The following is a 126177-nucleotide window of genomic DNA, read 5'->3' on the forward strand; positions in this document are numbered from 1 at the left end:
GCCTTCTCTTCTCCAGGCTGAACAAGCCCAACTCCCTCAGCCTGTCCTCATAGGGGAGGTGCTCCAGCCCCCTGATCATCTTAGTTGCCCTCCTCTGGACCCTTTCCAAAATCTCTATGTCTTTCTTGTACTGAGGGCTCCACACCTGGACACAGTACTCCAGATGGGGCCTCACAAGAGCCGAGTAGAGAGGGACAATCACCTCCCTGCCCCTGCTGACCACCCCCCTCCTGATGGAGCCCAGGATCCCATTTGCCTTTCGAGCTGCCAGATCGCACTGCTGGCTCATGTTCACTCCTGGCAGCAGACAATCCTAGCTGGGACAGCTGCCTTCGTTCCCCCAAGGCCCATTCCTCCCTGGAAGAAGCAGCCTCTGCAAACCTTTCAGTGCCATCAAAACCATCAGTTCAGAGATGATCAAAGATTTGTGCTGCTCAGATCTGATCTCACTCCAATGCCTGATCTGAGTTTTAGAACCAAAGAAAGAGAAAGAACAGCTTTCAGCCTTTTCACACATTAACATACAGCTTGTTAGGTAGCTCTGCATCTTTGCATTTTGTTGTTTGCACACTGCCTATTGTTAGGCAATGTTAGCTTCTATATTTTGCAGCTTCTTAAAATTCTGCCTCTTTCAACAAAATTTAGTTATCCAAATAATTTTGCAGTAAATCGAACGATATTGCATTAGGAGAATAATCATTTCTACATAATTCATCCCTATTTTCCTCAAATTATTCTCTAGATCATAAAAAAAATTTTCTCACTTCTTTTTAAATTAAAAAAAAAACAAAAACAAAAACAAAAACAAACAAACAAAAAAAAAGATTCTTGGCCCATTTTATCACTTCCAGAATAGGTGCAGGTCAAGGAAACTGAAAGGGAAAGTAAATAACGTCCTCATTTAAAGCCACTCGTTTCAAAGTTCAAAATACTGCTACAAAATAAAGATGGAGTTCAGATTAAGCAGTGTAATCAATCTAAAGCTTTAATGCAAGCATAATTAGTTAATTAAACAGAATTTTTATTAAGCTAATATCTCATTCCTGATAATAAATTAATTTTCAGGGAGGAAATGTATTGAATTGCATTTAATTGTCACAGAGAAATTAATAAAATATCATGTATATAATCAGTCAAAGCAAGAAACACCTCTGAGCAGTTAATGGTGTACTCATTTCATGCTTTCTCTTCTCGGGATCATAGAAAATCAAGCAAGAATATTGTCTGTTTATTTGTTTAATTTATCTCTTTTGCCAGGGCAAGATTGCTTCACACAACATATTGTCAGATACTTTACACTGATACAGTAATGAGATTCTCTTTCTCCCCAAATCCATTATTTCTGTTGCTGTTCTTTTACAGCCTATAGCCCTGGGCTTTTAGCTTGCTTTCAGTCATCCTGATTCCCCATCCGACAAGTCTGTGGATTTGCAATTGAAAACCTTCAAGTTCTCAAGGAGGAGAATCCACAATCATACCTGACTAGCTGCTATTTAAAGACCAGCCTTGGCATACATACTGCTATCAGCTTCTATACTCCTCTTATTTGTCCCATCTATCTGATACTATGGAATTACATAACTTGCCTGAACTATTAATTTATCATTAGCAACGCAAAAACAAAACTGCAAGATGACATTAGTGTGGTCCCTGTTAGTTATACACTAAATCTTACATACTATAATAGGCTCTAAATTAGCCATTACTACTCAGAGAAGAAATTCTATCTCTGTCAATAATTCCACATTAAACACCAGTTTGGTGTGCTGCAACAGTCAGAAGGTGAAATCAGCTATTAAGAACTGTAAAAAATGAGATTAAAATATGATAGGGAGCATTGTATGGCACTGAATTATTGTACTTTGGTACTACTTGCTGTTTTGAATGGCTCCTCTCAAAAATGACACAAAACTCAGTAATGTTCAGAAGACACAGCAGAGTGGCAATTGCTCCTGGAAGAGTTTATTCAGCCAGGAAAAGAGATGATAACCTGTTCTTTAAGGTAGTAAGCAGAGGTAAAAAACAAGCATGCACTGAACACAGAACTGGCAGTCAGTTTCATGGAGATGGTCATGGTGTCATCACTGATGAAGTCATTTCTGAAATCAGCAGCTCAGAGTGAAGCTCCAGTCAGGAAAGGCAGCACTATTCTGGGTATCATCAGGCTGGACTTCAGAAACAACTGCCATTTTGCCTCTAGAGCATTGGTGTAACCACAGGATATCATAAACACAGATCTGAATCAGATGGAAGTCATGCTAGATTTGAATCATGAGAAGGTTCATTACTGCATTTCTGTCAAAATGATCAAAGCACACCATATAAGCTTCTGCCAGAATTATACACAATCAGGCTGATAGTGTAAAATCTGTGCATTCCGTGAGCACATTTGACCAGGAAAGTGATTTTATCCCAATTAGTGCTGCCTCCTGTGACCACTGTGCTCTTGGTTAAGTTTTTGAATCTGCTGTTCCATTGCACCACCTAATTGCAGATGAAATGGTGTTTCAAAAAGAACTATAAAATAGGGAATGATGCGGAGAACATGAATAAAGAAGGAGTTTCTCAGCTTCTTAGTCCCCAGATCACAGTGCAGGAGCACTCAATCAGTTGATAAGCTTAAAAAACGTGAGCCCAAGTGTTCCACAGTAAGAAGTATAAATCATACAGCAGGTTGCAAGGAACACTGTTGGGGCCAAAATATGAAAGATGTTTTGCATTTGTGGAAACCTAGTCACAGTGCGGTTTAATGTCTATCCAGCTCCAACTCCCTGACTCTGTGCTGCTGACGACAGGATCATTTTCTTACACCTGTCTGGCAGACTCATTTCCCAAGCATTCTCTCTCTGTCTCTCTTGGAAAAGCAAAACTAATGTGAAGGAGACTTAAAATTTGACCCAGTTGCTCTCACGTTCTTGGTGTGTTAATTAAAATGCATTTCCTTAGACATTGTTACACCCAGAATACCTAAAAAATGGCCTGGAGGGGCATATTCATTCCCCTCTCCACAGGCAGCTTGAGTCATCATCTGCCTGGCTGAACAAATGTACCCCGACCTCATGCATGTAGAAGTGATGAGGCACAAGACAGTATGGAATATAAAAAGAGAGGCAATAATAATCACTTTTGACATGAGCAGATAAACCTGAAAAAGAGGATTTGTGTATTTTCTTTTTCTTCTGAAAGAATACTTCAAAAGCAACCAGCCGAATTAAAATCAACCCCTGGAAAAGTCCCCCCAGAGTATCAGACATACCTGTGAGCCTGAGGTGCCACTGCTGTGGCCTCCATCCTGCTTTTTTACTTCCAACTGTTGCCTCTTATATTGTGAACGTGTTCCCCAAGCTTATATTTGTAACTAAGACTCATCTACTTTGTGCCTGGTCACTCCAGTTGGTAAACACTGAACCGGAACAAAGCCTTTTCCCTATGCAAACATTAACTCTTGCTCTGGGGAGATCTGCAGGAGAAGCCAGCAAGCCACACACTGCTCTCCTCCAGCAGCTCTGAGCTAGAAGAACATCAGCCTCTTCACCTCACCGAGAGACCTTGGAAGGGGCTGGCTTCCAGACTGAGTTATCACCCTCTGGAACACTAGTCTTGTTTGAACTTTCTGCGAATTTATACTCTGCTGTAATTAAATAAGAACTTCATTTTCTCCATTTTTTTACTCTTTTCACCTGTGATTTTCTCATCTTTTTACTGCAGCCCAACATACAGGGCTGTGGATTGTGTCTCCCTGTTCTCCTCCCACCTCCCCAGTTAATAATGCATGCCAATTTTAGTTACTAACCTTAACAAGTTACTCATATTTCCTTCCTCCAATCTTGTATATGTAACTTGTAACTATGTTTCTTTAACACTTCCTCTTGACCCTGCTCCAGTCCTTACAGAGAACAGGTTAAAGATGCACAAGACCTGTTTTGTTCTGCAGTTCTGTAAGACCATTTTCACACTTTTCTTAGCTTTTTCTGATGCAAATGAGACAGAACTGACCAATAGAGATGAAGGGCTATTGGCATGAAGCTGTACCTCTCTTCAAGGGCACATATGAAACTGCATTTGACTCATCTGAAGATACATACCTAAGTTCACTGCTGTGATGAAGTATCCATAGCATTTGAAGCAACTACAGTTTTATGGGAGTGCAAAATGCAGCAGACAAATTAAAGAGCTTTGTGCAGTTTGATGCAAATGATTGGCTGGGTTCATATTGTATAGAATCATAGAATGGCCTGGGTTGAAAAGGATCTCAAAGATCATCTAGTTTGAACCCCCTGCTACATGCAGGGTGGCCAACCAGCAGACCAGGCTGCCCAGAGCCACATCCAGCCTGGCCTTGAATGCCTCCAGGGATGGGGCATCCACAACCTCCTTGGGAACCTGTTCCAGTGTGTCACTGCCCTCTGTGTGAAAAACTTCCTCCTAATATCTACCCTAAACTTCCCCTGTCTTAGTTTAAAACAATTCCTCCTTGTCCTATCACTATCAACCCATGTAAACAGTTCTTCCCCCTCCAGTTTATAAGCTCCCTTCAATTACTGGAAGGGAGCTACATCCTCTCGCTTCTCTTAGATGATTTAGGGAAATGGCTGCCTCTGCAGGCCTGTTATTTCATCTTTTTTGGTTCAGTGAGGTTCAAGCTTTTAGTCAGAAATCTGCCTTGTCCTCCAGTGGCAGCAGTCAGACTCACTTGACTTGAGCAGATGGGCAAAGCACGGCTAGGAGGAAAAATGCTTCCTAAATCAGCTATCCATACAATCCTGCATCTCTAAAAAGCACATGCTAAATCTCTTTTTTCTCCAGTGGAGCAGAAAATTATTTTTTTAGTTATTTTTTTTATTCTCCCTTCTGAAGTTTGCATTTAGCTTCAAGTTTTTATTCCAACTTCCTAATGCCTCATCTAAATCTCCCTTCTTTTATTTTAAAACTGTTACCCCTTGTCCTATCACAACACTCCCCGAAAAAATCTCCCATTGCTATTCTTCCAGCTGCATCTCCTGTTCATATTTCCCAAAGTTTACATTTTGAGGCTATTGTGCAACACACAGGGCAGAAGCAGACTCCATACGTATATCTAGACATGCAGTGAAATAAATCTATGTTTGCAGTGCACCTGGTACAACAGTAAGTTCTCTCCTAGGAACTATATTTTTATTACTGATCACTAAAAATGACGGCTGCTATCCAGAAGGTAAATGTTGAATTATTGGAATCACTCTGTGATGTTTCCTTCCTGCATGACTGCTGTGCTGATAATTCTTCACTCCTCACACTTCGTCTGCCTTCACTAGTAAAACTACAGCATCTTCAGAGCTGTATCTGTGCAGATGTCCCATTCCAAACACAGTAAGGTCCTAGCCCTACCTGGTGTCATATTAAAAGCAGTGAAAAATGTCGTGAAATACTTCAGCTGTTGCTGTAGAACGGAGTAAATATTCCCTGAGAAGCACTGTGTCATAGAATCATAGAATGATTTGGGTTGGAAGGGACCTTAAAGATAATCTAGTTCCAAACCCCTGCCATCTACTCAGGCTGCCCAGGTGCCCAGGACCCCATCCAACTGGCCTTGAGTGCCTCCATGAATGAGGCAACCACAGCTTTTCTGGGCAGCCTATGCCAGTGCCTCACCTCTCTCTCAATGAAAAATTTATCCAACATCTAATTTTAATCTTCCTTCTTTTAGTTTAAGACCATTCCCCCTTGTCCTATCAGTGTCTACCCATGTGAAAAATGAGCTGGCACTCTTCAGCCTGTATAAAAGAAGGCTCCAAGCAGCCTCCAGTACCTGAAGGGGGCCTACTGGAAAGCTGGGAAGGGACTTTTTATATGGGCATGTAGAAAAAGAACAAGGGGAAGTGGTTTCAAACTGGAAGAAGGTAGATTTAGAACTAGATATCAGGAAGAAATTCTTTACTGTGATAGTGCTGAAACACTGGAACAGGTTGCCCAGTGAGACTGTGGATGCCTCCTCCCTGGAAGCATTCAAGGGCAGGCTGGATGGGGCTTTGAGCAACCTGCTCTAGAGGGAGGTGTTCCTGCCTATAGCAGGGAGCTGGAGCAAGATGATCTTCATGGTCCCTTCTAATTCAAGCTATTCTATGATTCTATGAAAAGTTCTTTTCCCTCTTCTTTATAATTCCCCTTTAAGTACTGGGAGGCCACTAACAGTTTTTTTCCGGAGCCTTCTCTTCTCCAGACTAAAGAAGCCTATCTTCCTCAAACTTTCTTCATAGCAGAGGTGGTCCATCTTCCTGGTCTCATCTGGACCTAATCCAACAGCTCCACATCTGTTTTGTGGAAAGTGATGGGATAACAGCCTTCAGAGAGATGATAGCCAGAAATGAAGTTTTCTTCAGGAGGTGGTTGACATCATCATATTGAAATTGGTGCTAAACAAAGAAGATTGGTCTTGGACATGATGTTAGTGCAGGAAGTACAGCAAACAGGCCCAAGGGCACCCTGTCCTCACCACTGATCACAAAACACTTGTACTACCAGGCCCTGATCTGCTCTGTGTCATGGGAAGAGCTGATCGCCACTACAGTGAGCTACAGAAAATGCTGTGAGTTTGAGTCTTTTTTTTTTTTTTTTTGTTATTTACTGAATGTGAGACTGAACAAAAAACTCCCTTTATTTACAAAGGAGGTGTTACTCTGAGCTGCTTGATAAACCAAGGTGGGGGCTTGGATTGTAAAGGAACAAAAAGCTTACATAAGGGCAGCTTTGTAATAGTCAATATATTAAAACGAGTGACTCAGCCCCTCTTCTCATAAATAAGCAGCACAGTCTTGAGCTAAGTCAGGCTTCCAGATAAAGGAAAAGAGTAAGAAGAAAATCAAGATGGATGTGCAGTCTGCTCCCACCTTACTCCTGCCACATCCATGAAGTTATGTAGCATTGGGTAGTCTGTTCAATCAATGGATGTAAATAATTTGTCACATGGAAAGAGCATCAAGAGTCTACAGCAATGTCTGAGTAGTGTTGAGATCTGAACTGCAGTATTTATAGCGACAGGTTGGTGCATCAAAAGAAAGGTTCCTTGAACTACTGGAGGCGCTCAGCAATCAGAAAGTTTTATTCTAGGTTTCTCTAATGAGTACAGAACATTGCCCTCAGTTGTCTTTGAATCTCAGAGGGACCCAGCGCCTTTTGCTCTGTCTGACCTGGACAGAGCCAAGAGATCCTAAATTTGTACAAAGATGCCAAATGCAGGCAGCTATCAAGAGGAGTTGACTCCTTTTGTGGCATGGCAGACAGCCTGAATCATAAATCATCTGATGCTAGGGAGTCCCCAATGCGCTGGGAAAAAAAATGTTATTTGGAAGAAAGCAATACTTTGTTAGAAAAATCAAGAAGTTCAAATAAGACACTTGCTCAGCAGATACAAATTGGGACAGTTATCTCAGCGACTAAGAGGACTCAAAAATGAGATCGTTGTAATTTTTGAGGAAGGAACTCTAGACAGACATCCAGCTAACGATCCACTTGATAGCAGGTAAAGAGGTTTGATGGAGCCTAGTAAGAAAAGCAGCATTTGACTTTTTAAAGTGGTGCTTCAGAGTTGATCACTGGTGGAAGGAAGTGTGGATATGGAAGCATCCATGCAGGACCAGAACAGGAGCACTGACCCCATGCTTACGCAGGTTTGGAGGATGCAGTGCAATCTTTTTGCGCTTACTTTCTTAGCAATTTTAGTTTTAGGTAGAATATAGTGAAGTGCACAGGGGTGCTCAGGAGAACCTGAGATGTGATCTCAGCCGTACCACACAGTGGGCAGCAGTTGCCAGCATGCAATTCTACATTCCAGTCCCCTGCTTTCCCTCCCACCTACCCATCTGCAGCACTGTGGTCAAACTGCACAACGCAGCTCAGAGCCCTGCTCTCAGCATTCAGGCCTCTGTTTTGCAGCTCAGCTGCACATCCTACTCCTCCCCTAGGGATCTGTTATTTTACAATACTCCAAACACACTTAATCTTCAACTTTCCAAAGGCTGTTAGCAAGATTTGTCAGCAAATTACTGTGGAGCTGGAAGAAAGAGGAATAATAAGTCCCATCTGGATGGTTTTAGCACACAGTAAGATGTAAGGTTTGAATGTGGCTGTAGGATCACATTAGAAAGCAGTTTCTTGACAAGTGGGGACTAAACCACAAGTGATTTAACTCCTCTCCCTCCCTTACCCATACAGACATTCTGGGTTGTTGAAGGCTTCCTGGAACATGGACACAAAACATCTGTAGGGCTGCTCTGTTTTTGCACCAAACCCTTCTGGTCTCAAAGGTAGAGCTGTAATCTCTTCCATAATGGGGAACTGTTGCTCTGCTGTCTGCTCAGTACAGTGCCATGCACACAGCTGTTAGGACACATTGCCCAGAACTGTAACCCACAAACTGCTGGCTGCTTTATCACTCTTCTGTGAAGATGCAAAATATTCTGGGAGTGCCAGTTAAGCAGTGACATTTGCAAAGATGCTTCTATTTTGAAGCACTGGCACAGGTTGCCCAGAGAAGTGGTGGATGCCAAGTCCTTAGAGGCATTCAAGGTCAGGCTAGACGGGGCTCTGAGCCCCTGTCTGAGCTGTATGTGTCCCTGTTCAGTGCAAGAGGGTTGGACCAGATGGCCTTTGATGATTCCTTCCAACTCAAATGATTCTATGATTCTATGATTTTATGGGCATGTTGTAGTACTGGAACATAACCATTAGCTTTCTAACAAGGGAGCATCAATCCCATATGTATTCTTTTAGGCACAGAGACAAAATGAGAATATTTGCTGCAGGAAGTGCTTAGCATTTAGCTGATTACATAGATGGAGAGATTCTCTACCAAGTAGCCATGAAGTTTAAACACAAGGTGGAGTAGGCGAGTTTCCAAAAAAAAAAAAAAAAAAAAAAGTCCTTGAGCACAAGCAGCTCATAAGCCACTTAAAAAGTTGCAGAAAAGTTGTCCACCTCATCCAGTCCAATTTCCAGTACTGAGGTTCAGCACCAAGAGAGCTGTCATGCATATCCAAGGACGCTCATGAGCAGATGCGGAGGATTTTTTTAATTCTGTGTTTTCATCTGTCTTGTGGTGCCTACTTTAGCCCTAGAATGAGTAAGTAGCAAAACAGGAAAATCCACTCCCAGATAAAGATGTCAGTAGATGGTATTGCTTGCATTTTTTGAAGCAGGATAAATATGCCGTATCTCTTAAAGTGCTAAAAATTCATCTCTTTCTTGCTTGGTGGAACTGTACAGTGCTAGATCCAGGTATTCCAGAATAATCTCTAGTTCTGCACTACTTTAGATCAATCTTCAGTATGATTTTAGGGGGTTATCCTTACAACAGATTTATATTTATTGAAGGTCAGAGAGTAGCTGCTGCCTTCAGCCATGCTAGAGATACCAAGTTTAAATGGAGCATTTTAAGAAATGACCATACAGTAATTCTGTCCAGGTTCAGACAGCAGTCACTATGGGTGAGGTGAGATCCACCCTGGATAGTTTGTGCTCTGCTAGTCTGAAAAAAAACTCCTTCCTCTTCTGATTCGGAACTAATCAGAAGAGAGAAAAATCTGATATCATCCTGAGCAGTTATTTTTAAAGCACTGTAAAAGCCAAAGCCACGGGATCTTCCAAAGGCTCCCTGTAGGCCCTGTAGGTCAGTTGCAGGGACCCACTGAAGGTGCTACCGAAGGCGGTAGTGATGATCAGCCCATGTAGTTGTGCTTCATGATAATGATACCAAGCCTTTTTAAACCAGAATGAAAGTCAGTTTCCATTGGTATTGCAGCAACTTAGCTTCCATTTGCTTGTAAATAGGAAGTATGCAGCCAGTCTGCCTTCCAAAAAACTGCCTTTCCATCTCCTGTATCTTGCAGAAAAGAGGGCTTAAAGGTTTTCCAGGCAAACATCTCCTCTCTTTACTTCTGCTATAGCCAACAACATAACATCATTCATGGCTGGACTAGACGATCTTAGTGTTTTTTTCCAACTTTAATGATTCTATGATTCTATGATTCATCAATATCTCTCCTTTATTTCACTGGAGTTAGAGAAAAACTGTTCAAACAAAGGCTATATAAGATGACTAAAGTGCCAGTGCCTCATATAAACATCTTTATGTCTCAGTATTTTTTTCCCATCACCATCCCTGAAGGCACCCTGCCTTCACAAGGTGCAACTCAAAGGAGATTGCACTTCTGGGCTATGAGTCACCCTCATCAATGAGCACATTTGTTAGAATCAAGTACGTTTGGTTCCTTTGGCATTTCTCTAGGTGTTTAAAGCAATCAAACTCCAGCAGTTGCCACTAGCATTGTTTATATCAAAGGTGGAAATGGCTGCTCAAAAATAGCTACCTACATAGTCTGGTGACGTGCCTGTTTCAAAAGAAAAAACAAAACAAAACAAACAAAAAAACCAACAACCCTGGAATTAAGCTCTTTGAAAAGGATCAGGTGTGCAGCTCTTACGCTTCAAAATCCATTCATTCTAGAGATTATTTAATAAAGAAGAAAAGCAAACAAACATGGAATAAAATATATATCATTACATGAAGAAAGTTTGTTGGAGAAATGACTAAATGCCCTCTTCTTCATAAGCATAATTAATATTTAAATCTCCTATTCACATTACTGAAGGAGGAAAGCAAACATAAGCAAACATCACTGAAATCTTTTTTTCATATTTGCTTTCACAAGACCCAAATTCATTGTTTCTTACAGTGCGAGGGTAGAGACTCTGAGCTGTAACAAATAGATCTGTGGCCCCAGACTTGAACCAAGTCACTCACCAGGTTCATAATTGCTGGGACAGGAATGTCCCACTGCCCACCAGCAGGCAGAACTTCCCTTGTGCTGCTCTGCCAGTGAGGAGATGAGAATGCACAAGGTGGAAGGGGACAGAACCAGGGCAGCTGACCAGAGGGATATCTCTCGCCACATGGCATCATGCTCAGCAATAAATGCCGGGGTAAAGAAGGAGGAAGGGGAGATGTTCATAGCAAGGGTGTTTGTCTTCCCAATAAACTGCTACACATCATTAGGCCTGCACTCCTGGAAGGGGCTTAAAATCTGCCTGCCAGTGGGAAACAGTGAATGAATTCCTTGTTTTGCTCTGCTTGCACACATGACATCCATCTTTTCCAATTCTCTCCCCAATCCCACCTGGAAAGAGTGAGCGAATGTCCACGTGGTGCTGAACTGCTTGCTGGATTGGGCCACTACACAGCATGATGAGAACTGCTCTCAGGAGGAATCCCCCCGAGCAGTAACAATGCAAGAAGCTTGGATCCTATGTAATACCTGAAATTAAACAGGGTGAGTAGTCTCACTCAGCTTCCTAGTGCCTTTCTGCTGTGATAAGCTATTTTCAGGATACATTTCCTCTTGTTTGTTCAAAATGTACTCCACTGTAATAGGGCAGAAATATCTATCTGATAATAACTAGCAGTATGTTCTTCTAAGGATTTCAGAGGGCTTTGCAAGGGCAAGCATGAATTCTTTTATAAAGACAGCAAGATCAAGGAACTGAAAAATTAATGCTCCTACACAGGCCACACTGTAAGTTATAGCTATAGTTCCTATCTGCTGGCCCAGAAGGCGGGTTTATCTGGGGCATAGTTAAAGCTTGTTAAAAAAAACAGTGAGATGTGAAAGCTAATTTTGTCTTTAGAAAGGATTACTGCTTTTTGTCACAATCAATGCATTATAGCAAGTCTCTTCTTTGTCTCCTTTAATATTCTGCCACTGACAAATCCCCAGTGCAAACAACCATCAGCTGGTGTAATGGAAGAGGCAAAGAGGAAACACAGTAATCTGCTTTTGGTGCTGAGGCCATCCTCCAACATCTCTGCCCTGCACAGAGAATTTTTGACCCCTTTGCCTTCAGCAGGGACAGACCAGAGTTCTGTGGCTTCTCAACAAAATCACAGAATCATCAAGGCTGGAACAACACTGACATCTAGTTCAACCATCAACCCATGCCTGTGACAAGTCTAGACTATGTCTATCCACCCTTTTCTTCAACACCTCCAGAGATGGTGACTACCACCCCCCTGGGCACCCTGTTCCAATGCCTCATCACTCTTTCTGAGAAAAAATTTTTCCAAATATCCAGCCTGAACCTCCCCTGGGGCGACTTGAAACCATTACCTCTCATTCACCCACTGTTACGTAGGAGAAAAGACAGATCCCCACCTCGCTACAACCTCCTTTCAGGGAGTTGTAGAGAAGAATGTAGAGAAGGATCTTTTTCAGAAAGATGCACCTTTTTCCACCCATTTATAGAAGGACAACATTTCTGATGGTGCTGGCTGAAATAGTTCACCTGCAAGCCAGTGGTATCATATAAGTGCTTGGAAAAGCCTTGAGTTACAGTGCAAGAGACACAGTTGATGAGGACAGGTTTCAAATGCAAATGAATTTGTGTGAGAACAGACCATTAACTGCAAGAAAAACCAAGTAATTTAACTTAACCTAAATGTCTGCCATTGCAGGCTAAATTAAATCAATTTACCTCCTATTTTCTAAGAGTATACAAGTACAGCCAGAGGCACAGTGTGTGTATTCAGCCTCAGGCTGCATGTGCCGATTGGATAAAAGGCTATTTTGATTGCTTTTCTCAAGCTTCTTCATTGCTCCCATCTGCACAACCAGAAACATCAGTTTTTAAGATATCCACTGTAACCAGAGAGATTGTGTAGTTTAGAAACTGTAGTAAAATGCCCAAAAAAATCCACCTCATCTCACAGAATCACAAAATCACAGAATCACCCGGGTTGGAAGGGACCTCAAGGATCATATAGTTCCAACCCCCCTGCCTAGCAGGGCCACCAAACACACACATTCAGATCAGGTTGCCCAGGACCCCGTCCAGCTTGGCCTTGAACACGTCCAAGGACGGGGCATCCACAACCTCCCTGGGCAGCCCGTTCCAGGGCCTAACCACTCTCCTTGTATAGAACTTCCCCCTAACATCCAACCTAAATCTTCCCTCCTTCAACTTCGATCCATTTCCCCTAGTCCTGCTGTTGTCAGCCCTTTTGAAGAGTTTACTCCCCTCGTGGGTGTAGGTTCCCTTCAGGTATTGATAGGCTGCAATGAGGTCACCCCGCAGCCTTCTCTTCTCCAGGCTGAACAAGCCCAACTCCCTCAGCCTGTCCTCATAGGGGAGGTGCTCCAGCCCCCTGATCATCTTAGTCGCCCTCCTCTGGACCCTTTCCAAAATCTCTATGTCTTTCTTGTACTGAGGGCTCCACACCTGGACACAGTACTCCAGATGGGGCCTCACAAGAGCCGAGTAGAGAGGGACAATCACCTCCCTGCCCCTGCTGACCACCCCTCTCCTGATGGAGCCCAGGATCCCATGATCCCAGGATCCCATTTGCCTTTCGAGCTGCCAGATCGCACTGCTGGCTCATGTTCAGTCTCTCGTCCATCAGGACCCCCAGGTCCTTCTCTGCCGAGCTGCTCTCAAGGACCACTCCTCCCAGCCTGTGCGGGTGCCTGGGGTTCTTCTCCTCTGAAAGCAGCAAGAGCCTGACATTTGTAAAAGTGAAGCTTAAAAAAAAAGATGAACAACACCTCAGGCCCCAGGAAACAAGACTTCCAGGGTGACTTTCATATGAAAAGAGGCTGAAGCCTAGTTCTTACTGCCCCAGCCTTAACAGGGCACTGGTTGGAGGTGCCAGCTTCAGTGGCTGCACAGCACCCTGATCCATGAAGATTTCAGGAAAAATGATGCAAAGCATGTGGAAGGAAGAGAAGGAAGGCTATATTTTCTGCATACTTTAAGTAAAAAGAATGTTCTATAGAAATTTGATTTAATTTTATGTTTCTTGGCAGAAAACATTCTCTGGACCTCATAAGCCACCACACTTTAGGTAGGTAAAAAAAAACCTAGCAAGTGGTTTTCTGCTCTTTTTGTAGGCTTAACACCAGAGATGTGTCATACAACTCTCAAGCTGGCTTCACCCTTCCTAGTAAGCAAAACTTTTGTCCATATCTTATGGCTCACCCTGAATTAAGAGTATTTTGACCAACAGCCTGACGCTCAGAGCTCTGTATCTGAATCCTCAGGGTGTTCATGTGTCACAGACTTTTACACATAGGGGCTGAGATCATGCTGACCTGAGCCTACCTGCAAGCACTGAGACTATCCAGAGCCCATCGTTGGACACAGCTCACCAAGTCAGGAGAGGTCAACCTACAACACTGAGAATCAAAGCCCTGAGTGCTAAAAACATAGTCACAATCCTGGTAAATAAATAGCACTTCTCAGCCCCAACAGGTTTTCATTTCATGCCACACACAAGGATTAGATTGTGCTGTTGATGTATGGGTCGACAAGAACAAAATCTTCCCCGGGTATTCTCTCATTCCTCATCCTTAGCATCTGTGCAGCTGATAATCCATACTGTATAGACCATAGGGTGGCAAAGAGATAAATTCAAGTTTAAGTTAATGTGCTTTTCTTTCCACTGTCAAAGGATTCGGGGTCCCATTAATAACAGTCGTGCATTAAAAAGAAAAAAAAAAAAGCAGTCATTTGCACCTTCATAATTTGCAATGTTTATTCTCAGTGGGCCAATTTCTGCTGTGCGGTATGCGGTGTAATCTCTGAACCAATTACTTATTTCTCTAGAGCTGTCCCAGAACTGCATTTGAGATAAAATCAGGATCAATATATAGAATGTCAGCTCTAACATTACCCACATTTTCCTATCATCCATCAAAACTGGGATCACTTCCATAGTTATAATAACAGTGCATGAACTGAATGAAATGGCAAATACATCAGTATCCTCAAACTAAAGATCTTGTGATGTCAGATAGAGCAATTTAAGAAATGAACATCTTGTCTTGCAGCAAATAAGAAATTGATATTAATTTTTTTTATTGTATTCACTTCATTGTGCTGTTTCACGTTTTCCTGTGGACTGTTCAAATTCCCAAGGATGTTAGTACTGCTTGTTTACAGCCCTTATCATTGTTGCAACTGTGGTATCTTAAAAAAAAAAAAAAATACAACCTCATCCACAGCAATGAAATATATTGAATCCTTGAAAAACAATCCATTATCCATTATAAATTGTTTGCAGCCAGCTTGAAAAAATCTGATCCTGGAAATTTTCTGGTGTACAGCCTAATGCAACACCCCAGGCACCCGGTGAAGAACAAATGTGTTTCAGCAGAAGGAATAAAAAAGTTGATACAAATGTTATCAGAGCTAATGATAGAATTGTTTTATGTATGTTTTCTTGGTCTGTTTCAATGAAGGAAGCCAGCAAGTGAAATAAACATGTTTTTCTCTTCAAACTCACAATCTTGCGTGGTTGTCCTAAAGCTTATGGTAAGCACAAATTCAAATCTGTCAATAAGCAAAATTTATTTAACATTAATCATTCATTTACAATTTAATTTGTATTAAGTTCTCGGGCAACATCTCTAAGCACTTTGGCCAATCTTTGACCTCAGCTCCACATCTCTGAGTTCATTGTGACCACAAAATCCGTAGAAATGTTCTCCATTCAGCCTGCTACAGCAAGGGCACAAACTTGTTTGCTAGTGTTACATTCAGCTCTACTGCAAAAGAATGTAGAAACAAGAAAATAGACACTCAGAGGTGCAAGCACCCATGTATTTTCCTCTTCTCTTTCAGAAAAAAAGCCAGTATTCTTTCCTTGGGACAAATAAGCACTTCACAGCTTAGGGAATTTGATTGAATTCAGGAAGCCAAGGTTATTTCCAAAAGCTGACCTAAGTACTGAAAGATTTAGGTGACAAATTTTGCACTGAGATGCATCCTATCGAAAACAAAAAAGTTTTCAGTGGGTAAAATCAAGTATGCACACACCTAGGGAGCATGGCACACTGCTTTTACATACTATTAACTTGTTCAAGGCAGAATTACAAAACTGCAGGGAGAGATATTAGTATCAGACCTATTGATGTGGCTATAGAGAGCTCTCATTCAAGCCCCAAAGCCCCAAACCAGAGCAGTACAAATAATTTGTGTTCTCTAACTGGTACTGTAGGGCTGATGCTCACCAACTGTGAGCCAGGGTGATCCCAAAGATGCCACACTTCCAAAACACAGTGAACAGGAGAAAGAAAATAAAACAGAAAACTGAAGACACAGCAAAATAGGCTTACAAGAGGAATTTATCTCCTCCCTCTTTCAGCTCAGTGGAATTAATGCTCTTTCAGCTCAGTGGAATTAATGCTCTTTCTTTATAGACATTTAAAGGATAAGCCTGTAAGAGTTCAAGACTTGTTGGCATAAATGAAGCACTCACACAAGCTGCCAACATTAGAATTACGAGTATTTAAGTATTTCTGAGCATCATTTTGTCTCCCTGTATGATGTCTTGCATTTTCACTATCAAAGATAAAGAAAAAATAGGAGAGACATCACCTTGGCTTTTTTCCCTCCATCTCTTTTGCTTTTCTTCAGTCCAGTGTCAAGTTGGCCTTCAGCAGCTCATCCAGTGTATGCAAGACAACAATCTTCTCTTGGCTGCCATAGGGATTCTGCCTGTGTTTATGATTAACTCACCCAGATATCTGCAATACGAGGGTGAGGCTGTTTAAACAATTATATGCGCGACTCTCTTCTTATTCTAGATAAGGTTTTCCAAAGCACTGGAATGTGCACGTATAGTTAACTGCTCAGTGAATCATTTCAAAACTTGGTGGTTTTGTTTCGTGGAGCTTCTTTACAGGGACATTTTTCCTTCTTCTGCCAGGAGAAGGTTCTCCCTGCTACCCTGGGCCAGGCAGGACCAGCTCACATTACGGATGACATTTTGGCTCATAAAACAGCTCCAGAAATACAACAGTCTGATGGTCTGGAGGGTTACCATGCCAAAATAGAGTATACATTTCCATTTGCAGATTTTTAAGTAGTTCAAGCGTTTGCTGAACTGATAAACTTCCTGCTCCTCCACGAGCATATATTGTCTCCATCCTTGCTGGTACAGATTTCTCTCCCCAATGTATCTATACCTCAGTGAAAGCAATGGAAGTTTGGCTAGGCTGTTAGAGGCTGGTGAACTGGGTAGGCACAAGAGAAAGCTCAGAGGTCAGTTCCCTAGGGGTTCAGAGGCATCACTCCCTATAAGTCCTGAGTGCATTAAAAATAATTTCCATGATGAAGACAGTTGAAGACAAGTGTTAGCACATGCTGCTCAGTGAGATTGCACAGTCTCTGTCCTTGCAGGTTTTCAAAGCCTAGTCAAAGTCCTGGGCAACCTGGTCTGAGCTCATGGCCACCGCTACTCAAAGCAGGGGGGTTGCACTTGAGATCACCTGAGGTCCCTTCCTAACTCAGTTCTCCTGTGATCCTATACTATGATCCTATCCTATATTCTCATACTGGTAATGGTGTATGCAAGTGTAGATTCATAGCTTGGGTTCAGAATGAAATCTGCTCCCTGTAGTGATGTTGATGTTATTGTGAATATACCAGTCATATATTCTCTATGAACTACAAGTTATTCACCTGCAATGTGGAGATGTATCCAGTTCCTTATTTCCCCAGGGCATTTGCAAGCATAATATGAAATTTTCAGATGATTCATACAGAAAATGATGCTGAATAATGTCACAGAAACGCAACAAATACAGCATTTCCATTAGTCCTTGGCGAAATCTGAATATAAACTTTGGGAAAAAGCACAGTCATATTTTAGGCAATGCCTTGGTCAGTCTAATTAAGCCAACTGAACATCAACCTGCTGAGCAAATACAGAGGGGGTGACTAGCTGATCTTTTTATCTCTCACATCAGAAATACACACATGCTTCACTACACTGCAAAGCTCTGTGAAAGTAAACCTATTTCACATATCAAAAAATGCCATTCATACAACAGTATAAACAAATGAGAACAGTTAATATAATTAGGACGAAAAAGAATATGTTGCCTGTGAAGTCATTTTATTGCTCAGTTCAGTAACTTTGCAACTTATATTCAAGTGTTGCCAAAGAGTCCTGTTGAGGAGCACATGGGAAAGAGAAGAAAAGCCTGATCACCTGGTAAGAGGAATGACTTACATCTTCATGAATGTTAATTTGGGTCTTTCCAAACAGAAAGTGCTCCCTACACTGGCTAAAAAGGTTATCAGAAAGACACAGTGAAGAATATCAACATTCATTTTTAATGTTTTGGGACTTTTTAAGCTGTGTGGCTCTTACAGCATGTGGCCTGCCAGCGCTGACATTCTGTGTGCTTAAGAAAACATAGAAGGACATGTTCATAATATCTTGTTCAGATAGTTTTCATTCATGAGGTTTCACACAGCCATCAACAGCCCACTGACTGGGTGGAGGCATCACTACCATTTGCCAGCCCCCTTTTCTGCTCTCAGACATGTCTCTGCTGCTTATGTTATGGCAACTGTAGCAATACTCTCTGAGCTACCTTACCTCACCCAACCGTCAGGAAAAAAAAAAATGGACAATTTGGAACTGGTTTGCTGGAGTAACAAACGAGTCTGGAACTGGAGCAGGAGGAAAGGAGGAAGAGCCATTACCCAGTGAAGAGCAGGAGGGAGCATGAGAGGGAAGACAGATTTGGCTCAGATGCTTATGGAAACTCAGTCAAAAACATGTTTTAGCTCCACTTGCTCCCACTACTGCCTATGAAGTCACTGTGGAGAACTGCTTCCTCCTTCCTCAGTCCAAACATAAGGTTGGGCCAAGACAAGATCCTGACATAGTAGTTTTGGTAGATAAAAAGGTTCTAGGTATGTCCAACTAGGTGCTCTCCAATTAAACAACTGGTGACAGGAGAGGATCCAGATTCAGAAATAAGAATTCAAACAGAGCAATTCAACTACAATCACAGAACTATAGAATAGTCTGTTCTTTGGACTCTACTAGTTTTATATCCTTCTTATATTGTGGCTCCAAAACCTGCGCCCAGTGCTCCATTGAGGCTATAGCAGAGCAGAATAGGACAGTCCCTTCCCTTGACTGGAAACTGCCTCAACAGGGGCAGCCAGTGCCATCTGTGATTCTTCAGGACATCCCACTTGGTCTCCCTTCTCTTCTCCAGAGATGTGTGCATTTCCTATGGATCCTGTGCTCTACCTGCCAGCCCTTGTGTGTGGCTTAGATCCTAGCAGCTGTGATGGCACTGGGTGCCAGTGTTTATGCCACCCAACTTGCACATTGTTTAGAAGAGTACAGGACTTGAATGTGACCACTAATTTTCAGTAGGCAGAGCTTCAGCGGTGGGTTCTGAAAACTCTGATTTTTTAACCACCACTGGTGCAGTTTGTTTCATATTTAGTTCATTGATCCAGCTTCAGGAGGAAGAATCACCCCACATGGTGCCTGACATCCACTGGGTCCAGCTGCCCTGGGTTCACCTCTGCGGGGCACTTGATGTACCCATCCAGAGAAGGTCAGCAGAGCAGTGCCTTCTGCTCCCAAAAATTTATGAGATTAAGCCACCTAAAGCAAGAGATCTTGCTTTAGGTATTTTTATTTCCCTAATTCTCTGAAAGCAAGTCTCCTGGCTCTGTGGGAGGCTACTGATGGTCTTACTGTAAGGGGGGCCCAGAGGAGCTGATGTGAATTAATTTTGACTGTGGGCAATTTCAGCTGTATTAATCTCAGTGAAGAGACATGTGCTGTGTGACAGCAGTTTGGTTTGGCTTGCTTATGTTTGGAAGTGAAATAAATGAAAATGATAAGATGCAGATCTGGGAGAGCTCCTAGCTGAGGGTTACATAAGCTGAGCACTTTCCTGGTTCCTGGACAGGTGACTTATAGAAGCAGCTGTGACTCACCCATGTTTACACACATCTGTTTGCTCATCCCCTGACTGCAAGGTGAGCCATTGGAAGAGTGTAGTTGAGAGTAGCCAAAAGGTGCGGTTAGTTTTCATTATATTGGTATGAGAATTAGTTTGAACAGTGTCATCATCCCACAAGGGAGAGCTTGGATAATGTGTCATTTGTTGAAACGATGAGAAGCACAGTTTGGGTAAAGCCTGTTGGTGGACAGAAATGAGAAAACAGATAGCGAGGGATCCGCTCAAATGTAAAGCTGGCAGAAGTTGTCATACCTCCAGAAAGGAAGGATGAAGTGCAACAAAAGGAGTGGCTTATTGAAAAATTCATGTGGGGATTTTATCATGTGGATATTTTATTCATGCCTGAAAGTCCCTTTTGTGGACCAAGCATCCATCATATGTTTGTTCTGTGACAAGAAGGAAGTAATGTGCCTCTCTAAAGGCACATTTTTAGTATTCTGTGTGGTTTCATTTTCTGTACAGTCCTCCCAAAAGAGAATGGCAGAAACTGCCAGAGTGCAGACGAGAGTGACCATGGTGACCAAGTTTCCAGACAAGTGATACCTACGAAAGTTAGGACAGTGATGCTTGGAAAAGACAAATGACTGGGACACATTATGAGCTTGTACAATTATTAGTGGGGCAGCAAGGATGAAAAAGAAACACCTGTTCACCTTTTCTCTCTTTAGAAGTATTTTGCAAAAAATTCATAGCTACCATGTTGAGCAGATGAACTGCTTCAGCTGTCAATGCTAGCACAGGACTGCATAATCTTGATACACCAGAACACATTCAGGTTAGAACTACTCCATTCAGAGCACGGAGGACAAGATTCTTAAATGAGAAGTTTTCTAAAGCAAGACTTTTTAATTTATGACTGATCAGTTTTCTCCAGCAATTCAGACTTCTCAGAGCAAGGTCACCACACTTCCAATGCATAAATTCAGTCCTGAAAAGGGAGTTGTTGATATAAAAAGATTGGAAAACACTGCATACACAACTACTGTATAAACTTTTTCCATGCACTTACGTGGAAGAAGAGATCTCAGAACTACAATCTGCCATAAATATTGATGGCTCTTTTCCCTCTGCTTTCTAAACCAAGGGCCCTGAGGCAGACAGGTACCATCTTGCACTGCCTAACTGAAGCTGGTATTGAGTCTGGAGAACCACAGAGAGGCTGCAGCCTTTGTCTTTGCCTTGCCACATTCTGGGCCACCCACTCCAGGAAATGTCTGTGCCAGATGTCATTCAGGAACAAGGTCTCCCAGAGATCCAAGCCTTCTGGAGAAAGCTACCTGGTCCCTGAAGGAAGAAGCAGAGAGAGCAGCAGTCGTGCTGCTGTTTCTCAAGCCAATTTTGAACTTCCTGACATGACTGCCTGAACTACTCTGTTTTGTTTCTCCCCCCTCACTTGCTGTGATTAAGCACCATGAAACTAATTAACCAAAAATCTATTATCTCTGTAACCCCTACAGTAACTCCTACAATGCTGGCATTTTCTCTCATACAGACCCACCCATTCCATGATTGTCTTTACAACAGGAACGTTAGCAATTCTGCTGAAAGCATGCACAATATTGGTTTCCAAAATAATGCAATTTTTGTTGAAACAAAGGCACTCTTTCCTTTTCCCTCACATATCTCATCAGATTACTTCCACATTAACATAATCCATTTCCCTGCTAAACCCACAAATCTAACATTAAAAAAAAAGTGCAAAATGAAGACAGCTGCATAACACCCAGTGCTCAAATAAGAGGAAGGACTTGAACTTGCAGTCAGATTCCCCTTCTTCTGCTCTTTTCTCTCCTCTTTCTGCTGAGAGGGCATCTGCTTTGTAACTCACACAAGGTGCTAGGTCATCATCCATCCAGTGTGGCTGAGAGTGACGGCTTTCATCTCTTCTAACTCCAGATGTCTGCAGACCAGATGTCCACGTATGAATCAGTTACTTGGAGCCTCTTGGTCAATGGAGATTGAAACATTTTGAGAACTTGGCTGGCCCAATACACTTGTGGAGAACTGGTGTGGGGGTGAACACGGAGGAACATTCTGAGCAACCTGGGCAGGGTCAAGTTTAACACTAGTGCCATGGCCCAGAAGAGAGAGTGGAATAAACGTGATTCCATACTACACTGGCTGGCACAGAAAGAAGATGTATCTAATAACTAACACCATGAAAGGCATCTGTTTGCTCTCCTCTCAAGCTTCAAATCTTAGAACATGGTATTTTTGCTAAAAGTGCAAGCTCCCCATGACAACCATCTGATACTACCAAGACCTCTACAGTGTTTGATGTGGCAAGTGGAAAAGACATCATGTAAGCATACGTCAGGCTGATCTGCCCTTCCATGTGACAATCTTATCCACAGGCAAAATTTCAAACATATCTTCAATCTGCTTTTACTTAACAAAATCAATGATAGCTTATAAAGGATTTTGTCAGTGGTTTGAAGGTATCATACCAACAGACGTCCCTGCTTCACACGCATCCTTTTTTCACTTACAGTTTGATGAAACTGAATTTTTCATGGCCATATTCTTCTGTTAAATAAATTTCTTCAACTCATTTGCATCCTTACAATTTTCTATGCAGCTCTGGCATAAATGCTTGTTTCCTCTCTGTGATAAAATTCTGTATAAGTCAAGCACTCCTGTCTACACAATTGCAGATAGAAGCATGACAAAGCCGGTATGCTTCTTCCTCAGCTGTGTCGCGTTAGAAAGAAAATATCTGGCAACTGCACATCTTAGTATTCTGTATAGACATGCTCTGTTGGTTTATTTAATCCACGACAAGTTTATTCATTTAAATCGAATCTAAAATCCTGTGGGTGATGTTTTTATGCCCGTATGTCAGCAGATGGCTATTTTGCTTTTTTTACTACAGCTGAGACGAATTTGTACAGAATTTTCTCAGCAGTGTCCATAATAGCATCCCACCTCCAGGCAAGCTTCCAAGCCTCAGGCCGCCTGGTCATATGAATGAGGGAATGTTCGGAGCTTTAAAACCTCACTCAGCATTGCTCTCACTTATCCTTCATTCTCCTTTCTGAAATTCATCTTATCACCCTCCTCTTATGCTCTCAAACCCCCTTTTCTTACAAACAGGTTATATTAAATTTAACATTGCCCATAGAACTGGGTGGTAATTGCATCAATAATATCACATACATCTCATGTTTGGTCTCTGTCCCACAGCACATGCTTTATAAAGGAAAGACAATTATACTTTTGGGATGAATCAGATGGAGCCCTTGGCAAAACATAATGTTTTTAATTCTTTCTCCTAAATTCTGCATTTCACAGATTAATTCCTTCTATAAGCACACGTGAAACAACTGCTACTTGTTATCTTGGATTGCCATTAATTTCCCAGCCTCATCTTTGTTTCTATGTCATTATGGAGAATACTTAGCATCAGAGCCTCACACAGCTCCCCTGTTGCTGTTCCAGTCTCAGCTTCACTAGCACTGCTAGGAGTGCTTTATCAATTTGTGGACAGCTGCCCATGAATTTCTGTAACAGACACGGGGCTTCAAAGCATATCCAGCGCTAATGGATTTGAAATTGCTCCATGTATTTTATTTGCAGCACTTCTCCTGTGGGATAATTTGTAAGGCAGTTTTTGTATCATCTCTGTATTTAATTTTCTTTCGTGATGTCTCAAACCAGAATGAGACCAGAATAATGATGTCTTCATACGGCTTTGCTTTAAAGCTGCATGTAGGTCTTAAACAAGGGGTTGCAGGAGTAGTGGGTCACAGTCTCTCTTCCTGCTGCCCTAAATCACTACAGACCAGCTCCAGAAACTGAAATATCAGTAGACAGCCAGAACCAGACAGTCTGTCTTCAGCTTCTAGTATAGGTATTACAGTCCCTAAAATGTACAGTCCCACAAACACTGTAAATAAGAGCCACTAAGATAATTCCATAAATGTGATAAAGCCTTCCCAGGTCCCACTTCCCAACAGGAGATGTCACCCTGCCCCTTCCTTGGCTTTCTCAAGCCAAGTCAGCTCTCTGTTCCATGTGCTGCTGACCAGGGCCAGAAAACACCAGCACTGCCTCAGAACTGGCAGATCTTTTGATTCAGCTGACACAGGATTGCGTTTTTAAACAAACAAGTCTTCCAAAGTAATGTGTTGCAACTCGGGCATGGAGGTCATCTTCACAAGTTGACACTACAGCGCTTAGCAACTTGTGATAATGTGGCCTCCATCTCGGCATCCCAGACATTCCTCAGCTCTCATCAGTTCTCCACGAGCAGAAGTTCAAATCGCTTAAAGAGAATGACAGGTGAATTGTCACATAGCAGCAGCAAATTGGAAGGGACTTGTCATAGAAGAGATAAAGCACAAGGCCAGTACTTTGATGGGACGGATGCTTGAGTTTTTTCACAAGGATTCCCGTGACCAGGTTCATCTTGATTTTACCATTAGAATTTTTGCAAGATAACATTTTCACCATTTTATTTTATTTTTTAATAACCTGGCCTATAGGAACACCACCACCTGAGAACCTCAGCTGTTCTTTAAATACTCCTCCCCATCTCCAGCACACTTTGGTTGCAGAGAAGCTCATCTACATCTGTAACAAAAGCACCTACAGGCTTAGAAGTCGAGGAATAACTCCAGGGTCTTATCAGCTAAAGCACTCTACTCTTGAGTGGTTTGCAGATGTCAATGTTGCCACAACTGTGCAAATTGTTCCTAAGAGATCAGAAAATTTGGTGCAATTATTGCAAGTAATTCAAGCATAGTACATAATGCAAGCTCCCACCCTTGTTCTGCCAGTAGGACCCAGATTTTCATCTTTTTATGGCTATTTTCCAGTTCTTAGCTTTCTTCTTACTGGCAGCCCACAAAGCTCTATAAGTGATGTAGCTCTTAACAGCAAGTATCACATGGCAGGCAGGGTACAAATATGGAACTGGACTATGATATGAAGTTTCTGTTGACACAGGCTGCTGTGTAAATAGCCCTGATCATCATGCATTCAGACCAGCTTAACAAACATGCAGCTAAATTTGAAGAATCCTCTCATTATTTCAATGCCACAGGATGAGAATGCTCAACATGCCTTCAACAAAGGTTTGTTTGCATGGTTGTATTTTCATGTGCAGCTCCAGAACATGCAAGGCCAGGGCTGTGGTTCCTTGCTTCCCACATCAGGGCAGGGAGGAGAGGGCAAAGCTGGTGCACACGCCTGGATGGGTTGTTCCACTATGATGGTCAGAAAGCTGGAGCACCTCTCCTATGAAGAAAGGTTGAGGGAACTGGGCTTGTTTAGTTTAGGGAAAAGAAGGTTTCAGGGAGACCTCACTGTGACCTTCCAGTAATTGAAGGGAGCGTATAAACAGGAAGGGGAACAGCTGTTTACAAGGTGGATAGTGAGAGGACAATGGAGAATGTTTTTAAACTAAGACAGGGGAGGTTTAGGTTTGATATTAGGAGGAAGTTTTTCACTCAGAGGGTGGTGAGGCACTGGAACAGGTTGCCCAAGGAGGCTGTGGATGCCCCATCCCTGGAGGCATCCAAGGCCAGGCTGGATGTGGCTCTGGGCAGCCTGGTCTGCTGGTTGGCGACCCTGCACACAGCAGGGGGGTTGAAACTAGATGATCATTGTGGTCTTTTTCAACCCAGGCCATTCTATGATGCTTCTTGTGAGTGCCATTAGACCTGGCCTCTTGGCATCATGTCTGCACTTCGCATCTTTCTCTGGTCACTCCAGACGTCCTAAGAAAGGTGATGGTGCTGTTGCCCAAAGATTAATGTTTTACATCTCTCTGAATGGCCTCATCAACTGCTGAGTGCTTGTGAGTATCTGTTTTAACCAAGAATGATCTGTCCTTAGGGACATCACCCAAAATTTGGGTCCCACAATCTCAGCCCTGTGCAGAGGAGAGAATTCCTACCTCAGAAAGCTTAAAAACCTGAGCAAAGTTAGGGTACATTTCAGTATGTGACCTATGGCAAAATGAAGTTAGCAGTAATATTTGCTACTCTGAACTTAAAGAATAAGAGATTGAATCCCAAGTAGTACTGCAAAAATCATTGATGTTGGAAATGCAGCCATTAGTCAGCTGTGATATAACTCACATCACCTCAGTATCTTAGTACTTATAGCTTTTACATTTTCCAAAATCTCTGTCAAATGCAGACCTTCATTGTTCTCAGAGTGGGTTTTTCATGTCCAGGGATAGCTTATCAGACATCTGATATTGAGGAACTAGGATGGTCTAAGAATTTTGCAACTGTCCCCTCCCCTCCCCTTCCCTTCCCTTCCCTCCCCTTCCCTCCCCTCCCCTCCCCTCCCCTCTCCTTCTAAAATAATAAGCTGGTCTTCCATGGAAAAAATAGTTGATTTGCAAACTGTCCCATTTACTCCATTTTTTTCTCCCACTTGAGAATGAGAGAAAAAATGAAACCAAATGGAATAAAAGAAAATTCAGGATTAGTGATTACTGTCAAAACAGCCACTTACAGGAAACTGTGTGTGCAAAAATGAATAACTGCATGCAGAAACCACAGATTTGAATACCTCAGTACCTCAATACCTCAGTTGTCTGAATATCTCAGGCCTATCAAGGTCACTGTTGGTCCAGGTTAGCACACCTGAAACTGCCTTTGTATTTACACATCTGTCCCACCAAACTGTAATGACTGCAGCATCAAGGTTAGCAACAGTCCTATCGTTTTCCCACATTTTCCCATGAACCAATAACTGCATGGGTAAGCAAAATTCCCAGTTCAGCTGTGGGATATAAAACCCTCCCACAGCCAGCATTCAGGGACAGGTACATGCTTTTCCCCAGTCTTTGGAAACATCTGGCTGTTTTGACCATTTACTTGCTATGCCAGATCTTTAGTGTCAGCACCATTAGGGCGCATTCGCAGCAGCTGTTTAACCAAAGGTCTGCCAGAGAGTGTGTGTGCTTAGAAATAGAGCCATTTTCAATTATACAATGCAAACACAGCTGTAACTGTAAACCCAGTACTTTTGAAAGCACTAACCAATGAGTTTGCAGGTTATGTTAGGAATTGGTCTGGTGCATTGGAAGACAATACCTTCATCCTATTGTTACATGTCACATTATTTGGGTTGCTCTGGAGAGTGTAAGCAAAATGCTTGATAACAGAGTACACTTAGATGAAATGAGCAAATAGTTCAGGAAGAAAAATAAATAAAAAGAGCTATTTCATTTACATTTTTTCAACATACAAACTATTTGTCTAAAAAATGTCATTCAAATGGAGTGCCACAGCTTCAGTCTTCAGATTTAAATGGCTTGTTTGCATTGGGAAGGAAATGGGATGGCACTTCAGACTGAATTTTTTAAAAATATGAAGATGATTCTTTCAGGGATGACCAGAGACAACATAACCTCATACATAAGCATTTTGCTATTAGTGTGAACGTCTTATCCTCTTCTGCAGATGAAATTGCCTAAACGATTCGCTGTTTCATTTTATTAGATGTGAAACAGATTAACACCTTTTCTCCAGAAATGTGAGTACTGTGCTCTTCAAACTGAGTGGGAAAGAGCTAAGAGGAGCTTGATGCAGGCATGAATCTTAATGCCATGGCACTCACTGCACAGGACTGCTGGTTGGTTTGCAAATTTAAACATGTAAGAAATGAAATCTTTGGATACATTCAAGCAGCAGAACATAGATTACAAACACAGCAAGAGGAGCACAGAAAGGAGCTGAATGTTTTCCTTTGTGACTGGCATTCTGGATACATAAAACATTTCAGTTTTCAGAATTCGGAATGACAGGCAATGGATGTGAAATTCAACCAATTCTGGAATAAACAAAAGAAGATCAGAAGTCCTTCAAGTTATTTTTATGCAACATCAAAGCACACGTTCCTGGGGCACAGGCATACACATTTCCGATATAAGAAAGGCTGCTGATATCCTGAAACATCTGGTGTCACAAATTGTCCAGACTGTATTTCTCTTACACAACCTTTTCATCCATAATTCCCAGAGCAAAACAACATGGAGGAAGGAAACAAAACACAGACTACAGAACACACTCAGTGCCCCATCACCCACAGCTTGTTTCCTATATAAGGACACAAGAACCTCCAAAGGGCATTTAACATAACACTTGGAAAAGGCCACATGCATGTCTTGGTCAATAAGCTACCAGAAAAACCTAAAAAAACCCACTAGAGAACATAGTTTCTCCTTGGTTTTACCCCAGCAAAGGGAGTAGCCCAAGTTCATGTTTTTTGCTAAATGTAGGCTGGAATCAAGTCCAAAGCAAAAGTCAAGAACCACTGTGTGGCATTCCCTTGGGAGGAACAGCAAGAATAGAGTGTACTCCAACAGCAGTGCAGCCTCAGTCCCGGCCTGCCTTCCCACCGGCTACCTTCACTCATCTGCAACAACTGAGGCTTAAAGCCAGGTTTTTGAAGCTCCTCACCTTCTGACATTATAGGAAAAAGGAAACACAACATCACACATCTCACTCCACATCCACTGTGTACTGATGAAGACAGAGGGGACAATAATCTCTCAGTACTTGCACCCACAATGCAGCCATTACATTTAAAAAAGACTGCCCCTGTTGCTGGCACCATGATATTTAGATCTTTTTTATGCTCTTGCTCTCCTGGCTGTGACGAATCAGTGACCTCAGGTTCTTAGCACTCTTAGGAGCCCATGCTGAAGATCACTGTGTGTCTACTTTCTCCTTGACGTGGTCCTGCACACCAAAATTATATTGATTGATGATCCGCTTTAGCCATGTTAGATCTGGAGTTCTGAAAACAAACAAGGCTGAGGACTTTCCTCTTAGCTGTGACAGCAGTAGGAGTGAGATCTGTGATGTCAGGTAGGTGGCCCTGCATGGGGATATTTCAGTTACCACTTCCCAAAGCTGATGTCCCAGGCACGGATGCTTACTGTTGCTGTAGCTCAGCTCAAGCTCTCAACGGGATGTGACAGAGCTTTTATTCCTAGCTCTTCCTACCAATGCCATTTTTTAAGACTTCAGGTATCTTCTCCCAGGAGAGGTGCTCCAGCCCTCAGATCATCTCAGTGCCCTCCTCTGGACCCGCTCTAGGGGCTCCACGTCCTTCCTGCACTGGGGGCCCCAGGTCTGGTCGCAGTACTGCAGATGGGGCCTCACAAGAGCTGAGCAGAGGGGGACGATCACTTCCCTCTCCCTGCTGGCCAGGGATATAGTTGGCCTATATCAGAAATATCAGAAATATCATTCGTATTTTTTTTGTTTTGTTTTCATGTATTATTCTTAAAATGTTTTCTCTTAAAATTTTCATCTGATGTAGTTCTCTCTTCAGAAAAAGTTAATGTCATGCTCAAGTGATCTGCAACGCTAGCAACAACCTCTCCAGAGTCTAATTTGGTGACTTTTCAACCTCTTTAAAGCAGATAACTAAAATCCATTTACAGAAATGTCAGCACCCTATAAAGCTTCAGAATAGTTTGCAGTGAACAACTACAGTGCCAAAGCAAAAGCTTTGTAGCAGCAGGTGTAAGACAGGGATTAAAAACCACAGGGAAGACAGTCACCTAAATATCACTAGTTTTGCAGGCATATGCTAAACCCTCCAACCATTTCTGCATTACTCTTCCAACTTTGAAAGCACAACACCATCTAGAAGCTACTAACACAGATATTATCAGTCTCATAAAATCAACATTCAAACCATGCTAAATCTCTGTACTTACAACATTTTAATAGGTTTTGAAGCTATAAATTGTTACAGTATGACTATACATCATGTATTTGTTTGGAGATTTTGTGCCCCTTAGTTTGCCATCAGAATGGTCTGATGAAAATGTCAACTTGCGTCTATGGTGGCTGGTATGCAAAATTGCACTGGGAAGTTAAATATTGACAGTAAAAAAGTAAATATTAAAAAACACATCAAAATGCCATAGTCTTCAAGCAAAGTCTGTGGAGGCTGTGATAAAATGTGAAATCACCGTGGCAAAATATCATTCACAAATCTTTCTGGCATCCTTAATCCCATGTTCTAATGAATGTTTCAGACCCACAGAGTTGCATTGTGCTGATGGGTTGATGGTTGGATTAGATGATCTTAGTGGTCTTTTCCAACCTTAATGATTCTATGATTCTATGCTTTGAGCATCCCCAACTGCTGCTCAGCCTGGAGATCATCAGCTCCATTTTGACAACCTCCAGCCTGCCTTCTTGAGAACTTTCAAGGCAAATCTATTTAAAAGCTTTAACTTTGTCTCCCTCACAGTTTAAGAATGTAATCCAGTCTTCTCTGCACCTTTTCCCTCATTTCCTCCTCTCTGCTCTTGAAATTCAGCCACCTTATCTCTGTCTATAATAAATATTACTTGTCATCCTTTCTTTACCACAGATGAGGATAAAATTTGCAAACTGTTCCAGAGACAACATCAAAGCACACATTCCAGGGCACAGGCATCCACATTTCCAAGCCCAGTAGCACTCTTCCACTCCATCAGCCTTGAGCTCTTTGCCTTTTGGTAAAAGAGGAAGATGCCAAATAAAGCATAAATCAGAGAAGCAGCATTCTCCTCACAAGGTTTACACAGTAAACAGTCTGTAGGCAGACAGTTGGATATTAGAAAAAATTTCTTCCCAGAAAGAAGTGGTGAGGCATTGAAACAGGCTGCTCAGGGAAGTGTTGGAGTTACCATCCCTGGAGGTGTTTGTATTTGTGATACAAATACCAATTTTTTATTGATGAAGGGAACACACATTTGTATAGTTTTCTTACTGCGTATCTGGTGCCACATATAACAACAGCCTTGGGTTTCTTCCTGGAGCTGTGTGACTGCGTTTGTTTATCACATTCATTTTGTTAAAAACTACTTTGGCCTATAATCTGAGCATAAACTGCTGCTTCTACAATCAAAGGCAAAAATCCCTCAAAGTATTGTTATATTTTATAAGTCTTCTTTTAGGTTGAGAAGACTCATGCTGGCTGAACACTCAAACGTTACATGTATTGCACATGAAACAACCATCACTTTGGCCAATTTTTGTCGCTTAATGAGAATTTGTTGACAATTGTATTGATTATGTTTCTATGAATTAATATATGTAAGATTTGTCTCTTAAAAACTCCTAAAAGAATCTTCATGGAGGATCTCTGACAGTTCCAGGCTGGCAGGGTTAGAGGGTTGGAGGCTTTCTTACATTTCACATGTACAGAACTCAACAGTCTGAGAGCATCTCTTCCAGGGACACCTATTGCAGAGCAGGGAAAGAAGGCACGGAAGAAAGGAACACATAGACAACATTAAATATGAATGTATGTAGACCAATATAGATATTTCCTACCAGCTTCGTTCAAAAAAAGCTGTTAGATCCCTGGGTTTCATTAGCAATCCTGTGCAGCACTCTCCACAACAAGGATATAAAATAACTTTTCAGTAACTGTCTCGGCAACTAAAATTCTAAGTCCAGTCAAGCTTGCAAATACAGTGACAAATTCATCCCTTCTGGGCTCTATGATTTCTCAACAGAGCACAGTAGAGGCAGCACAAAGCTAGAGCATCTCCTGAGACATTTCGCTTTTGTTCACCCACATTTGACCTTCTGCTGTCTTGAGCCCTAACAGGAGTTTCAACATATGAGCCTACAGAATACAAAGTTGATGCTCTAAAAGAGACAGAGACCTCTCATCCACTGCTTCCCCCTTCCCTGGACTGCTGCCAGGGCTGTTGTAATGCATTCATTTGGAGGCTCAAATGAATGCCTTAAGAGGAGGCTCAGGGGAGACCTCATTGCACTGTACAGCTTCCTGAAGGGAGGTTGTGGTGCAAAAGGGTCTGGCCTCTTCTCCCAGGCAAATAGTAGGACCCGAGGAAACGGCCAGAAGTTGTACCAGAGGAGGTTTAGGTTGGACATTAGGAGAAACTTCTTCTCTCAAAGGATGGTCAGGCACTGGAATGGCTGCCCAGGGAGGTGGTGGAGGTGCCGTACCTGGCAGTGTTCAAGAGGTGTCTGGATGAGGAGCTACAAGATATGGTTTAGTAGCTTGTGGTACTGATAGGAATGGGAGGGTGGTTGGACTAGATGACCTTGCAGGTCGTTTCCAACCTTGTGATTCTGTGATTCTGTGATTCTTCAGGGGCAAAACATCTTGTTTTTAAAGAGGGTACTTGTGCTTCTTGTAGATAGACCAGAAGTAAGGTTTCTGTTTTCACTTCAACAAATAAAATGCACAAAGCAGTCAGTTGTTTTCTTCCATCCCAGTTAGAGCAAAGATAATCCTGCAGCAAAATAACTTAGCATACAGCACGATTCAGTAATTTTCAGAGATAGGGACTTTATTTTTAAGTATTAATAGGATGTGCCAAAACTCAGAAGAACTTTGTTCACTTTCATCTTTATTCAGTTCAGGCATTCTTTCTTCCCCAAAAAAGTGATCTCCTTCCCCCATCACCTATCCATAAACTGTCTCATGCAGCACAAGGAGAAGCTGAGCACTGAAATCTCAAGTCTATAAGGGACACACACAGTAACAAAATATGAATTAACTGAGAATGCTCATTATGTTATAATGATGAACTCTAGAACTGCTGCTGTGATTAAATACAGATCTACAGCAGATGTAAATTCTGACCTGTGCCTCAGCAATTTGGATGAGTTCCTGTCAGACAAGGCAAATCTTTCTACACAGCTGCAATTAGTATGAAAGTTTCATCATTATGTGGAAATTATGGCATTATATGGGAATTATGTGGGCATTATGGCTTGTTCTCAGTTCACCGAGATGAAGCACAACCAGGGAATCTGGCAACCAGGGAACATCTCCACACCAGGATGAACTGTCCCAAGCTGCTTACAGCTCATCCCACCTCGTCAGATTTTCCTCAGAAAGGTCAAGATAAACAAATTCACTCTACTTTTTGGTGCTGACATTTTCAAACCAATCTGGCATGAGGTAGGACATTGCAAGGTAGGACATTTTCAGAGGCATTGGCCTGTCTTCCGCCTGCAGCTAGAGCCAGGAACAGAACTCAATGACTATATGGATCCCTTCCAACTTGAGATGATCTGTGATTCTATGTCTGCCCTGGTGTAAAATGAACTGGGGCTGTAACTGCTCCATAGGGCCCAGTAAGGCAAGAAAGCACCAGCCACTGGGGCTGGAGATGAGCAGGGGCCTGACTACAGGATCAGTACCCACAGTTTCATCATCCCCAAAGGTACCACCAGTAAGCCTCCGATGGCCTCTGCTTCAAGCACAGATGTGACTGAACCATGGAGATGTATTTGGCAAATATAAGATCAGGAGCCATTTTCTTAATAGTCCATTAAATTGGTTTGAAATCAGCTCTATCAGCCTCTGCATAGAAATGGGTCTCCACAGAGCAGGTCTATGCAGTAAGAAAATTCTGCAAAGCTTCCCAGGACAGAAGTCTGCTGTGGAGCAGGGGTGTGAGGCAGGGATGGACAACCTGCCAATGCATTCATCCCCAAAATTGGAATTTGTTTGTAGACAAGAACCCAGTTCTACAAAATACATATATATATACATATATATATATATATTTTTCCAAATTAATCCTGACCCTAGAGGATGGCTGCAGTCTTTACGAGATACACATGGTGATAAAAGCACATTTAAACACACACAAAACAAAATAAACCAAACACTTGATCACAACTGACAACTTTGTTGAAGCATTTGAAGATTTTCTGCCATTTTAGCTTCCAGTGTAAGACTTGACAGGCAGTTTGAAGCGTTCTATTAAATTAGCTGCTATTTTTAGACCTTGGGAGCCATAACTGAGTACAGAGCCCACTTCAGGCAGATGAAAGCTGAGACCACATGAGGACAGAGGGACAGGCAGCTCTGATATACCAGGATAGGACCCCAAGTGGGCACCTAATCCCAAATGGAAAGCAACCCCGTTTCAGAAACATGACTCAGCTTTGAGAAGGAATTATCCTCTTTCAGAGATGCCATTCAACTCCTGGATAGAAAAATAGCTGCACAGTCCCACCTATTCTTTCCATTCTACTTCAGCCAGACTTCTTCCCTCAAAACTCACCTCTCCTGCACAGAAGTCAGTACAGAATAACCTGTCTTCAAAAGGCCGAGTTTCTTCATCATGGTAACTTTCTTCAGCAGCAAAGTATGTAGTGTTTAACCAAACCAAGTGATCCTTCATGTATTTTAAGAAATCTATCTGTCTGAGCTCTTCTCAAGCAAATGGAAATCTACTGAGAGCATTTACTCCCAACTTCTTTTTCTTTGGGTCTAGTAATACCTACACAGCATGAATCATTTCCCCATCTCTCCCCTCTCCCCCTCCCACAAAATATCACCTACATCTCACCAATGAAATAGCCCAGAAAAATAGAAACAAAAAGGCCAAAGTATAACCCATTGCCCAGGGGGATACCAGTCCACAAATGACATGGGATAACTCATCACCCTGTGCTGCCAGCTGCGTGGTGTGACTAACACCACAATGAGAGCAGCAGGAAGCCCTGTCTCATTTTGCTCACCTGGGATGGTCCAAAGGGGTTGGACATGGGATGAGACTCCACTTTTGGAGAACTTTCAATGCAAAGGGACCAGGCACCATGCCAAGCAAAAGGAGAAGTCACTTCTGCTCTGTAGTCCTTGCAAAGACCAAGCAACAAGGCAGACCAGGAACTGAACAACTTCCCAACAAGCTCCTTCATCCCCTGCATCAGGTGATTCTGCCATGAGAAGGAGAGGAGAGGGATGAATTTAAAAAACAAGAGTATGTTTTTTTTTTCTCTAGAAACAAGAGTTTCTGCGTTGCTGCTCTCACTCTTAGCCAGGGAAGAGCAGACAGAAAGAGCTTCTCTACAATAGATTAGCATTTCATTTTTTGATGTAAGAGTGCACTCTGTTGGTTTGGATATGCCTTGCCTGCTGTTTACATCCTATTAAAACCTTGCCAGGCAGCACTCAGTACTTTTCCAGTAGCAACAAGAGAGTGGTGCCACTGGCAAGGAGTTAAAAATTGGTTTATGATAAAAATAATAGTTTGTTTTGCACCATGAGAAGGGCAGTATCCTGATAAGCAAACAGCTGTTCTGTCCAGCTCAAGCAAGGACTAGAAATAACTTTCAACATGTGATGCTAATTTTTCTTCTCCAGTTGCAAGGCTTCCATCCTCACGGAGCTTCTTTCTTTAGCACACATTAATTTACATAAACTATATTAGTTCCAGCAAAGAGGAGCACACATTTATGAAGTAATAGTTCAGACGAGTGCATGTCCTGCAGACACATCTCTATGCTCCAGGAAAAAAACGTGGTCCATTACACATATACACAGGGGCCATGAAATTCCCAGCGCAGTAAAACAGCACTTTCTATTCAAGATCACTGGTATCCAGATCCACTGTTTTCCATAACCAGAAGCTGACTCGTGCACCCTCAGGAGTGGCTTTGTAGCCAAAGCCAAGCTCTTTGAGGCTGTGGCTTTGTACGGGGATTTACAACACCTGGCTTAAAACAAACTGCCTCAGGAGCAGCAGGTTCCATCAGCTGATTCCAGAGGCTTTGACACAGTGCTTTCATCATAGAATTACAAAATCGTATTATCATTAAGTTTGGAAAAGACTTCTAAGATCATCTAGCCCAACTATCCACCTGGTCACCAATATGGCCCACTAAACCCCATTCCTCAGTACCTCATCACCATGTTTCTTGAACATTTCCAGGGGCAGTGACTCCACCACCTCCCCGGGCAGCCTATTCCAGTGCTCAATCACTCATTTGGAGAAATTTTTCCTAATATCCAACCTATGGCACAACCTGAGGCCATTCCCTCTCAATCTATGACTAGTAAGCTGAGTCAGAAGAGAGTGTCCAAATCATCCTGTCCAGAAGAAGTAGCTCCATTTCATTTCATCTTGCTTCACTCATACCACACAGCATCCTCAGCCCCATACAGCCAGCCTGAAGATGAATATACAGAGCACTCCAATTTTAGATGACGCCATCTGCTTGATAATGGATTTGATATGTATCCACTTTGAAGAATAGCCACGAAAACACTGCGTCTCCTCCCCTCTTCTGAAACATTACCATGTGTGTGTCACTGTGGATAAACCTTCATGTTCATCACCTACATCTATTCAGTCTCCTCAGGCCATATTCTGCACAGCTGTAAAATCAGCTCTCAAGGAAGAAAGTGAGAAGTATTGGACAAACAAAGAACATTTGCCCACATTACCAGATTGTTAGCCAGAGAAAATGATGTTTTAAGAACTTTCATATGGAAATTAAGTTAATACTGTTAATACTGCTCACTAACCAATAAGGCAAACTTATAAACTTTAAAAAAAAGAAAGAAAGGAAAGCAAACAGCAGTTAGTGGTGGTTTGGGAGTTGCAATTCCCCAAGATCCAAGCTGGCAAGTAGTGGCATGAAGCTGAGCAAAGTTTAGACATTCACAGGGTAGTTCAGCCTCATCAGAGCACAAGCTCTAGCACACTGGCAACCAGCACTGCTGTGGTTGTATCCATCTTACATGAGCTGGCAGACCCAGAGAAGTCTGATTGTGCTTATAGTATTTTCTAGCAGTAGACACAGAAGTGACAAAATAAGTCAAAATAATTAATCAACCTCATTTTTGTCTCAGTCAACCTCGAGCTAATGCTTAAACTAAGACACACTCTCATATGTGACAATGCTTGTGGAGATACTTTGTGTACCAACAAGCTGCATGACAACTGACGAGTGTCATTCATCAAATCAATATTTGACAAAGGCTTGGTCCTATTATTCAGCTGGTTTTATAAGCAGTGAGACGATATTCCGCAAGTAACATTTTAACCAAGTCTATTTTCTTGTATCTCTTAATCTGGTAAGAAGAGCTCTGACAACTATGTAAAATTGCCTTAGTTTAGAAATGTTCTAAAAAAAAAAAAAGAAAGAAAGAAAAATAAATCCATTGTTTTTCACTGGCTCTGCCTGTCTCTGAAGTCAGGACAATAGCAGAAATAGTGGCACCTAAATGGGGTATGGAAACCTCAACTAGCTGAGTCCTGTTCTATCACTGCCATAAGGGTATGAAGATGGAGGGCAAGGTGAGTGATGAGCAGCTGAGGTCCATGGGTTGCTCAGTGCAGAGCAGAGGAGCTGAGGGGAGCCCTGATGGCGGCTGCAGCATCTCACAGGGAGCAGGGACAGCGACAGGGCCCAAGGGGTGGGTGGGGGTCAGGGACAGGGTCTGCACCAGGGGGCGGTGGGCATGGAACGGGCTGCCCAGGGCAGTGGGCACGGCTGAGTTCAAGGAGGATTTGGACAATGCTCTCAGATATTGGTTTGAACTTTGAGTGGTGCTGCGCAGAGCTGGGAGTTGGACACAGTGACTTGTGGGTCCCTTCCAACTCGGGCTATCCTGTGATTCTATGATCACTCACACTAGAATATAAAGGTAATTGTGCATATGCATTTCAGAGTATTTACAGCTACTTGATCTAACTTTAAAAATTACTGCAGTGAAACTCCATCATTCATTTTTTCTATGTTTTTATACATTGGTTATAAAAGCAATACAGCCACTGGCTTAGATGAGTTCAATGAGCTGGAAGATAAGCCACAGGGTACTGTCACAGTTCTGCTCTTGCCTATTCCCCAGTGGGGTCGCACCCTCAGCACCTCTCATTTGGAAAAGACTTCATCAGGACAATCTGCTCGAGCTGTAGGTGTCCCTGTTCATTGCAGAAGAGTTGGACTTGATGACCTCTAAAGGTCCTCTCCAACTCCAATGATCCTGTGCAGTTTAAAAAAAAAAAAAATTGTTCTGCTATATTGTTCACCTGCTGCAAAACTGGCTGCATGTTCTGCTATATCAGCTCTCTCTTGAATTCTCTTGAATTTTTTCAGGTACTCAACTTGGCCCTTCTTAAAAGCCAGTGTATGCGACGGCTTCCTGTATTTTGTAATTGAGAACACAGAATAAAGGAGATTGAAAAAGGCCTCAGGAGGGCTGCAGTCCACCCTCCTGCTCAGAACAGGGTCAGCCACGAGCTCAGGTAAAGTATGTCAGGGCTTCAACCTGCCTGTTCTTGGAAACCTCCACAAGTGGAAGCTGTATTACGCCTCTGGGATATTTGTTATATATATCTCCCAAGAAATATACACAAATCAAAAAGAGCTTCCAGTGCAACATCACTTGCCTCTGATATCACCCGGGTATAAGTCAGGTTGCACAGTAAAGGAAATTGCTTTAAGCTGAAAACTGTCTTCAGTCAAGGAAAAGAGGTAAGACAATACCTATGACTGTGTTTCAAAATATCTAAACACTGCAGGCTATGGCTGAAGGTGGAGCCAGCATACATAACTTCTTATAGAATGGCTTGAGTTGGAAGGGACCTCAAGGATCATCAAGCTCCAACCCTCATATCTGATACTAGACCAGGCTGCCCAGGGCCCCATCCAACCTGGCCTTGAACACCTCCATGGATGGGGCATCCACAGCCTCTCTGGGCAGCCTGTTCCAGCACCTCACCACTCTCACAGTAAAGAACTTCCCCCTGACATCCAACCTAAATCTTCCCTCCCTCAACTTAAAACATTTTTCTCTTGTCCTGCCCTTATCTACCCACATTAAGAGTTATGCTTTCTCTTCTTGAGGCTAAGTACAGGGTACAGGAGAGACTACACGAAAAAGGGTTTTCCCTTGATAAAACTGCATTTCTGCAAGAATGCATGTATATGAGAAAGATATTTTAATAACATTGGGTGGTCTTGAGCACTACAATGACAGAGTGACATTTTACTGCTGTGAACAAACTACTGCACATGAAGGATTCTGCACATGGTTTTACCTACGGCAGTTTATTTGTAAACAATTGTTACATGTGCCAATAATTTAATTGAACACAGACTGTACATTTCAATGTATAATGTTAAGAATGTCACACCAGAAGAATTCAACTGTATTCAGTTACAGCCATACTTTAAAAACCTTCGAAATACAAACCATCAAGAATACTGTACAAGCAAAAGGAAGATCTGAGAACAATGGTGGAAAAGGAAAAAAGAAAAACAAGAAATAATATATCATGATCAGAAATCTGAGAACAAGTAACACACACTTTCTAGTTGGCTCTTGAAGCCCTCCAAGTACACTCATCTAGAATAACCACTACTTGGGTTGTGCCAGAGCACAAAGCCAACTTCTCAAGTTAAAAATTGATGTTGTGAAGACAAACTTCAAACAACTTGCAATGTTATAATGCGTGAGATTTTTCATCGACTTTCAATAAAACTGCCTGAAAAAAAGAAACTGATTTCATTAGACTTTATTTGCGATACAATATAAAATAGATTCTTTTGGTATGAAGATCTTGGAGACCTTATTTTTTACACCACATTTAAAACGAAAATCACATACTTTGAGTCTCTGGACCATCCCAAGCACTGGAGCCGTAGTAGAGTTTCAGGTATTTTGTGGACTTCTTTGGTTGCAATCTATTCAGTAAACTTCAAATATGAAGACTTGAACATTCAAGCTCTAAACTAGTGTTGAAGCTCCTAAATTATAGTAGTTTGATTTCTAAAAATTGCCAACGTATCTGGAATTTTCACCATTAACAGCAAGATTTGTGGGTATTAAACAACTCTGAAGAGCAGACTATTTTTATTTAGAACCTAGTAACATCCTTCACTCAGTAACACTGAAGAGTAGGCAGTGAGGAGAACAGAAAATTTAATCCATTCTTAGACTTTCACACAGCAGATTAACTTGTACTGTCATCAATTCTGTGCTTGTATAGACATTGTGCATGGCAAAATTTAATACAGTATGCCAAACTAGCTCATCTATTACAGTTCACTGTAGCACTGAAAGTATTGTCTATGGTACTGAAAGTGTAAATCATCATCTACTGCTTAGTTCCCCTACAGCTCGATTTTGAATTAATCTTCACATAACAACTCACAGTAAACCTATATTCTCTGCAATTTCTAGCAGACTGACATTCAGTTCCTCTTCAATTCCTTTGAGGGAAAAACAACTTAAAAAAAGACTATGAAAAAATAAGCACTTCCAGTACAAAAGTAACTGTAGTGTAAATAATTTTCTGTAACCTAGCTCTGTAATTCACGCAGAATACTAAATTCAGTTGATGTTGGTAAAATACATAACACAACAGATGTAAAAATACACATAAAAAGAAAAGAGCAGCAATGAGCAAACTGTAGTACTACAGACTTCCAGTTCTTAAAGCACACGTCCCACACTTACACATCAGGAATGTATATAATGCCAAGGAGAAAATAAAGGGACTTTCACAGTGTCAGCTGCAGTCGCTGCATTATTCTCTTGTGGTACATTTTCCCTTTTCAAACTTGTTATATGTTTTCTTACAGCTACAAAGAACAGGATACAAACCCAAACGTTGTCATTTTTCTCCTTGTTATTTTCCAGCATCATCAACGCCGCAGATTCTTGGTCCGTTACGTAACGCAGGCTAGTAAAGACAGGATGGTCGTCCTATTTTGACATTATTTATAGCAAGGCAGTTCCAGCAAAGAAGAGAGCTGGCAGAGTTCTTAGTCACCTGGATGCTTTAGTATTCCACATCTCATTTCCTTGTGTGCTAAAAGGAACAGACTTTTATTTAAGCTGGAAAGAAGTTGTTAATGCCCAATATAAACAAAATGAAATCAATATCATCCCCTACAAATAGAGCCAGAATATTATTTTAGATGAAACAGTGCGCTGATAACGTTTGTCAGAACGAACAGCTAATGGTTGAAAAGAAAACAGATTCAGAGAAGTCTCTGCCTACACAACTTCTGCTATCTTCCTTTGCTAAGGACAGTCATGAAAAAAATTAAGAGATCTTCTCTTTCAAATATTAACCAACAGAACATATCTAGTTATCTACCTTGAAATCAACTTACAACGTCAAGAGATTTCTCACAGCAATCATCAGCAATGTCAAATAACAAGGTGGAACCAACTCCCAGCGTGTCCCAAATCTCCATCTCCCCTTTTCATACAGAGTAAATCCATTATAATAAAGAACTCTACAGAGAGGGCCAACCACTTCAGCCTTCCCACAATTCCACATCTTCACTGAATTTTACCAGAGATGAAAGCACACCATCCATCTTCAAAATGGCCTTAGTCATCAACAGGGCTTAAAGCCGGCTCTAACATAGACCCTGAAAGCATCAAATTTCCTACTGTGCTGATTTGTCAAGGCCACAGTATTAGGGTGAACTTCATAATTCAACAATTCTTAATGCTCCGTATCACCATGATACATTTTTTAAACAGTTGGTATCACTGAGCTTTTAGAGGAAGAGCCAAATCTCCTACCTTTATACAGAAAGGCTTTCAGTATTACAGTACAAAACTAAACAGAATTTATGTCTGAGTAACGAACATAGAAAACTACTATTGCAATTCTGTGGTGACGGCATAGAAATTTAACAATCATCAGAAAGCCTACAAACAGCATGGTTAGTTATAAAAGAAAGATTGTCTCAAGATAAAAATAGTGCTGACAGCTAAAAAGCTCTCTGTTGCAGCAAGATACGCAGTAATGAGTAACAAGTTCTAGACAGTTTAAGCAATTCCCCAATACTGCAACACAGCACGTTTTTGTAACACTACTTTTACATGGGTTATGCTGCAGCAACAGTACACTTCTTAGTGGTTGGCACTATAAAACAACCATAATAGAAGAAAGGCATAGAGTGATCAATGTGTGAGAATCTCTATTTGACCTGTTCCTTAGAAGTGGTTGAAATAAAAACCGAGGAAGGGGACCGTCCATTCCATTCAGATAATACACCTTCTTTGAACATGAGATTCTTGGCAGGAAGTGGAACACCCATATCTGCAGAAGTTGGCTGCAAAATTGAACTTGAACAACCAGCATCATGGAGCTGATCCAGCGTTGAAGTACTTTCCTAAAAACAAAAATTAGAAAACTGTCTTAAAAGCAAGAGAAATAATGAAGGATTTAATAGGTAGAATATAACAAGCTATTCCAATCAGCAAATTTAGTATTCCTGAAGTGTGCTTAATCCAAATCATTATGCAAGTAAAAGTAGAACAAAGGAAGGCATGAAATAGGCAAACAGTTGCCTCGGTACATCTGTGTGCACATATTTATGTTCCAAGAAGCCTTCATGGGGGGCTGAGACTTAAAAATTAAGGGAAGATCTAGTGAAGTGAGTATGCAGCTATGAAATCTTCAAGACAGCTCTCACATCAGTCTGAGTGTGCTAAGCACTGTCACAATCTCATACGGTGCTAGGAGGTGTATATAGATATATTCAGAAGCACTGACTTGATCATAGTATGAGTAGACATATTTCCCATAAGTTTGGTTGCTCAGCTTAAAAAAGTAACTTCAGTATTTTTCCCCTCCCTGTACAGATAATCATTGGTATAAAAAGTACATCCCAGAGACAGAATCTAAAAGGTTAGGAAGAAGGCACTTGAGACTTGGATGGTTTCAATGGCTTCAAACTTCTGGAAACCTCCAACATTCTCAAGAAGAAATGGTTTCAGGATCACACCATCTGTAACACTACCTAGGAAAAGTAACCTGCAAGTTTCTTGCTGTACTGAAAGGATAGAATTTTAGACAAATGTATCAAAGCATAAGCAACTAAGTAGATTCCATGACATATGTGGACACATCTTGCTAGCATGTATTTCCATGCAGAACCATAGGAGGCTGTGGAGCAAGCATTTCTCCTCTCTTGCTACACAAGGTCCCCCTTTCTGCCCTTGCCCTTCCCCCAGCATCTGTACTTTTACATATTTATACTCATTCATCATCAGGGAAGGGAAGAATTTGAATTTTACAGCACTTAATACAGTGGCCACTTACAGGAGGGTAAGAAAAGAACAAAACAAAAAAAAACCAAACAAACAAAAAACAAACACCACACACACGTTCCTATTCAGCAAGGAATAACAAAGGAGAGCAAAGAACATCACATAGCAGAATTATTTACTTGTTGGTTACTCCTTCTTACCTGGAATGAATGAACAAAATTAAGGACCTGCAAGGACAGCTTTCTACTGGAATGTAACAGTTTTTGAAGGCTGTAAAAAGTGAAAGAGAAGAATTTATGTACAAATACAGAAAATCAAAATACATGCCAGAAATTTCCAACCTTCCAAGGTGCCCCAATTTAATCTAGTAAAGAATTATCATGGTAAACTGCTCAAAAATTTCTTTTGTAGTACCAGGCATTACATGACAAAATAAAAAGCTTTCAGACAGGAAGCCTGACAATAACATTAGCACCGATGAGGTACTCAAATCATCTCATGTGCTTGTGAATCCAACCAGCTAAATGCTGTTTTCCTGATTTATTGTGTTAAAATGGAAATACTACAGTTGAAAAAAAATATTATTTCACATAAAATACATTAATAAATTAGACTGTAACATGTTTTCTTCTTATAAAGAACATTATTGTGGATTTCAGAAGCAGGTAAGTGATACACTGTTAAAAGCTGCTACAATAAAATCCGTAAGCTATGTTTTCAAGCAGCCTTTTATTTAGCTTCCAGAACCACATCCTGGAGAAAAACAAACAAACAAAGAAAACCAAAATACATTGCTGGGTGAATAATCTTTCATAAAGAAAAGCTACTGTCAAAAGCAAAAGTAATCTTGATCATAAGGCAGCACTAAGCTTAGGAAATAAAATGCCAAAATCAAAGAAAATTTCTATCAAAACCAAATGCATTTTATATCTAATCACTATTAAGAGAGTTTTTTTGGTGTTTTTTTTTTTTTGGGGGGGGGGGTCAGGTGGTGAAGAAAAGAAGTCTGTGGTAGGCCAGGAAGGCATTCTAAACTTTCCTGATGTTCACATAGCTTCCAAAAAGAATTTATTTTCTACCTTGCAAGAACAAAGTTTTTTTTTTTTTTTTTTTTTTTTTTTTTTAAATTGGCAAAAAAATAAAAAAGAAAAAAAAAAAAATTTTTTTGTCGTTATTAAAAAAAAAAAAAAAAAAAAAAAAAAAAAGAGACAGCCAATATTGATCCCAGACCCAATTCTGTCAGGTCAAATCCATTCTCTCAGATCTAAAGGACAATTCATGCTTTTCTGAGGCAGCTCATTTACTCAACCGCTCAAAGATCTAAGAGAATCTGAATTCTTATTAGATAGGGAATGTTTAGTACAAAATATTTGTCATAGTTTTACCTTCAAGGCTTTGCTTGATTGCAGAATCCATTGATGTTTCTTCTATTACCATCTCAAATGACTCTGTACTCCCGTTTACATCAGATCCTGATGCTAGATCAACATCCCCTGGAGGTAAAATAATCCTTACATAAACATTTAGATGAGTATATGTTTAATTACCAACTGATGTAAGGAACTTCACACAAGTTTTGCCCAAAAGCTATACAGGAAAGCTGCTCTGAAAATAATGCCTCCTATTTTATTATGTTGGCCCACATCATCAGAGGCAGATGTTGGTGATACAGCAGAGTTGAATCTTCACACCCACATTCTGTTAATTTTGTAGCATTACAGCAGATGGCAGCAGAGGAACAGTCTGACAAAGCAACGTCTGACATGAAAGTACATATGAAGCAATGGTGTGGGATTGAACCCCTATATGAGTTAAAAATGGCACCCATTGATGTTTATAGATTCCTTCTGAATGTTTACGGAGGCCAAACAGTGGATGTGAGCACAGTGAGGTGGTGAGTGGTGCATTACAGCAGTGACAACAATGCATTACATCCTCTGCTGCAGATTTTTACATGGGCAGCATGCAGGCTCTTGCTGATCACTGTCAAAAATACATAGCTAATGGTGGTGACTATGTTGAAAAAAACAAAAAACAAAACAAAACAAACAAACAAAAAAGCCACCAGTGTTTTATAGCTAAAAATGTTCTCTATCACATAGTGCTATCATGGTCTTTGTTTCCATGGAAATAAATAGGAGGTACTACTTTTGGAGCAACCTACATAACTATTAAACTGGAAGAAATATTACAGAGAAATATAGTCTTACTGGTCTTAGGACTTTAGAGCTACTTAGGGATCTTCAGCACACTTACAAAAGATTAAGTTCTGGCATATGAAAACAGCACAACTTACATTTTAATGTTTTGAAATGATTTCTTCCCCCTTCTGCCAGTTATTTTAGTCCAATGATTTTCAGCTTGTATTTGCTAATTTAGGCTCAACGGGCAATTAGGAAGTAAGCCTATTGACAGCAGATTTAAATGGGGTTTCTCTCTATATTGGATGATATCCAACACAGACTGGGAGAGCTGGGGCTCTTCAGCCTGGAGAAGAGAAGGCTCCAAGGGGACCCTGTAGCAGCCTTCCAGTATCTGGAAGGGATCTTACAAGAAAGCTGAGGAGGAACTTTTTAGAAGGGCAGTTAGCAGCAAAACGAGGGGAAATGTTTTTAAGCTGGCAGAGGGTAGATTTAGACTAGATATTAGGAAGAAAGTCTTCACTGTGGGGATGCTGAGACACTGCCACAGGTTGCCCAGTGAGGCTGTGGATGCCCCCTCCCTGGAAGCATTCAAGGCCAGGCTGGATGGGGCTGTGAGCAACCTGGTCTAGAGGGAAGTGTCCCTGCCTATAGCAGGGGGTTGGAACTAGGTGATCATACTGGTCCCTTTCAACCCAAACCATTCTGTGATACCATATCATGCAGAAATCCAAATCCTTTGAGTTTAATCCTTCGCTCAACTTTGCTGAAGTAACTGTAAATTAACAGAACACACACACACACAAAAATACTGATAACTAACCTCTTCCATCAGAAGCATCACTCAGCTTCCTGTTAGCTTGTCGACTTGTAGGATTCAGCATAGTGACATAGCCACAAAAATGCTGCAAGTCTACCTTGTTCCTCAATATCTTTAAAGCTGAATGAATGCCCATGTTCACACGAGAGAAGTCTAGAAGAAAGGAAATACACAACCCAGTTTACTTTAGAGAAAACCTCCTCCAAAGCCATATAGTTCATGTCTAGCCAAACTGGCTTTTAACTAGATTTTTTTTTGTCTCCTTTAATGCTACAGATTAGCGATAATATGGGAGGACGTGGGGTAACACTGAAGAAGACAGCTGTCAATGGCTAGGTTCAGCTAAGAAAAAACAACATCCAACTCTCTCAGTGTCACAGTCTTGTAAGAAAAATCCAATACAAGAACTTCCACAGATCTGATATTCTGAAGAATTATAGTACAGTACTAGAGGGCAACAAGGAGTTTCAACACTGACTTCTTAATCCTAGATTTTTTTGAGTTTACAAGCAGACATACCAGAGGGGACATACATAAAAGGCAATCCATTTTGAGCATAATAAAAATTAGACTATGAAATTAGCTTTATTTCTAGTAGCCTAAATAATACTGGGTTTCATATCTGCAAATCTGCAGTTTTCCTCAAACTCTAAGCTAGAAAGCTTATGGCCAATCCAAAGCCTCCTGTCACCAAGGAGTACATCAGAAAGTTAATTTCTGCTTTTTAAACTCAGTTGTACTAGGAAGAAGTATTTCTGCAACCTTGCTGCACAAGGTAGCAGTCAATATGGTGGCACAAAGTTTACATTAAATAAAGTTACCTCCCTGCTGCTCAGCTTCATCAAATGGAAAAGGTATATGCACAGTTTCTCCCATTCCATGCATACCATGCCCCTGAACATCAAGAAAATCACATTAGGCACCAAAAAAAATGTACTCATCAGCTTAGCTTAGTCCTAATCATGCTCTCTTTTAAAGGCCACCAGTCACATTGGTGAAACAAACATAGAAACATTTCTATATTAACACTCTCAAAATAAACAGATTGAATAAGATACCCATCCTCTCCCCCTAAAATACACGTGAATGAAGATAATTAGTTAAGCTTCATTGAAGAGGAGCAGTTTCTTGAATAATTCATACTGTCAGTTACCTTATACATCACTAACATCCAAAAGACTTGTGGATTATTCATTTTCATTTCAGTTTACTATACCCTCAAAGCTTCTATAAATCCTCATCTCATTTTCATTGAGCAAAATTCTTAATATTTGCTCATAATGCAATAATGCATATTACATATGCATCGACAGTCTTTATCCCCTCTAAACCACACCAGCAATGGCTAAAGTTAAACATTTTTCAGCTCCCAACAAAAGCATAGGTCTCCTACATTCTTAATCTACTCTTTGATGCAACAGTTTTACCCAAAATTATATGTTTTCATCACTTACAGAAGGTATTCCATACCTGAATTAGAACAGCTGAATGCGTTAAAGCATCATTCAACATTGTGAGCACATTTGAAGTAGGAACTACTCCTGGGTCGTGACCCCAAGATGTTATAAGTAAGCGATCATAACCCTAGAAGACAGAAGGTTATGTACAGCAGTAATGGACTATCCAAGCACAAAGTGAAATGCTGCAGTTAGGCTAATAGCATGCTGCTACAATTCTGAAGTTACTGCAGATTACAACTCTATAGCATTATACTTTCTACCAAGGATCACTCATGCTCACATTTCTGGTAAGGACAGAAGTTTGCCAATCTCAAAGTTAAGATGGTAGTTTGAGTAGAATGTATCTATCAACCGTCCCTACAGGACTAGGTGGGCCTCGCAGCAGTCTCCTAACAAATATGAGATGAAAATAATTCCAAATAACTCTAAATGCTAAGCTAACACTGTCAAAAGAAAGCAACGATATATATCAATCCCAGAGTAGCCATCCAAAGGGAAGGGACAGGAAGGCAAAAACACTGACAAACTTCCCAGATTTCAAGACTGAAAATGTTGAGACATTTCTGAAACTCCTACAGACAGTTTCTCAAGATGACATGGCAAAATAAAAGCAGGAGAGAAGCATTTGCATCAGTACAGAGAAGGGCTCCAACAAGTTTGTGATAATGCAGGACATGAAACAGTAGAGGAAAAACAGACCCATCAGCTCTCTGAAAACACAGGTCACTTTGGAAATGTTCCAAGGCAACTACACTGAATGTTTTTTATTAATGAAAATACATCACTTATTTACCATCAGTTTAAGTTACTGACAAAGTTTCAGTCAAGCTCTTAGAAGCCTTATGGAATGCTTTCTGCTGTGTATGTCTTGGTTCATTCAATCCTGTTATTTTAAAACAAGTCTTAGAAATAGAAGTAAAGGACATGAAGAGGAAGAGAAGATATATGAAAGAGGCTGGAGGAATGGAATCTACATCTACAAATCCAAGAGCCAGAGATAACTGCTTAGGTGGGTACTAAGAATACGCATTGCTCTCTGAACACCTCCATACTACTGCAGTATGCTCAGCTCAAGTGTCTATGTGAATTAAGAGTTGCAAATTGTAGAGATCACCCTCCGATTATAAATATGAACAAGACTACTTTGTGAACCTTGCTGTAATCAGTGAGACATAAACACTGCTATGTGTCTGCTGTGTGTCGATTAAAGTTAATAGAAACCACAATTTTTTGGTTCTGCCAAGTTTAAAAGTTGCCATGTCACTCCCAGCTAGGTTTGCCAAGGCTACCAAATACCTAACAATACTCCTTCATGGGACACAAGTCCCTCTGAGGGCCAGAATAGGAAAAAGCAGCATCTGAAGTCTTTCAAGCTTGAATTGGACATACCAAGAGTTTTTTTTTTTTTTTTTTACATTAAGAGTATAGGAATAGGCTGTTCAGAGAGGTGGTAGATGCTCCTGGAAACATTTGAGGTCAGGCAGGACAGGGCTTTGAGCAACCTGCTCTAGCTGTAGGTGTCCCTGTTCATAGCAGGGGAGTTGGATTAGATGACCTCCAAGAGTTCCTTCCAACTCAAACGACTATGATTTTATACTACATAAAACTTGCTCCTAAGAAGGCTACAATAGCTACTTGATTACACCTCAGATTACAACTGTGCGTGAATTCTTTAGTATACAGCACATCTTTGAAACATTAAGAGAAGGGAGAGAAAAAACATTCTGTACTTATACTACCTGAAAAATATCTGGAAGTTTTCGAAGACGTGTTCCTTTAGAGAGCAATAGAGAGGGTGGTCCTTGTCCAGTTATGTGGTAAATATACAGTTTGAACCAAACTGAACTGACTTCTGGTATTGCAGGTCCAATATGCTGAAGAGATTATTCAGAAAAAAAAAAAAAAATAGAGCCTATTATTGCAATTCTTACATGTACAGATATAATTTAATAATTGATAGTTTTAAAGAAACATAAAGCTAGTTCTGCAGCATAGGAAGGAGTACAAAAATGTGTTAATTCACTAAGGAGAGATGATATTTGTAGTGGGGCTGGAACTACATGATCTTAAAGGCACCTTCTAACCCCAACTATTTTATTATCCCATGATTTTCTAGGTACTTTCTCTCTTGATAGTAATTTATATCAGCACAAGTTCAAGAAGAAAAAAATCTGTGGTTAACCCTACTTGAAAGGTACATTGCTCATAAATTAAAGTGTAGTAAGTATTCACATTTTACTCAATAAATATTTTTAAGAGTAATTGTAACACTATATAATGTATTTATAGTATTTATGTATTTATATTAGAATGTAATAACTACGGCTCTTCAGAAGAGACACACAGCAGACACGCACAAAAACAAAGCTACAAAACTATTTCTATTACTACATACTGTTTTTTCCCCTAGTATTTTTTCACCTGGGGTGTACAGCTACTAATAGGTCGAATTTCATTGGTGAGTGGTGCCATGGAAACCAGTAGGGTATAATTTTTGTTGAGAACTCTACTGCAGGTAGCTGGATCCAAGCCAAGCAAACTCTCACATCGTAAGAGATCCAAGGGAAATCCTGTGATGAGAATGTAAGATTCTTAATTATTTGGAATGGAACATAAAACCTAAAGCATGATTTCAGATTTTCCATTCTGCCCTCTAAGCCATTAATACAGTATTTTCCAAAACAAAGTTTTAAGTTACGTACAGACTTATTCAAGTTAATCCCAATAATTTCAGCAGTTCAAGTAATACAGGATTCCCTGGCAGAGCTACAACTTTGTCCTCACTGACTAACCGATCCCAGAAAAGCAAAGCACATTATTATTATTACACACAATTACTAAAAGAAAAGTTAAGCAAGATTTTACAAATATTTACCTTCATTAGAAAGAATACACTCATTTTCCTAGTACAGAAAATGTTTTGTTTTGTTTTTAAACAGAAAATTCCACTTGAATAAAAGGATTACTTCCTTTATTACAGCCTTCAGAAGCACACAATATAAAACCAAACCCTTCCTCAATTTCAGCTTGTCTTGCCACCATTACCATTAAGCATAATCTTTGGACATTAAGCCCAAGCCTGTGCACCAAATCTGTCATTCAACAAAACTCAGTACCACAAACTCAAAGGATGAAGCAATGTTTTTTTGGGTTCAGAATACTTTCAATCAAACAAGGCACTGATTGCCTTCTGATACAGCTGAGTACATGGCAGATAAGTAAAAACACAAAATACTTCCTCAGAAGAGTTCACAGTACCGTTAGTTGGTTGGTCAGGCTGTACAGCTTGTGCCCCTAAGTCTTTATTATGCCGTAAAAACAGTATTGTGTTTCTCAGTGTAAGTGCGTGATCAAAATACCGCTGTGCCTCCCCTTCACCTGTGCTTTGAACCTAAACAAGAAGCAAAATAAAGGCACATAAATGGCATATTGTTTGCACAAGTATTAATAACGCAATAGGAAAAAAATCAACAAGTTATCATTTGAAAGGTTTTTACTTCATAACAACTCCAAAGGTTATACACAGCAACTGTTAAAAGAAAAGCGAGCCTTTGTCACGTTAGTCAAATTGTCAAAAAATACGTAAGGACATCTCTAAATCTGAATCATGCCTCAGTTTTCAAGCAAAAAGATTTAAATTTCCAGCACTCCTGACTGGTGTACAAGAATACTGCAATTAACAGCACAGCCCTCTGATGTAATTCTGAAGTTGTCCTAGAATTATCTTTAAAAGGTGGATTAGTTAAACATACTAGAATATAACAGCCAAGTTTTTCTAAAAAAACGATATGCAGATTTTCAAAAATATTGCAAATCACTTTTTAGTAAGATGTTATTTAACAAACAAGCCATAACACAGATGCATGTACACACAGACCTGGGTAAACGTAGTTCTTTAATTCAATCTGCTTACCAGACATTCTACACATTCACATACATGCATAGTATGTTCCACAAAGTCCCTTGCAGCATGGATACTGTTAATAATCAACAATTAACTGAAGGACTTAGGTTTGGTATGATGAGGAGCATTCATATCACTCTATTGTTAAACGAGGCTCTTAGAGCAGACTTACAAAATGAAAATACTGAAGGCTTTTTGTCCCTTTACACTAGTGCTGAGAAAACGTTCGGCCATGCATGCAACAGATTACCTTCTCCAGCTCCACCAAGAAACTGTCAAGGGACTCATCTGACAGTTTCCCTACTTCAAACATAGTGACCGCATGACTTTTCAAGTTCTGGAATAATAAAACAAAACTGTTTTAGTTCTTTGAAAAGAGAACAGGCAAGCAAAAATGTTATTAAGCAAGTGTTTCTTAGCCACAACAATGTAAGTTTTAAAAATAATTATAGCTGTGTTATATGGAAGTAAAACATCTTCAAACTCTACATGTTGAGTCTTAGTGTAATACATTGAACAATTTGGACATACTGGTGAAAGATTTCCCATCATTAGAAAGGCAGTGAGGGTAGAATCAAACAGGAAGGCAATACGCTTTGTGTGTCCGCTGGACAGATTCAGGCTGCTCACACTGGCTGTTTCAGCTAATAAAGAACAAGGAAAAAAAAACAAACATGATTACATTTCATTTAAAAATGAAAACATCAAGTCATACAACTATTTAAAATAATCAAAAAGCCTTAGTTAATGTCACGCTGAGTGCAACAGAATTCCCTGATCAGTGCTGAATAATCAATGTTGATCATTCATGTATTGGTATCTTGGCATCAGCTAATATTGATAACATAAATGAGCAAAATACCTTACGTTCTAACAATGAGGCTGAATAAACCAAGACTTAGACATCACCTCCCCCCCAGTATAATTTATTAAAAAAAAAAAAACAAAAAAAAAACTCACAGATTTTACATTTCATTTGTTTATAAACCCCTTTACAGCCTACAGTGCTATAAAGTAATTGTTCCTAATGTATTAGATTCATTGGTCATGCTAACCTGGATCATCTTGACTGTTGGTGTCTGTATCTGTGGCTGAAGACCCAGCTTCCTGTACAGGACTTCTGTTTTCCCCACTGTCCCACGAAAGCAGCATCTTCTGAGGATCCAAAGTACTCCTATTAACGTGAATTAAAATCCACAACTATCAGTCACTGCAGCACCAGAGAACTATTTTTGCCTTCCAGTGCTAGTATTCCATGCACAGGCATGTCCAACACATTCCTTTCAATGTTTCTGAGCCCTAAATCAGTCCAGCTTGATGGCTCTCAGAGTCCTGCTTTTGCTTCAGCAGAAAAGTTCACTCGGTAGGTTGAAAAATACCAGGTTTTGAATAACAGAACTGAAAAAAAAGTGATCAAATCACCACTGCTCAAGAAAAATCCAATGAACAGTATTCTTCATTTTGTTCTCACATTCTGAATTAGCATTAATGATAACTGGTTTTTTAGGTTTTTGTTGTTTGTTTTTTTTCTTCTCCTTTAAGTGGCTTAAGAGAAACTGAATTCAATGAAGTACCTGACAATGCTTAGATCATGTAAACTGGCACTCCAACTTGGAGAACCCTTTGCTTTCTATTATCAGGATTTTACACAGATAAATGTAGATTAAGAGTGTCTACGACTGTACTACTAGACAACCTCACAGCAAGTAAGCAAGCTTTACTACATAATCACATGAAGCAGTACCAACAGGCATCATCTCTGTTCCAGCACAGTAAGAGCTGTTGTTTCCTCTCCAGTGCTTCAGAACCAACTCACACTTGTCTGCTTCAAAAGTAAGTAATGAAGCACTTAAAAGTCAAAAAGCCACCACTGAGTAATGGCAACAGAAGTAGTATTTAAAGGGCACATTACCACCCCTAATCCTCAGATTAGAGAGATAATCAAGTATTCATGTCACTACACACACACACACACACACACACACTAGAAAGCCAAGTGAAATCAGAAGTCAAAAAAAGGAACCAAATCTAAAAAGGAATCAAAATAAAAAAGGAATCAAATCTAGCTTTCTCTTCAAAGAGAAATACACTTCGTAAAGGAACACTTACTTCAGTCTGTTCACTGAAGGAACATTCTTCCACGATAGATGAAGGTTATCCAAGTTTATGACTTGGCCTTTTTTATGAGCAAAGCCTAATCGACAATACATGGACACAGCATTCTGAAGAAACACACAAAAATTACACAAACATAATAAGGAATTGCAACATAAAACCCCTCCACCAAGCCAACCTGCAAGACTGAGATTTTCACATCAAATAACTAAGTGCAACACACATACCTTTACTAAAGATAAGTCAATCTCCAGGACATTTGCAAGCTGAAAAGAAAAAAAAGAAAAGTCAACAGTGCAAAATTAATAATGCAGAGTAATCCACAATTTTTGGGCTTTGGCATTTTTTGCTGGTTTTGTCTCTTTATTTCTTAATACAGACTGTAATGGTAGAAGCAATTTTGTCTTGACCAAAAGCAACAGGGAAAAAAATGGGACGAAGTCTCATGATCGCTGCACTTTAACGCATGCAAAAGAAATATGAGGTTATCTTCCACTGTATAATTTTTAGGTTAATCAGGTATATTGTAAGACAGAAGAAAATAAAATCTATGTGTGTTCATAAGGTATTTTTTCAGGTACTTTTTCCCCGCACGTTTGAGAATGAGACCTTATGAAAAAAGAATTAGAACCATAAATATTTATGCAAAAGTTAGGTTCCTACTTTAAGCCAACACCCTGCATGTTTCACAATCAGAAATTTTTACTTTTATTTTTTCTTAATTCACACTAGCAAAACAGAACCAATATAATTGGGACAGAAGGAAAACAGACTCCCATTCTAACCAGTACAGAATAAACTGCATAAATTATTCCCATGTAATTCACTCCAGCTGATGGAGTTGCTTCACTGAACGTGCATCTTACTGCAGAACTAATGAAGTTGTATTCAATACTAGGGAAACCTATTTATCTCAAACTCTGCAAGTCAGACAATACTTATAAAACTCCCTGATACCTATCCATACTTCTGCCTTAAGTATTTCACCTGTGTGCTTTGGGCCCTTTCATGGTTTTCCCATCACCAAGACACAAGGTGAGTTTTACTTACCTCTGCCACATTAGTGTGTTCATCTATTGAAACAAAAATCTTGTACAGGAGTGTTTCAAAATAATCACCTTGCACTCTGTTCATCACAAAACCTTCAAGTGGTGGCACTGAAAAGAATTACTTGCATGATTACAACTTGGTAATTTTCTTTTTTAAACTGAAACTGCATAAAACAGAAACTAAAGTAACACAGTGGTGCCTGTATTACCATTTTACAATGGTAACTGTATTACTCAAGTTTCAAAGAATAAAAACCTAAAGAGAGTTTATATGGTACTAAAATTTCTCCTAGCCCTTAAGAAAATAACGGTTGCCAAATTTTTTTTAGTATTAAAAAAACCCACTCTGCTTTGCATCACTGTCTTTCAGACTCCTGCTCATCCACTACAGATAATTTCTAGCCACTCAGCCCATAAAACAGTTTTCTAACGCCAATAGAGAGTAAATTGTGAAAGAAAAAAGCGAGTGGGGGTTGAGGCATGACAACAACAAAAAAAAAAGTCACCCTTCTTCCACCCTGGGCTCCACCTCTCCACCCTTTGGGAGCAGCCAAAGCTAGTATTTCTTGAACTTAGAGGGCATTTGCTTAATTGATCTCTACTACAGTAACAACACGGAGTTCTGCATGGGCAGGTTTCAACAGTGTGTGTCTTTACACAACTCAGAAACCCTTGAGACTTAGCACAGCACGAGCTGTTCAAAGGCAGCCATGTGCTGCACTAGTTTAAGCTCCTACCTAGTGCCCAGACACAGTGCGCTGCTGTAATTGAGGTGACAAAACAAAGGATGATGGAACTGATATCTATTAAATACAATTTTTAAAAAGCTGAGTCAAATAAAAAGAAAAAGCTGTATAGGAATGAAAAACTCAAGCCTTTTTAGCACAGCAGCTACATTTCTTTACATTGTGATTCCTTTCCATTACAGACGTACAGGAAGGTCCCTATGTCGTACTGTGGATCTTTAAAACCATCAACTTACCTAGATATTTATATCAAAAGATATGAATTCAAATTGAAGAAAGTCCTACGTACTATTTAAAACCACTATCTTTATAACAACTGAAATAAATCCAAGAAAATGCAGGTTTATACTACAAAAATATTTACTTGCCTGCTATACAGCTGTCATCAGATATTGGTACATCAAGGTAAATAAATCCCTTGTTATACAAGCCTGTATAAATTAAAGCAAATCATTGGAGAAAAAGCACTTTGCAGAGTCCTAATGATACAAGTAGACTTTCCCATCAGTTCAGTTCAGAATGTAAAGCAGTATTTCCTATTAGCTTATACAACATTATTTTGCAGTACACAATCAACAAACCACATCCAACATTCAGCAGGTGTTCTCCTATAACAGAGCTCTTTACTTGAAGTTTGATGCAATGTACCTGGAGCTTTACAACTACTTCCCTCAACACTTTCTGAGTCATCGTGTGCTTTTCCAGAGGTCTCATCACCCTACCAATTGCTTTCAGTAGAAAGAGCTGTGGCTCTTCAGCCTGGAGAAGAGAAAGCTCAGAGGAGACCTGATGGCAGCCTTCCACTACCTGGAAAGGGACCTACAGGAAAGCTGGAGAGGGACTTTTTATAATGGCAGGGAACAACAGGATGAGGAGAAATGGTTTTAAACTGGAAGCAGGTAGATTTAGACTAGATATCAGGAAGAAAGTCTCTACTGAGGGTGGTGAGACACTGGAACAGGTTGTGTTCACAGCAAGGCTGTGGATGCCCCCTCCCTGGAAGCATCCAAGGCCAGGCTGGATGGGGCTGTGAGCAACTTGGTCTAGAGGTACATGTCCCTGCCTAAAGAAGGGGGTTGGAACTAGATGATCTTAAAAGTCCCTTTCAAACCAAATCATTCTTCAACGCTATGATTTATAGAGTTCTCAGAGATGATTTGTCAATGAATTCGTGCTCCCTTGATTAATACAATTTGTCTGTAACACTGGAGTAGGGAGAAGCACACAGTTTTCATTAACATTTGCAGACATTTGAGGTAGACAACCTCTTAGACTCAAGTTTAATTTTTTGATAGTGTTCAAATAGTAGGAAATTTCAAAACCTTTTCTTTGAAAAACAAATAGTTAAGTTCTAGCTCCCAGCAATTTTTATTTATTGTCATCTTTATTTTTAGTTTCTCTCATTCTCATATACCCTCTGTTCCCTCTTGAGCTCCTACTATCAGTTTCTAAAAAAGGAATGTGTTAAATTACATGAAATAATATCAGAGCAACACCTCCTAACATCTCACTGTTAAATTATTCACAAAACTTAAGACTGCAGCCTGTACAAGCTCTTGAGTATTTCCCTCCACATCCTCCCAAACTTTAGCTATCTTCAATTCTTTTATACCTAAGTTTTCAGACAATGCCCTCTGAATTTACTGAGCAATATCTACACACAGGAAAGGAATGCCAATTAAACACTTACTGTGAACTACATTGAAGTCCAGTGAACCAGCAAGCTGAGGACCTGAATCAATTATCTTATCAATAGCAGACTTTTCCGATGTAGTACAAATCTAAGTAAATAAATCTGCGTTAGTCTGTTGCAGAAATGAGTCTATGCAACTCGAATAATACTGCTAAAAATAATAACAAAAAAAAGAACCATGAACATTTCACATTCAGATAAGTCACAGGTAATACAAAAACACAGAAAGTAACCATGTTCTTCATTAAAATGCTTGCACTGAAGAATTCACCGCACTTCTTACTGAAGTTTTTACTCTTGTCCCTAAATAAAGTTACATGTGCTCTAGGAACAGTATTTAATTGCATAGGTATTTTACAGTAGTGTATATTAGCTTTGCTTTTTAAAACTTCTAAATTAAGTGTTCAAACGCAACTAGAACCATTCTAGAAAGAGGGCAATTTCACTATCAAGCAAATTCCTTCAGGTTAACTACTTTAGAATGTCAGAATGTACACAACCACTGTCCAAGATACTCCCAATAACAGTCAAAGGAAGTTTCCATCACTGCATTGACTATGCTCCAATCTAAGGTAAAAGGTAAACCAACAGAGAAGGAATTAAATACAGATTTGGTGTACTGATGGGCAGTTGGCTGAATATGAGCCAGCAGTGTGCCCAGGTGGCCAAGAAGGCCAATGGCATCCTGGCTTGTAGCAGGAATGGTGTGGTGAGCAGGACTAGGGAAGCCATCCTGCCCCTGTACTCGGCACTGGTGAGGCCTCACCTTGAGTACTGTGTTCAGTTTTGGGCACCTCAGTACAGAAAGGAGATTGAGGTGCCAGAGCAGGTCCAAAGAATGGCAACAAGGCTTGTGAAGGGCTTGGAGAATATGGCCTGCAAGGAGAGACTGAAGGAACTGGGGCTGTTCAGTCTGGAAAAAAGAAGGCTGAGGGGAGACCTTATTGCTCTCTTCCAATATCTGAAAGGTGCTTACAGCAAGAGCAGGGTTGGTCTCTTCTCACTGGGGACAGGATGAGGGGAAATGGCCTCAAGTTGTGCCAGGGTAAGTTTAGGTTGGATATCAGGAAAAACTTCTTTACATAAAGGGTTGTTAAGCACTGGAATAGGCTCCCCAGGGAGGTGGTTGAGTCACCATCCCTGGATGTGTTTGAAAACCATTTGGATGTGGTGCTCATGGACATGATTTAGTGGAGGGTTGTTAGTTAGGGTAGTTTGATTAGGTTGTGGTTGGACTCAATGAACTTTAAGGTCTTTTCCAATCTGAGTGATTCTATGATTCTGTAAGATCAGGAGACTATAGCTGACTGTAGAAAAACTGTGAGAATGAAATAGGATACTGTGAAAATGAAAACAGAATGATGACAAAACATTAAGCCAGCTCACAAGTTTTTCAAGTTTCAAATGAAACAAATAGGGATACAAGGAGCAGAAATGAAGTAACAAATAAGGTCCACTAGCACTGAAGGTGAAGATTTAGTCAAAACCAATATGTGAGCTAAAACATGAAATTTGAGAAGGCACATTTTGCTGCCTGTTCCCTATAAAGCACAGCAGCACATGCTTCAGTTCCCAGTTCTGCTGACACAAAGCAACCTCAGCACTGAATGTGACACAAAGCACAAAGGAGGAAGAGGGCAGAATATACCAACAAAGAATGATACCACTTCTACCAGTTCCAATCTCTATTTCCATGTCAGTTGTTATAAAAGCTCCAATCTTCAGTCAGTCTTTGTGTAGAATACACAAAGGGAAGTCTGTTTTCAGGAACCATGAGTGTATTCAACCAAAATTAGAGCTGCCAGCTGCACTTAAGTACCTTGATGTCATCCTCAGTGATGTAGCCAGACTGCACAACCCACCAAGCTTCTATGGTAATTTCCACAGGTTTCACAGGTAACAGATCACGCGCAGTTTTCCTTCTGAAAAATTTCTGCAGTGGTACAGTCCATTTGAGATAGAAATAAATAGCACTTCACACGTGCAGGCAACCATCTACCTTTATATAATCTGATTTTTAAGTACATCATATTTAGACTGGGCACACAAATACTATTAACCTTGCCTTTTAGTAAAGGCCCACACTTGATCAGAAACAGAATGTGCTTCCTCCTCTCTCAAATTACATGAGATTGGGTTGTAAAAAAATTATTTACACCTACTACTGTCAGATGAAATCTCCACATATATCCATATTCTGTATGTCACTAAGTTTATCTAAAGATATTAAGATCAAGTCCAAGAACAGCAAACAAGTATACAATTGGTCTACTTAAAATAAATGCAGCAGTCTTAAAATCAGTTTTAATAACACAGTTTATTTACTTTAAAAGAGCAAGATTCCATATTCTCAGTAAGAAAGATGCTATGAAAGCACAGTGAATTTCGGTACAAGAAAGAAAAACTAAAATGTACTGTTCATTTACCAGTTAAATAGCTGATTCTCCATTCTCTTCCACTGTATAGTTGCTACGTTTAGATCCACTCTATCTACTTCATATTTTGGTGGACACCCTTGTATTTGTTGATTGTTATTATGTTTTGGCTTTTTTTAAAGTAATGCTGAATATCCGTTCTTTAGTCTATTTTGGTTTCAGTACTTTTTTTTGTTGTTAAGAAACAGAAAATAATTAGCAGTATGTTACGCAGTGCTCAATCAAGTGCACATAATAGCAAACTAACAAGGCCCACAAATTTTTACCACTCCTTCCTTTAAATCATGCTCTATAGGTGAGGGAAGAAAGAAGAAACAGAAGACAAACTTACCTTAGAAGATCTACATTGGTTCATTAGATCTATATATTGGTTTCTTCCTATACCAAGAAGTCTTAGACCTGGAAAATAATCAAAGTTTTATTTCTCTTGGAAAGGTTTAAGCTGAAGATACATAAAATCTTCTTGAAAGAATCAAACCTACTTGTAACTAATACTTTTATTTACTCCTTCTTCCCAAAATAAAAGGATTCCTGGAGGAATTAAACTCAGTCTCAAATGAATTTATGAATTTGGCCAAAACCACGTCCATCTAAAAAGCACAATCTATTCCTATTAATTTACTTTACATTCTATATATATATATATATATTAAGTATCCAGTTTCTCTCAAGTCACAGAGTAGCAGGGAATAATCCAACTCTTTTCTCTTCTGCCTTCACTCCAACAGGTCATTACAATGCTTCAAAACAAGAGAACTAAAGTTGTACCTGTTTCGATCAACAGGGTGTTTTTCTACCCTACTGCCACACCATGCACTTGATTAGAACTCTGTAAACTAAGAATTAGAGCACAAAAGACCATGTAAGCCTTTAAGGAAGATGACTAAGATCTAGCTCTGCTCAAGTAAATCAGAATTTAATTCTATAACTGCCAGCCTTCAACCATTAACAAATTATGAAAAGGTACTGGAAAACTACCCAGGAGCTTTAACCCACATCCTGTCTCAGCTGTCAAAGGGTGATCATTCTGCCCTCCTCCAAGTTTAATATGAGCTTATGCATAACCTGTCCTTCTTGTGCCCACAACAGTCTAACAGAAAGCAAGACAGTCTATCTGGCACATTTAGGGGTATCACAAAGTGACAATCTCTTTTCTTGTAAATCTTTGTCCACTGGTGCTAATTCATAGCAGAGCCAACAGCCTTGCAGAGTTTTTCCAAAGCTTTCTGCCCAACACACACCAAAACACACAGTGGGAAAGTATCAGCTGCTCAGCTGGATGACACAACAGCCAGTAAGACTTTCCACCCAGAAGCTCAAACAAACAGGAAGGCACTACAAGCAAGGACAGAAGCTGTTTTTTACCATGCCTAGTATTACTTAAATCAGCCCAATTCCTGTGCTTATCATACAGACAGTACATTGCATGGACAGCACACCTTCTTGAATACCACTATATAAATGCTTCTATACCTTCATTAACACATTTGTGCTCAAGCAAATAGATGCCCCATTAATTCATTTTCAGAAGGTCCTTAACTCCAACTCACTGAAAGCAGTACTGCAGATAGATAATACTTACAGTCAGCAGCAGTAAAGTTGGGTAATGAATCATAGCTTTTTTCACTGTTCATTATATCCTGAAAAAGACAAGAAAATTCAATTGCAGTAAGAATGTCATTGCTTCAGAGAAGCAAATGTAAAATTCATCCTTTTAAAAAAAAAACAAACATGAAATTAAATCAGAAATCTATTAAAGTCAGTACAGTAATTCTGGCTAGGATAACGTTAATTTTATTCATGGTAGAAGATGTTTTGGATTTGTGATCAAAACAGTGCTGATAATACATGAGTGTCTTAGCTACCGTGGAATACTGTGCTTACACAGACTCAAGGACATCTCAGCTTCTTAGCCTGCCCCAGAGGAGGGGCGGGGGTGCACAAGAGGCTGAGAGGAGACAGAATCAGGACAGCTGACCCAAACTGTCCAAAGAGATTTTCCATATTGTATGACGATATCATATGAAGATATCATACATGGTATTCAACAACACAAGCTGCAGGAAAGGAGGAAGAGAGGAGAGAGAATGCACCAAGCTACAGCATTTGTCTTCCCAAGTAACCATTACACGTGATGAGCCCCAGGAAATGGCTGAACATCTGCCTGCTGATGGGAAGCTGCCAACGAGTTCCTTATTTAGCTTTGCTTGCGTGTGCAGCTTCTGCTTAACCTATTGAACTGTCTTCATCTCAACCCACAAGTTTTCTCACCTTTACCCTTGACATTTCTCTCCCTCATCTCTCTGACATCCAAAGAAAACAAAAAGGTTGCCAGAGAGCTGACAGAAAACAGAACCATTTTAGTACTCACAGAAATAGCTTTTGATATGGTGAAATGCTATTTCTGAAGAAGAAAACAACCATACAAACGTGTTGCTCTTTTCTTGTTTAGTTGGGTGTGTTGTTTTTTTGTTTTTTCTTTTTTAAGCAAAATTCCCTTTGTATTCAATCAAAATTTTTATTTACCAAACAGAATGGGGTATATCTTTCATAAGCAGTTTGAAATGAAGAATCACAAATCTCAAGGATCAAAAGAAAGATGGGCTTAAAAACAAGTCCCACCCAATTCCACATGACAAAGTCCAGTTCTTGAAAGGTTTATGGGGGTACAAGGGTGAAAAAACAGCAGATACAAGTAGTTATCTAAAAGCTGCAATTTGTTAGCAGTTCCTACCCAAAAACAAACAAACCACGTGACATTGTCTTGCATACACTGACATCTCTAGGACATAATACACCATTTCTCACCATAGTTTTGCACTCACCTCCATTATGCCCGTGTAATACGAAAACGGTGTTACCCTCAGTCCTTTCACCATTATGTCAGACAAATGGTAGGGGTACAACATCAGGTGGTCACGGCTGTATTTTAACAGATCCTCGTAATATTTACGTTCATCTTTCTTGACATGCTTAACTACAAGAAAAGAAGAGAAAAAGTTGCAATGTTAGATCAAATTCAGTCAAAAAATGTCTCAACAGAAGACTAAGAAAGACTATAACAGAGATTGACAGAAAGCTAAAAACAAGATAAAGGAAGGCTATATGGCATGTAGCATCCAGAGATTTCTATATACAATATAATTACTTTCAGAGCCATTACACATCAGAACAGAGCAGATTTACTTTGCAGGTTACCAGGAAGTGGCCCATTGAGACAACTTACGCAGGCTCTCTGGAAAATGATCTGTTAATTAGTCAAATTATTATCTACTGTAAAAGAGGACTGAATGCAGTCAGCGCAAAATAAAATGGGAGCCTGCAAACAAGCCTGGACTCAGATGTGAAGACTTCTCATGATGTTTTATCATTCAGAAGTATTTCAGGGACAGAGGGACCTTTAAACAGGACAAATTCTTACAGTTTTAGAGTAAAAACAATCTTCCACAGCGAAGATTCGGGCAGCAATTAAAAGTTAGCTGCTTTACTCACCTAAGTTATTCCGGTACCGTAACTGATTGCGGATGCTGTAGAGTACAACCTGCCTTTCATATTCCCTCTGAGAGTTTCCAAGAGCCTTAAAAATAGAAAAGCCTTTTAGCTGACGTGCACAAAACCTGTTTTAGTTAAACCAGCACAAGGTGTCTCATAAGGGAGCACATGCAGGCATATGTTATTTAATGAGTCCCTCACATCATTATAGTGATAGTATCTTCAGTTCCTCTATGAGGTCAAAAGTATCTTGAGTTAAATGGGTCCCTCCACAGAAGATGGTGAATTAAATAGTGATTTCTAGATATTATTTCTTTTTCTAGAGCCATTGTGACCAAAAAGGGAGCCTTTCATCTTCAAATCAAAGGTTATAAACATTCTTCTAGTTTACATGAAGCACTGAGCATTACACCAAGCATTCAGCATCTTGCAGCCTTGAAAAAGCACCTAGAATTAGTGCAGCATGAATCAGTAACTGTGAATGACACAAAGTTTCACCTATGGCACCTGAGAAGCTTATAATAAAATGAAAAAGTTCAGCTGTAATTTCCCACAAGCACGCAATCAAGTGATCTTTGGTCACAAGATTAAGGCATACAGTGCTTCACTATCCCAAAACAAGATGAAAAGAGAACTTTCAGTTAATGTTTTAAATGCCTTATTTCAAAACCAGTCCTGCAAAATCCTTCACATTATTCTTCTGCTCAACTAGAAAGTGAGCAGGTTTTCTTCGCCTGGTTCCCTCACTTGATGCCCATATTACAAAATACACTTAGATTGAAAAGTACTTTACTGAATATAGGGGATCCCTTCTACTCTGCCCTGATGAGGCTACATCTGGAATATTGTGTCCAGTTCTGTGCTCCCCTGTTCAAGATAGGAAACTGCTGAAGAGAGTCCAGCGGAGGGCCACAAAGATTATTAGAGGCTGGGAGCATCTCCCATTTAAAGAGAGGCTGAGATCTGAATCTGTTCAGCTCAAAGAAGAGAAGACTGAGAAGGAATCCTATCACTGCTAACAAATATCTCAAGTGTGGGAATCAAGTAGATGGAACCAGGCTCTTTTCAGCGGTGCGCAGTGACAGAATAAAGGGCAACAGTCAAAAACTGCAACACAGGAAGTTCCATATAAATATGAGGAAGAACTTCTTTATTGTAAGGGTACAGAGCACTGGAACAAGCTGCTGAGAGAGGCTGTGGAGTCTCCTTTGGAGAAATTCAAGACCCATCTGGATGCTTTCCTGTGTAACCTACTGTACAGAACGTGCTGTAGCAGGGGGGTTGGACAAGAAGACCTCCAGAGCTACCTTCCAAACTCTGCAATTCTGTGAATATACACGACAAACAAGCACAGTACCCATGCACTGCAGAACTCAGCATCAGAGAAGAGAAATACACTCACAGACAGGATCCATAACTGACTTAACTTTGAAGTATTTTCTCCTGGTACAAAAATATTAAGGGCTACTCTAAAACTAAATACAACAGAATCCCAGAAGCTACTTTAAATAAAATAACACATTATACAATGATGTATTTTCCACCTTAATCACATAGCATGGCACTCTGTTGGGCAAGTAAATGTAATGCAACATTCACATTCCTCTGTAAGAGGAACTACCTGACACTCAATGGAGTTAACTATTCAGGGCCTGCAGTCACTACTCTTCCTCTCCATCCTTTGTGCAAGAGCAGGAGTTGCTTTCCATCCCACCCACTTCAAACAGAACTTGGCTTTGGAGCAGAGATGGATGCTTCCCTCTTGGCCTGACACACTACCTGCGCGCTGCTGTGAGGGACCTGCGAAACCCAGCACATCAAACTTTCATGAGCTGTTTTTTTTCCCCGGGCCACACAGTGCACAGCTCCCTGAGCACAGAGCAGCACCGCTCTCTGATGGCACCGGGCTGGATCAGCTTGCCCCCAAGAAAGGATATACAGATGCTCACATCTTTCAGTCTCTACAGAGATCCCAATCTGCCCAACAGCCCCCCCCCCCCCCCGATAGGCACCACACCATTCCTATGTGCCCCCCTCCACACATATACCCCCAAACCACCCCTGCACGCTGTTCTCCCCTCATAAACACCCCAACCCTCCAGCAGAACCCTACATCCCCTTCTCCACAGGAGAGCCCAGGTCGCCCGCCCACCCCCGGTTGGCAGAGCAGGGCCGTGTCGAGCCGCCACCTCTCCCCGCGCCCAGGAGCCGAGGCTGCCCGCCCGGCGCTACCTGCTTCACGCTAGCCGGCAGCCGGGCCCAGAGGTAGTTGTGGCGGATGTGGAATTCCACGTCGATGTTCATGGCGAGGGGAGCCGAGCGCACCGCACAGCCCCACCACCAGGGGGCGCTCCAGCCCCGGGGCCCCTCTGCTCTTAACCCTCGCCGCCACCGCCACTGCCTCTTCTTGCTCGCCCGCTGCCGCTTCCGCGTCACGGCCCCGGAAGTGACCGCGCGTCACTTCCGGTGGACACGAAGGAGCTGCGCATGTGCGGTGTTTGAGAAGGGGTGCGGCGTTGTGCGGGCTCCTGCACGGGTTCCTTTCTTTTCTTCTTTCCGTCCTTCCTTCCCTCCCTCCCCTGGCAACCGCCTGCCGTCCCTCTGTGCCAATGCTGGTGACTGCTTAACGTCAGGGCAGAATCTGGAGCAGAAAGAAGCGTTTCATGACGTGGAACAAGCAGGAATGCTTCTTTTTGCCCTGGGTTATTTCAGCTGATTGTGTAGGGTCTGCAAAGCCTGGGCATGAAATCGTGCGGACCTGAGTGCCTGCTGCACCATCCTGCTGGGCATTGAGCCAGTGGGTTGGTGTGGTCAGGGAGTGCCTTCTCTTAGCAGTTAAGTTTTTATTAGTCATGCTGAATGTTATCAGTCAAAATCAGTGCCCACTTCCTGTGCAAAAGCATTTTCTTACTATCAGCAAATTACAAATGAGGAAGAACTATTTCTAATGCTATGCAATGTTTTAGTAGATTATTTGATAAGTAAGTAAAAACAATGGAAAGCTTGGTAGGAACCTTCAGGCCATGGTGACAGGTGAAAGGGGACCAAAACGGAGAGCAACTCAGTGCTCTGTTACCTTTGAGTCAGTGTCAATGAACTGCAGACCCATTTCTGCATCTTTGATGTCACTAGTGTCTCGGGGATCTGACTTGTGTGTGAGTGCAGAGACACATTGCCGCAGGCAACATATGTGCTGTGTGCTGCCCACAGAGATCTCAGCAGCTGGGGAGGTGGTGAGATGAGCTCTTCAGTAATTCGGTCCAAGAGAGCAATCGTAGCCTGTGGAACTGACCTCATCCTTCAAACCGTAGTTCTCAGGTTTCACTTCTCTGTCACACCCAATGCTGGTTTATAAATGAACTATGAAGAGATACTAATACAAAGGCACTTTTTCTTGGTCACTGCTACGTAAACCAGGTGGTGCAGGACTTTGGCTGGTACTGTCTGTTTGTTTTTGGTATCGGTAATTGGACACACCCCACAGAAGGGCAGGATGATTTTTTCATGGATGGTTCTGAAGTAAATTCTCTTGTTAGTGGCACCAGGACATAGTAACTATTTTATTAAATCAGGTACAAAAATTCACAAGCTAAAAATTCTGGTAGTCAGTATAACAGTAATGTATGCAATAAAAAAATTAAAAAGAACATATTTGATAGTGTGGTAGTTTCCATTATATTCCTATCAGCTAACTCAGACTTTTCAATGATAGCACTGGCAAAAGGGAAGCAAAACCAAGAAAATTAGGAAGAAACATTTGGGAGGTACAGTCTTCCTTTGTGATAACAAGCAGAAATCTAACACTTAAGCCTGGAGTGCATCATCCTTTTGTTTCTTCTTCCATGTTGTGTAATCTACACTTACCTTTATTTGACTCCTATTTCTTAGGTTTGTTTAGACCATCTTTTTGCCTTTGATGTCTCTAACTGTTCATAATTCATTCTATCAGTTTGCTTTCCAAATTGATTCCTGTCTTCTTGTTCTCTGCATCTGCATGAAGCCTCCGTTATGGCTTAGTGTTTTTTGAAGTTTAATTTGGTTAAAAGTACCTGTCACAGCATTACTGGTACACATATGTTTTCCTACTGTACTTCTTTTAATTTAGTCTCTTTTAGTTTTACACAGTAGTTATACACAGTAAATCTTGAGATCTACTTTCTCAGTTCACTATTTTTTTCAAAAATTATCTGCTTATTTTCCTTATCACACATCTTTTGTGCTTTTTCTGTCTATGCTTTTTCTTGTCTGGGTGCCTACCTCTGCAACCTATTGTAGGGAACCTGCTTTAGCAGGGGAGTTGGACTCAGTGATCTCTTGAAGTCCCTTCCAACCCTTGTGAATTCTGTGATTCCTTGCAATAAGTTAGTTCCACATTTCATTACTGTTGCCCTAATTTATGTATTCAGATAGACCATGCGCATGCACAGCATGGCATAGTATGTATTACTCAATCTACTGTTAGGTTTAAATCCTTAATGAGCTGCCCTCTATTTTACCTGCTGGGATGCTATATTTCTCTCACAGTCAGTAAGAGCATTAGGATTATCAGCTTGTATTGGAATCTATGGGTGCCCACCAACCTAGCAGATTCCAGAGAAACCCTACAGTTGTTTATTCTCCAACTTCAGTATTTCCTTTAATGTCTGTTGGATCAGCTTTATTCCCTAAATAATCATGGAAGAAGTGGATGGTTCCTAGTTCAGTAATAGTATTAAAGATGTCTAAGATAGGATGACCACCACAAGGCAGTGAATTCTGGAGAAAACTCATTCTCACATTTGATTTTTACATCTTGTGTTAGAACACCACCATCAAACCTGATCATTCATTTTTAAGTGTTTGAAACTTACCAAGGTCTCTGCAGGAAAGTACTGCCTGTCAAACACACACTGCTGTCTTCAGAATAAATAGACATGTTAAATAAATGTTGAATATTCTCAGAGCTAGAATTATTACTGCATTTTTGTAACCCAGTGATTTCCTTCTGCTTACTGTCTAGCTAATCAATCAGACTCTTTTCCCAAATTCACGTGTGCTTGTTTTCTTCTCTTGGTTTTCTCTCTGGCTGTCCTTCCTGGTCTCTAAGGCAGTGTGATGAGTGAACTTTCCCATGGGCTGCAGCTCCTCATGCTCTGCTGCAGCGTGGGTCCGTACCACAGGTCTATCCCTCAGGACTGCGCTGCTCCAGCACAGGCCCCACAGGCAGCCTCCTTCGGGTCACATCCACTGCCTCACTGCGGGCTTCTCCATGGCTGCATGTGGAGATGTGCCCATGGGCTGCAGGGGGACAGCCTGCCCCATCATGGGGCTCTTCTGGGCACCAGGGACTTCTCCAAACCTGGAACACCTCCTGCCCTCTGTCTGCACTGACCTTTTGGCTGCAGGGCTGTTTCTCTCACAGTTTTCTCTCACACAGCTGCTGCTGTGTTTTTTTATACTTCCTTAAATACATGCCACAGAGATGCCGTCAGCTTCATGGACTGGCTCAGCTTTGGCCAGGGCAAATTGGAACTGGCACTGCCTACAAGGACAATCCTTAGACTCTTCTCCAGAGGCCATTCCCACAGCCCCTTTTCCCCACTGCCAAAACCTTGCTACATAAACCTAGTGCTGTGAGATTCTGTTTGATGTATTCTGTGGGAGCTGTGAATCTTCAATGACGTAATAAATACCACGCAGTCCCATACAATCAAATATTAACTTTTTGAAACAGCATCCTTCCTTCTAAGATGATTGGAAACTTTATGTTAGGCACTACTGTAGTTAAGTGTTTTAAATTACTGTAATAACAATTAATAAAAGGTTGTATGTATAACCTTAGGGTTCATATTATGAAATCCTTATTTTCTCTGGCAAAACCAGCCAACTCCATGATCCAACAGGATGTGCTATTAGATTGCAGGGATAATAAAGCTACCATGTAATGATGAATACACCCCACCTTGAAGTGACTAGAATTTAAATAAGTCCAAAGTTATTGATTAACCCAGGGCTGGGTAGAACATAGCAGCTCTATGAAGAGTTGGCTATTTCATTTGAATGCTTGTGTTATTGAAGAGAAGAAGAACTGTGTCTTCCACACTCAGGCTAAGCAAAAATGGGTGGTTCACATGTAAGTACTTCTTTAATTTGGATAGTTTAATTTGGACAAGAATTTCCTGTGTTTTTTGTTTGTTTGTTTTTTTGTGTAGGTTTTTTTTTTTGTTTTTTTTTTTTTTTTTTTTTTTTTTTTTGTCCCCTTTCACTTTAAATTACATTAATATAGCTGCAAATGAAGATTTAAATTCGAAGTTTATTTAAAGCGTGGGCAGAAAAATTGTATGTATGTAGCTGGTAACATCCACTTCTTTGCAATATGTGAATTATAAAATGATTGCAGTAACACACAGGTTCTGCTTGTTTTAGCACTGTTAATGGCATAGTTAAAAAGGGAAGCAAGCACCTTGAGAAAAAGAAGCGATGCACTGAATGTCATGAGACATCTAAATTGAGTTAGATTAGCAAATTTGTGTTGGAACCTTCTAAACACTAAACAATTCCCTAAAGGTCTATGAAAAGCTTTCCATTCCAGAGGCCAAATTCAGCCAGTTTTATCACTGAATAGTAGAGACAGGAGTAATCTCAAAGCGTGATGCTTGCAGACAGGTCTGATGAAAATCCAGGTTACTACGCTGAATCATATCATGTGAGGCTGAGACAATTTTGGCCAATGTTTTGGTGCTTAATAGTAAATATCTAATAATGACATTTAACCTCAAAATAGCCTGAGTGATAGCTGTGTGTTTGGGGGCAAGCAGTGAATGATGAGAACTTCTGAAAATGAAGTAGGTTGTACTGATGAAGTTGGGGGGGTTTCAGCTTCACTTAAAATTTCATGGATGAACTACAATTCATTCAGCTGTGTGTCAATCTCTTTGATTGCCCTAAATCTGCAATTTTACAGTATGTGTCAATAGAAGACATTCTGTTTCTCCCCTCATCATTTGTCCCCATGAAATTTCAGGTTGTCTTGGAGAAGTACCTGCAGCTATATCAAAGAACCACTTCTGGCACAGCCTGAAAACATTCAGTTCTTAATAGAGGTTTTCAGCTCGTATTTTGCAATCATAGGTTCATGAGTGTCTTATATGTTGTGTTTTTTAAACCTCCAGAGCAAGTCTTACAACCTCCCAGAGGATAAACGGGAACCAACCATAGGGACAGCAAGTTTGTCAACAGATGAGCCAGTAAGCACTCTTTTCACGAAGGATGAAAGGGGCACTGTGGTGTTACAGCACACATTGCAGGGGTTTATGGTGGCTTTGGGAGGTACTGCAGTGCACAAAGGCAGCTCCTCTTCTGTGATCAAGATCAGCACTAGTAAAGCTGGATTGTTTCATTCTGTTGAATACTGCATCATTCCAAAATTTTGTCCCCTTGAAATTCAAGAAGTGAAATTTCTTTGGCTAACCCAAATTTTGGAAGGAGAAGTAGTAATTGAATCATCATTGTCAGCTGAGGTATTTTGTACCAATGGGATGGACTTATAGCTTAGAACTTAAAAAAAGGAAAATATTACTGTCAAATGAAATTTTCACTGAAAACTAAGCATTGTTCAACGGAGCAACGTCTGTAGGAAAGCAAAGATGTCATTGCTTGGAAGTTAAAATTGGACTTTTCAGCTATATCAGAATGTATGATATTTAAAATGAAGCTTTCATCAAAATTAGTATCTTCCTAAGCATGCTAATGTGAACAAAAGTAACAAACATTACTGGAAAATATACTTTCAACCAAAAAAATCCAACCAATACTAAGAAGTAGCTTTCTTTTAGAATATGAGCTTCTGATTGAGCTGCACCTGACACAACGTTAGAGCTCCAAATCTGCACGCTTCCACATGCTTTTCACTAAGCTCCATCCAGACTCTTCCTACAATCAACCAAAGTTCTTGACTGCTCATCCCAGAGATTTAAAGTCATTTACTTTTATTTTCTCCATTTGCATTCTTGAATCTTTAAGCTTATCTGTACTTCTGCTCTTCTTCAAAAACCCTGCAAGTGGAATCAATCCATGTGAAAATTTGAGTGGCTGTTCTGCTGTCAGCAAAGTGCTTTGGGGAGTATTTGGGGAATAGCAGCAATTGTTTTCATGTTATGATGGCTTGAAAACTTTGATCGATTTCAACATTTGTTAATTGTTTAACTGTTTTTTTAAACTTCTCTCACTAAATAATCCAAGGCCCTGTATGCATTATTCTGTTGTTCTCAAACTAATCTGGGGGATGGACTAATGCTTTGTTACTAATTTAAGCCATTTTTTGCAATTCTCTGAAAGTCCCTTGAGTTTCATCTTCCCATTGTAAAGCAGCTCAAACCTCCTGCCAGGCAGGACGCTATTAACATAAGGAGGTGGGCCAGATGGTTTGAGAACTTGAAGGTAAAAATGTAAGTATAACCTTGAGAGCACCTCCACCTGATGGATCCTTTGGGAACAAGCTCACAAACATCACAAGGGCCCTTGTGTCACTTATAAGGATGGAAGTACCTCATTAGTACAAGCATTACTAACTGCAGTGTAGTTTTATCATCTCATTGCAAAGCTCAACAAAAGCTATTTGTTGCTTCCCCTGGCAGACTGGCATTCAATGTCAGTAGAGTCTTGTTCATTCTCTGGCTATAAGCCCACAGTCAGCAGAAGACAGAAATACCTTCATACAACGGTGTTGGAGAACCATGGCCAACTTGAGAGCACCCTGAGACTTCCTCCACCCTGCGAAGTGGAAGGCAGATAGACAAAGAAGCCTCCAAGTTTGGTAGATGCAGTTGGTTTGTCAGACACTCAACGTGCAATGTCTGCATATTAATTTTCTTTGTATGTATCTATGAATATGTAGATTGTGTTCAGATAATGCATCTTGCAGAGGGCCAAAGCCAGATGCATGCAGTCTTGGGGTTTCCCTTTTGGGATGCTACCTCCCTCCAGTTCTTTTCTTCAAAAATTTCAGATTTTGACTGTGCATATGGGTCAGTGTGACATTCCCAAATATTACATCCATGTATTGCAGCCCTGTGTTGGTATGCTTAAGTATACCAGTACTTAAATATGCACTTAAGTGATGCAAGCTTTTTAGCAGTCATGCCAAATAGTTAACTTCAGGTCTCTCAATGATGAGAACTCATCACAAGTTTCAACTGAGGTAATGAGAAGAGTGAAAAATTTTTCATGAGACATAAGAACACTTCAGCTGTATCTAGGAGTATGCAAGTCAGAGGTTTGGGATCTCAGCTGAAAAACAGGCAGAATTTGGCAGTTCCAGTCATTTTAGTTATCATTAGCTGTATAATGGCCCAGCATACAAAGTGTTTTCTAGCGAGGCATTATGGTCAGTGATATAAAAGCAGACAACTCTATCCTTAGCACACTGGAAAATTATCCTACACTTGGAATACCAGATTTCCTCTAGGCAATTAAAGCCATTTGTTAGCCACTTTTGTGGTTTCTGTTTTGAAGGTAAGTCTTCAAAGAAAGTAATGTGGAGACCAATTCATGCTCTGACACATCTTACGTACAAATTTATGCACTGAAGCAGATAAATTGAAGTCTCTAAGAAGAAAAGCTGCAGTTTTGTGACTTTCACATTCTCTCTATGTGGCAGTTGGGAAACTATCCCTGATATTAAAGGTAATCTGCTTTAAGGAGTTCCACCAGATAGACCCAAGTGGGTTTGGGCACATTAAAACCAGAGGTGCAAAATTTAGCTATACGAGAAAATCACCAAACCAGTTTTCTTTTAATTATGGATTCATTTGTCATGGTCACGAGGATGATTATATTAAGTTGATTAAAAAAATAGCCATAAGCATTTTTGTGGTGATGCATTAAAAACTACTTAGAAACAGGAGAAACATTGTAGGAGGTGAATTGTTTTACTTTGCCATTTAATTAGCTGTCCAGTTAGCATCCCCATTGCCAATTGTTTATAGCAGGAAAAAGCAGATGCAACTAATTCTGTTAGGATCTTGTTATTACTGCATCTTTAGTCTCAGATGTAGAAAATAAAGTTATTTGCACCTCTTGATTTGAAAGGGAGTAACTGAATCATCACAAAGGCTGTTGAATAAGGAAGCCCTGTCTACATGATTTACATGTATTGTGTTGTCCAGCTTACACTTCATATTGGAACTGTTTGGTTGCTGATAGCAGCAAACTTCAGCAGAAAGTTAGGTTGGTTGGGTGCATGTCACTGTCATACAGCTGTTAAACCTAAAACAATCATGAAGATTTTGGAGAGGGACAGCCTGCCTGGCAGGTGGCAAATGGCAAAGGTGTTTTTCTCTAAGCAGTAAGGAAGGCAGATGGCAATCTTCCAGTTATATATTGTGGTTGGCAGAGAAAATTGCTCAAATAAACAAAAATGACAGGCGTGCACTGTGGAACAGCACAGGAAGAAAGGTGGTGGGCAGAAGGACACATGTAGTTCTGAAGTTGCCATGTACCCAGTTTGTCTAAGCCTGTCCTTCCCTGTGCTTGATCTCTTTACATTCTGTAAGAGCAGATAGATCCCTCTGGCCAATACTGCCACACAGAAATAGCCAAAATGGGGTCCCAGAACAGCAGTCCTGCGTCAGCAGGAGCCTTTCCTATTATTACAGATGTTATCAGCCCTACCTATTTATTACCACAGCACAAACCCCGGTGCTTGTTGATACTGCCCTGTAGCCAGCATGCCACAGCTGTTGACTTGTGTTTGTTTTTAAATACTAGCTCCCATCCAATCTGACTTTCGTGTTAAAACTGTTGCTGCTTGCACAGGTTCCTACCTGAGTAATGGAGCCCAATTATTTGAATTTTACTGAAGACCTTGCAGAAGACCGTCTTACACTGATAGGATAGTAAGAGATGGGGAAACAACCATGCAGTAATGACTAAATATCTTCACCCATGAACAGCGTTTCCCAGTTAGATAAGGCACAATCTTGACTCCTAGTAACTCATCTTTGTTCGTTTGTGTTTGGTCTTTTTTCCCCACCATACTGAGCGGTCCTAGTATTTGCAGGTTTTTCTAACAGAAGTACCTATGCACTGAGGTGACATGGGATTTCTGCCCTTTCTGAACAACAGTCTGGAGCTCTCTGAGCAGAAGCTGTGACCATTCCTATTACACTCTTTGCTTCTGCTGTGATTCAGAAATTCATCCAGTTCCATGCAGCGTGAGGTAGCACTATGCTATGTTGAAAAAATATTTCTGATCAGAAACATGGCACCATGTTTTCAGTCTCTCTTTTTAAGTAGATCAGAACCAAACACCACAGCCTACTCCCATATTTATTCTTGTGTTTTAACACAAGGAAAGGGTTGGAAATGAATGATGAGAATTGGGCCATTTGTCTCTAAAACTGCCCTTTCAGATTCACAGGAGGCGTTGCTGGTAATGGGGGTATAGTGGAGGACCACAACCATAAGATCTAAGACAAAACATCATTTTTTCCCTCAGTGTGTTAATCTAGTTAATCTCAGATTCCAATTGCGTTACAGCTTATTAAAAGCTTGTGCCAAGATGAATAATTAATCTTAAGTATATGTGTGCTGATAAAACATTTATCATGTAAGTGGTGATTTGCTAAAAGCAACATCCATGGTCATAAGATATTAGATATAATTTAACTAATAAACACCCCAGTCCTGTTGCTTACCATGCTAACAAGGTGACTAAATGGTTTGGGACGCATCTTGGTAGACACAGAAAAGATGAAAACAAATTAATGGAGCATGAGATTGGAAGAGACCTTGAGGTGCCAGCTAACTTACCTAGTGCAGCAAGCTATTCCTCTCTGAGATATCTCAGTGCAGAGCTGGAGGAGAGCTGCTATTTGATTGGAGATGGGAGTCTGCAAAGCTAGTGGAGCTGATAGATTAGGGATTGTGTGTTGTGAGAACTGAGAAATCATCAAGTACAACAGTTTCCAATTTGTGTTGGGTTTAGCATTGTTAGGGCTTAGCTGTTTATAATTAATTAATCCTGTAATTCCCATTAGGGGCCTGGCTTCCTAAAGGAGCAGGGGTGCAGGATACTGCAGTTTCTGAATCTGTGTGCATTCCTCAGTGCTGGGATTGGCCCCGGCTCAGCCCCACCTGCTCACCCTCCACAAGAAGGGAGGAGAGAATGAGAAAGACAAAAGTTAGAATTTTCATGGGTTTAGGTTTAAAAATAAAAAGAGGGGGTTGGGAACAAACAAAACAAGAAACAAGTGATACAAAAGGCAATTCACCACCAGCTGACCTATGCCCAGCCACTCCTCAGATGGCAACCCCTGACAGATTCTCCCCACATTTATTGCTGGTCATAATGTCAGATAGTGTGAAATATGGTTGGAGTCAGCTGTGCTGGCTGTGTTCCATCCCAGCCTCCTCACCGGGAGGGCTGCATGAGAAGAAGAAGAGTCCTTGAGTGTATGCTAGTACTGCTCAGCTAATGTATCAGCGTTACCAGCACTATGCTGGTTACAAATTCATACCATGGCTCTATCCAGACTGCTGGGAATAAAATCAACTCTATTCCAGCCAGAACCAGGACACCTAGCTAAAAACATTTGTACCTTTTGGAATTTTTTTAGCTAAATTTGCCAACAAGGTTTTAATCTCAAAGCTGTTTCGTGCCTTTTTTGTTTCATGAAAATCAAAAGAGGAGAGAAACTGTATTAGAAATTCCTTTAGTGAAAGACTGATGTGTGACCTCAACCCGTGGCAGACATCAGAGAATCCTCATGATGTTCCTGTGCTGATCCAGAAATTGCAAGCAACAGTTTTCAAACCAGTCTGAAACCAGATGGTAATTTGTGGGAAGCAAGACTTGGATGGCAAGGGAAGCTTGTATAGTTCCATGTGGAACTGATTTGTGTAATTCTTGTTTAAATCTTGGTTCTTTCCAATGCATTTTTATAATCGTAATTAAATACATGGGAAGAATAACAAAGCCAGTAAATTAACTGGGGCTTGATTCTGTACCAATTTCCAGTAACTACTGCAGATGCCCTCAGACCCATCTGTCACAAGTTGCAGGTGCAGGTCACACAGCAGCCTACACATTTCCAGCTGGCATTGAGCTTACCCCGAAGTATCTCTAATGGCACCAGACACCAACAACTGAATACTGCCCTAGATTTTATTCCAAACCACATTCATGTGCAGTAGTCAATGCTGCAAAGATCCTGGCTAGGTCAGTCTGACCTTTTTGCAGCCTCTCATTTTAGTTTTAATTTTTATTTTTGTTAAGCCAAAGAGCAATGGAGTACAGCAACCAAAGACAATCTTGAAATAAGACATCTGCTGAATAATTCACTTCAATGGAGCTGGAAAATATCTCAACATCTCTGAGTTGATCCAGCCCATGTTAGATCTCTACCTGCAGCAATTCCGTCTGTATCTCAATTACACTGAGCAGCAGCTGCATTCCTGCTGGCTCTTCCTAGTCATTTGCCTTTGGGGTCTGTGTCTGCATTTATCCGTACCCAACTTTGCATTGATTGATGTTGGAGCTGCGGGAGAAGAGCGTGGTCAGCAGCACCCCTTGCAGCAATCCCTTTGTATTGTTTTGACATTACTCTTCCATAAACCTCTGCTCCCAAGCATGGTTGTGTATCTGCTTAAGTGGTTGGGGGTGGTTGCTCAGATATATTATCAGCTGTTTTCAGTTAGAGTACTTTGTCTCTCTTTTGCAGTACAGGAAGCTACCTGTGTGCATGCTCATGACAGCATTCCTTCTGTTCTTGTCTTCTGACAACTTAGCAGTTTATATATATGTATTGTCTTTACCTCCAGAAAGCTATTAGCTGTTGTCTTCAGAAATCCACACAGTATACTACAACATCTCTCCAATTGTACTATTTATGTGTACCATAAGGATTCCTCCACATGCTGACATCAAAAAAAGTCTCCATATGCTTCTCTAAGCATTGTGGACCATCTTCAGCTATAAACTTGTCCCCTCTACTCAGCTCTTGTGAGGCCCCATCTGCAGTACTGCGACCAGGCCTGGGGCCCGCAGTGCAGGAAGGATGTGGAGTCCTTAGAGCGAGACTGGAGGCGGGCCACTAAGATGATCAGAGGGCTGGAGCACCTCTCCTATGAGGAAAGGTTGAGGGAACTGGGCTTGTTTAGCTTAGGGAAGAGAAAACTCCGGGGAGACCTCATTGTGGCCTTCCAGTACTTGAAGGGAGCGTATGAACAGGAGGGGGAACGGCTGTTTACGAGGGTGAATAGTGATAGGACAAGGGGAAATGGTTTTAAACTGAGACAGGAGAGGTTTACATTAGATATTGGGAGGAAGTTCTTCACACAGAGGGTGGTGATGCACTGGAACAGGTTGCCCAAGGAGGCTGTGGATGCCCCATCCCTGGAGGCATTTAAGGCCAGGCTGGATGTGGCTCTGGGCAGCCTGGTCTGGTGGTTGGTGACCCTGCACACAGCAGGGGGGTTGAAACTAGATGGTCATTGTGGTCCTTTTCAACCCTGGCCATTCTGTGTTTCTATGATCTCCTTGAAGTAAAATGTTATTTACAGCAGGAAAAACAACTTGGTATGCTTTACATGTTAGAATTAGTTGTTTTAGAATAGTTGCAGCACCAACTCTTGCAAGACATTGCCATCAAATCTAATCTGAGAGCTTAAATTCTAAAACAAGACCTATATTAAAGTGACTCTGCATGTATTTTTCAAAGAAAAATGCATACAGTGTCACAAATTGCATGAAGCATCAGTTTATTTTGCCATTTAACTCTTCAGGAGAATGCACCCATAGTTCTGCAGGGCAGGAGGAAGCCCGGGTCTGGAGCTACTCTCATTCTGCCTGGGTGGGCCATGCCACTGGGTGAGACCCAGCAGACAGCAAGATTTATCCAAGGTGTTCTGAGTTACTCAGGAATTGCCCTTGACAGTTTCCTACCCAAAGTATCAGCTTTCCAATCTACAAAGCCTTAATGCTAGTGTTACTCACAGTACTACACAGGTGATATCCTCAGAGTCATCAGTTAACATTTGACAGTGGTTTATTTGAAGACGTGGCTTCAACACAGCTCATTCTTGTAGTGCTTTAAAACAAACATATCCTGAACGTAGTTGAGAAACTGGCCTTCCTTCTCTTCACCATACGTCACCCTTGCAAATAAATACTTTTCTTTATGCCTTTATGAATTCTTGTAAACCCACAATGTTATTTCAGTTGATGGTGCTCCTACTATCTGTGCTATACACACCCAACAGCTACATCAACAAATGACGTATAGGGGCTAGGGACTAGCTATAGTCTCACTACAGCAGAAAAGCCATCGAGGCATACAGTAACAAACCAGCTTGCAGTGCCCATTGGGATTGCTCCAGAGTGCATGATATGAATGGAAGAAATTATCAGTGCATTACCAAGCATAGGAGGAACTCTGACAACTCTAACAAGCCTATGTCAAAATATGGACTGAAGTGCTGAAATGCTTTGCGTTATCAGCTTGGTGTTAGGGAGGGAGGACACCTCTCTGCAAGGCACACTCAACTGATGGACTGTATGTCCAGAATGGATTGCTGTTTTTTGTGGGATATCTTTATTCTGCTCCTCACTGGAAAGGTTTGGGAAAATGTGTATGTTCTTTGGCAACCACTGAGAGCACAGTGCAGGGTGCACATTCACAAGCGACAACAACAGGCTGGTGAAGGTGTTACCTTGCAAGACTGCAGTGCCAAAAGTCTGAGAACCTTTTGTGTTGATCCTGTACCTTAATAATTGCTGTTGAAATAATAACTTTCAGTTAAGATAATTTGAGTGAGAAATCCTAGCCATTGACTGCATTAGAAAAGCCGAGGTGCTTAAATGGTGTTTAGTCTATTACAAAGGGAAAGTAACACAGGGACTGTATTTAGAGGTTATCCTTGAGATAAGGCCCTTTGTCTCTTAATAGAGGGTGACTTAATGCAGAGCTGTATCTCTTTCATCAGAACTGGTAGTGCAGAGCGTGTTCAAAGTTCATATAGTAAATTGTCCTCACCCCAACAGAGTGACCTTGTCTGTGACATTTTTCAGGTGTAATCTGTGCCCTGTGCTCTCCTCTAGGGCAAGGAGACAACATAGCCATGTAGCTTTTCTGCTGAGTGGCATTTTTGGAAGGGCTTAGGGGCAGAATGCCATGTCCTGGGATGTCCTCACCCTTAACTGTCCCTAATGGAGAGCAGAGTGCTTTGCCTTTGGGTGCCATCACCCTTCAGTAACAGCAGTGCCTGGCAGCCCTGCAAAAAAAACGGCCAAATCAACCTGCTGCTATTTGAATGGAAATACCAAAGCACTTATAGTGCACACTTAGACCTTCAGAGCAGATGGTGTGCATATAGTTCAAATTGATTTAGGAGCCTAGGAGCTATTTTCCAGTATTATTTAAGCTCTTAGGCATTTAAATTATCTGATTCGTGATGCTACAGGGGCTGAATATGTTGCTGGCCTGCTCCCAGATACTTCTGCCCTTGTCTGAGAAATAGCAGAACAGGGGACTACCAGAACTGCAGCCCCTTTGGTTCATACCCTGTCAAATTAATACAAATTAGTGATTTTCTGTTTACATTTATATGTCAGGCTATAAACCACTGCTGTAGTGGTGGACTTTGATCCTGATAGATCTGGCTCAAAGTAACCATATGTTCAGTACACACACACACACACATACACATACAACCACCATCTTTATGACATTATGTATCTTTATTTACTTCATGTAAGGACATCCATTCAAGAAAGATATGCAGGATCCATTTTTATTCAATCTATAGAGACTGTCAGCTTCTAGCAGTTAAATACACACAGGGTTCTGCACGCATCTGGTAAGTCATTTATATTGGCCTGTTCTTAACGTGGTACAAACAAACAGCGTTTGATCTGACATGAAGTTGTCCAATATAAAGTTATTACATTCAGACAATTTGAACAAGCCTGAACTGTCAGAGCAAAGTTACATAGGATCAGCATCACATGCCATGTGGAAACAGCTATTTTTGCTCCAATTCCAGGAGACCTTGTGATAGACAGTGTTTCAGCAAAGCCCAATCTGAACTTCACAGTTTAGAAGATGTGACTAAAGATCAGGCAAGAACCCAGCCCAGACTTCTGTGATTCAAAAGGAACAATGCAAAGTCATTTCCCTTGTGTCCATTGTGTCTCTGTTTTCTCAGTCAACAGACAAACGCCATCATGGGTTTGATGCAGAACGAGATGCCAAGAAATTACACAGAGCTTGCAAAGGAGCAGGTAAGAAAGCTCTTTGTTTTTGTGCAAAGGGCAATTTGCAAGATTATAAAGAGCATATCCATATTCAAGAACAATGTTTAAGCCATTTTCAGTTAATCTTTATGCTTTCTGTCACTGACTCAAAGAGCATGCACACACATGGAGTTAAGGTAATTGGGAAAGGCAGCCAGTTTGTTCCTCAAAGACTGGTTTTGTTAACTGCTTGACTCCAGAGGATCAGGCTAAACTTGCTATTTGCTGATGAGACAGGACCACAAAGCTGTCGTGCTGATATGAATTCATGGAGTCCAGCCAGTAAGGCCAGGTCAAGGGCATGGCAATATATCCTTTCCCAGGGACCAGCCAAAAACATGGCCACCTCCATATAGTAGAGCCTACTCCAGCTGAAAGGAATATGGTCAGCAGTCAGCCTGCTTCAGTGATTTTTAACCAAATGTATTGGCTCCCACCATCTCCTCTGGCAGTTTAAGATGGTTGACTGTGCACCAGTGTGAATGAGGAATGCACTGTATCCATGGGATCCTCAGATCCATGGAGGTGCCAATGTCCAGCAGAGGAAGGACAGCTGAGCAGCAGATGAAGATGTTAAGTTATTGTACACACCAGGCTTTTGCACACTAAACATTTAAACCTTTCTTCCTGGTATAGCACTGACATTCAGGATTGAATGGTAAAGTACTTGAATTTTAGGAAATCTTGTCCTGTCAAGTTACCCCTATCAAGACAGTCTCAGAGGACTCTCCACTAAGTGTTTAACTCCACATCGTCAAATAGAGATGCTGTTCCTCCAAAATTGGACCTTGACTATCATCTTGGTTCCAAGCATGAAGAGCTGGACAAGATGCCCTGAACTTGGCCTGGATGTACCCACTGGTGATCTTCAAGGATGAAAATACATCAGCTCTTGCTGAATGCCAATAACATTTTTGTTTTTATCATCCATACTGGTAGTTTCTCTGAAACACTTGCTGGTCTCTGCTCCTGAGAGCCTGCAATGAGGCACAAAACAAAGCCCAGTAGATGAAAGCAACAAATAGAAAAGAAGACCATGAGAAAGCATCCAGCAGCATGACACACGTGCATCAGCAGCACTGGCCTGAGGCTTGATACATATCATCTGCTATTTAAACCCTTTATATGCTATGGACATTGTGGCAATGCCCATCTCAGTCAGGGCCAGAGATGTCTCTAGCCAGACATTCATTTCAATACCTGTCTTGAGTAAATGCCTGAGGCAAGTCATTGGCCCCACAGATGGAAGTGCACCAGAACACAAGCTAATGCAGTAGCTGCTCTATTGTGTCACTCAGGCACCCAAATAGCACTGCTGTAGTCCTGTCCCATTAGCAACAAACATCGACTGATGCCTTCCAGCTGCCTTGTTTAGAGCAAACATCTGTTTATATTGGCTTAGGGCAAAAAAAGTGCAAGAACAAGGTCATTGCCTTCAGTAAGCATCTATCTGTTACATGAGTTACAGGTCAAATCTTCCTCAGGACTTTCCCATGGCAGGACGTTGTGTGGTCAGTTCCCCTGTGGGCTTTCCAGAGAAACAGCCCCTGCAGTGCCCATCACTGGGACTTCCCAGTGGCTGCATTCTCCCTCTTATTTTTGCCAAACAAAACAGCATCAGCAGAGAAATTCAGACCATGAAGACTAATTCCCTCTCCTCTTTCTGACTCCATCATCTAGCGCAGAGGACAACCTGTTTTACACAGGCCACCACTAAGGCAGTGAGTGAACGAGACTGATTTGAACACATCCTCACCTCCCCAGCCACTTGCCCCATGCTGTTGCCACAGCTGAAAAGCATTGCAGGGGTGGAAAATAGGGGCAGGGACTGCTCCAACAAGTGCCACTCTAAACATGGACATCAGTCCATGGGCATTGGCGTGTCAGAACCTTGATCAGAAACAGAAGACTCAGATCCTCTGATAATATATAAGCAGCATAAGACAGTGATCTTTTATTTTATGTTCTGAACATCGTAGCTGACTACAGATAAATATATTCTTAAAAGAATCTCAGTTGCTACAAATCCCAAAGTGTACCTGAGAAGATGTATGTATATTAATTTGTTTCTCTTTAGAGAGGAAAGCACTCAGTACTCTTTTCTTTCCTCTGCATTGGATTCTTGATTAAACCCTGTCTATGTTCAACCTTCTTTTTCAGGAACTGATGAAAAAAAAATTATTGAAGTCTTGTCAAGTCGAACATCAGAGGAGAGACAACAAATTAAACAGAAGTACAAAGCTCTCTATGGCAAGGTATTTCAGAATAAATGGCCTCTCTCTTTTGAACAGTATGCATGCTGGTAAAGGAGTTCATATACCTCTGCTTCTGAAATACTAAAGCATCAGTGGATTGAGGGTTTCTGATTCAGCAATTTTTTTAGCTCCCAAAATACTGTTATATTAATAACGTTAGGATATATTCAGAATATATTTTTTTAATTCAGCCATAACCAGATCAGAGCATTTTACTCAATGTTGGGACAGCTAGAAAATAATTCATAACCAAAATCAATTATTTTCTCAAAAAGAGTGGTGAAATGGTGAAATGGCAGAGGCTGCCCAGAGAGGTGGTGCTGTCACCATCCCTGGAGGTGGTCAAGGAACGTGAAGATGTGGCTTAGTGGGCAGGGTGGTGATGGATTGATGGTTGGACCAGATGATTAGGACAAAGACAAGGAGAAATGGTTTTAAGTTAATGGAGGGAGAATTTATGTTGGATATCAGGGGGAAGTTCCTTACCAAGAGAATGGTGAGGTGCTGGAACAGGCTTCCCAGAGAGGTTATGGATGCCCCTGTCCCTGGAGGTGTTCCAAGCCAGGTTGGATGGGGCCTGGGGCAGTCTGGTCTAGTATTAAATGTGGAGGTTGGCGGCCCCGCCTGCTGCAATGGGGTTGGAGCTTCATGATCCTCAAGGTCCATTCCAACCCAATTGTATAATTCTGTGATCTTTCAGTGGTCTTTCCAACCTTGATAATTCAATGACTCTGTATCTCAGCTTGTGCTCATGTTCAGAGCATTTAGAAAAGAAAAAAAAAATCTGAAACCAAGGCAATTGCAATTAGTTGCAAGACAAATGCAATTAAAGTAAAAAGGGAAACTTCAGATTTAAATCCCTCTCAGACCAGTTACAAATTCAGAGGAACTTTTTGGTCTTCATATTTTCATTGTCATTATATTTTTGTGAGTCAAATAGATTTAATATTGATTTATGCTCACGATGAGTCAGACCACACATTGAAAAAATGAGAAATCTCCAAAGGTTCTCAAAGCAGCCCTTGGAGACCAGACAGCAAGCATGACTTTGAGTGCATACATACCATTGAGTTCATTCTTTAATGAGGATTAATAAAAGCAGATACTGGAAATGGGCAAAGTCCAGGGGTCATCCTGGTGACGTGGGCACATCATAACCCTTCCTACCCTGGATCTTTGGAAGAGCAGAGCTGCACACTGCTAGAGGAAGTGCGATATGCCAGCGCCCTGGGACTGGTGGCAGCTGTTTGCTCAAGGGATGGAGCTCATCTGTGGTTGGGCAAGAGCACAGGTCAGAACAGTAGATGTAGAACTGGCCTTCTTCACTGTTGTTCTGAAGCTGTCAAATACTTCCTGGACTTCAGGAAATGTTAGCTGAAGAAAGAGCTTGAAATAAATCATTGGTAGATGTTATTCTCAACATGAGTGCTCAGCTGACACATAAACACTAACCAGCTCTTCTCCAGGGTCTTATTAATTTTTGAATTAAAAAGATCAGAAAGGATCTTCATGGGTTTTTTTCTTTTTCTTTCTTTTTTCTTTTTTTTCTTTTTTCCTTTGGTGGAAAAAAATGCAAAGCACTTTATAGAAACATGTTGCTTTTTCTAGTAAGTCAATTATAACCAGAAGTGGAAGAGAATTTGGGAGAAGTTTGATCTGTTCTGTTGCACCTCTTTCAAAGCAGGTTTCTGCACTGTGTTTTGGAGCAAATTCTTCTGGTAAGGTTTTTTAAATGGTAGTGTACATGTATTTAAACAAGGAAGAGTCCAAACTGGACTGTGAGTAGCTGATTGTTGAAGACAGGAGAAAAAGATCATTCAATATTTTGGGGAGAATTTAATATGCAAAAAGATCCCCTCATCCCTTATTTTTTTTTTCATATTTTTTCACTTTTTGGTACAGAAAAAGCTTTGAAATCACAAAATTCTTTAATTCCACTTGGACTTTTGCACTAACCCTTCCAACTGCCTTCACAGGACTTGGAAAAGGTCTTGAAGGGAGACCTGAGTGGCAATTTTGAAAAGGCTGTGCTGGCTCTGCTGGACCTTCCCTGCGAGTATAAGGCCCGGGAGCTTCATAAGGCCATGAAAGGCGCCGGGACTGATGAGTCGCTGCTGATTGAGATCCTCTGCACACAAAACAATAAGGTTGGGACATTCTGGTAGATGTTGCATGTGATGTATCTTAGGTAGCAGTGCAGCAGCTGACTTGCTTTGTCTGCTTGTTTGCTGGTTGATTTATGTTCTTATTTCCCTAGGAAATCACAGACATAAAGGAGGCATACAAGCGGCGTAAGTAGTGTTGCATTTCGTATACCTTCATTTGAGGCCTTCATCACTGAGTGAACCCTGACAGATTTGCTTTTTTTCCTGCACAGTCTTTGATAAAGATCTGGAGTCTGATGTGAAAGGTGACACAAGTGGTTCTCTAAGGAAGATATTGGTCACTGTGTTGGAGGTGAGGCTGTGAACTTTGCTACTATGCATCAACCTGGAAGAGAGATTTTCTTTTCTTTATCGTAATAAGTATTAGCTGCTATTTAGAATAAGATTACTGTAATAAGTAATTTAATAACAAAGTAATTATCACAAGCAAAAGACATTCTTAAAGGTATTCTTCAGGACAAGAACTTTCTAAGTTTCTAGCTTTTTAAAGTAACAATAGGGATTATGCAAATTTAGAAGCAATTTTAAAAATTCTGATAATTTCACAGAATCACAGAATCACCAAAGTTAGAAAAGACCCACAGGATCACCCAGTCCAACCATCCACCTATCACCAATAGCTCTCACTAAACCATGTCCCTCAACACAAAATCCAAACGTTCCTTGAACACCTCCAGGGTTGGTGACTCCACCACCTCCCTGGGCAGCCCATTGCAGTGCCTGACCACTCTTTCAGAGAAGTAGTATTTCCTAACGTCCAGCCTAAATCTCCCTTGGTGCAGCTTGAAGCCATTCCTATCACTGGTACACGAGAGAAGAGGCCGACCCCCAGCTCACTACAACCTCCCTTCAGGTAGTTATGGAGAGCAATAAGGTCTGCCCTGAGCCTCCTCTTCTCCAGACTGAACAATCCCAGCTCCTTCAGCCGCTCCTCATAAGCCCTGTGCTCCAGACCCCTCACCAGCTTTGTGCCCTTCTTTGAACCAGCTCCAGGGCCTCAATGTCTTTCTTGCAGTGAGGGGCCCAAAACTGGACACAGAACTTGAGGTGCGGCCTCACCAGAGCTGAGGACAGGGGAACAATCACTGCCTGTTCCTGTTGGCAACACCGTTCCTGATGCACTAAACCATGCCCCTCAATGACATATCTAAACATTTTTTTAAAACCCCCAGGATAGAATGGTACCCATGAAAGATCATGACTACATTACACTAAATTCTAAAACCTGTGGCATCTGATTTCAGTCTCAACTGAAGAATTTACAATACATGTAGATACAGAAGAAGTAAGGAAGAGATTGCTGTTATGTTAGCTTCACAAAAAGAAAGTGTATTTTGCATTACAACATGCTTTATTTTAAACCAGCTACGTGAAATAAAAAATGAATAACATTTCTGTAAGGGCATAGTATAGCTAAATAGAGTAGGATCACAAGTAGGAATGTAACAGTCTGACCAGACAGCCCATGAAAATGAAAAGATTTGACACATTTCAAAGCCCTAACAGTCCCACTGCCAAGTACACCAGTCTGGAAAGCACTGCTTCAACCTCTTGGTCTGTATTTTCAGGAGATGCAAATGTGTATTATCCATATATTTTTTAATAGATAATTTGTTTGTAATTTCAATCAGGAAAAAAAAAACAGTGCTAGCGAATGCTCAGAGCATGCATTATATCCATTTACTGAGGAACATTTCACAGCTCTCAGGGAGTACGCAGCAGATTGACATGCAAGCTTCACCTCAAGTCTGTGCTGAGCTTGGACAGTTCTATCCAGTGCTGCACAGTGGTCCATTACTAAGCAGATGTCAGCAGGTGGCAGCAAAACTAAACCAAAATGTTTGCGAAGGCCACTAAATGACCACTTTTCCCTTCACTGCAAACTAACCAGCACTTGAGTCTCTTTTTCCACTGTAATGTCCTTTTCCATAGGCAACCCGAGATGAGAACCAACAAGTCAACATAGAGCTTGCTGAGCAGGATGCCTCAGATCTATATAAAGTAAGTGAAACTACAGAAAGAAAAAAAAAACAATTATGTTGTGCTGCTCAGCAGTGAGATGATGACAAAGTGCACTGAGCATGTGGCAATAAATAAATGCATCAAAAATTAACATGCAATATCTAAGGCAGGAGAAGGCCGCTGGGGAACAGAGGAGCTGGCTTTCAATGTTGTCTTAGCAAAGAGAAGCTACAGTCAGCTGAGAGCAACTTTTCAGGCCTACGAAAAGGTGAGTTATTCCCTTCTGTGATGTGAGTTGTGCAGAATGTAATGTGTAGCTTGCAGACCCTGCAGCAAAATGTAGAGAAGGTGATCCTTTATTTGCCATTTTAAAAGGAATTTGGAAATTATTTCTGTATGACCAGATGCTGATCTTACAGAGGGAAAAAGCTGTACCGTCAGCCAGTTAAGCAGAGCGTGTTCCCTTTCATAACCCACCAGCATCCAACCAAACAAAAGTTGTGATGTCCCACAACTGCATGATGATGTGTGTGCCCTTCTTGCAGAAGGAGGGCTGACTGTTCTGGGGTAGTGAGGTGGCGCACAGCTGGGTGAATGCATGCTGGGCCTGTCCCTGGCTTACTCATGAGACCTTGGAGTGTCTGGGGGTGCCTATTCCCATCCTCTCCAAGCACTCATCCATAGCTCTTGTGTTAAGGCAGAGGCACATCTCCTCTTCTGAGCAGACAGCAGGTGCAGGGACTTTGCTGTGCTCTCCTCTACCCCCAAGCAAAAGACAAAGTAAGCAGCAAAATCTTGGCTGTTTATTTGACTTGTGAAAGTTCAAGCAACGGAAGATGCAAAGTTCTTCTCCCAGCAGCTGGGTGGAAGCTCAACAGTGATATTTTTTCTTTGGAGAAAGCTCCTCTCCAGCGTCTGGCTCAGAAATCTGAACTTCCCTAGGATGACTCTGAGTTCATCAGAAAACTGTGACCCTAAGCATTGAAGATGGAAAACCTTCAGTCACAGTCTTCTTTCAACGTCAGCATAATAAGGAGCCCTTAGTTGGAAAAATGTTTGAAGCTTAATCCAGCTTTTGGTTTGGTGCTGGCAGGAGGACAAAAACAGTCACTAATTGATACTCCCTTGGAGTTGCCCATACCCTGGGGGTTCCAAGCTACCTTCACTTTTTGATTCCAAAAACCAAGAAGGTTGCCCAAACCAATCTACCACATCCTGTCCGGCTGTATTTGAGAAAGGGGGTCCAGATTAGAGCTGTGCAAACATAAGTCCTTCTTCACTTTTGGAAAGATAAATAGAGACAGATCAATATGAAATTGGATTTGTAGAACCTCACAAGGTACCCATTGCTGCCTTGTATCTGTGTTCTGCTGGAACGGCGCTAAAGTCCATTGGAGACACACAGAGCCAGCCAGATAGTAAAACAGCAAAGTGAAAGGCTTTGAGGTTCACAAAATTTACAAAGATCAAAATGAACAATGTTTTGAAGTGGCAGTCTCTTTTTCCCTTTTTCTACAGAATAATAAAAAAACTTGGGAACAACTGAAATGCCTGTAAACTTTCCCTGGGAAGCCAAAGACAATAAGTAACAAAACTTCATAGAGCTGGTAGAGCTCCAAAATTTATCTTCTTTGTGTGGAAACTATCCAGGGCCTTGATAAAAGCATTAGAGGGAACTCAGAGACTTTTTCCTAGACTCGAGGTCACTCAAGAAGAAGCTGAAGCTTCTTTGTTCTAGAAGCCTTCTGATATGAGTACAACTGCTTGATTGATGTTATCCATCTCCTAGCTGCTGTGTCCTAACAGGCCTTGTACGCCCTGTTTTCTTGGTGCCAGTGGATCTGTGAGCACTTAAACCAGAAAAAGACTTTACTTGTCCTTGATTTACTCCCTTGTAAAGAGCTAAAAGGATCTGAATTGGTCTTTTGCCATTGGATCCTAAACATAAGGCGGGTTTTATGGGAGTGCGATGATGTGTGCAAAGAGCAACTCTTACAGCTACATTTGTTGTCCTTATAGGTGTATGGAAAAGACATAGAAGAATCCATTAAAAGTGAAACATCAGGAGATCTGGAGAAAGCTTATCTTACTCTCGGTAACAAAACAAAACAAAACAAAACAGCAAAAAAAAAAAAGCACTGAGACCTTTCTTTTCTAGTTCTTGCCCTCCTCTGATACTGGTTCTTGGGGGTTCTGTGTACAGTCTGGTGACAGTTATTGAGGTAACCCTAAACTGAAACTGACATATCTGCTAGGAAAAGGAGAAACAGGTTTCAGTAGTGATGTGGAGCCCCTGATACTAAAAATAAATTTTTCCAGGTACAGCTCCTCCCCAAGGCTGGGTTATTTCCTCTCTAAACTGCCCCTGAGGCCATGGCTGTGAATAACTTCCAGCTTGGGCATCATCAGCAGTGTGCTACAACACTACTGCAAAAACGTACAGGGTCCATATTGGCCATTTAGCGCTGCGGATGACTGTGACCAGTATTTACACCTGTACCCTGGATCTAGTTAGCTTAGTGGTAGTGATTTTATCTGTGTGGATCTTGGCGCTCCCAAACCTTGCCCCTCTAAGCTGCAGGTGAGCAAGTACCGTAAGAATATATCATAGAGTCATAAAATCAAAGAATGGCTTGTGTTTTAAAGGATTTTAAAGAACATCCCCTCCCAACTCCCTGTGGTGGGAAGGGCTTCCCCCCACCAGGTCAGGCTGCCCAGGGCCCCATCCAGCCTGGCCTTGAACACCTCCAGGTACCCACAGCTTCTGTGGGCAGCCTGTGCCAGGCCATCACCACCCTCTGAGTACAAAATTTCTTACTAAGATCTAACTTAAATCTCAACTCTTTTAGTTTAAAGCCATCTCCTGTTGGCCTGTCACTATCAGACCGTGTAAATGTTGTTCTGCCTCCTGTTCATGAGCTCCCTCCACATACTAGAAGTCTGCAGTGAGGTCTCCCGAGAGCCTTCTCTTCTCCAAGCTAAACAAGTCCATCTCTCTCTACCATTCTTCATAAGAAAGGTGCTCCAGCTCTTTCATCTTCTTCATAGCCTCCTCTGGACCCACACCAATAGCTCCATATTTTTCTTGAGTTGGGTGTCCCAGGCCTGGACATAGTAAATGTATCATCAAGGAGAACTCCAGATGGGCAAATGCTCATCCCCACTCATTTCACTTTCACTGTGGAATAGCAGTGGAGTCAGCGTTTACCATTTCACTGTGTAATAAACTTTCCCTCTGGAGAAATGTATGACTCCATTCAGATTCCAAACTTGCTCCTTGTATGTGGATAGGGAACTAGTTATAAAATAAAAATTCTCCCGGCTCATATGTCTACATGATCATAACTCTAGAGAGTTTTCTGTATTTCTTCCTTACTTATTTCCTTCTGATTGAAAATGTAATACAAAGTGTAAATATGCAAGTGTAATGAAGTCTCTTACTGTTCTTCAGTCAGCTGTGCCAAAGACTGTCCAGGTTACTTTGCAACACTTCTGCACAAGTCAATGAAAGGAGCTGGGACTGATGAAGATACCTTGATTCGCATCCTTGTGACCAGGGCTGAGGTAGGTTATCCTGCAATCTGCAATACTATAGTACCATCAGTTCTGCAAGAAATACAAATTTAGAGTTCAGAGTGAGATCTGGTGGATCGTGTGCTGAGCCAACCCCATACAGCCCACTGACATCAGTGGTCACACTCTGCTTTTGTACCGAGGCAATGCTAATTTTGGTATGGCATCTATTTCTGGTTTTGAAAGGATGAGCAAGCATACAGAAAGCCTATAGTAGAGTCAATTGTACCTGGATAAAAAAGGCCTGTGGGGAGTTCCTGGCCCAATAAGATGTGTAAAAGTAAATTCCTAGTTAAGTAATTATAAACCAGCAGTTCTCACATTAATAATTGCTTATAAATATATGTTGCCAATTCTTTCTGATTCCAGCTAGGAAAAGCAGATGGGAAGGAGGAAAGAAAAATAAAGAGCCAAAGGAGATAACTGTAATTTTAAAAAGAACAAAAGTGAAAAAGACATTTGAGATTCTGAACATAGTATTTAATTCTTCCTACTTTATAAACTGTTGAGATTATAACCTCGGGGCTGTTTCAGTCTTGATGCAGAAGAGGAATTGTTCACATGGGCATGGAGAGCATATTTCTCAATAATCAACTGTGAGAAATCAGTCTCCAATGTAGTCTCTTCATTGAGATACAGTTCAATCAAGAAAACACTTAAAGACCCCAGTAAAGATCAGAACTGTGCAGTGGGTTCCTTTTCACCAGAAAGCTTGAGACAAGGCATTTCATTCTCCCCCTTATAGTAACCAGAAAATTACCTCTGTGAGTGGAACAAAACCAAACTGTCTCTTATGCTCCATCTTTTATACATACCCCTGGAAATGCTCCTTTTCCTTCTTGCCACCACATAGTGTGTCCACACAGCACCACTGAGCACCAGGTAGAGATGCCCCTTGCCACCCCAGCATGCCCATTCCCCTTTTCACAACTAGTGTCCCCTCACCACACCATCTCACATGGGCTTACCTCAAGTCCTAATAAGAACTCCAAGGTCCTCCAAGATGTTTGAGCCTCCTGCTTTCTCCTCTTCTTCCACTGGCTGCAGTGGACCTTGAATCAGACCTCAGGGGTCCTGGTAGGAGCAGGGTGCATGGTACAAAGCATGACCCACTCTTCTAAAGAGGCTCTTGGTGTCTTCTCAGAGTGACCTTCCAGCAATAAAGGGGAAGTTCCAGGAAATGTACAAGAAGTCATTAACTGAAGCTGTCCGATCTGATACCTCTGGGGACTTCAGAAAGTTGCTTCTGGCTATTTTGCACTAAAAGGCCATCAAGAATGAAGAGGCGTGCTGAGCAGCCACCTCTTGATCAGCTTCCAAAACAGCATCCAAAAAATGTGGCATTTGCACAAAGAAAAAAATCCAATTTATTTTCTTTCCAGCTGGGCAAGATGTTGCCAAGTAAAGCTGGACGTGAGGTTTATGTTATGGCTATCTCATCAAATGTCCTTAAGCAATAAAGACGTGTTAAAAAACTAAGTCTAAATTGTCCTCTTTATGTCTGCGTATGTGGAAGAATTTTTATTTTCTGTCATTTCTTCTGTGTAGACTTCCTGCCTTTCTTAAGACTTACTGCTGTTCTTAAGATTTTCCTTGTTCTTTCCCTGTGTTTTTCGCCAGTGTGAGGGGTGCAATGTCATGCCGTGCAGTCCTGCCCAGAGAAAATAGGTGGTAATTGCTTCTCAGCCCATTATTACAGCACTTTAAACAACACGTAGGCTGTGAATTAATGATTTAAGTGAGGCCCTGAGTAAAATCCTCCTGTCAGCAGGGGAGGTTGGAATGATTTCCCTGTCTGTGAGTTTCCCTCTCAAGTCTATTCATCTCCTAAGTTATCCCATAAGTGAGATAAGAAATACTACCAGCCTACATTGACACTATCACCTGAGATACGGCACAGAAAAATGTCCGTGGAAGAGATGGGATTTCATAAGGTGGATCTATCCATCATGGACATACTTGTCCTACAGCGGTAGACATGGATCTCAGGGCAGTTCACAATCTCCATCCTTGGAGGTTTCAGAGACCCACCTGGATAAAACTCTGAGCAATGTGGTTTGATCTCATGGCTAACCTTGCTTTTGGTTGGACAAGAAACCACCTAAGGTCCCTTCCATCCTGAATTATCCTGAAATTCTATAATTGGGACAGAAGATAGAGATATAAAATAACATGAGAGAGTCTGACAAACAAGAAGAAATAGTCTGGGTCAAGAAGATGGGCTTATGAGCTTTTCTCTGCATTTGGTAACTTCCCGCTTCTGAGTGCAGCACACTATGAAAGGATCTTTCAGACTCACTTCTTCTGAGGAATTTTGTCAACTATTTCCCATTGAAAATAGTATTTCTGAAGACTTGGATTTGTTTCTCTCTGTATGTCACAATGGTAGTATTCAGACATCCAGTTACAGTCTGTAAAGGCAGTGGGCAAAATAAATGGACAGGGAGAAAGACAGGAGGCTTTAGGATATGTGTACCTCACAGGTGTAACAGGATGTCCCGGCATTTTAGAGGTCTGCTCCACCTTTGACTACATTTCTAGCAACATAAAAATATCAGAGGAAGATACTGAATCTGAAATGAGCCATATGATTCTAGATTTGACTTTATGTCTTTAATTTTCAGACCCAGAAAGTGGGGCAGTGCGGGATATGGGTACCTCCTTGATACTGTTGCCACGAGTCTCTTGTAACCAGAAACCATAGATAGGATACATGAATAATCTACTTAGGTGTCCAATGTTCCTGGTGATATTTTATACCTCAGAGGTCACATTGTATGTTCTGTCCAAGATAAGCTGGCAGGTACCAGTTCTCAAATGATGTACTTGGAAGAAAAAGCCAGCAGTTGTCTGAAATGTGCATGAAGGAGCTGGTTTAGGCAAAGGATTTGTTTTAAAATATTCAAGGAGGAGTGCCCGAAGCCATAGGATTGATTTCTGTGAAACCTCTAGCACCCTTCAGCATCCTTTAAACCCAGCTATGTACTTATTTAATGTGAAGTGCATAACTTTGGCAGCCAAATTTATTTTTGCCTGAAGACTGTTTTAATTAATGCTAGCAAGTCATTCTAACTACAGAAGGAAGAGTACAATCACTTTCATCTTAATCTTTCTCTCTTTAATTAGACATTGTCCTGAAACCAAGCCAGAAGCCCACACATCTTCACACCCACACATACTGGGGCAAAGTCATTACTGAATTATATGCTATATTTATCTATCTGTCTGTACACAATGCATACAGTGATGACGGTGACATTTGTGAAGTTGCTCTGTGTCTTCAAAGATGCAAAACTTGTTCCCATGCCTCTCTACCAGAAGTTCAGGTCACAGGTTCAAAATATGAGTTCAGATTCCAAGACCAATATCTACAGATGAGTCCATTACTCAGCCTCTAAATCAGAACTAAATTCAGACCCCATCAAGTCTTAAACTAAGCCCTAGTTCAGGACTAAGTATCATACCAATGGGAATGACAGCAGAGGTGGTTGGGCACTTGGTGGAACCATGCTGACTGAAAAGATAAACAGAAAATGAGTAATGCAATGGTTAATAGAGAAATGAGAGAAGAGTCACAAAGGTGGAAAAAGACCAGATAGTTGAAAGCTGGTGCTGGCAAAAGAAAGTTAGCAGATTTCTCTGCGACAAAGAGGCAGCTGTCACAAATCACAACAAAATAATTTCTTGTCTGAAGGACATTAAACAGAACTTCTCCAGGAGAGTGGTTCAGCATTGGAACAGATTTCTCAGAGACGTTGTGTGCCTATCTTTCAAGATCTCCAAAATCCAACAAGATTCTCTGAGCGACTTGATCTAATATAGAGGGTAGACCTGCTAGCTGGTCTCCCAGGGTCCCTCCAACCTAGATTTTCCAATGACTCCAGGAGAATTCAGTATTTTGTGAGCCAGAGACCACACCTGGCAGTACCATGTGAAATAGCTGTTGTATTTCTCTTGCCTGAAGTAACACATCTTATTGTCACAGGCAATTGTCCACAGATTCCCTATATTCACACTGGATTCTGTTTTCTTTTCAATATCTTCTCTGCTATTTGCTGGCTTGGTGTGTTTTGCTGCTTTCAGTGAACCTAAGCCGTAAACCAGCAAGCTAGAGGAGGACAGGATCAAAGGCCTATTTTCTCGATTTAGCGAGCCAAATAGTGAATCTATACTCGGCTCAGGCTGAACATGGACAAGACATGGGGAGGATGCTTTGGATATAAGGAAACTTTTCCTTGATGGGTCTGGCCCAGACATCACACATGGAGTTAGGTATCCTTGTGCTATCAGCTGATTAGTTTCATGTTGAGCAGAAGGGTCCTTGCTACCTCTTGATTCTAATTTGCTTCTGTAGATATGTCTTTGTTCTTTATTTCACTATGCATATAAATTATATTTATTTCCATGCAACACATAAATATAATAATTCCCCATATAACTAGTCTTCCTTTCTGTTCACATATTTTTCTCCCCTCCAGCTTGTAAGAAGCAAAATGACATCAGGTGCCCACCAACCAAACTCCACACTGCCAGTGCATGCAGTATCTGGGCAGTGCCAGCTGCTTTCCCAAACGGGGCTGGATGCTGAAAATACAGCTGACTGGCATTGCTGCCTGGGGCATCTCCTTGTGCTCTCCAACTACAGCATCTGATTAATTGCGATCCCTCTTATTATCTCTTTTTATAATGAGAAATGATAAACATTGGTTTTGTTATGTCTCCCAGTTTTAATAAGACCATAATAAGAAATATTATTTTTCTTGTCCTTCTGCCTATTTAAACTATAAATTTTGGGTGAGGAGTGGTACCCGGGGCTGGTAGTCATCAGGGCAGCATGTAGTGCTGTATAAGCTCAGTGGACTCTCTGTTTTGAGCTGTCCTTTCTCTGTATCCAGATTTGTTCATTTTCACCTGAATGGTAATAGGATCAGCATATGGGTTTTAGAAGTTGTCTGACATCACCAGTCCTCTCTGTGCACCTGCCTGCTGGCTGATTAGATTACAGCTTTTTTCCACTCTGCTGCTTAGTGCATGATAATAGGCATTTCATCATCCCATTACACTAAAACATAAGAAGATGTGCTCTGGGTCAGATCAAAGATTCAGCCGTCCTAATCCCAAAATAGAGCAATTCTAAACACTTGAGAGAGAGCAGAAGAAACAGGGTGAATGTTCAAAAGCAGTAGAGTGCTCATTCCTTGCTAGACATTTCCATGTTCTGGAAATTGCCCACTCATAAGCCAGAGGCTGTTGAGGTTTCGTGTTTTTATCATCTCCCAGTGGCTCCAACCTCCATCAGGGGCATGGGGGACGCAGCACTGCGTTTCACAATGCCAATAGGTGAAACAACCTGCAAACAAGCCCACTTCTCCATTTGCACACAGTGTTCAGACTGCTCTCCATTATCCATGCAATATCTTGCTCTGTGGTTAATGCAATATCCCATCACCCAAAACAAGGACCACTGAAGCTTTGTGGACCTGGCTCAGTGACCAGCATGCTCACTCAAGGAACCCGCCTCAAAGATTCACTCAGAAGCAGGCGTTCTTAAACAAGTTACACAGACTCACAGAAGAAAAGGCTCTTCTCTCTCTTGCCAGAGGTAATGAGGAAAAATACACTAAATTCTGAAGTATGCTGCAGCAGCAGGATCCATACAGGGCCAGCCATTATAGGATATGCCGTGAAAAATAACATTTAGTTTATTTATAAAGGAAATCTTAGCTAAGTATCTCCATTTGATTGAAGGAAACCATAAGTTCTGGGAAGGAAAGAGGAGAGCTGTGCAGCAGGCAGCTGGGGAGCCTCGGCCCCAAGTTGGCAGGGACGTGCATGGGGACTGAGCGGGGAGCAGCCCCCCCCCCGAGAGCAGTAAGCTTGTTAAACAGCACACGATGTACTTCACGCTAGCAGGAGTTTGCATAACCCAGCAAAACTCTCAAGCCTGGGATCTTCTAAATAAATGCCACATTTATCTGTGTCTAAAATACATGAACATGCCACCTACCCTTCCTCGACCCCATAAAGCAGTGTCAGCAGTGAAGTCAGAGAGCATTGTTTGTTTCTTTTAGGGTTAAAAAATAATCCACAGTCTCTGCCAAGAAAAGGCAGAACTAAGCAGGCAGCAAAGAGCCTGAGCCAGAAGAAAAAGCTGCATCCATCGTCGAAACGGGCTGCAATGAGAGCGTATGCATACAGAGAGAGAAAGAAAGAGAGAGGGTGTTTTGTTTGGGTAGCTAATGTTCTCTGGATGAGGAAGGAGAAATTCTCCTTTTTCTTTCTTAATGCCACTCTAAATATTTACAGCGTGATCCTGGCCAGCTGGGGAGGCAGCAATGACAGCAAGCAAGGATGGGAGGGCGTGTTCTGCCCAGCACTGTCTCCAGCTCAGCCTCTGCTCAAGGAGAAGGAAGAGGATGCACGGTGCCTGACAGTGACCCATCAAGGCAACCCCATGCTCCTTCTCTTCTCCTCCCTCACCTCACCAGATGGATCACACTGAAAGAGATGCTGCAGCCTCTACTCCAGCCTGATGCGGACACAGAGTCTTCTGGGCTCAACAGCCTTTGGGGCTCAACAGGCCTTTGGCCCCACTGGGCCATCAGTAGGCTCCTTGATGAACCCTCTGGGAAAGGATGTGTATAGCATAGCCTGAGACGAAAGCCGCTGTTTTTAGAGGACCAGCCCCTCTGTCCCTGCAGCTTGCTGGGACAGCAGTGCATGGAGGTCTGAGGAGGCAAACTGTGCATGGTGGTTGATACAAGGGCACTGCAGCTCCCAGCATGTTCACCTATCTGATCCACTGTGATCAGACACAGCCATGACCCACCAGCAAGCCTTGACTTCGAGAACATGAAGAAGGAGTTCTGCTTTAACCTTGTTATTCCCTGTAGTAGCAGCACTTAGAAATAACATTTTGGATTTAGTCCCGTATCAGAACAAAGGCAAGAACTTCAGCACAGACCAGGGACCCCACGTCAATCACCCTGGGGCAGCCAGAGCCGTATTTCCTGAAATGTCCATGATATTGGCACAGGTCTGGGACACATCACACCTGCTGGAGTCCCAGCCCTTCTGTGTAGGCATCTGGGGTTGTAGAGGATCCTCTGGGGCACGTGGTGCTCAACTAATCCAAGCCCAGGGGATGAATTTAGGATGAGCATCTCAAATATCTGGGAGTGATACAGCGAGTACAGAAGAGTGTACAACAAGACACCTATACATCACCAGGACACGTGAACAACCACAGCCCATGAAGATTGAGTCAGATGTGCCTGGAGGACCATTCACCTACCCCTAAACAGATATCCTGGTGACCAGGATAACTCTATGGTTGTACTGACCAGAGTTCACCAGCTGCTAGGGGAGCTCGGACACTCTGTTCACCTGCAGACATCTGCAGTTAGAGGGTCTGCAATGAGGAGCCTAGGGCTGACCACCTCAGTGATTTTTTCCAGCCTGCTACCCTCACTTCAGCAAGCTGTTTCAGTTTCCACTCACCTTACTCAAAGCACTTGTGTTTCTTTGTTAGGGATTTCAGAGAGATTAAATTCTTGCAGAAAAAGCCATAACCTGCATTTATTTGTATGAATCATAGAATCATTAAGGCTGGAAAGACAACTAAGATCATCTGGTCCAACCATCACCTCATATCACTAACGTGCCCACTAAACCATCTCCCTCAGTGCCACATTTACACATTTATTGAAAACCTCTAGGCACTGAGACTCCACCACCTCCCTGGGCAGACTGTTCCAGTCAGTACCTCACTGCTGGCTGAGATGATGCCTCAATGTTTTTCTTATAGTGAGGGGCCCAAAACTGAACACAGTACTCAAGATGTGGCCTTGCCAGAGCTGAGTTCAGGGGGATGATCACCTTCCTACTCCTGCTGGCTGCACTTATTTCTGCTACAAGCCAGGATGCCACTGGCCTTCTTGACCCCCTGGGCACATTGCTGGCTCATGTTAAGCTGAACTTTGATCAACACCACCAGGTCCATTTCCTCCACACAGTCTTCCAGCCACTCTGCCCCAAGCCGGTATTTTTGACTGGCTTGTTGTGACCAAAGTGCAGGACTTGGCACTTGGTCTTGTTGAACTTAATCCTTATGATGCCCCTTGATACATCAAAGAGTCTGAAGCGCAAGTCATATGAGGAGTGGCTGAGATAACTGGGATTGTTCAGTCTGGAGGAGTTGTAACTCCCTGAAAGGATGTTGTGGTGGGAGTCAGACTCTTCTCACAGGTAATAGTGATAGGACTAAAGAGAATGGCCTCAAGTTACAGCAGGCAAAGTTCAGATTGGATATTAGAGGAAATTTCTCCAAAAGAGTGGTCAGGTGCTGGAACAGGCTGCCAATGGAGGTGGTGGAGTCTCCATCTCTGGAGGTGTTCAAGAAACATTTAGATATTGTACCGAGGGACCTGATTTAGTGGGGAAATATTGGTGGTAGGTGCATGGTTGGACTGGATGATCTTGGAGGTCTTTTCCAACTTTGGTGATTCAATGATTCTAAGATTTTAAAATACATTCCTGTATTTCTCCTTATCCACTCTAGGTGCCATGGTCATGGGAGTCCCAGCACATCAGGATCTCCTGCCCACCACTGCAGACCACAACAGCAGGTGCTCCCAAAACCTCTCCATCAGGTGGAGACATGGTCCATCCCTCTGGGCTCCCTGCAGGCTCTGCTTTTTCCTTGCTCCACAAAAATACGTGACAGTGCATCGCCTAGCGCAAGGGGCTGCAGACTGTTTACAGGCTTCTCAAGTTCCCAGGCAATTTAGGACAGGGTCCTGTTGCTGTTTCCAAACAGACAGCCAGGACTTTTATAAGTGAACTTTCCTCCCTGTGTCTATTTATTATATGTAAACATTTGCCAGAAAAACACCACTTGGGCATGCTCAGTACCAGCCAGGTCATTGCAAAAGGCAACGGCGGTATCACATGTGATAACTGTGAGAAGTCCATATGTGCCTATTCTTAGTGCTGGAATGTATACAATGCCCCACCGCCTCGCGCTCCTGCACAAAGCTCCTGAAAGCGGCAAAAGTGACTTCAGAATAAACACGTCCAGAAATCACCTTCTATGAATCACTTACCTACTGAAAGAAACGTCCTGTGGGTTTATAGTTTTTATCCAGGCTCTAGCTATGGAAAATCTCAGCAGAGAATAAGCGACAGAGAGTAAGTGCATGCAGGGAAGGACATCCGAAGGTAAACATTTCTACCATACGATTTCACTGCAGATTAAGCGGTTAGGCATGAAATAAATACTCATCAGATTGTTCTGCCTGGCACTTAATTTAGTCATTGTGTGTCTGATTAACATAAAAAAAACCACAGCTAAGCAGAGTGAATAAATAACTGTTTTAATGCAGATTCCCAGTCTCTAGGGTTTAGTTAGCCCTGCTGCAGAGTTCAGCTCTGCCAGATTTACATTCTTTGGGAATGACTAACTCTAGGGGAAAGAGACGCAAGTTACTAAACTGCTAATACTTTAAAATAGTGAATAAATGTCCAAGCGCATTTATTCGACATGATTAAAACGAACCTCCCCACTGCTTCAGCTGTTCAGCTTTCATCCCAAATCAGTGAGATAACTTCAGTGCTTTTGCTTCTTGCCAGAGACACAGGCAATGCTGACCCCGGAGCTGCAATCTATCTGATAAATTTATAAAAATTTTAAAGGGTTTTTGTGACCTTTTAGCTTCTTTATTACTTTCCCACTGTGCTTAACCCATGTTCCATTTTTATGCTTAACAGCGAATGAATATTTAGAGCAACATCAAAGTCCTGATTTGTTCCCTTGGAGCTGGATATTTCTATAAAAGCTGCTAAGAATTTGTTTTTTTCTGCCAAGTCCAGACTTCATCTCTCTCTTTGCTATGGAGGAGAGATCTGCTGAGGAGTTTCTCTTCAAAGACCAGGACTTCTCCTCCGAACTGCTGAGGCAGCTGAATGCGCTGCGGCAGAGCAGGATGCTGACTGATGTTACCCTCTGCTCTGGGGGCTTTGAAGTCCCCTGCCACAGAAACGTTCTGGCTGCCAGCAGCCCATACTTCAAGGCGATGTTCTGTAACAACTTCAAAGAGAGTCACCAAGCTAAAGTCACCCTGAAGGGTATTGATGCTGAAATTTTGGACCAGATTATCCTTTACATTTACACAGGGGAGATTCTCATATCTGCTGAGAATGTCTTGTACCTCTTGGAGACAGCATCCATGCTGCAGTACGCTAAGCTGTTTGAGGCCTGCTCTGCCTACCTCCAAGATAAGCTGACTCCTGACAACTGTCTAAGCATGATCAGACTGGCAAAAATCTTGAACTGCCAAAGCCTGAATAAGAAGGCCAAGACTATGGCTTTGAAATGTTTTCCTGAAGTGGCCTCTTCTGAGGACCTCAAGGATCTCTGTCCTTTGGAGCTCCTCGATTACCTTGGGGATGATGAGCTCTGTGGGGAGGAGGAGCAGGTCTTCGAGACACTCATGGTCTGGATCCGGCATGACCTGCAGGCAAGACAGCGCTACATCCAAGACTTGTTCAAGAAGGTCCGGCTTCAGTACGTCCATCCAACTTTCCTCTTCCATTTCATTGCCAATGACTCCCTTGTTCAGTCTTCACCCACTTGCAGGAGCATTCTCGAGTCAGCTCGAAGACAGATGTTCTCCTTGTACAGCACCAATGCACCTGACATCAAGCCAATGGTACACGTTCCTCGCAGATACTCCAACCAAGAGTTCCTCATCATCATCGGTGGCAGGAAGGACAACCAGCAGACCACAAGGGATGTCCTGCTCTATGATGACAAGACTAATCAATGGCTAAGCCTGGCCAAACTTCCTGTGCGCCTGTACAAAGCATCTGCAGTGAGCTTACACAGTAATATTTATGTGCTTGGAGGGATGCCTGTTAGCAACAAGAAAAGTCCAGTCAGCGATAATATTTACATTTACTCCCTCAAACTCAATCAGTGGAGGTTGGTTGAGCCTATGCTAGTTCCACGTTATTCCCACAGAAGCTTGGCATATAAAAATTATATTTTATCATTCGGTGGAATTGGTGAAAACCAAGAAATCCTGAATTCTGTGGAAAGATATGACAGCATCTACAACACCTGTGAGAGCATGGCAAACATGCCTGTTGCTGTCCTTCATCCTGCTGTTGCTGCCAAAGACCAGAGGGTGTACCTTTTTGGGGGAGAAGACATTATGCAAAACCCTGTCCGGCTTATCCAGGTAACAGTCAGTCCTCCTTGACATAGGCAGTTTTGCCTCAATTTGTCTGTGGTTCATCATCACGTTGACGAAGAAGTCAATTCCAAAATAAAACTTTCTTGTGAGTTGCAACAGCAGGCAGGACGAGTTGACCATTGCTTCAAGGAAGTCTTGAGTCTAAGGAGCATTGTTGTTCTTTCATTTTCCCCATGGAATATTTTTCAGACATAAGGCCTGAGGCCCTTCCTCTGGTTCTGACTCTGTCACAGGAGAATTTCCTATGGAAGTCTTGGGAGCTCCTGTGGATGCTGCTATGGCAGGCAATAACTGACCCCATGGCCACCTCCACGTTTGTAACCATTCACCCAAATCAGTGCTTGTTGCTTGGCCAGCCTGCAGCTAAGCTGGAGCCTCAGCTGCACATCTGCTCCTTTGCAGTGACAGCAAAGATGCCAGTTTGAGATCATTAGAGCAATTAGACTCACACTCATCAAAAGACCAGAGCTTAAACTGACAGTTGTTTCACATAAACAGTTGTGTTAAAAGTCTGCCACATGTTGCTGGCTCTCTGCCTGCTTTTGGTAGTTAAGCTATATTAGGAGGGTGAAAGACATTAAATCCTTCCTTATCTGATTTGATGCTTTAGTGATGCAATGTTACTTTCCACTTGAGTGTTTTTCACTGGTTTAGGTAGTTTAATTAAGAAGCACCACTAAGAGCCAAAACAGCAGCCAGCACTTGAGCAATACTTACTTATAATGATAATGTTACTTAATTATCAAGGCAAAGGAAACATGATTATCAACGTGGGGAGATGTCCTGAAGATATTTGCTATACTGAGAAGCGGATGACGTGACATAAAAGTTTATGTCACCCACACACAGATGACTGAGTGATCGTCATCTGGCAGCAGTTCTTTTTCTCACATAAATTGATGACTTAGATATCACTCTAGGTCCCATCAACAAGTCTCTTTGCCAACCTGAGTGCATACCAGCCACCAGCACAAATATAGCAGCAGGGCAAACACAGGCTGCCAGCAGAGCTAGGTGAAATTGCAGTTGGCTTGCCCAGGAAATGGGGAAGGAAGGCAGAACTACACAGAAAATTGGAAAATGAAGGGATGTGACCTGGGTTTTGGGAGAATGTTAGCCAGGAGTTACAGCAACTTAGTGGCCATAGAATAACTTACAGTGAAGAAGCTTGCACAGGACAGAAACTCTCTGCCTTATTGTGCGTGCTGAGCAGCCCATCCAGGGGAACACAAATGCTTTCCAAGGGGACTTACTAGGAAAAAAGGAGTGGGTAAAAAATTCCCAGCAGTTCAAGCCCGTGGATTGTATTCATTAAGACAAAATAAAAACCTTAAATTTCTCTGTAATTACAACTGCCAGTCAAAAAGCAACATAAACAGCTGTGTGTGCATCTTTATTTATTTGTCAGGTTTACCATGTCTCCAGGAATATGTGGTTTCGGATGGAGACTAGAGTGGTGAAGAACGTCTGTGCTCCAGCTGTTGTGATTGGAGACCAGATTATTATCGTGGGAGGTAAGGGCTCTTTTTCACCCACCCTCCTGCCTGCACATGTACAGATCCTGCAAGATTTTGCATGCTTCCTGCTCAGGATGACACTGCTCTGGCCAGGGATCATCAGAGTGGCAGCCAGCTATGTCAGCAATGAGAATCATTGATGCTGAGCATGGCTATCATGCTGCAGGAGCAAAAGTCATGTATGAGCTGCAACAGCATGTGGCACTTGTGAGGGAGAAGTGGATTATGCCCAGTCTCCATACACATCTCTCATGGGGTTTCAGGGCCATGAAGGTGGTGGGGACAAATTATTTACAGGCACCTTCTCACTCTTTTAACAGGACTTAAGTGGGGGAAAATGGGGTAAAGCCTATGAGTTGCTTCTCTGTAGAGGAAGCGAGGAAGAAAAAAGGCATGGGGCTCTGCCCCTCCTCTTACTCATAGCTTGTTCCTCTCTGAAGGCTTTTCTTGGAAAGGCAAAGAGCACGGTTTCCACATGGCCATGGGCAGTTTGTTGGGATGGGTGGGTTAAGGGGCTCATTGCTGGAGTTGAGAGGTCCATTGTTCCTGCAGCTGCCTCCTGGAGGCAATGGAGAAATGCTCTGAGAGGGGCATGAGCCATCTGGAGAGGAGAAACTTCCACCTTATTCAACACAAGAATCCGTCTCTGTCCATGGCACTTTGACAGATCACACCTCATTGGTAGTGACCAAGCTCAGCACTCCACAGTCCTTAATGCAGCTTCCCTGACTAGAATCTGGCAAGAGAAAGCACGTTAGATTATTTAAGAAAGAATGAGACATAGAGAAGCATTAACAGAGGAGTGGACCTGTATAACATAGGACTCAAAAGCACTGTGTTTCCCTACAGGAGGCCACTGCTACCTTTTGCAATGCACCTTTTATCTGAAGAGCCTGTGTTGACCCCAGATGCTGATGATATCAGGTTAGGGAAAGTGGATTCAAGGCCTGCACAACAAGGCCCAAAGCAGTTTGCTTGCCATGAGCTTTCTTGATTATCTACATAGACAAGAGATACACAGACAAGCTACTGCTGGGGAACAAACTTCTTACCTCCATTGCTCATGACCCATACCAGCCCCTGCCTCTCAGTGATGTGAGGTTGAACTACCCCTCGGTGGTAGAGCCAACCACTGGGCTGCCAGCACGGTGGACAACACAGAAGTGACACGGAGGGTATAGGAATGGAGTAAACAGCAGAGAGAGCACACTATCATGTACACAGCACCGTTTGGTTTACAGCTACAACTCCAACCCAGAAAGGCATTGTTGCTCCCCCTGTCCCTTCTGGCTTCCTACATACCATTGGTTTCCGTATTTCTGAGTGAAGCTCTAGAAGCCTTTTGGGTAAAGGGAAATACTTAAGGATGTCTGAAAGTGCATATGGAAAACTGCAAGCTCCAAGTGTGTTCAATAGGTTGACTGCCACCAGTGCTCATTGAGCCTTAGCTGTCAAGGTGATAGGAGACAGGATGAAGACAAACAGGAAGGTATACAGGCGAGCAGTTCTGTGACAGATCATTATTTCCCATCTTAGATATCTTAGTTCTGCCCAATTATGTACCAGTATGAACTGAGCTACTAATCCTAATTCGCATCTGTCTCTTCTATCTCCATCTTTGCATTTAGGATACACTCGGAGAATAATTGCTTATGATACAAAAGGCAACAAGTTTGTCAAATGTGCAGACATGAGGGACAGGCGAATGCATCATGGGGCCACTGTCATCAAGAACAAGCTGTATGTTACAGGAGGACGATGTCTCACTGTGGACAATGTCATTGAAGACTCAGATTCTTTGGACTGCTATGACCCAGAGACTGACACATGGACACCAAAGGGAAAACTGCCACACAAACTCTTTGACCATGGATGCCTTACACTCCAGTGTGTACCCTGTTCTAACCTTCTCTGAATTACATTTGGTACTTCCCAGGTGTTTGTTGTTTTCCTCCTCCTTGCTCTGCATAGAGCACAGAGAATCGTCCTGTAGTCCCAACAACTCTTGTTCTTGAAGGTCCTAGTGGGGTTGGTCATTCCCCAATTACTCTGCCAGAAAGATCATGATCTTCATGCTCATGCCATATTCATCTGACCAATACTGCATGTGGCACTGCTGAAGTCCTGCCTTCAGGCATTATCCAGAATCTCAAGAGAAAGCAGGAAAAATTACTGGGTAGGAACCTGGTGCAGGATTCAGCCTTGTGAAGACTTTGAAATGAAAGGCAGATAGGAGTGCTGGTACTTTGCACTTAGCGTGCAAAGAAGCAGAACTATTCAGCTGCATGTCATGGCCCATACTGCTTCGAGTCGACCAAGTTTTCTATTTCCAGTGGCAGCAACATTAGGAATAGGAAGCCCCAAGCTCTGAATGTGTAGCCAACCTAGAAGCATCTGTCTGCATTAGCAGTAAACATCTTATGAGACTGACACTTTTAATGTTTCTAATATCAATAGAAAACTGATATAAAAAATACTAAAAGGCTGATGCTTTGATCTAAATGCTTACATTACAAGATGCAGATTTGATTTTCTTGAGCTACCTCTCTTTCATGTTGCAGTGAAGATTTTTGTTTCAATTGCCTGCTCTTCGAAGGAGCAGAAGGGTAATGGAAATAAAGATTATCTGCAGCTTCTTTTTGGAAGGATTTTGCTTTGAAGGAAGCTTCCTTTTTCCTTTGCACTGAGGATAGAAGTAGGGTTGGTTAGGAAGATCTTCAGCTGATGGTATTCCTGAAATTAGAAATAACAAAAGAGCAGATGGAGGAAAGGAGATGTAAAAGAGATGATGTATTTGGGTGGAACATTTTTTTCCCTTTCACCTCTTTCCAAACCACTGGAAAGCAGTGATGAGACAATCCCAGTGACAGGAAACCAGCTTTCCAAGAAGAGCAAATCTAAGTCTGCCACTTGGCAGAGGAGCTCTGGCTCCACCAATATTTTTATGGGGTTCTGCCAGTATTTTTATGGGAGGGGATTAATCATCAGATACTGAACAGGCTGTGAACTGATTATTAGGCTTGGTAAGATTGTTGAGATAACAAGGAGCTTTTAAGATTGCTCTGGTGACCACCATCTAGAAAAAGAATAGCATAAAATACACACCATTTTCCTCATATTCAGAAGAAAGTGGGACTTTTCCAAGGGCACAGGGTGGCTTGAGGAAACCACACTCTACCATCCTCTTCACAGAAGGCTGCACAGCCACATGGTCATCACCATCTTGCAGGACACTAGTTCCAACCTCTATGATATCCTCTTGTAAATCTGTAACCAGAAGCAGAAAGTCAACAGAAATAGTTAACAAAGCTGGAGGTTGGAAGGAGGACTTGCATATTGAATGCTATTTTAACAATGCAAAATAAAATGTTTATTTTTGTTTGTATGAGCTTTGTGTTGAGGAGTCCCCATTGTCTCCTCTACATTGTTGATAAAGGGAACTGTTTTTGTATCAGTGGTTTTTGCCTGGGTTTCCTTCTAAGGAGCTGAGTAAACCAACAAGAAATAGGTGGGAACCCAAACTCATCCCCCCGCTCAGAAGCCGCTGGCTACAGTTCTCCTGCCTTTCAGTCTGTATCATCATCTCCTCCCGTGCAAAGCAGGGCTAAATCACAGCACTTGCCAAATTGGACCAGAGCAGTGATTCATTCTGTTTCCTCACAGGCCAGCTCTGGCTCTCTGGAGAAAGAAGCCTTGTCATGGCCAATTATGGACAGCCTGCCCATGGGAGTTGTTTATTCCTAAACTCTCAGTGGCACTTTCCCAAACTTTTTCCTGTTGTGATCCCACTCAGCTCAAAGACTCTGGGAGACGCCAGTCATTGCCACACATTGTAGCTTACACGGATTACTGCCAGGCTCGTGACTGTACCCAGAACCGAGGGGAAAAAAAAAGCCAACTTGGGGTCATAACCCTGTGTTTGCAAATCGTTGTCACAGTCATTGGTTTATGCTTGGAAGCAGACAGATTTTCTTAATTCCCATATCATATAACTAACAATTTTCTCAGTATTCACACAAGGACCAAATAGTACCTCTCATAACTGACACTGGGCAGGAAACGGAGTGCAAAGAAAAGGAACAGTCACAGCAGTGCTGAGCACAGCATTCTTCCCCTGGCCTTTAAGGAGGCTCACATCACCCTCCGTTCTTTCAGGGCAGGGCTCTATTGCCTCAGGGCCGGAGCTAAAAGGAGAAGGGATGCTGCTTGTCTGCTCAGACTCTGGCCACCACCTGATCCACTCAGAGCAATATCTATTTACCCTCCCAAGTGCTTTGCAGCTGTGCTTAGTGGTGATACGTGTGAAAGCTCTTCTAGCAGGAGTCAGCAACGCAACCCCTCCTCCAGTGTCAGGAGGAGACTTCTCTGAACCTAGTCTGCAGGGCCACCACTACCCCCTACACTTTCTGAATCATCATGTGCTTTTACAGAGGCCTCATCATCCTGATATGTGAGCATTCAAGTGTTCGATTCAATGGGAATCCCTTATTGGATGGAAGCAAGATACTTCACGAATATGTTTGTGGCTCCATGCAGATGTGGGTATTGCTCTTTATTTAGTAACTGTGGAGACCAAAGAAATGAGGGTTTGCAGAAAGGATACTTGATTCTGAGGGCAGAGCAGCTGCTGGATTTTCCCGAATCAAGGAGGGCTGTGAAGACTCATCACTTCCAAAGTCTCATATCTGAGTGTCCCATAACAGTCACTAAGTCACGGAAACTGTAGGACTGAGTCTGAAAACAGGCTGCTCTTTGTGACAGCAAGTTACCCAATCCCTCATCACACGTACATGTCCAGCACATTGAAAATCTCCCATGAGAGACACTTTGCTCCCTCCCCAGTGTACACACTAGAGTGCTTTAGTAACCTCTCAGCGTTCAACAACCTAAAACTTTTTTGCTGTACATTCAGCTATCCCCACATAGTTAAGGGGCAATTGATTACCCTTTGTGGTGTCACATCATTCTTTACATTTTTAAAGTTTTTTAGCACTTTGAATTCTGTAGACTAAACAAACCCAGCCCCTTCAATCTTGCCTCATAAGTAATGTTTCTGGACCTCCTATCATTTCTGTTCCTCTCCCTTGGGCAATTTCCAATTTGTCTGTATTATTTTTTTTATTTTTTATTTTAAGCACAGCATTATGGTGCCAAAGAAGTGCATTGAATCCCTCCTGCATCTTACCCACAGTACACCCAGCCACGCAGCCCAGCAGGATATTTGCTTTTTGCAGCAGCTTGAGGTTGGTTGTGCTCAGGACTAAGGAACGTGTGCAAGTTTGGGCACAGTCACATGGAAAGTCTGTGGGGAATCCAAGCTGTCTCAGGGCTGTGCCTTAACTCCATCTTCGCTTTGTCTCACCAGGGCCCTGAGCCAGACCCTGTTGAAAACAATGAGTTTCTCCATGGGCTTTGGACCAGGCCCTAATTACTGTGTTCTCAGCTGGAATCTTCACTAATTCTATTAATTTTAACAGCAAATATTTAACGTTTGAGTCATTTTTTTAGACTAGGGAAAATGTTTTAGGCAAAAGAAAAAAGAAAGATGATAACACTTTCTTTTTAACCTTCTTCCATTTCCCCCACTGGAAGCCCACAGCTGAACCCCACCACCCAGACAGCTCATGGCAGTAGGCAGCACCGCTTTGATCTTAGCAAAGAGCTCCATAGGTTAAGCCTGTGCTTTTTCACTGTAACCATTTCTCAAACAGTGCAATCCTTTCCAAGGGCGGCCTTTTGCTTGTGCACTAATATGTGTTTATAATCATAACGCATTTCCTGCTTCTTTTTGATTAAACACACCTGACGAAGTTGAAAAGCTGTTTCTGCATAAATAAACGGGCACAGCGAGTTCAGCCTCCGTCGGTCTTTTTTCCAACCGTTAAGGAGTTCATTGCGAGGTGAATCCTCTAGCTGAGAAGGAAACAGTTGGGGAGAGCATATCTGAATAGTACACGGGGTAACTTATCCCTGGCGTTGTTCCTTAGCCTGACCTGAGAGACATTAATAATTGAGAGCGGCAAAAACAATCCCTTTTTTCAAAATATAAACATACATACTTTCTTTTTTCCAGCTGCTAAAGCTCCCCCACAGACATTAAACGCTCATATTCTTCGTGACACAAATGAGCACAAATTCCTCCCTGCAACAAGCTGAGACCTGCTAACTAGTGGGCAGCTAACGGTGTTTTCAGCAGCTTTTTTAGACTAGCTTGTGCATGATGCATAGGAAGGAACATGTATCTCAGGTTTTGCCACTAAAGTCAATGGGGCTGTACAGAGTTTGTGCCGGAGCACTGAGATTGATCTGGGCTCTTCTGTTTACTGAGGTTTCCAAAACAGCAGCAGAGAAGCAAGGAGCCCAACTGCCCTGTCACTCTGTGGGCTGCCCACGTGTTCCAGCTGCTGCTTGTCATTTTGCTGTGTGGCTTTGTTTGCCTGCGTTGCTTTCTTGCTGTGAGAACTCTTTCCGAGAAAAGCAAGGAGCAGCGTGTCTCGAGAAGTCCCGAGCCTTTAGCTGCATACCTTGAAGTGTTGTAATCACAAGCCATCCCCACCACTGTTGGAGATGCTTTAGGTTCAGGGTGAAATACTGCTAGAGGTGGGAAAATGTGGCAGAAAACGGTCCACCTCTTCATCTGGTCAGGAGATATCTATTTATAACCCATCCTCTTTTATCCAGTCCTCCCATATGCAGTCTTCCCAAAAATTGTTTCTGGGTCTTGTTGAAGGAGCCATGTTCCGTTACACCTCCCTAAACAAGACAGACTCACTGGATCAGAGCAGAGGCACATCCCCATCCTCAGGTACACTGATGCCACGGCCTTAAGAACAAATTTCCCCTGGACTTGGCTCCTTGCTGAAGTTTCTCTTTCCTCTTGCACATTCTTAGGCCAAAATTCTGAGCAGATGTGCTCTGTGGGTGCCCTGAAGTGGCAATGACACCCCAAGACTGTAGAAAATGACACCAGGGACTCTTAACTCCTTTTAAAACCCCAGTTTTCAAGGTAGTGGGATGATCCTGGTCTGGCAAAACAACCAAAATCGACCAGACCCTCAGTGCAGATTCCAGACACCTTTCTACAAGAGCAGGGGGACAGTGGGCGAATGTGTCCAGCCCTGAGGAGCAGAGAGAAATCTGTATGAGAGCTGCTGAAATGTGCAGCTTGGCTATGAACCTTTGGTGCTGGGAAAGCACAGTGTTTTATCCAGATCAGCAGCCAGTCCTGGAATTAATAGTGTTGATTAAACAGTTTTGATGTGTATGGTATGTGGAGATAAGGGCCCAGTTCCCAAGGGCTTCCCATGAAAATGAGATATTAACCATAACAGATGTGATGTTCACCCTGAAAAGGGTGAGGGAAGCTGCTGCAAGGCAAGAGGCAAGTACAAACCAAGGGGGCAAAAGAGGCAGCTCTGAGGAGAGCAAAGTTACCATGAACTTGCTGGATCTGCTTCAGTGCTGAAATGACGTAGACCCTGGCACCAGGCAGATCGAAAGCAAGGGAAATATGCCTGCTTTATGTTGTTATGACACATACGTTTCCCAGAAAATAACTTTAAAGAGTACCAGAGGCTCAAACATTGTTCTGTTTATCTGTTCCCTGGGCAGGGCTCTTACTCTTACAGACAGCCTGAGCACTGCAGAGCATGGCCCCTGTCAGGAAAATTCTGCCTTTGGCATAAACAGCATTATCAAGTGTGACACAGGAAACCAGTGCAGGGCATCAGGGCATGAGTGGCCATAGCCTGCTGCCACCTGGCAGGATGGCATCCCTTGGGGGCAAGCAAAGGGCTGAGTCCTGGAGGAAACTCTACTGCTCTGCACTGCGGTTCACAGATAGGCTGCCAGTGGCAGAGCACAAATCTTCCTGCTGCCATTGCCGGGTGTTTTCCCAGGGTTTGTCCTGTGCAAAGGTCTGGAAGAATTTCTTGTCACCTAGGTTGTGTCTATGGTGCCCACAGCTGTGAGCTTTAGGCCACGCTTCTGCCCTGGATCCCCTTTCAAGAGAGTTTGCACATGGATTAACTATTAATAGGATCCCAAATTTCCCCAACTACAGCATGAACAAACTCATGCTCATGCAAGCAGTACAGACATAGATAGACAGGTAATCCGAAGGAGATGCCTTCTCCTTCGGCAGCAGGCTTAACCAGGCACCAGCTCAAGCGTTGAACAAGGACATGGTTTAGTGGTGGGACTCAGTAGTTCAGGCTGATGGTTGGAGCTGATGATCTTAAAGGTCTTTTCCAGCCTGAATGATTCTATGATTCTGTGAAAACTGAGAAGCCCTATGGATGTCCTTCAAGAAACTGTGGTATTAAAGGAAAAATTCAGTCCTTTTTATATGAAAGCAGTACTTGGGCTTGAGAGGTGCTGACTGAAGCTCCAAAGTCTTCGAGATGAGAGATTTAGGCTCTAAATAGAGCCTGTCTAACTCTGTTAGAGTTGCCTTTTTGCTCATGGTAACTTCAAACAAATCTCAATACAAGCAGTCAGTTTCTTCTCCAGTCAGAGAGGGTTCTGGACCCTCACCGGAATAACACTCAGTGAAAGAAGAGTGGTCTGCAGACTGAAATGTAAATGACTGAGAAGTCAAAACTGTGTTTGCTCTTCCAAGCTTAATCTTCTGTTTTTAAAAATGACGTGCACAATTAATCATAGCTTTCAAACCAAGAGTCCATTACTTGTGATTGCAATGTAAAACACAGTAGTCTTTACCCTAAAGATTTTATGAGGGATGCAGAGCAGAGGATGCAGATGATCCTCAAAGTGTTATCAGCAGAGTTTCAGAGCATTCAGCTCATTCATTAAGCAAGAGCAACACCTTACACCTTAACCTGGATAAATGAAGTACACCTGAGATAAAATTTAGTTCTTCCTAGTGGCTTCCTGGCACACTGACCAGCACACAATCACACTGATCAGCACACAAATTAGACCAGACAAGTACTAAGGCCCAAGGAAGCATGGAATAAGTGGTGGCAAGGCATCAGCTAATGCCATCCTCTTCTGTCTCCAGGTGCCCCACAGCTGGAAGGACACTATCGCCCTAAAACATATATAGGAAAAGAGCTTTTTCTGCTGCTTTTCAACATCCAAATATTCCCCTTCCCCAGTAAAGGTAACTGGCAAACAAACAAACAAACAAAAAAACTGAGAATGTGATTTTTTCCTGCTTTACAGAGCAAGGAAGGAACACACAGCCAGATAAGGCTCTCTGATTATCAGATACAAACTATAGAAACCACTTAGATTGACTGAAAATACTTCAGCATTTCTCTTTCAGATTTCCAAGGCAATTTCAAAAATAAGGTGATAGGCAGGACAGACAAACCTTGCTAGGCTTGCTAGGGAAATGCAGCTGGGGAGGTGATTACATGTATCAGTTGGGTTTTGCCTTTATCATATTTCTTTGATTCTGTAAGACATTTTTCCTGTGCTGATCTGTGGTTGGACTAGTGCATGGATTTTCACGTAAATACAATACAGCTTGCAGGGCTGCAGGATGTTGGTGAGCTCACCTTGATCTGGAGAAAATCCCTTGCCCAGGTTTCAGTAGAAATCTGCAGGCACTGTCAGCAGAATCGTGGTTCTGCCAGGCACAGCGGGATGCTGCACTTGTAGACAGCATGAGTCACTTGCCCTGGAGCTGCAGGAGCAGATAATATCTGAAGATCTGGATCAGATTGGTGAATCAGCAGCATCTGACACAGTTTAAGAGGTTAAACCTATTTATAGACATAAGAGGGTGATTTTCATAGCTGAAGGGATTGGGTTTTTTTCCTAATAAATTCATAATAAACCATAAGGAGGAGAATACTGAGATTTGTACTCAGTTAACTGCTGAGAAAGAGAGGAGGTTTGTCCAAGACAGGGAAAATGTCAAAGGAGCCAGAAGCTCAGGAGCACATTATCCTCACTGTCTGACCTTTTATCCGCTCATGGGATTAGGATATGTTTTCAGGAGAGTGCAAAGCATCCCTAGGGAGACGGACTGTGATCCCAGTGCCTGGTGATCAGATGGGACTCTCCTGACAGCCATTTCTTCCCATATTTCATACTTTACTCCTATTATCACTACTAGTGGACGTGAGAGTTGGTTTCTCAGTGTACACCAGCAGCAGTTAGGTGGCAGTCAAATGAGAAGGGAGCTCCTGAGTGATCGCAAGCAAAATATGTCATTCCTTTTGTGTCTCCATTGCCACACCATTACAATAAGGACACTACCCACCCCACAGAGGTATTGCAAACAAATCCTCTAAAGCCTGAAAAAATGCTGTCTCTCATGAACTGCCAAAGGCAGCTTCTGTACAGTCCCACTGCAGCTATCTGCTATTTACAAAGCAACCACACCTACATAATGATGAACTTACATGAACAGATGATGTGCTGGATAAACACTGAGAGGCATAAAATGAATGGAGGTCTGATTCTGAGCGAGGCTACCAAAAAATAATAAATGCTCTTTTAAAGACTAGCGATGTTAGGAAAGCCTTTTCTAAATAATAGAGCTGAAGTTAGCCCCCACCTTCTGTCGTTACAATTTGTTTCTGTACGCTGCCTTCCATTGAAATCAAGAACGGATTAAATATGGAGTTACAGACCCTTCAGGAGAAGAATGGCCTTATTAAAAGAACCCGAATACAAGCAGTGTCACACCTGGGGAGCAGAAATGCTGCTGCTTAAGCAATGGCTCTTCTGCCTGGAGGCAGTCTCTCACATAATCCAGAAGTCTCTCGTCATGTTCCTGGATGTGAAAAGCATTCATGAAACCTTATTTCAAAATTCAGATTAATCGAAAATCATAAAATACCATGAATTGGAATGGGCTCACAAGGATCATTGAGTCCAACACCAGCCTCCACCCTAGCACCACCCAAAATTCAAACCACTGTCTGAGCACTGTCCAAATACTCCATGAACTCCAGCAATTCATGGCCATGCCCACTGCCCTGGGGAGCCCATTCTTAGCTTTTCTCTTGGAAAAAAAACAAATATTTTAGCTATTTCAGTATTTTGCACCAGCCTTCCTGAGATGCCTTACGATAGCCTCCCCTCAGCATCTGTTTTATTTTAAGAGGATAAAAATGTATCAAAGTCTCACACATTTTTTTGACACTTTCAAGGTTATCCAGTTACATTATTTGTAAGAATTCACTCTCTCCCTCTTTCTTTTTTGGTAGCTTAAATTTCGTAGAGTTGGTGGTGAGGACAGAGACCTGCAGGGTGTGTTGCTTTTAAAAAACATTATATTTTGTCTGTACTGTGATGAAAACTGCCTGCAAATAGAGGACTGTGAGGATGTTTGGGCATCTGCCATCACTCAGTTAACTTTAAGCTGATTCTAGGAACTGGCAGTACTCAACTATCCAGTTCCAAAGTAGAATTTGTGAACCACAGGAGTTCTTCAACCTTGTCTTCCAAACACCACTCCTGAGGACTCTGCATTCACCACCTGCATTGGTGAGTTCATTGTATCCTGAAATCTTAAAACTTACATCAGGCATCTCCATTCTTTGGACATTATGTGCTTGCCTCAGCACAAAAAGGGATGCAGAGCACAGATGTCCAAGATGGCAGAAGGAAAGACTTCAACCATGTCTAAATTCCCTAATTTATCCCCTGGAGTCTGATCTGACATTAGATGGGTCAAATACTTCAAAGCACACTCAAGGTATTGGCTAACACTTCTAGGATAAGCATGGGTCTCCATGGTGCTCAGTGGCCTCTCACACCTTCCCAAAAGTTGCTCTGCTCTGCCCATTTCAAGAGAGGCAAGCAAACCAATTAATTAATTCTGAAAATCCTGACATTGTTCTGTTATGATGAGATCTTCTTGATAACAGCACTCCCCGGAGTGAGCAAGAAGCTTTCCTTGTTTTCTCTCAATCCAAATTCAAGCAAACTTCTGCTGACCTCCTCATTTTGGTCATTTGATTTCAATGGGAAATGGACTGCACAGGAACCTTTGACCTCAAGACTTGTATATTTTCTCTAATATTCTTTTATCTTCACTAAATAACATGCACTAATATTTTAAGCTAATGTTGCTCTTCAGAGGGTCACGCACAGTTCAGCAAGCATCTTGCATCCAAAGACTTCTCCAGGTCTCTATTGTTTCCTTTATGTTTTTCTAAATAGGTCAGGTATTTACTTGCTGTTGCTGCAGGGAACAAGCAGAGCCCTTCTAGCTGACAAGTCACTCCATCCAAAATAATGAAAGGAAAACCATATGTAAGCTATACTTTCTGGAAATAAACTGACCCTTCTATAATTACAGGGTCAGGGGAGTACAAGTTACCCCACATGTCCCCGTGTGACTGCCCAAGTTTCTACATAGCAGGAGAGAACAGGTCACACAGATGTAGTTACAGCAATTGAAAGGGGATGCAGAAGAGATGAGGAAACGCCAACAGATTTACAGCAACAGGTGGTTTCCTCCACAGCACCCACCAGGAACAAGCAGAGCTGGTTGCCATGAGGTACTGAGAGCAACCCCTGTAAAGGACCCTGCACAGCATGTCTGGGGACATGGGGCACCATGGAAAGTAACCAGAGGAACTGGCACCAGCATGTCAGCCCTTTCTTAGAATTGATCCTGAAAGGAGTTTTGGAGAAATCCAATCCTTGCAATAAGGGCTGTAGCTTAGGGCTTTGGAAGCATGGCTTTAGGCACCTGCTGTCCCAGACTGTGTGTGACTATCAACAGATCACTTGGCCACGATGCTCAGATCCCAGAAAGAGCTTAAATACCTTTGTAGATGTGGGCACTGGCATCTCAGTTCTTCTGTTTCCTTTCCACAGCAGAGAGAAAATAGTTCTTCCCTGCCTCATAGGTTGGAGAAGACAAATGCATTCAGGAGCACCAAGTGCTATTTGATATGATGCTCTTATTTTAGGGTGGTGCAGGTGTGATCCTGACCAACTCAGAAGAAATAAGCCATTCCAGTATCTCCATCTGAGCGTGGGTGCCCCATGTGAGCCTGCAAGTATCTGGCAAGCAGAGGACAGGTCACACAGAGGCGGCGTCAGAAATCCAAGCAGTGCATACTGATCCAGAGAAGATTATCAAGCCCTGGGCAGCTAAGGCGGTGAACTCCTAGCAGGTGAAGAAGAAAACAAATAGCACGACATCTGAAATACAGTATTGAGAAATTCTTGGAAGAGCTTTCCATAGGCATTTCAGACAGCCTTGGGTAGAGGGGAAGGGTGTCAGGTGCTCAGAAGCAGATCATGCTTCATCAACTTGATTCTCTACCGTCCTCTTCTCACAATGGGGTACTGAGACATCAAGTGCACATGAAATACCACACAGTTTTAGGTCCAGTTTTTTACTTCCAGTTCATGCTCTTGAATTTGTCCAAGAGAAGGAAGAGCTGAACTTCTACATACTAAGCTTACAGAATTACACTGCTGCTATGTGGCTGGGGATTTCAGAAGCTAAAGCCAGATGTAGCCAAGCTCTTCCTAGTCCCACTGACCTTTTCCCATTAACGACTAACATCAGGCCTGTCTGTATGAACGAGAGCAAACAAGTTTACAATGGCAGTTCCTTGTCAGGGACTTAGTTTATCTTCCAGTGCCACATTTAATAACACTGGATGGCACTTATCAGAATAGGTTTTCCAGCAAGTGGCATACCAAAGCCTTGATGAAATCAGGCCTTCTGTCTTATGTCACTCACCTACTGTTTGCCCGTTCAGAAGTACTATCTGTACTAGCACTTAGCCCAGAAGTACACAAATAAACCTGGCCTAGCAAAACATTGTAGTAAAAAGAATTCATCCATGCATGGACTTCAACTCATCTACATTTCATTTGAAATAATGGACTCATCTAACTAATGGTTGTGCTTCAACATGTCTTCTGATCTTTTTGATAAGAAATCTTTCATGCAGCTGGAATATGTGCACAGATGTGAGTATCTACAGAGATGCAACCAAGTGGAAATGCAAGAGCCACCTTATTTTGCAGATATTTCCTGTTGTTGTTTTTTTTTTTTTTTACAATAGAATCATAGAATCATAGAATCACCAAGGTTGGAAAAAACCCACAGGATCACCCAGTCCAACCATCCACCAATCACCAACAGCTCTCACTAAACCTCAACACAACGTCCAAACATTCCTTGAACACCTCAGGGTTGGTGACTCCACCACCTCCCTGGGCAGCCCATTCCAGTGCCTGACCACTCTTTCAGAGAAGTTGATAGATAGATTACTATCTATTAGTACGACATATACTATATATAGTCTACTACACTATATATCTATATATATAGTTATTAATAGATTGACACAATCTGAGTATTACAAATACTGCAAATAAAATTTGGTCAAAGCTAAATTCTCAGCTCATGTCTAAGCCTATCCTTGCTAAATATGCAAAAATAGACATTGTTCTCACCCTAGATTAGGTTATAGCTTTGTTTGTTGTTGTTCCCTGGTGTCAGTAGGAAGCATATTCCCTGGCATCTGCGTTAAGTCTATTTGCATGAGCCCCTGATGACTGCAGAGCTGCAAGTTCTGCTTGTGGGTGGCAACTTTGCCTCTTGGTCTTTTGTTTTCAAAATGCAGCTGCAGAGGAGAGGAACACGGTATCATTACTGCTATGAAAGATCCTTTCAGTCTTTGTGGTTTCCGGGTTAGATCTGTGCTGGCTGAGGATACCTCCCCCAGCGTGGAGGATGCAGCCTAAAACAGGATCAGGAGGAAGATGTGAAAATGAGTGCATACGTACCATGTATGAGTCAGTGCCACAAGGAATCACTATCCTGTCAAGATGACACCTCCTCTTGGTACAGTGGAGCTGTTCCCACACAGAGAGAAGGCAGTGTGTGGCATTCAGCACCTTAAAAAGGATTTGTGTCCTAATTGAAAGTTTCATAGTGGGAAAACATTTTCAGGTCAGTAGCATTGCAGATTCAGAGAAGGGGAGGAAAAGCAAGTACAACATGTTGCATTCATTATCTGCTATGAAACCATACAGACTGGGGGCTGGAACCAAATCCTCTGAGTGTGCAAGCCAACAAAGCCTTACTGATGTTAAACTAACAAATTCCATCCGACAAGTAGGCCTTTGTAAACAAAACCACTTTCAGTACCATGACGGTCTCTCATAAGATGCTGTGTTTTCTTAATTTTCATCAACAGCCTCACCTCAAACCATACAGATGAATTAAACTCTAGTTTGGGCGCAACAAGTAGGCAACATCAGCTGAAGAACACCCAAAATAACAGCTTCACCGTCAAATTTCTCCAGACTCACAGGTCCTACACAAACAGCTTGTGGCTCTAAGTGGCTGGAGCTTAGCTCTGCGCCCACAGGTTTTCCAAGGCAGACATAAAGTCTGTTGTAATGGGGAATATTTGTCACCCAGAAAGTGCTGCGACCCAAGGCAGAAAGGTCTTTCCATGTTAAGTAAATGTGAATATGGCAAGGCAGAGTCAAGCCCAACGTTTTCCAGGAGTGGGAAGTCCTAGTCCTAGGAAGGACTAGGAGGTTGGCATGAATCAAGGCAGACACGAGGCAGACTAGAGAAGCTGCAGTCTGCTCTGAACCAAAGGTCCAGGTGAGTGGTGAGTCTGAGGCTCAGGACTGAAATGAAAAGAGTGGCTTTTATTACTATTTACATCCTGAAGACACGGCTCCTACCTGAGGCAGGAGAGGAAATGAGATGGAGCAAAACTACATGGGGTGGGACTGCTGGTGGGACTGTTGCACAAACCTGACCACAGAGCAAATGCTCAGCCCTGCTTCAGCTCTTCCCAGTTAAGTTTATCAATCCCTGCCTCTCCCAAGGAGATGGCTATGATCAGGGAACAAGAGCTGACAGCCCAGGCAGAGATCTACTGATTTTCCAGGCGGACACCTGAAAACACACCATGCTGAACAGCAGCATGCCACTTCTCAAAACAAGCCCTGGCAACGAGTGAAAAGCAGCAACATGCCACACCACCTGCTCATCCGTCACGTGACAGGGGAGCCATGCAAGGGCAAGCCTGCTCACAGGCTGCCTTGCAGCCCAGGAGGCATGTTGCATTCTTCTGCTATTACTGCAGCTCGTTCAGCCGCACCCAGCTGCTTGCCACATCCACACTGCCCACTGCAGAGCCAGCCCTTCTGCCAGCAGTTCTTCTGGTGAATACATGAGAAGCTTCCCTAGGAGAGAATACTCAAGAGAGGTGGTGGGCCACAGGTGTCACCTCCATGGATGTGCCCTGCAAGCTCAAGCATCCTACCATTTTGGGAAAGGTCTCTTACATCCTGGATGGCACCCGGAGGACTCAGGTGGGGGAGATTGAGACCAGACCCTGGAGGGTGGGATGTGCCTATGCCCCCAATAGCCATTTTTGAACCTGCTCCTCAGAGGTGTCCATGGAGTCATACATCTGCACAGAGAGAGGGGACATCTCTGTCATCCCCTGGACCATCAGGACATGGCAAAAGGCAAGTCCTAAGCCACAATGAGTACACATCTCCTGTTCTAGGAGGCTGTGACATGGCACGCTGTATTATTGAAGCCTCTGTGCAATTCCTCTTGGTGTCTCTTCTCTGCTATGTTCAGTTTCTAAGTGCAATGACTTTTTTCCTAAATACCAGACTGACAAAATCCGCTGGCATTCAAGGGCCAGGCTAAATTCCAGTGCTTTCCTAGTTGTTCCCAAATAAAAATTGTACTTCCAAGGACACATGCACATCTTATGCTCTCCAATAAATTTGCCTGGCTGTGTCTGTGGTGCCTGGTGGGCTGCTGAGAAGGCATGAGGAGGAGCAAGAGGCATCCTCTGTATCCACACTAATTTGTGTGAAAGCAGACCTTGTTTCAAATATCTGGAAGCAATGTGTAGAAGATGCCATTTGTCACTCTTTGGAACAGATTTTCCCTGGGGAGGCCTCACTCTCATTTGCAATAAATTGCCTCATAATGTGAGGGTGATTTATGCCATTCCTGAAGTACAAATTATATTTACATTCACTTTATGGCCTCATTACACTGTGGTTATGTGAGCGTGGGGTAAGTGATAGTGATAACTTGTCTACATGGGGAAATTTATCAGAATAACTGCGTGCATGAAGAAGTCTCTCTTATACTGGAGAAATCTTCTGTCTCACTAATGCGAAGAAAACATTCACATCTCAGATTTGATCTGCAGGCATTGTTTTCCTTGACCAGAACACTGGAGATACGTGCTGTATCTCCCTCCTAAATGGGGTCAGGAATTGTGCTCTGTAACTGACATCTTTATTCACAGAATCCACCCCAGGATCTCAAGTACAAATCTATTCCATCAGAAGCAACCTAAACTGTGAAAGAGGATACATTTGTCCTGTTTGCTTTTTTTGGTTTGCTTTTTGGGCATCCGGAGAATATATTCCTCTTATGTGCTATTTTTCAAGAGTGATTTTATTTAGAGTGAAAAATGAGTATTGTGAAATCAACTGTTAAATTTAGACCTTCAGGCTGTTTTCAGCAGAACAAAAACATGGGGATTTGTAGCTGTCAGCTTCCCTAAAACTGATTCACAAAGACCAAACCCTGAGCTCAATTACCTTAAGGTGGTTTCTGGTAATACCAGAGCCATAGGCACAATATCAAGGTCCCTCCGGACCTTAGGACGAGAGCTCTTTTGAGCGATGGAGATCAAGAGGCAATTGGGAGTGAGCCATTTCAGCGGTCTCTCACTGCAAAACTTCTGCAAGAGGAAAACAACATTTCTGGTTTTTCATTTTTCTATTTTAGGATATTTCTTGTGCTACAGTGGAAGCTTTCTAGCTTTGAGATCCAAATTCTACCCTTAGATCTGCAGGGCATTTTAGATGGGGGAAAAAGAAAGCTGACTGAAGCATTTAATGGGAGACAGCAGGATTCCTCTGTGCTCCAAATGCTGTCCCTGTGGATACACACTTGTGTGCTGGGGATAACACTGTAGTTTGCTCGAGCTGGGAGCAGTTCTGGTCCCACATGCAGCACTAACACATGCTGTGACTACATATGCTAGGGAATAAGTCCTCCTGTGCATTGTATAACAACTTTTGGGGCCAGATGGCTTAACACACAAATTACAGCGAATTACCAGAATATTATGGATTGAGGCTTTTTTGGTCCAACATGCCAGGGAGATGAACACTGTACACAACATGATGCCTCTGAAGTTCACAATAAACTTTTCTGAGAAGAGATATCAGCTTTTATCGCTGGTAAAAATGATTCTTTTATGATTTCCCAGCAGAGGGAATAAACCATTTACTGGATGGGCTCCTACATTCAGAACCAGGCTTTCGTTTTGGAATTTATTCCAAGAACCAAATTCTGGGCTGAAACTCTGGTATCTGCCAGTTTTCATTTTCATCCTTCTCTGTCAGTCTACAAATGAGATGAATGGTCTGAATTACACTGCGTCGGTTTGACTGCAGGAATAACACTGCACCACTTAAAGCTTTTATGTGAGGGCTCATTTTTGTGCCGTTCTGAACGTCCTTTACATCAGGTTAGTTTCTCTCAGCTGTGACCTTGTGCATCAGCTCTCTGTCACATTTTCTAAGAGTTAAGAAACCAGCTTGCTACCAGACTGACTGCTGCTAGACTGTAGAGGATAAAGTAAATTAAACCATGCATACAGTTAGTTAGAAAATTAGGTTTACATGTGGAGAAGCTGACTTTTGCATGCGTTAAGCTTTATAGAACCTGTAGTTAATCCATTTTGTTGCCAACTGGTTGAGCCATTTCCCTGATAAAGACTAAACCTCCCTGACAAAGGAGAACTTTGTGCTACGAGAGCAGCTAATGCTGGTGCACCTCAGAAAACCCACCAAAAAGGACCCACCAGAAAAGCAGAGCAACAAAAACACTGCTTTTTTGGGCACCCCGAGGTGGTATCAACATAGCAGCAAACTAACACTTCTAAACCCAGAATTTCACTAGAAAGCAGACACTCCATAAAATGCACCATAAAGCTAATCTTAACTTTTTCCTGCCGGAAACATTGCAGCCAGCCCTTTTGCAAGCCATGAGAGAATGTCCCTTTTTCCTTTCCTCAGTTAAAGATAGAAACATTTCTACATTGTATGGACAGTCAGAGGATGACCAGGCTACAGCTGGGGGAAAAAGGGATGAAGTGACTGCATTTGGGAGATCATGTCCTCCTCTGCCCTTTGTGCTATCCATGCCTGGGGAACAGGGGAATATTTTTGGAATATTATTTTAAATAGCAGGGAGGAGCTATCAGGTTTCATTTCATCTGTTGGTTCAGGTCTGCAATGCCAGTCAAGCTGTAACTGTCAACTATGAAATGGACTTCGACATGGTGAGGAGCAAACGAAGGGACAACACCCTCTGCACCTGCAACATACCTGCAGCAATCCCTGTCTTCACCATTAAGCCCATGTTACTGCAACTACTGCCTGGCTGTGACTTATTTACTTAAAACCTATTGTGTCAGCTTAGTCAGATCAGATCAGTAATGCTTTGTTCTCAGTACTTCAGCCTCTGAGGGAGAGAAAATGAGTTCCCCTATCTATACAGAACTGCGGTCTTTCTGACAGCATGCAATTGTCCATGAATTCATGCTATAACTGGCATCACCTAAAGCCTGAAGCCTCTACCCAATGTCCCTAAGAAAAAGCACACCCTCGCAGACCCCATGCACCCCAGTAAAGGAAGATTGATAGGAAGCACTGCTGAGCCCCCACCCCACCCCTCCTCTCTGGGAATCACTTCCATCTGTGCTTTCCATTTTGTCTCCTCCACACAGCCTACAAATCTTTCAGCAATTCCATTTTTACACCAACTTCTGCTGCTGGAACAGCTGATCATCATTTAGCCTGATCAAACAGGAAAGATGGCCCTGACATGCACTGAGCATCTCTGTCCACATCTAGATAAGGGATGGGGATGGCTTTGAAGATCAGTAGAGATAAGGGAATTGAGTGGTATCCCTAGTTGACTTTTCTTGAGAAACACGTTTGAATGTAATCCCACACAAACTCCAGTGTCAGGAAGGGTGAAAATTGGATAAATGGGATCAACTGTTCTTGTGGCATCATCCACTCCCACAAGCTCGCAGCTGCAGTGAAACCACACCAGGAGATAAGGAGGCTTCCAACTTCAGTGATAGAAAGGCTTTGGAGCTGAAGATTTTATGCTTTTTCCTCTTTCTCCCTCCAATTTAAGTGCTTTCTTCAAAAGACAATCGGAAAACTTATTCCAAAAATATTGTGAAATTAGTTTTATGGAAAAAGTAATGCATTTACTTTCTGGTTTCCAGGGTTGCATATCGTGTACACTATCACAATGACCCAATTTGCCAGAAGAAGTTAGACTCAGGCATGATGACAAAGTATCTGAAGAGGCTGAGCAATAGCAGCTTTGTACAAGGTAAGCTGCAGCGCTGGAATCAGGAGGAAAAGGCTAGGCTCAGGTAGTTTAAGCTAGGTACTTGGCTTATTGTGTATCTTTGCATTTCTAACAGCTTAGAGATCTAAAAACTCATCTGTTCAGTCAGCTGTCACCTGTTCAAGGTTTCCTCATTTTCCTTTGCTATGCACACTGCCTTAGACAATAATTATTTTCCATGGACACCATAAGACCTCACTTAGGCTCCATGTGTCATTATCCTCCCCCACCACAGCCAACATCCTTCCCACAGTGGGTACAGCTACATGGGCATACACACACATCTCCTTCCAAAAAAAGATTTTCTCCATTAAGCTAACATCAATTGTGTTATCTGGAACTAATTTTGCTGCAGTACTTGCTGGACATTCAACAGAAATATGAATGCTATGAATACCAGTTTCATGCTCAATGGAATAGCTGATGGCTCAGCTTGGATCTTGAAGCATTTTCCTCCCTGGTGCTCCAGCTAGTGCACTGACAGTGGTCACACTTCAAAAGACAGTATGTTCTGCAATGTTTAACACCCTCCAACAAATAGCCTGCTATCTACTGGAAGCGCTTTTTGCTTGGCCATCAGATCTGCCTCTTTAACAAGAGGGTTGCAGGAATGGGAGTGTTGCACAAGAAGTCTATTTCAAAGCACCACAGTGTTTCAAGGTAGAGTATTACCTAGAGACACAGAACGCAAATTTAAAAGCAAAACCTGCTCTACTATATCAGTGGGAAAGTTGCCAACAGCAGCTGCAGAGGCCAAATTAGCTGTTTTTGCAGCAGCAGAGGAGTCTATTTTGCTCATTCAGATGGATGCAGCTACTGTGTTCCACCTAGGCTGGTAAAACCTCCAGTGAGTTAGAATAGAAGAACCTTAAAATTTAATGTAGACTTCGGAGGACTCGCTTTCTTGGTGTGTTATGGGTAGGAAACCACAGTGGAGAATTTAGCTCTGAAAAGAAAGACAACTTCTGCTACTGAGGATTTGCAATCTAAAGACCAGGCTGGGACAACTCACTGACAGACTCCCTGCAGTTAATGGCTGAAGTTTAACAATTTCCTGGCTGCCTGCAAGCTGATCCAGGGTAACCCTCCCTGAGCACGCTTCTGACTCCAGCAAGAGGCAAGGTAATCCGACCTAGTTTAAGGAGCAGGAAGGCAGATTGCATCACTGCACAGCTGGTGCGCATGAAGAGCAGGGCTGCATTACTGCAGCTTTTCTTGTGCACAAAGACTGGTTAAACTCAGATCAGCTGGCAGAAAAACAAAAACAAAGAATGAGTCTGTCTTGGGCCAGCTGAACCGTTTTGGATCAGGGGACAGAACTGTCTCCTGAAAGGCCTGTACTCCTAGTGCAGCAGCTCACATATCTTACTGTGCGCCAAGGTGGGATGACAGATACATTTTTTTCCCCTGTAGGATTGATTTGCAGTGGCTGAGTAGAGCACCTAACTGCTTCTACAGAGCTCAGAGACTAATCTTGCAAGCCCTTGCCAAAAAATAAAAACCCAAAACATGTTCCAACCACTCAGGTGGCCTGCCTGAGCTCTTTCTGAATTATGATCCCACTGAGTTTGCTGAGTTGTGGAGTCCTGCAGCTCCATATCTTGATCATACTATGGCAGGGACAAATTATTTCTCCATCAGCTCTGAACATCTGAATCCCTTCCAAAGTATGAAGGGGCCTTTTTGTGACTCAGTTACCCAGTGTCTGGATGGAGATCAGTGATGAGTAGTGCCAGTGACCTCACCTGGAGTACAGTGTCCAGATTGGAGTCCTCGGTACAGAAGAGACATGGACCTGTTGGAGCATGCCCAGAGGAGGGCCACAAAAATGATCCAAGGAATGGAACCCTTCTTCTATGATGACAAGCTGAGAGAGCTGTGGCTGTTCAGCCTGGAGAAAGCTCCAGGGAGACCTGATAGCGGCCTTTCAATATCTAAAGGGCTGGTTTAAGAAAGAAGGGAACAGAATCCATAGCAGTGTCTGTTGTGACAGGACAAGGAGAAATGGTTTCATACTAAAAGAAGGGAGATTTAGATTGGATAAAAGGAAAAAAAAAAATAATGATCAGGGTAGTGAAGCACTGGCACAGGTTGCTGAGATGTGGTGGATGCTTCATCCCTGGAGACATTCAAGGTCAAGCTGGACAGGACTCTGAGCAGCTGATCTAGCTGTAGGTGTCCCTGTTCATTGCTGGGGAGCTTGACTAGATGGTCTTTAACTGTCTTTCCCAACTCAAACAATTTTATGATTCTATGATTCTGTGACTTTGAGGAATGGCTTGTACACCTCTGGGAAAGTGATAGCGTCCAAGAAATACTTCTGCCTATTAGCCAAGATTTAAGATGAGCTCAGCACAAAGCTGTGGTTGTGTAATTACAGTATTAGCTTCAGTTAGGACTTCATAGATGGCATGTCTTTTGAATGGGAAGACCCTCAAAGCAGAAACTTTGGGTTTTTTTCTTGCAAAGTTTAAATATACTTTAAAACAAGCATCAAAACACTTGGTATACATTTTTAAAGATAGGTCTTGTGTTGCTGAGATCCTCCTTCCGCTTTACAAGAAGATTGCCTCTTTGCCAACTAAGGTTGATAAAAAGAGGAAGCTACAATCAAATGAAAATGTACTTATACTCCCTCTGACTTCATTCATCCTGTTGCAGGTTCCAGCATTATCCCCTGTCCATGTAGCCACCACCTGTGGACTGACGGAAAACACCTTAGAGAGTATCGCTCTTGGGCCGCCTCTGGGCTTCTTCATTTTGTACAGAATCTTCCAAGGGCTGGGCTCCCACTGCCTGGAAACAGACAAAAGAGCCTACAGATGTAGTAGCTGCACATCATCATTTCGGCACAGTGTGTGCTGAAATTCCTCTCCTTGTAATAACAAGCGATGCTGCTGTGACTCCTTGGCACTTTCTCTGCAAATCCACTTGCTTCCTGGAAAAATCAGGCAAGCTCTACTCCACTGCTCTCCAAGAAAGCCCAGATGCTTTATTGCTTCGTTCCTGTGCTGCCTTTAGTTTGTTAATGCTTTCATGTGAAAACAGTGTGACACATGGAAACCTTAAGTTGATACTCTATTTGTTTCCTCTATAGAGTCACTTCTTGGTGAGAGAGTTAAAGGTTACAACCAGTGGATGGCTGCTGTCTCCACAGGTTACTCTTCTAAAGCAAACCAACACTGGCCTTTATTTGTTTATCTGAAGCTTGCAGAACGCTGCACGCCATGTAAACATCACAAGGCAGCAAGGGGGAAGTTGAAAGGGAGAACTGACCACTGTGATTATGTCTGCATACAGCAGAGAGAAGCACAAAAGCAGAATTAAAAACTGTGATTTCT

The 126177-nt window shown here is 42.0% G+C and overlaps 4 protein-coding genes across 9 annotated transcripts in view; 2 read left to right on the top strand and 2 right to left on the bottom strand.

The window, feature by feature from the left end:
• FER1L6 (fer-1 like family member 6) overlaps window positions 1–16496 on the bottom strand; it is an 83378-nt gene extending 66882 nt beyond the window's left edge. For 3 of the 5 annotated variants that reach the window (XM_042835307.1, XM_042835281.1, XM_042835314.1), the window contains exon 1: window positions 3257–3311. In XM_042835307.1, coding sequence (XP_042691241.1) covers window positions 3257–3291 — 35 coding nt within the window. In that variant the 5' untranslated portion in view covers window positions 3292–3311. Of the gene's footprint in view, window positions 1–3256; window positions 3312–12182; window positions 12214–16401 lie in introns of those variants that run through there. The other 2 variants (XM_042835291.1, XM_042835299.1) reach the window with 2 other exon arrangements.
• A 22099-nt stretch (window positions 16497–38595) lies between these two features.
• FAM91A1 (family with sequence similarity 91 member A1) lies at window positions 38596–64849 on the bottom strand. The gene is made up of 23 exons (XM_042834040.1): window positions 64672–64849; window positions 62440–62524; window positions 61773–61924; window positions 60530–60587; window positions 59279–59346; window positions 58332–58445; window positions 56510–56600; window positions 55188–55250; window positions 54075–54181; window positions 53252–53290; window positions 53019–53131; window positions 51965–52083; window positions 51441–51553; window positions 51160–51246; window positions 50264–50396; window positions 49427–49575; window positions 48745–48879; window positions 47016–47129; window positions 46367–46439; window positions 45549–45698; window positions 43948–44077; window positions 42785–42881; window positions 38596–41704 (listed from the first exon to the last, which is right to left on the bottom strand). The coding sequence occupies exons 1-23, from the start codon at window positions 64741–64743 to the stop codon at window positions 41510–41512; spliced, it is 2457 nt and encodes an 818-aa protein (XP_042689974.1). The 5' UTR covers window positions 64744–64849; the 3' UTR covers window positions 38596–41509.
• Window positions 64850–68444: 3595 nt separating this feature from the next.
• On the top strand, window positions 68445–91145 carry ANXA13 (annexin A13). 2 transcript variants are annotated; one of them, XM_042839886.1, is made up of 12 exons: window positions 68451–68551; window positions 69591–69665; window positions 79624–79699; window positions 81872–81966; window positions 83943–84113; window positions 84224–84257; window positions 84344–84423; window positions 86064–86132; window positions 86260–86361; window positions 88113–88188; window positions 89545–89657; window positions 90811–91145. In XM_042839886.1, exons 1-12 carry the CDS (start codon window positions 68537–68539, stop codon window positions 90928–90930), a joined length of 1026 nt encoding a protein of 341 aa, XP_042695820.1. In that variant the 5' UTR covers window positions 68451–68536; the 3' UTR covers window positions 90931–91145. The 2 variants fall into 2 exon arrangements, with proteins under 2 accessions (XP_042695821.1, XP_042695820.1); XM_042839887.1 differs by lacking the exon at window positions 69591–69665 and having other exon boundaries at window positions 68445–68551.
• An 8398-nt stretch (window positions 91146–99543) lies between these two features.
• On the top strand, window positions 99544–104430 carry KLHL38 (kelch like family member 38). Its single transcript, XM_042840094.1, has 3 exons — window positions 99544–100906; window positions 102330–102435; window positions 104067–104430. Exons 1-3 carry the CDS (start codon window positions 99557–99559, stop codon window positions 104351–104353), a joined length of 1743 nt encoding a protein of 580 aa, XP_042696028.1. The 5' UTR covers window positions 99544–99556; the 3' UTR covers window positions 104354–104430.
• Window positions 104431–126177: the final 21747 nt, after the last annotated feature.

This window comes from Centrocercus urophasianus, unplaced genomic scaffold, assembly GCF_019232065.1.
Source record: "Centrocercus urophasianus isolate 14NV4802_14NV808 unplaced genomic scaffold, USGS_Curo_1.0 seq_11, whole genome shotgun sequence".
In the NCBI taxonomy this organism is placed as follows: Eukaryota; Metazoa; Chordata; class Aves; order Galliformes; family Phasianidae; genus Centrocercus; species Centrocercus urophasianus.

What these genes read in the sequence shown, in the direction of transcription:
- FAM91A1 (XM_042834040.1), bottom strand. Translation starts at nt 64,743, where the DNA reads ATGAACATCGACGTGGAATTCCACATCCGCCACAACTACCTCTGGGCC. An exon ending in TGATGACAGCTGTATAGCAG is followed by an intron (nt 54,182 to 55,187) that starts GCAAGTAAATAT and finishes AATTCTTTTCAG; the next exon opens with TGCCACCACTTGAAGGTTTT. An exon ending in CAACAGTCAAGATGATCCAG is followed by an intron (nt 51,554 to 51,964) that starts GTTAGCATGACC and finishes GTTCTTTATTAG; the next exon opens with CTGAAACAGCCAGTGTGAGC.
- ANXA13 (XM_042839886.1), top strand. An exon ending in GTTTGTCAACAGATGAGCCA is followed by an intron (nt 69,666 to 79,623) that starts GTAAGCACTCTT and finishes CTGTTTTCTCAG; the next exon opens with TCAACAGACAAACGCCATCA. An exon ending in TATTGGTCACTGTGTTGGAG is followed by an intron (nt 84,424 to 86,063) that starts GTGAGGCTGTGA and finishes CCTTTTCCATAG; the next exon opens with GCAACCCGAGATGAGAACCA.
- KLHL38 (XM_042840094.1), top strand. Translation starts at nt 99,557, where the DNA reads ATGGAGGAGAGATCTGCTGAGGAGTTTCTCTTCAAAGACCAGGACTTC. An exon ending in ACCCTGTCCGGCTTATCCAG is followed by an intron (nt 100,907 to 102,329) that starts GTAACAGTCAGT and finishes TTTATTTGTCAG; the next exon opens with GTTTACCATGTCTCCAGGAA. An exon ending in CCAGATTATTATCGTGGGAG is followed by an intron (nt 102,436 to 104,066) that starts GTAAGGGCTCTT and finishes CTTTGCATTTAG; the next exon opens with GATACACTCGGAGAATAATT.